The sequence below is a fragment of the Delphinapterus leucas genome, chromosome 8, assembly GCF_059928025.1.
Source record: "Delphinapterus leucas isolate spDelLeu-1000000601 "Yukka" chromosome 8, BTC_Dleu_Yukka2, whole genome shotgun sequence".
NCBI lineage: Eukaryota > Metazoa > Chordata > Mammalia > Artiodactyla > Monodontidae > Delphinapterus > Delphinapterus leucas.
In genome coordinates this window covers 35,647,158-35,751,114 of record NC_143136.1, presented here as the reverse complement: position 1 = coordinate 35,751,114, position 103,957 = coordinate 35,647,158, and the positions used below count along the sequence as shown (strand labels likewise).

General features: G+C 39.0%; 3 protein-coding genes across 5 annotated transcripts; 2 read left to right on the top strand and 1 right to left on the bottom strand.

Annotated features, from left to right (window-relative positions):
* Nucleotides 1–16,422: 16,422 nt before the first annotated feature.
* Nucleotides 16,423–27,738, top strand: C8H2orf69 (chromosome 8 C2orf69 homolog). Its single transcript, XM_022567345.3, has 2 exons — nucleotides 16,423–16,856; nucleotides 26,879–27,738. The coding sequence occupies exons 1-2, from the start codon at nucleotides 16,506–16,508 to the stop codon at nucleotides 27,704–27,706; spliced, it is 1,179 nt and encodes a 392-aa protein (XP_022423053.1). The 5' UTR covers nucleotides 16,423–16,505; the 3' UTR covers nucleotides 27,707–27,738.
* Nucleotides 27,739–27,792: 54 nt separating this feature from the next.
* TYW5 (tRNA-yW synthesizing protein 5) lies at nucleotides 27,793–52,376 on the bottom strand. Its single transcript, XM_022567347.3, has 8 exons — nucleotides 52,029–52,376; nucleotides 47,352–47,506; nucleotides 43,072–43,141; nucleotides 40,619–40,663; nucleotides 39,850–39,987; nucleotides 38,012–38,099; nucleotides 37,501–37,617; nucleotides 27,793–34,515 (listed from the first exon to the last, which is right to left on the bottom strand). Exons 1-8 carry the CDS (start codon nucleotides 52,104–52,106, stop codon nucleotides 34,259–34,261), a joined length of 948 nt encoding a protein of 315 aa, XP_022423055.1. The 5' UTR covers nucleotides 52,107–52,376; the 3' UTR covers nucleotides 27,793–34,258.
* MAIP1 (matrix AAA peptidase interacting protein 1) lies at nucleotides 51,964–80,883 on the top strand. Of its 3 annotated transcripts, XR_016394057.1 has the most exons (6): nucleotides 51,964–52,869; nucleotides 55,726–55,797; nucleotides 57,062–57,188; nucleotides 58,422–58,569; nucleotides 61,143–61,406; nucleotides 61,522–80,883. XR_016394057.1 is itself a non-coding variant. In XM_022567353.3 (5 exons), exons 1-5 carry the CDS (start codon nucleotides 52,420–52,422, stop codon nucleotides 61,174–61,176), a joined length of 831 nt encoding a protein of 276 aa, XP_022423061.1. In that variant the 5' UTR covers nucleotides 51,964–52,419; the 3' UTR covers nucleotides 61,177–80,883. The 3 variants fall into 3 exon arrangements, 2 of the variants coding, with proteins under 2 accessions (XP_022423061.1, XP_022423060.1); XM_022567353.3 differs by having other exon boundaries at nucleotides 61,143–80,883; XM_022567352.3 differs by lacking the exons at nucleotides 61,143–61,406; nucleotides 61,522–80,883 and adding an exon at nucleotides 60,362–61,136 and having other exon boundaries at nucleotides 51,971–52,869.
* The last annotated feature ends 23,074 nt before the right edge of the window (nucleotides 80,884–103,957 follow it).

Genomic DNA, 103,957 nt, shown 5'->3' with positions numbered 1-103,957 from the left:
GCAAATGTTCACAATGGCTTTCCCGAGGAGTACTATTGGGTTGGCCAAAAGGTACGTTTGGTTTTTTCCATAAGATGGCTCTAGTAGCACTTAGTTGTCTTTAACTTCATTCAAAACAATTTTGTTAGTATTGTGACAGCTGTCATATCAGTGTGCATTTTAAAAAAAGACTCATTAAAACTGGTGAATTTTTGTGTAGCCATTTCAATATTAAGGATGGAAGAAAAAAAGCAACATTTTCGGCATATTATGCTTTATTATTTCAAGAAAGGTACAAACGCAACTGAAACGCAAAAGAAGATTTGTACAGTGTATGGAGAAGGTGCTGTGACTGATAGAACATGTCAAAGGTGGTTTGCAAAGTTTCATGCTGGAGATTTCTCACTGGACAATACTCCATGGTCGGGTAGACCAGTTGACGTTGATAGCGATGAAATAGAGACATTAATTTAGAACAATCAACGTTATACCACCCGGGAGATAGCCGACATACCCAAAACATCCGAATCAAGCACTGAAAATCATTTGTACCAGCTTGGTTATGTTCATAACTTTGATGTTTGGGTTCCACATAAGCAAAAAAACCTTCTTGATCATATTTCTGCATGCGATTCTCTACTGAAACGTAATGAAAATGTTCCGTTTTCTAAACAAATTGTGACAGGCAATGAAAAGTGGATACGGTACAATAATGTGGAATGGAAGAGATCACTGGGCAAGAGAAATGAACCACCACCAACCACACCAAAGGCCGGTCTTCATCCAAAGGTGATGTTGTGTATATGGTGGGATTGGAAGGGAGTCCTCTATTATGAGCTCCTTCCGGAAAGCCAAATGATTAATTCCAACAAGTACTGCTCCCAATTAGACCAAGTGAAAGCAGCACTCGACCAAAAGCATCAATAATTAGTCAACAGAAAATGCATAATCTTCCATCAGGATAATGAAAGACCACATGTTTTTTGATGACCAGGCAAAAACTGTTATAGCTTGGCTGGGAAGTTCTGATTCACCTGCCATATTCACCAGATATTGCACCTTCGGATATCCATTTATTTCAGGATTTACAAAATTCTCTTAATGGAAAAAATTTCAATTCCCTGGAAGACTGTAAAAGGCAGCTGGGACAGCTCTTTGCTCAAAAAGATAAAAAGTTTTGGGGAGATGGAATTATGAAGTTGCCTGCAAAATGGCAGAAGGTAGTGGAACAAAAGGATGAATACGTTGTTCAATAAAGTCCTCGGTGAAAATGAAAAATGTGTCTTTTATTTTTACTTAAAAACCAAAGGCACTTTTTGGCCAACCCAATAAATCCTGAGACTCTTACTTTCGAAATATTTCTCTAGTTAATTCTCTCTTTCCCCTCCCCATTGTCACTGTCTCAGTTAAGGATCTCTTTTTCTTTTCCCTGGACTTTTGTAGAAACCAATATCATTACTAGCCTTGCCCACAACTTCTGAGTCCTTTGTTTTCCCACTATGTCAGTTTACAGGGCACTTTCTATCCAGGCCATGCTTTCTCACCCCTATGTGCCTTTGTACTTGCTTTCTTCTTCTGCATTGTCCTTTCTTTCATTTATTAGCTAACAAAAAATCTTATTCATATTTCAAGACCCATTTTGAGTACCATTCTTTAATGCCTTTCCTGACCATCCCCACTTTGATCTCTCAAACTTACTATTTCTCATTTGTGACTCTGCTTCTTTGTAGAACTGATTTATATTTGTCCCCTGAGTTATGCTATAAATTCCTTGGACCAAGACTTATAAATGTTTCTATTCATAGTGCTTCATATGTAGTAAGTTCTCACTAAGAGTTAGTTGAATGGATGATGAAATGCATCAAATAGTCCATCCATCTGATGTATTTTTCACCAAAGGGTATCTCAATATTTTTCCTTTTCCCTGTCTCATAAACCTCAAAGGAAAATGGTCCCCCCAATTCCCTCTCATGTTCAGTCACAAAGCCCTTACTCCCAGCTCTTTTATGCATCTAAGGGATTTTATCAGTTCCTTCATTTCCTTATTTATCTCCTTACTCTCTCCTTTTCAACCAGATTTTTCTCTCTGCCATCAAGTATATTCAGATTTTAATTATTCATCTACAATACTACCACCTTGACTCTGCTAATCCTTTGTAGATACTTTGTTGTTTCTGCCAGACCTTCCCACCAACGTGAGTTGCAAAAGTCTCTCTTAATTTTTCTACTTGTCCACCAGGTAAATTGTCAGACTGCACATATACAGGCATGCACAAAAACAAAATTAAGAAATAAAACCCTAGCTCATACAACTCAATAACAAAAAAAAAACAACCCAGTAAAAAAAATGGGCAGAAGACCTTAACAGACATTTCTCAAGGAAAACATACAGATGGCCAATAGGCATATGAAAAGATGTTCAACATTGCAAATTATTAGAGAAATATAAATCAAAACTGCACTGAGGTATCACCTCACACCAGTCAGAATGGCCATAATCAAAAAGTATACAACTAATAAATGCTGGAGAGGGTGTGGAGAAAAGGGAACCCTTCTACACTAGTGGTAGGACTGTAAATTGGTGCAGCCACTAAGAAAAACAGTACGGAGGTTCCTTAAAAAACTAAAAATAGACTTGCCATATGATTCAGCAATTCCACTCCTGGGCATATATTCAGAGAAAACTATAATTTGAAAAGATACATGCATCCCAATGTTCATAGCAGCACTATTTACAATAGCCAAGACATGGAAGCAATCTAAATGTCCACTGACAGATTAATGGATAAAGAAGATGTGGTATATATATATATATATATATATATACACACACACACACACACACACATACAATGGAATATTATTCAGCCATAAAAAAGAATGAAATTATGCCATTTGCAGCAACATGGATAGACCTAGAGATTATCATACTATGTGAAGTAAGTCAGAGAGAGAAAGACAAATATCATATGATATCTATTACATGTGTAATCTAAAACAATGATACAAATGAACTTATTTACAAAACAGAAATAGACTCACAGACAGAAAACAAACTTATTGTTACCAAAGAGGATGGGGGGGGGAGATAAATTAGGAGTTTGGGATTAACATATACACACTACTATATATAAAATAGATAAACAACAAGGACCTACTGTACAGCACAGGGAACTATATTCAATATCTTGTAATAAACTATAATGGAAAAGAATCTGAAAAAGAATATACACACACACATATATATATACATATATAAAAATAAAGCTGAATCACTTTGCTGTACCCCAGAAGCTAACACAACATTGTAAATCAACTTATACGTCAATAAATAAATAAATAAAATGCTTAAGGGAAAAAGGAAGTCTTTTCCTAATATTCTATAATTTGCTGCACAAAGGCCAAGCCAAATTTTAGAAATTACTACTTGTTTTGGCCCACATAACATTTTAGATAAAGGCCACCTTTGTTCTCAGCCTGTGACTTGTAGGCAGTGTCTTTGTTCCTCTAGTCATATACATAAAGTCCAGAAGGATAGAGATAATTCATAATTTTTGAATGATAGACAATTGAGAACTTGATGAAGGTATATGTACCCTCACCCCAGAAAAATGCACATGGTCATTTTTTTTGCTTAGTTTCAGAGGTTCACAGGTCCTCTGAACCCCAACCATGGACCCAGTTTTTAAATCCCAGTTTGAAATAGCAGTTATTAGAGATGGTTTAAAGGTTTCCTTCTCATTCACCTTTATTTTATAATTTTCGTAAAATGACAATGGATTGTGTAAAATATATGTTTTCTATAAAATCAACGCATGCTATATGATACTTAAAAGGCCTTGCAAAATAAATTCATTTTGTGATAAACTTGTCGAAGACTGACAGACTTTGAATTAAAAATGGTTGTCATATAAGGCACTCAGTTTCCTCATCTGTAAAATGCAGTAATTAATATTAATTAGTCATCATGTTGTATAGATTAATACTTGCAAAATTCTATCTTGATTGAAGCAGATATAATGCCACAGCTGTTTCTTCAGCTATTCTATTTTCCGTGAAGGAACACCTGCTTAGAATGTACCTAAGGAGTTATTTCTTTCTTTTTTGATAATTAAAGCACTGCTATGGTATGGCTGACATCTGGATTCACTTTTAAAGGCTTCACTGTGTTTTTCTGGCCCCTGGGAGATTCATGAACTATAATGCATTAGATGGAAATGTGTTGATGGGCTTCATTTTGCAACAGCAATTTTACTCTTGCTTTGTTATTTCCCCACTGCAATGAGTGAGAGCTGCCACTCTGTTACTGCTGCTAAGAGATTAAGAGAACTGAGTTGAGCTCCAGAAATTTAATATGCCATATAATGCCTGATTTATTTTGATTCTGGCTTTGACTTGAATTGATAAACTCACTTGGGACTGCTTTGCAGAGTCAATATCCAGGGATTAAATTTTCTTTATAAACTGGTTCTGAAATAATTTCTTTGGGGGGACATGAAAGTCTAAGTTCTCTTAACTATTTCCAAGAGCTATAGAGAAAAAACTTTCACAAAAGTATTCTAATATTATACATAATTTCCTCAAAAGCTATATTCTTCAATCTCCACTCAGTTATAGCTCACTAAACTTTTCTAGGATTCACTTTATAGAATTATGTACTTTTGTTTAAGGTGATTATAAATTATATACATTACTGCCTCTACCTTGACATTTTTCTTAGCCTGCTACTCAAAGCTAACAATAGCAATGATGAAATGTGTATCAGTCATGGCTCACAGTTGCAAGTAACATAAGCTAATTCTGACTGAATGAGCAGAAAGAAGTTTAAAAGGAAGTGGGAGATCTCAGAAAATTGTTGGGAGGCTGGAGGAACAGGGATGGAACTAAACTTCCAGGAATAATGCTTACAATTACCCGTACAACTGCTCCAATGAGGAAGTCAGAGTCTTACTTACTTCTGCCCCAACAGACACTAAAAGCAAGTGCTGCCACGCCCACTCCCACCAAGGCCACTTCTGCCCTAGGAATTTCACGTTGCAAGCACTGCGCCCCCAAATGTCAGATGCCTTTATCAGCAAATTGACTTCCGATCAGAATCTTTGCTTCCTCAAAGCTACTAGCTTCCAGATCAAAGTCTATGCAGGTATGCTGAATGTTGAAGCTTAGGTCACATGTCTGTACCCTCACTATGACAGTCTGGAAATTTCGTTTTCAGAGCTTACCTTGGGGAAACAGCACTTACATTAAGATCGGAAATTCCCTAAACATAGCAAATATATTCAAAACGTCCTGGGCAGCCAGAAAATATGAAAATGTTTACTACAGGAGAGAATTAATATTTGTTGAGAATATATGCTAAGTGCCAGGTACTTTAAGTACATTATTTAATCCACAAAAAATAGATATTTTAATCCTAGTTTTTTAATTGAAGTGTAGTTGATTTACAATGCTGTGCCAATCTCTGCTGTGCAGCAAAGTGACTCAGTTCTGCACATACAGACATTCTTTTTTTTTTTTTTTTTTGCGGTACGCGGGCCTCTCACTGTTGTGGCCTCTTCCGTTGCGGAGCACAGGCTCCGGACGCGCAGGCTCAGCGGCCATGGCTCACGGGCCCAGCCGCTGCGCGGCATGTGGGATCTTCCCGGACCGGGGCACGAACCTGCGTCCCCTGCATCGGCAGGCGGACTCTCAACCACTGAGCCACCAGGGAAGCCCCAGACATTCTTTTTTATATTCCCTTCCATTATGGTTTATCCCAGGATATTCAATATAGTTCCCTGTGCTGTACCTGAGGACCTTGTTATTTATCCATTCTAAATGTAAATAGTTTGCATATACCAACCCCAAACTCCCAGTCCTTCCTTTCCCCACCCCTCCCCCTTGACAACCACAAGTCTGTTCTCTATGAGTCTGTTTCTGTTTTGTAGACAGGTTCATTTGTGCCATATTTCAGATTCCACATATAAGTGATATCATATGATATTTATCTTTCTGTGTCCGACTTCATTTAGTATGATATAACCCTATTTTAACGATGGGAAAACTGAGGCTCAGAGAAGTTGTTACTAGCCCAGATCATTTTGTTGGTAAAATGGACAATATAGATTCATGTCCAGGCTTCTTTCCTTCAGAATTCTTCCCTGTCTCACAATGTATCTCTGATTTTCACTTCCCAGCTTCTAATTCATACATAAGCAGCAGTGTACTAAGTGGGGCAGAGGGGAAAGAGAAAACATCAGCTCCAGGAGTAGGCAATACGGGATGCATTAGCTGCAAGAAAATTTAAAGACAATAATAAAACAGACTAAAAATAGGTCTATTTTTTATTATCTTTATCATTATGTGACAGCAATTTTAAAGAATGTCAGCAATAAAATATTCCTTCTTGCTGAAGTGGACTGTTCCCCACTCCTTGGTACATCAGTATATATAAGAAGTCCTGGGCTTCCCTGGTGGCACAGTGGTTGGGAGTCCGCCTGCCGATGCAGCGGGCACGGGTTCGTTCCCCGGTCCGGGAAGATCCCACATGCCGCGGAGCGTCTGGGCCCGTGAGCCATGGCCGCTGAGCCTGCGCGTCCGGAGCCTGTGCTCCGCAGCGGGAGAGGCCACAGCGGTGAGAGGCCAGCGTACCGCAAAAAAAAAAAAAGAAGTCCTCAACTGAATTTTCAAGTTTTTTAAAGAGAAGGATGTTTAGAACTTGTCATTGAAGTGCCATAAACAGTTTTACATTCCTAGAATAGACCATAAAAGGGATATTTAACACATGACCTGTCTAAGTACCTATCTTTTAACATTATTTCTAAGAAAGTAAGTTCTAATTTTCCATTTAGGAGTATATCTCTCCCAAGTTTGGCAGTGTGAGTGGGGGCTTTTTAATCTTCTAGTAGCATCAGAGGCTCTGATAATAAGGCTTGGAGAGTTCCTTTGGAGAAGGAACTCTCCTTGGAGAGTTCCTTTGGCAGTAGAGGTTCTCTTGGCAAGGGGGCTCTTGGTGATGAGGAGGGAGATGGATCCTAGTAATTTATACAGTAGACTAGGAAGGAGTATCTCTTTATTTTTTTTTTTTAATTTTTTTTTTTCGGTACGCGGGCCTCTCACTGTTGTGGCCTCTCCCGTTGCGGAGCACAGGCTCCGTACGCACAGGCTCAGAGGCCATGGCTCATGGGCCCAGCCGCTCCGCGGCATGTGGGATCTTCCCGGACCAGGGCACGAACCCGTGTCCCCTGCATTGGCAGGCGGACTCTCTACCACTGCGCCACCAGGGAAGCCCAGGAGTATCTCTTTAAATTAGCAGGACAAAGATACTGTCTAGGTGAATCCCCAGGTGTAGAGAACTTGAGATCTGAAAGAATTACTGTACCCCATCACCAAGTCTTATAAATTCTATCTCCTAAACATCTCTCAAATAAGTTCTCTTTTCTCCTTGGCCTACTCAGATCCTAATACTATACAACCTGGACTACTGTAACATTCTGCTAGCTGGTCTTCCTTCTGGTCATTAGTCTCAGCCAATTCCAATTTATTATCCACATAACTGTCAGCATGATCCATCTAAGCATGAGTGAGATCATGACTTCACCTTGCTTGAAACCTTATAATGACTTTCATGTCCTCAGGAGAAGAATGCTAACTCTTTTGCAAGACTCAGAAATTTCTTTAAGACATAGCCCTTCTCAGCTTCTTTGGCTTCATCCTTTGCCATTCTTTAACACTATGGTATAGCTAATCTGAACTACTTGCACTCCAAATGTGTTCTGATCGCTTAGGTCTTTCGGCTATCGCATATGTTGTTAATTCAGGAGCCTAACTCTTATTTGTTGTCCTCTGATAAGTATTCTCTCCTTCCCAAACTCAAACTGTATTAAGTACTCCACACTCTGTACTCTGTCCCACAGTATCAGAGGTTTACTTTCATAGTAGGACTTAAATTACAGAAAAATAACTGCATTCTGGTCTGGCTTCTACCATTCTATAACTTTTTTTTAAGGCAGTGGCTATGTCTTTGATCTTTGCCACTCCAGCATTTAGTGCAGGTTTTGGTAGATATTATACAGTCAGTAAATTTTTTTTAATGAATGCCAGGTTCTACATAGTATACAAGCTGTTGAGGAGGTGACAGTCTAGTAGTTAAATTCACATAACTAAAACACAAGGCATAAGATGTGTCACAAGTGAGGTTTAAATGAAATGCTTTGGTGATTTTAAGGAGAAAGCTCTCAATTCCAGTTTTAGGGTGAAGTTGGGGTACAAAATGGGGAAGGGTCAAGGGAGAAGAGGCATTTGAGATGAACTTTGACAGAAGGAATTTTAATACTTGGAGATGCAGCAAGTATAGGAATAGGTTAGGTGATATACTTATATAGTAAAGCGAGGGTGTAATACAAAATCATAGAGTAGTCCCACTGAGCAAGTAAGAGAGTACAGGAAAAAAAGCTGGAGAAGTAGTTTAGGATTTCAATGCTGGCTAAGTACTCAGTATTTAATTTAGAAAGCAACTATACTATAATTAAAGGCAGTAAACAGCAGAAGAGAGACTATTAGAGCAACTTTAACAGTCCCAGTGAGGAGTAACAAGGTCATCTTTGACAGGTAATACAATATAGACAGGCAGACAGACCTGGATCACTTATAAGTGGTATGATTTTCAACATGTTACTTAAACTCGCAAATCCCAAGTTTCTTCATTTATTTCAAAAGACTGCTGTGGTTAAATTTATGTAAAGAGATTAGCACAGTGCTTGGCATGTACCAAGTGCTTGAATTAATCAGTGATATTTCAGCAGTAACTGATAAAAATTCAACTCAAATCAGCATGAGCAAATAAGGGAAATTATTAAAGGACAAGCTCAGTGGAACAGAATAAAGAGCCCAGAAATAGAACCACACAAATATAGTCAAATAATCTTTGACAAAGGATCAAAGGCAATACAATGGAGCAAAGATAGTCTTTTCAACAAATGGTGCTGGAACAACCGTACATCATATGCAAAAAAATAAATTTACACACAGATCTTACACCGTACACAAAAATTAACTCAAAATGTATCATAGTCATAAATGTAAAATGCAAAACAATAAAATTCCTAGAAGATAGCATATGAGAAAGGCTAGGTGACCTTGGGTTTGGCGATGACTTCTTAGATACAATACCCAAAGCACAATCCATGAAAGAAAAAAATTGATAAGTTGGACTTCATTAAAATTTAAAACTTCTGCTTTGTGAAAGACACTGTTAAGAGAATGAAAGACAATCAGTAGGTTGGGAGGAAAATCTTTGCAAAATACATATTTGGTAAAGGACTTGTATCAAAATGTATATAGAACTCTTAAAACTCAGCAATAAGAAAAAAAAATTTTTTTTAATGGACCAGGGACTTCCCTGGTGGTCCAGTGGTAAAGAATCCACCTTACAATGCAGGGGATGCAGGTTCAATCCTTAGTGGGGGACCTAAGATCTCACACGCTGTGGGGCAACTAAGCCCATGTGCCACAGCTACTGAGCTCGTGCCCCTCAACTAGAGAGAAGACCACGCACCACAACGAAAGATCTGCATGCCGCAACTAAGACCCAACAAAGCCCCCCAAAATAAACTAACTAAATAAAAATGGGCCAAATATCTAAGCAGACACCTCACCAAAAAAGATATACAGATGGCAAGTAAGCATACGGAGAGACACTCAACATCATATGTCATCAGAGAATTACAAAATGAAACAATGAGATACCAGTACACATCTATTAGAATGGCTGAAAGCCAAAACACTGACAATAGCAAATGCTGGTGAGAATGTAGAGCAAAAGGAATTCTCACTCACTGCTAGTGGGAATGCAAAAATTGTACAGTCACTATGGAAGACATTTGGCAGTTTCTTGAAAAACTAAACACACTCTTAACATATGATCCATCAACCCTACACACCTTGGTATTTACCCAAATGACTTGAAAACTTATGTCCATAAAAAAACCTCCACACAAGTATTTATAGTAGCTTTATGCACAATTGCCAAAACTTGGAAGCAACCAAGATGTCCTTCAGTAGGTGAATGGATAAAGAAACTGTGGTATAACAACACAATGGATTATTCAGCGATAAAAAGAAATGAGCTATTATGCCTCAAAAAGACATGGAGGAAGCTTAAATGCTTATTGCTAAGTGAAAGAAGTCAATCTGAAAAGCCTACATGCTATATGATTTCAACTACATGACATTCTTGAAAGAGCAAAACTGTGGAGACAATAAAAAGATTGGAGATTTCCAAGGATTCTAGGGGAGGGAGGAAAGGAGGGATAAAATAGCTGGAGCACAGGAGATATTTAGAGTAGTGAAACTATTCAGTTTGGTACCTTAATGGTGGATACATGGCATTATATATTTGGCAAAAATCCATAAAATGTAAAAGACAAAAATTGAACCCTAATATAAACTATAGATGTAAGTAATCAACATTATTGGCTCATCAATTGTAACAAATGTACCACAGTAATGGAAGATGTTAATAATAGGGAAACTAGGGTTGGGGGGAGGGGGAATATGGGAACCCTCTGCACTCTCTTCCCCTCAGTTTTTTTGTAAATGTAAAACTTCTCTAAAAATAAGTTATAAATTTAAAAATTTGCTAAACAGTACATATAAAGTTCATGTACTTTAATAAAATATGAAAAAGTTGTTCTTAAAAAAAAAAGGCTAGTAAGGTAACTCCCAGAAACAAAGGCAGCCCAGGGCCTCAGGGACTAAAACTAGGATTTGATTCTCTTTGTTTTCTTTTGTTTTCATTCTCTGGTAAGTAAGAAGTCTTTCTTCACATATCAGGAATAATGACATTCCCTTTCCATTGCAAAGAAAAGGTCTAGATTGATATCTGAGCCTGGTGGCAGTGTGGGGAATCTGGGATACTAAGTCAATTAGGAAATTATATTGAAGCCTTGAAAATTGGTGACCTATGTTATGTGATAGCAAACAACTGGCAAAACTGTTGCCTGCAGTAAGATGAAAAATGAGCTTAATGAAATTTTTAAAAATTGAACTTATATCCAAATGACTATAGATTCATGTGCAGTTATAGAAATAATACAGAGAGATCCCATGTACCAATTGCTCAGGTTCGCCTAAAGGTAACGTCTTGCACATCTATAGTAATTTACTTTGCTCTGAAGTCAATTTTACCTGATACCCTTTACTGTTTTATTTTGTTTAATGTTTGCATATTATATTTTTTTCTGCCCTTTTAGTTTTTATTTGATGTATCATTATATTTGAAGTTAGTTGCTTATAGACAACATAGAGTTGGGATGTGCTTTTTAATCACTTCTGCCAATCTCTGCCTTTTAATTAGTGTACTCAGACCAATTACATTTAATATAATTATTTATATGTTTAGGTTTTAGTCTGCCATTTTAAATTTTGGTTTGTTTGTTCTGTTCCCCAGCACCACCTCTCCCCCAAGCTGTCTCCTTTTTCCTGACTTCCTATAGGTTATTTGAGCATTTTGAGAATTCCATTTTGATTTATCTACAGTGTTTTGTAAGTATACCTTTTTGTATAGAGTCTTAATCAGTTGGATCTAAGTATTATTTTATATATCCATCACTTATCAGTTTACTGGTGTCATCATTTTACCAGTTTGAGTATAGATACCATACCTCTCTTTGCCCTTCCCCATTTATAGTATAACTGTCTTAAATATTTCCTCTATACATTTATATATGTATGTAGAAGAAAAATTATAGCATCAGACAGTGTTGTAATTTTTTGCTTCAACTGTCAAACATAATTTTAAAAAACTCAAGAGGAAAAGGAAGGCCTGCTGTATTTACCCATATTTTTGCTCACCATGTTCTTTCTTTCTTCCTGATATTCCAAGGTTCTATCTTTTATTGTTTCCTTCCTGTTTAGAGAATTTCGTTCAGTTACTCTTTTAGGATAAGTCTGCTGGTTAAAAATACTCTTAGTTTTCCTTCATCTGAAAATGTCTTCATTTCCCCTTCACTTCTGAAGGATATTTTCACTAGGTATAGGATTCTGGATTGACAGTTCCTTTTTTGTCAGCACTTGAAAAATATTGTGTTACTTCCTCCTGCGCTCCATGGTTCCTGATGAGAAATTTGCTGTCATTTGGGTTATTTTCCCCCTATAGGAAAGGTGTCAGTTTTCTTTGGATGCTTCCAAGGTTTTTTCTTTGTCTTTAGTTTAACTATGATGGGTATTGGCATAGATTACTTTAGATTTATCCTGTTTGGGATTCACTCAGAATCTTAAATCCATAGGTCATGTCTCTTGCTAAATCTGGGTACTTTTCAGCCATTATTTAATACTTTTTCAATCTTACTCTTTTTCTCCTCTTCTTCAAAAGTCTAATGACATGAATGTTAGGTGTTTTGTGATGGTCTCACAAGCCCCTAGCATTCTGAGTTTTTTTTTTTCCAGTCTGTTTTATCTCTGTTGTTCAGACTGGGTAACTTCTATTACTCTATCTTCAGATTCACTTATTCTTTCCTCTCTTCCCTACATTCTCCTTTTGAGTCCATCCATTATGTCTTTATTTTTTTTTATATCTTCCATTTCATTGTTGAAATTTTCAATTTCTTTCTTGAGGCTATTTGTTTCAAGTGTGTTTGTAATTGCTTGTTGCAACATGTTTTTTATTGCTGCTTTAAAATCTTTGTCAGATTATTCTAACATCTCTGACATCTAACTTTTGGTATATGTTGGTTGTCACTTTTCAATCAGTTTGAGACTTACCTCATTCTTGTTATAAGTGGTTTTCAAATGAAAACTGGAATTTTTTATATTATGTTTTATGATTCTATATCTTATTTAAAACTCTGGTTCTAACTCACTTTCTCTGATACCACTCCAGCTGAGAAGAGTTGCTACCTTATTACTACCAGGTGGAGGTAGAAGTCCAGATTCCCCACTTGGCCTGTTTTGACACTGGATGGGAGGGAACAGTTCCTCATTACTACTGGATGTAGATGTTCTGGCTCCCCACATGGTCTATAATGACACTGTGGTAGAGGAGATCTCATTATTGCTAGGAGATGGTAAAAGTCCTGACTCTCCAGTCCAGTGTAGTATCCACTGCACTGTGGGGGTGTGTGTGGGGGGGGAATGGAGATGAAAGTCCAGGCTCTCTACTTGGCCTTCTCTGACACTACCCTGGCAGGGGTGTTGGGGTACCTCATTATAAGAAGCTGAGGCTCCTCACTCAGCCTTTGCTTGTTGGGTGTAGCCAAAGTCTTTTTCTGTGATATTTGGCTGGGATAGAGAATTTGTTTTCTGACAGTTTTCTATATTTCAAGGCTTCCCCTTTCCTGGTGCTGTGTCTAGGAGAGGCTTTTCTTGAGACTTCAAGACACACATTTGTCTGTGTCCACTGGTGTTTCTGAATTCTTTAGCATCACTTCTGCAGTATGTAAGGCAAAAATAAAACCTAGGGTATTCACCACCTTGATATTCCTCGAGTCCCAAGGTCCCTAGCCTGTCTGATTTCTTTTTTCCACCATTCAGAGTCATCTTATGTGTTTTATAAATAATAACTTAGCCAAATCTCCTTGATATCTTATTTTATTCCCCTTGTGCTTGATCTCTGAATTCTAATGATCTGGAGTGGAGCCTGGGTGTGGTTGCTTTAAAATATGTCCACAAGAGTTTTGGCAGTCCTCCCTTCAAGGAGCCTAATCTCTGTTTCATTAGTTGTTTTTTCCAGTTTGTTTCCTTGTTGTTTTGTTTGGAACAAATTCCTCTGTCTTCTCATTTTGCTTAACTTTCTCTGTCTCTGTGAAATTAGGTGAAACAGTTACCTATCCCAGTTTTGAAGGGGTGTCCTTGTTTGGAAACATCTCTATTCAGTCTATGTGTGCCCAGTGGCTTTGGTGGGAGAGCTGGATCTGAAGTGAGCACTGGTCAAGTCTTCCGCTAGGGTGTGCTGGTAGCTATCACCTTTTTTGAGGGGCTGGAGATAGAGGGGCTAGAACCAGAGCCACATGTAAGCTGGGCTTCTCCTGTGCTCAGTGGGTGTCACCACCCTCTCAGGGGCAGGATCAGGTCCCAAAGTGTGGGAGCAGAAGCCCTGAGGGCCAGGTCCGAGCTGATTCTGCTCCTTCTAAGCATGAGACCTTCCCCCCTCCCAAAAACGACACCTTCGCCTCAGAGGGGTTCAGTGCTGGAGCAACAGGTGCCAGAGTGAACACCCAGTGCTATTTGGGTCTTTAAATTCTTTCAACAATGTTTTGTAGCTTTCAGTATACAAGTCTCTTCCTTCATTAAATTTATTCCTAAGTATTTTATTCCTTTTGATGCTATTGTAAATGGAATTGTATTAATTTCATTTTAGATTATTCATTGCTAGTGTATAGCAACACAATTAAGTGTTGTATATTGATTTGTGTCCTGCAACCTTGCTGAACTTTATTATTTCTAATAGTTTTTAGTGGAGATCTCTATCTGTTAGAAAGGAGTAAACTCAAACAACTGGTTACAGTAACTTTGTATGAGTAAGATCTCTAGAGAGGAAGGAAAGCCCAGCTCCTAAGGAGAATAAAGAGAGGAAGTGCTGGGCTGTCTGTGCCCATGGTTGATAGAAAAGTAGTGATTTACAAAACTGGTCTTCCTGGGAAAAGGAAGAGGGGACGGAGAAAGAAAACAGATACTTCAATAATATCACTGGGACCTATCAGAAGGAATTACAATGTTAATGACTTACCATAAATGACATAATACCTCAACTGATGAATTGAGAGCTATTACTTTTTCTGGAAGCGGCTCCTGTAGGGTTGTGTAAATCCTTGACTGTGGGGAAAAAACCTTGTGCTCACTTCAGTCTGTTTCTTTACTCTGCCCTTTAAATCTTTATTTGTATTTCTCAAAGACTTCAATTACCTTAGAGCTATTGAAATAACTTTTTGTATATTTAATGTTACTACAATTAATTTTCTTTCCAAAACACGAGAACTCTCCATCCCCATCAATAGTGACAAATTCAGTTAAAATGTCAACCTAAAAACAAGACCACAAAAATCAAAAGCTGCATTTGGAGTACATGAACATGTTTGGGCTTTTGGATTACATTTCAGTAATCCTCTACTTAACAAGAGACAGTAACAACGTGCATGTGATTCACAAAATAGAATGAAAGCTGGTTGCCAAAATATGGTTAATATATATTCATTATTATATAATTAGCCTCTGCTTCTTTTTAACCATTTATTTTTAGAAAGCAGTAGATAGATATACTTAGAATAATAAACAATTTTGATTGGTTACACTATTATGATGTCAGGTGGAACTCAATAATTTAGAGTAGGCTAGCATATTACACCTCCATGAAGTCACTAAGTATATATATATATACTTTATATATATATATAAATATATATATTTTATCATTTGCTAATTTGTGCTCTTACTTCAAGGCTATTTATTAATATTTGATACGTGGAGTAAGAAAACAGTATGTGTGCTTAAGCACACACATATATAAACTCAGATCAGTTAATATATGAAGTACCTAGTTCAATTCCTGGCCTATAGTATGCCTCAATAAATGCTGGCTGTAATATTTTAAATTCTCAGTAATATTCTCTCCCACAAGGTTCTTTACAGTGCCTTGCCTCACAAGCACTTAAATTTAGAATACTGGACTCTCCCCTCCCTTCCCTGTCTTTAGCATACATTTGTCCAAATCTTATTCATACACAACTGGTCACAGATGGTTGTTGGACACCTATGACTTTCCTACTGTTCAAGCTGGTTTTTGAAAACCTTAAAATAGCAAATCCCGTTGACTGCAAACACCGACAGCAAATGTGTAACAACTAACGCCTTTCCCCCATGTGCCCTGCTCCCTGCTACCAATCAGAGACACATTAAACTTCTTATCTAAATAAATTCCCAAGAACTTAGAAATCTTTGTGTACCTACAAAGAAACTCGAGAGTATGAGAAGAGGGAGATTCCCTTCATCCAGGGCATGCAGAAAACTTCCCACAGATTTCTGTAACAGGACAGAATTACTCTAATCTTTGGGGTTGTATCTCTTTTAAGGCTCGAAGGACTAGAAAAACCTCACCTGAAAGTTGAGCTTACCGAAAGGGGAGCATGGTATACTCAAAACTCTCTACCCCGTACTGGAAGCGACCTTCGGGCAGCACCTGCTGCTGCGCCTGTATCACAACTGCCGCCCTCCTTGCTCGGGATTCTCAGTTCATTCCCGCTTCCTTTGCTCTCTTCAGGCTCTTTCCCAGACTTCCGTTCGAACTTCCCGGCCGCGGCAGAACCCACCAGTCACAAACGTCCTTCCTCAGGCCACGCCCCCTTCTCATCGCCCCCTCCGGGAACCGGAGTCGGATTTCGCGCACACCCCTCCTTCCCTTACGCACGCTGCGCGCGGACGTCGGCCTCTGACGCCGTCGTTGCCCTCGGGGTCGGCTCTCGCCCGGGTCGCTCCCGCAGACCGTTGGGCACCCGGCCCAACGTCCTCCCTCAGGCCCTCCCACACCCTAGGACCCGCTCTGGCGGCGGCGACCCATGTGGGGGTTCGGGCTCCTGCGGTCGCCGCCGCTGCTTCTCCTGCTACCGCAGCTCGGAATCGGAGTCGCAGCGTTCAGCTCTCAGGCCGGAACCATGAACCTGGGCGGCAGCAGCAGCCGCAGCGGCGCTCTCGGCTCCCCGTCAGCCGAGCGGTGCAGGCAGCAGTGCGTGCAGCTGTCCGCGGTGCCGGGAGCCGACCCGCAGCGAGGCAACGAGTTGGTCCTGCTGGCGGCGGCGGCGGCCGCTGGGGAGGGACCGGAACGGCGGGACCTCCCTGGGGACCTGGCGAAGGAGGAGCCGCAACCACCGCCCCAGCATCACGTACTCTATTTCCCCGGGGATGTGCAGGTAACCTGCGGCCTGCCTGGGCACCTGCTCCTTCTTCTTGTACATATGCGAATTCTCTAGATTCCTCCCTCGTAGCTGGGGCCCGGTTCCTTGCCTCGCCTGAACACACTCACACATGGCGCTAAACGGGGTGGCTCCACGAAATCCAGAACCGCCCCTTCCACGCCCTGACCCCCTCCTCATAGAGCCCTAGACAGGAGGTGTCCTTGGAGGGCTACGACCTCGAAAGAGCCAGCCGTCAGTCCAGGTTTCGAGGGGGTGGAATTGAAGACCTAGAAACGAGAAAACGTGTATTTATTCTGTAACTTGGTTTCTCAGAGGATCGGTGGGGGAGGGGGGCAGGAGGCGGAGAGAGGGCTTTTAAATTAGCGTGCTGGCAGTTATTAAAAAGTAAACAGACAAAATACTGGTACTAGGGTGTGACACTCAGTAACCCTAAGAAGGGGAGAATGGGTGGAAGAAAAGGGACAGGAATCGCTAAGCATGTCAATATTTTGATGCTCACCTAAATTCTGTACTTTTTTGTGTGTGATTTTATCTTTATTATTAATCTTGCGGCTGCAGGCAAATATACATGGCTATGTTGTCCTGGAAAGCTGGGCCTTAATCTAGATCTTAATCTGGAACTGCTTTGTCTAATAGGGTAGCCATTAGTTATATGGGGCTATTTAATTAAAACTAAATAGAATTAAAAATCCAGTTTCTCCGTCGCACTAGCTGCATTTCAAATGCTCAGCGGCCCCTAAGGTTTGTGTGTGCTGTACTGGACGGTGCAGTTACAGAGGATTTCCACGGAACATTCCCTTCATCACAGAGTTCTCTTGGGTAGTGCTGGTATAGAGAGGTAAAGCTAAAATATGGCTGGCTGTGTTTCTTAAACCGTGAAATAATTAGTTTATTAAACAATTATTGTTTTGGAAGTTAATGCTTTAAAAAAATATGTTTACAGACGTTGTGCCCTGAGTCAGATGATGATGAAGGTATATGTAGTTTTTTCTCTTGCCCTCCAAATAACTGACTGGTCTAGTTGACTGCTAATCAAAACTGGTATTTCAGTTTAAGAGGAGGAATTTAATGTACTCAGTTGATGCCCTTTTGCTCGGTTTGGGAAATCAGCATGGCATTGCTGACAGTGGCTTCCAGGGTTTTGTGGACCAGCTACTGTGTGCATCCATAATAATGATGATGATGGTAATGATAACTAACTTCCACTGAACACCTACTAAATATTTTTAAAGTGGGCAAGTCAGAATATAGCACAGGTCTTCAGGTGAAATCTATAAAGTGCTAAATATAGTTAGACTGATACCTCCTTTCATTTTGACATCATCCATTTCTTTAAGTAGCCTGAGATTCCATTAGCTTTTTGGACAGTGATATACTGTTGATTTATGCAGAGTATGAAGTCCTCTAAAAACCCAGGGCTTTTAGAGAAGAAATAGAGAATAATAATGCATCAAAGGCTCTGAGGCCAGATCGCCTAGTTTTAAACCCTGATTCTGCACTTTTTAGCTATGAAATATCTGGCCAATTGTTAAATCTCTCTGTGTTGCAGCCAGCTCAGCTACAAAATGGGAATAATGATGTATAGGATATCAATGAGGATTAAATATGTGAATACCCAATGAGTTACCCTCCCTTCTTATCTTTCTGATGACCTTTTTAATTATTGGGGAGTTCTGTAGCGCTCAGTTCTTGGACTTTTCCTCTGACTACCTTTACTCCCTTTGTGATCTCTTTCAGTCTTGTGGCTTTACATGCTACCTATACTCTGACGACCTTCAACATTTGTGTTCTAGCCTATTCCTGGAACTTTAGACTTGCCAGTTACATGCACGTATTTCCTTTCGGACATTTACCTAAAGTCTCTGGATCTTTGTCCCTAAACTTGCTCTTCCTGTAGTCATCATCTTGTCCCTCAGTTAATGGAAACACTTCCTATTTAGTTGCTCAAGTTAGAAATCTTGAAATTATCCTTTTGTCCTCTCTTAATACATCAGCAAATAAAGTGGCTTTACCTCCTAAATGTATCTAGAAGTGATCAGAATAATCATTTAAAAACCTAAGTCAAATCATACCACACCTCTGCTCAAAACACCAGCAGCTTCCCGTGCCACTCATAGTAAAAGCCAGAGTCCTCTTGATGGCATGCAAGGCCCTTCACTCTATTTACCTTTCCCACCCCGTAGCTTTTCTTTTCTTTTTTTCTCTTTTTTGGCCACACTGCTTGGCACGCAGGATCTTTGTTCCCTGACCAGGGATTGAGCCTGTGCCCCCTGCAGTGGAAGCTTGGAGTCCTCACCATTGGACTGCCAGGGAATTCCCACCCTGCTGCTTTTTTGACTGTTTCCTTTATCTGTTTTACTCTCCACAGAAGGTTCCAGCCACACCAGCCTTCTTCATATTGCTCATGGTAGACACACTTGACCTCAAGTTTGCATGTACTGCCTGGAACAATCTTCCTGCAGATGTCTGTAAGGATTCATTAGTTCACCTATTTCAAGTCTCTGGTCAAAAGTTGCCTTCACAGTGAGGCCTTTGATGACCATCCTATTTAATAATCATACATGTGCACAGGATCCCTGTCAACTTTTCTCCTAATAAATAATTAGGATAATTCATTTTTATCCATTTCATTTACTATATTAGTTATTCATTTTGGATTTTGTCTGTCTTCCACTAGTATGATGCACGCTTCACGTCTGTTTTCTTCACTGTTATATCTGCGATGCTTAGTGAGTGGCATGAAGTAGGTGTTCAGTAGATAGCTTATTGAATGAATAAACGTAAGTTCTTTTGAACAATGTATTAAGTGCTACTTGGCTATTATTATATGAAGGGCTTTTAGGCTCAGATTTCCTTCTCTTTGCACTTGATTCTTTTGAGCCTAATGTCTATTCTTATGAAATTTACCCTGTGAGATACAGCTCATCTTTTAGTGTATTGATCCTTTTAGAACCTTTATTTTCATTTATATCATATATAAATTAAATAAGCATTCTTTCTATATCTTTATTTTTAATTTGGATAAATATTGAACAGAATAGGGCCAAACAGAACTTTGTAGGATACCATTAGAAGTTTTGCCTCATGTTAACACAGATTCATTATTTGATGTTAATTGGATCTGGTTGACAGTGTAATTTTAAATGCTAATTACCATTACTTTTTTGATTTCCTTCTTGCAGTCATCTTTTATTGTATGTCCTTTTTTATTCTATGCTTGCCCTTTTATCCTTTGAATTACAGGAAAGCTGAGGCCGTAGTAATTCACTTTTCTTTAGGTACCTCCTGATGTTTTTCTTATCAGTAGTGATTTTGGAGGGGGATCAGAATTTTTTTAAGTAGGTACTGTCCAATTTTCTTGAGTTTCTTGCTTTTTAAATCCTCAGGATACAGGATTGTAGGTATTTCTTTTTTTTCTTTTTTTTTTTTTTTTGCGGTACGCGGGCCTCTCACTGTTCTGGCTTCTCCCGTTGCGGAGCACAGGCTCTGGACGCGCAGGCCCAGCAGCCATGGCTCACAGGCCTAGCCGCTCCGTGGCTTGTGGGATCTTCCCGGACCGGGGCACGAACCCGTGTCCCTTGCATCGGCAGGCAGACTCTCAACCACTGCGCCACCAGGGAAGCCCTATTTCTATTTTTAAGTGTAAGTTTACAATTTGATGAATTTCAACGAATACAATTATGTAACCATCACAATAATCATGTAATACAACATCTTGATCACCCTAAAAAGTACCCCTGTGCCCTACTTTTAGTCAATCTCTTTTCTCAGCCACAGGCAACCACTAATCTGCTCTCTTTTCAGTATAGTTTTGCCTTTTCTAGATTTTCATTAGTTAGGAGTCATGTAGTATGTAGTCTTGTGTCTGGCTTCTTTCACTTAGCCTAATGCTTTTGAAATTCATTCTTTCTGTTGTTTCTGTCATGAAGTTTATTTCTTTTTAATGCCAAGTAGTTTTCTGTGTATGGACATACAATTTGCTTACCCATTCAGCAGTTCATGAACATTTGGGTCATTTCCAAGTTTAGCTTTTAAAAACTTTTGCTTTCCTAAACACTAGGATATATAGATGACCATGCCCTAAGTGTATGTCCTGGTGAGTAGGAAAAGACTCATTTCTCCTATGTGACTCTCCTTTGCTATTCACACTATTACCACACTCAGAATATTTCTGACAACAGATGTGTGGGTATTTCCCCCCACACCAAGCAATTCTCTGCAACACCAGCTGGGTGTCCTATAATTCAATTCAATTCTGATACTATCTACCTGGAGTTAGTGTCAGATTCCACACGTTAAGGGCTCAGTCCCACGAGTCTTTTCCCCTCCCCACTTCAGACGCCAGTCGCCAAGTCCCAGTTTATCACCTGTACTGCTGACTGAACAGCTATAGATTGGGGTTTGCACGATCCCCCTCCTTGGGTTCAGTTAGTATGCTAGAATGGCTCACAGAACTTTGGAAAACAGTTTACATACTGTTTACCCATTTGTTATGAAAGGATATGATAAAGGATACAGGTGAACATCCAGATGGAAGAGATGCACAGGGCAAGGTATGTGGGAAGAGGTGCAGAGCTTCCATGCTCTCTCTGAGTGCACCTCTTTCCTAGCACCTCCTGTGTTCACCAACCTGGAAGCTATCCAAACTTGTACTTTGGGGATTTTTATGGAGGCTTCATTGCATAGGTATGATCAATCTTTAACTTTATTTCCAGTCCCTCTCTGGAGAATAGGGAGTGGGGTTGAAAGTTCCAAACTTCTCATCATGTCTTGGTCTTTCTGGTGACCAACCCCTGTCACCCGTGAAATTCCAAGGGTTTTAGGAGCTCTGTGCCAAGAACCATGGGCGCGCGCGCGCACACACACACACACACACACACATACACACATATACACACACACACTCTACTATTTCACATCTGACCATATACCCTGGGGCTTCGTGTGCTATGTCGAGCAGCCTTCTTAGGCTGTTCCTGTTACGGTCCTTTTAGCTTGCTTACGTGAGATGTCCACTTTCTGCTCAGCGAAGATGCCCCCTTGACCCATTTTTTATGGAAGTACAGCTCGTACCCTATATAGCTCTCCTCACTCTGCTATAACAATAGTCCACCTAACTTAAGTCTTTATCATGGAGACACATGTCAAGTTTTCCTAAAAATCCTTTGTACCAGTACTTCAGTAGCAGTGTGGGATGGGCCTTTATGTTTTTGCAGGTCAGCAAGCATCTACCTGTGGAGTAACTACCCCTTAATCTCTCCAGGAGATTCTCTTGCCGCCTGCCTCACTGGGGATGAGGAAGCATGCCTCCCACCCTTTAACCCCTACCGGGAGAGTAAGTGCATTGCATTCCCAACTGGGATGAAAACTCTCTCAAAAGAAAACCCTTTCTAACCACGTTCTTCCACCTCTTCTGTAGATTGGCCTTGTATAGTAGCCTGGGTTGCAGAACTGGTTTTGACTACCTGTTAGCAAGTCCTATGGGGATGTCTGGTGTCTCTTTCTAGAATATGGGAGTACTTATCCATTGTTCTTAGATTTGGACTTATTAGACACAAGAGTAACAATCTTATTTTTACATTTTAGTACATACACACAGTTACTTAGTATGAGCATTTTCCTACTCTGATCATGTAACCTCTGGTTAATCAAAGAAAACACCAAGTTTTTAGGTTTACCACCTCCTATGTGGTAGAGACTAAACAGAGTCATAAAATCTTATTCATTTTAGCTCATTAAATAACTATATAATATAAATAACTGTATAGTTTGTAGGAGCTCAGTTTCCTTAGCTATAAAAATGATTTAGATGTTTGTGCTTTCTTTTGTATTTGGCACTTATAACTAGCTATTTAGGAATCCATACAATAATTCAGTGTTGGCTCTGTTCTTCCCAACTAATATTTGGGTGTCTTTATGAAGACCTGACTAATATTCCTACTTCAGACATAATAGGAATTCTACTGCATAATTCTGGAATTTCTACTAATACTACAAAACTGAGCTCATGTATTTGTGGAGCCTTCCCTGATGTCCCAAAACATAGCTTGAGTCTCCCTTTCTCTATGTCCCCTCACAGTTCTTCACATATCCCTGCTTTACAGCAGTAATCATATTGCCTTGTAATTATTTATCTCTGTCTCTCCCACTGGACTGTGTTCTTGAGGGACTGTAAACTGTGCTTAGTGACCCACAAATGCCCACTGATGAATATATGAAGAAATGGAAGTCAAAGTTCAATAGGCAAGAATATTTCCACCTTTCAACTTGTGTTGGAAATTTGTTCCTTCCCTTTCTGATGATGCTCATGTGTGTGCACGCATGCCCACCTCTGCATGTGGGGGTAGTTCCTTTCATGTTCATCCCTCTATTCTTTACATTGGTGCCTGAATTGCAAATTCTTTCACTTTTTGGACAAAAGGGTTCTGTGCAGAAAAAGAGTGTAGATTTCTTATAGGTAGGGACAAGGGAAAGGGCCCAAATTCGTTGTCTCACTGAAATAAAAAAAGAGATATTTATCAAAAAACAAAAAAAAAGGATTTAGATGAGCCCTTTCAGATCTAAGCTCCTATGATAATTTTATATCTCATAAATCTGGATGTGCAGAAGGCAGTAGCAGAATCCATAAAAAACTTAAATGATGGCCTTCTGGGAATAGATTTTTTTTAACATATATGACAAACTTAATATTAATGAGGTAAAAACTGTTAAGAAGGACTTGAGCATCCTTTTGGGAAAGTTATCAAAGGATATGAATAGAGAATTAACAAATGAAAATTGCCAATAAACATAGAAAAATGTTCAACCTGATTAGGAATAAAAATATGCAAATTAAAAGTAAGATATCATTTTATCTTAGTAGCAAAGATATTTTAAAAATTAATGCTAATAGCCAGTGTGGGTAAGGATGTGAGAAAATAAGCACTCATGTATACTTCCAGTGGAAGTATCAATTGGTATTAATCTTTTTGATGGGAAGTCTAAAAATTATACAAATCTATACTTATTGATAAGGAATCATGCCTCTAACATTTTTAAGTGAAAACTGTGTGTATAATCTTGCTGAGGGAAGAAATACAGAACGCTTTCTTAACATACATACTTGTATATGTGTATGTATACTACAGAACACTGGAATACTAGACACCAAAATTTTAATAGTGATTATTTCTAATGGTGGTTTTATGGATTGGTGGTTTTTATATCTTCCTTATACCTTTGCATGTAGACTAAATTTTTGTAGTATTACTTTTATTAGTCTTCATTTTTTTAATAGAAAAATGTGTATATTGCTAAAAATTCATTTTATTTAAGGTTGTACATTGAAAAATAAGTCTCCTTTTCATCCCTTTGGATGACTGGAGGCAGTCTCCAATTTCCCTTCCCTAAGGCTAACCATTGTTACTGATTTATATGTCCTTCCAGAGACATTCTATGCTGACGCAAACTTTTTTTTTTTTTAAACACAAATGATAGCTCAGCATTCAGGCGTTTTTTTAACCCTTATTTTACAACCCGTATGAGTGCTCATAGAACTGCCTCATTCTTCTGAAGCAGGAATAAATGTCCTTAGACAGATTTATTTATGCATGTGTGCAAGTATATCCCTGAGATAAATTCCTAGAAGTAGAATTACTAGGTCAAAAGAGAGGTGCATTTAAAAATGTTTGGTATATGATTGTTAGAAATAAGGAAAAAGTACAGTTCTATTTCCCTTCTCTCACACCCTATACCCAGTCCATTAGCAAATGCTGTTGACTCTACCTTCAAAATATATACAGAATCTGACCAGTTCTTACCACCTTTGCTTCTACTACCACTGTGGTTCGAGCCACCTTCTCTCATTGGGGTTATACTTAAGTAGCCTCATACTGGTCTCCCTGCTTCAAACTGTTGCCCCTTTGCACATAGGAGTCAGAGTAATCCTTCCAAACAGATTATATCAGCCATCTACTCCACACCCTATCAGAGCAAAGGCCAAAGTCCTCAGGGTATGTTACGAGGCATGATCAGCACCTCCCCTCTTCACCAGCAATCTCTGTGACCCTCTTAGTGGTCACTTTTGCTCCTTCTTCACTTCACTGGAGGTACACTGGTCTCACTGGTGTATCTTGGTTACACCAACGATGGCTCCACTTCAGGTCATTTTGCAGTTCCTTATGACTGAAATAATCATGACTCAATCCCTCAGCTCCTTCAGGCCCTTCTCAGCTATTGTCTTATTGGAGACTACCCTGTGTTTAAATAATAATCTTCCACCCACTCCAAAACTTTACGCTCCTTTTCCCTTGCTTTGTTATCCATCGCACTTATCACCATATAACGTCTATAAGGTCTTGTACTGTCCAGCCACTAGCTACTTGTAGCTATTGACCGCTTGAAATTTAGTGTGATCAAAGAACTAAATTTTAAATTGTATTTAACTTTAAATCTAAAAACTGATAGTTCAGTTCCTGGAAAACTTTTAAGTGTGTTTGAGCAACTTGGGTATGTGAATCTACTTTTGCAACTGTAAATCTTATGAAATCTAAATTCAGATCAAGTATTTCCGATGAAAATTTAGCACCCAAATTGAGATGTGTTGTAAGTGTAAAATATACACTAGATTTCAAAAACTTAGAAAGAAAAAGAAATGTAATAATCTCAGTATTTTTTACGTTGGTTACATGTTGAAATGATAATATATTGGATGTATTGGGCTTAATAAAATGTATTATTAAAAATAATTTTGGGACTTCCCTGGCGGTCCAGTGGTTAAGACTCCGTGCTTCCACAACAGGGGGCATGGGTTCAATCCCTGGTCGGAGAACTAATAAGATCCTGCATGCTGCAGGGCGTGGCCAAAAAAAAAAAATTTTTTTTTCACCTGTTAACTTTCTACTTTTTTTTTAATGTAGCTGCTAGAAAATTGTACATGTGGCTCATGTTATATTTCTGTTGGAGGGTGCTGCTCTATTAACTCATGGAGTTATTATGTATCTCTGTACTAGAATGTGCACTCTGTGTGGGCAGGGGTTTCATCTCTTCTGATCCATGACTGTTCAGTACGTATCCAATAAATTTTATAGAATAAATGAAATAAATTTGAATGAATTTCCCTTTTTTAAGGATATTATGAATAAAAATTGAAAGGAAAACAAAACTTACATGTACGTCCTAGAACATAAACAAAAAGTTATTAATATATATAGAATACTTATAAATAAACCAAATAAAAAAAGGCAAAAGATATGAACAGGCACAAGTAGAAATCCAGATGGCTAATAAATATATGAACAAAATTTCAACTTCATTTAAATTTTTAATAAATTCAAATTAGAATAAGTTATCCTGTGCCAATGAAATTTAACAAAGATAAAAGAAAAATTATACATACTTCGCTGGAAGACAGTATTGTAGTCTATATAGACAACCTTAACTTATGAATATTCTTTGACCTAGTTTTTCCACATCTGGGAATTTATTTTTAAGGATGTAATCACAGATATACATGAAGATTTTTCTATAATGTTCATTGCAGCTTTGTAATACTAAAATTGAAATTAAACATAGCATTCAGGTTGCTAGAGTAATCCAAAGAGGGAGGAGTTCAGGATAGCAGCTTTAATAGGAAAATATTTTAGAATTCTGTGTTGGTCAAAAAATCTGTCTAAGAAACCAAATTTTTATTTTTAGTTAATGTCTTAGGAATAATAGATCATATGTATACTAAATAAAATCCATTTAAAAATCTATAATCATTCTAAAGTGTTTTATTTTTAAAATTTCTACTGTGCTATTTAGCTTTATCTTATAACCCTGTGTTTGATGGATTTGAGGCTTAAACGGAAGAAGTGATTTGTTTAAAATCTTAAAGCCAGAAGGTAATAGATTTATAGTTTTCATTTCTAGTACATTAACCATAGGTCATTATAACATCCCTACTTCCTCCCCAATAAAAATGGGAAACTAATTTTGTGGAAATAATTTTACATAACTGTGTATTTAATATTTGTTTTATCTTTCTTACCTTTCAGAATTACCATGAAATTATGACTCGTCATCCTGAGAATTATCAGTGGGAAAACTGGAGTCTAGAAAATGTTGCCACAATTTTAGCCCACCGGTTCCCCAATAGTTATATTTGGGTGATAAAGTGTTCCCGAATGCATTTGCACAAATTCAGCTGCTATGACAATTTTGTGAAAAGCAATATGTTTGGTGCTCCAGAACACAATACTGACTTTGGAGCTTTTAAGCACCTTTATACGTTATTAGTTAATGCTTTTAACTTAAGTCAGAAGAGTTTGCTACCAAAGAAGAATGTGAAAGATTTGAATAAGGACGCCAAAGCATCTAATTGTAGATCCAGTTCTTCTCATACTACTAATGGTTGCCGGGGAGAAAAAGAGAGGACCTGTGAAAAATTTGATGAGTCTGCCATGAGTTTTTATCCACCATCACTAAATGGTGCTTCTTTTACTTTGATTGGATTCAGTAAAGGTTGTGTTGTTTTGAATCAGTTGCTTTTTGAATTGAAAGAAGCCAAGAAAGACAAGAACATTGATGCTTTTATCAAAAGCATAAAAACAATGTACTGGCTGGATGGCGGTCATTCTGGGGGAAGCAATACTTGGATTACTTATCCAGAAGTCTTGAAAGAATTTGCACAAACAGGGATTATTGTTCACACCCATGTAACACCTTACCAAGTACATGATCCAATGAGATCTTGGATTGGAAAGGAGCACAAGAAATTTGTTCAGATACTTGGAGATTTTGGTATGCAGGTGACTAGCCAAATTCATTTTGCAAACGAAGCTCCTTCCATAGAGAATCACTTCAGGGTTCATGAAGTATTTTGAGACTGCAGTATTATTAATACAGAAGAGCAGAAGCACTTTGTGCTATAAATTCAGATAATGAGATGTAATTCATAGATGCATTGTCAGGTTTTTTTTGGTGGGGGGTGGGGGGAAGGAAGCACACATTCCTAAACTATGAGTGTAATGTGCAGTAGTGTTCCTTGCTTGTGAATGTGGATAGTTTTTAATTGGGACTGGGTTAGAATTAGTTTATTTGAAATCCAGAAGGTGGTTTGTGATAATCCTACAGGGAGATACAAGACCCTTAAGAATGAAAGTTATAATATAGTCCTTATAAAAGGCAATTAAGATTGTTACTATTGGAAATAGTTTATTTTCTGAGTAATGTTTAAAACCAATTTTGGTGATACTTTAAGGGTAATTAGGTATTTTGGCACTGAAAACTTTTGAGTGGAAACACTTTCTCTTCAAACAAAGTGAAAGCACACTGATGTTTTCCATCAATTTGCAATAACTATACCCTGCCTCTTATGTTTATAAACTTATGGTGTCATTCTTCAGTGTGCCATCAAGTGTTTTTTCTTAAGAGTCAAAATGTATTTGTTTCCACATATCTAAGAATGTGCAGTAGTGTAAAGTTAGTTTTTAAAAATACTACACTTAAGCACTGTGGCTTAATTTTTAATTGGCAACTTTTGGATAAGACATTTTGGCGTTTCTTGCATTTTGGCAAAAAACCAGTTCTTTTGGAAAATTGTTTGAAATTGAACATAATTATGTATACTGGGTAAAAATACAGTACAGATTTTAAATTGTTTCATCCTATCATCTTTTGAAAGAGAGCAACTTAGGTAAAATATAATACTGTATTTGGTAGTGCCCTATTGAAAAGGAGACAGATTCTATAGAACTAAGTCACTATTTCTCCTGAAGCATGATTTTGTCTGCCCAAAGAAAGCATCTCTCCTTGGCCAAAATGTAAAACTATATTGCTATATGAAAAGTTGAAAGAGAAAGTTTGAAGACACAAATGATTTAATTTTGGCTCAAAGACTGAATTTGCTTAACACTGCTACATAATTCGGGTGAGGTTTCCTTCTGCCCATTTTTCTTGACCTAGATAAATACATTTTGAGAAACCAAGATCTAATGAACGTCAACTAACATTGAAAGATTACAATAAAAGGCTAGTGGTCTTTTTAAGAATTGTTTATTAATAATTAGCTTTTACAGGTCATGAAATAATTAAGAGGGAAGTAACATGCTGCTTTCAGACTGAAAAAGAAAAAAAGACTGAAGCTTAATATCAATAACCTAGAGGGTCTAAATATATAAAACAATAGTTTAAAATGTTAATTTCTTGGTTTCGTCTCAGAATTATATTTTAATGACTCTATAAATATATTCCAAATATTCAGAAACTTCTAAGAAAGGATTTTTACTTACCAGATGCTTAAATTGTATGAACTTCAGAATAGTATCTTTCAATGTTTTTTTCCTTAAGGATGAAGTACAGTAGTTTTATATTGCTTTGGTTTCTTTTAAATACCTGCTGTTTCTTTTGAGACCCAAAATTCCCAACAAGGAAACAAGTCAGCCTAATTCTAACATTTGACTTATTACCTTGTCTTAAAGCACCATTATTGATTGGATGGCTTCTTTCAATACGTTTAATAATCCTTGGTTAAATTTATGTGTATCCAATGTAACATAGCTAAGTTACTGAGTACTTTAATGAGGGGGGGAAGGAAAGGCATTTATTTCTACAGGATTAACTAAAATGGAAAACGTATGACTTTTAGCAGAAAGATTCATTTAAAAATCTGAGGTATTTAAAATATGGTCCTTGTAGCTATCCAGTCATGTAAATGCTTAATTGTAATTGTTATATGTTGAATGGATATTAAGAATAACTGTCTGGGACACCTGGAATTGCCATTGCATCAAAATGAGACAGTGTTGAGAACTGAAAATATTTTCTTTAATGAAAATGTATTCAAGTTGATCCATATTCAAATATCTGTTTAATACTTAAAATCTGTTCTTTCTCCACATTTGTTTAAAACTATTATAAATGTTAGTGTATCCTTTGGATTGTGCCTTTGTGTTTGTGTCATGAAAGAGTCAACTGAGAAAAGTAGTCAAACAAATAATGTGAAAGTTGTTACCGCCACAGCATGAATGTACAGTTGTATTAAATTTAATCCACAGAAGTCTGTTTGGATGTGCTGTTTGTTACTAGATTTGTTAAAACTTTAGATCGTTATTTGGAAGGAAGCGATTTCTCTCCACTTTGCCACTTTGGGTTTGTGTGTGTTTTCATTAACCTCCATGTTTTTTCATACAGGCAACTTTGAACCTTTCCTATAAAAATACATCTCTTCTTTTCCTTTAAATTGCTCCACAGAAAATAGCATCATTTCCTTCTGTTGGATTTCCTAGACAACAAAATCTCTCAAAAATAAGTAAGTTCTTCCTTTTCTACACTAGTCATCTGTATTCCTTTAGCTGTCATCAAGAGACTTGGTTAGAATATGGTGTGATCTGTTTTTCATTTCATTCATGCAATATCTAAGCCCCACCAAGGGCAAAGAAGGTCTAGGCACTGAGGATACAGTACAGACAAAACAGTTCCAGCATGTGAGGATGGAAATGTGTAATAGACTACGGCTTAAGAGGAAAAATATGAAACAAAAAGGTATTATTCTTAAAAGAGCTATTCTGTTACACTTCATTTAAGGGCTTTTAAGAGAAACATGCTTTAGAGGATAAGATATTCATGTAGATAGACATCTGTGAATTCAGGTTGCTCTTTACAAAGGCAGAGAGGCCGAGCAGCTCTTAGTGGTAGAGACAGGCAGTCGCTTAGGATGGTCATTTTAGTATCCTATTTAATGGAACTTGAAAAAATACAATATAACTTAGGTGTATTTAAGACATCCAAACACCCATGGCCTGTATGCTTGAAAAAAGACTGTAAGGTAACACCAGAGATATGTGGGTGACTACCAATCTATGTTAGTTCCTCCTGACTATATCTGTTTTTTAGCACTGGGGGAAGGAGTCACAGCAGCACAGTTCCAACTCCATCCAGACGTGCATTCCTGCTTCCTGCATTTTTTGGTGGGGGTCAACTTCTTAGATTAAGCTTTGATGTCTGTTGGCAACATTAGATGGGTAAGAAAAGCCTCATTGGGCTTCCCTGGTGGCGTAGTGGTTGAGAGTCCACCTGCCGATGCAGGGGACACGGGTTCACGCCCCGGTCCGGGAAGATCCCACATCGTCTGGAGCCTGTGCTCTGCAACGGGAGAGGCCGCAACAGTGAGAGGCCCGCGTACCGCAAAAAAAAAAAAAAAACGAAAAGCCTCATTACTAAGGTTCTTTCCAAATGTTCACATAGCTGCTGTTCAAAAGGATAGAAAATAAGCCATGTTGACCTTGTTTCCCTTGTTTTGATATTTCATCGAAGTGACAAGTTTGAAATTACTGAATAAATAGAATTCAGATGTAATTATGTACCAAGACAAATACTGTTAATGTTTGTGAGAAGAAAATAATTACAATCTTCGCATGTATTTTTAAAATTTATTTTGAAAGAATAATATATACCAGGGCAAAAAAAAAAAAATCAGATAATAACTGCAAATTCCAGTCTTCCCATCTACTTGTCTAACCTCAGAGGCAGTCACTATCACTGGTTTCTCATGTATCCTTGCAGAGATAATTCTATGCATATACAAATAAATGTTTATTTACAGCATACCTTTTACACAAATGGCATCGTACTGTACTCATAGTTTCAAACCTTTTTCTCATTTAATTACCTTGGGAAAATACCTTGCCAGTACATACATATACCTGTCTCATTCTTTGACTGCATACTATTCCATTTTTATATTACACTCTGCTGTCTGCCTGTTCATTAGTCTTACTTTGTATCTCTTGTCTGTGTAGCAAGCAGCACATTGAGTTGTTTTGCTGGCAGAGGAAAAAAATTCCTTTGTGCCCCTGAACTGTAACCAGAGAATAACTATATGATGTATCCCTAAGTATCTGAGATGAGCTGCACCTAAGGGTAAGAATGGAGAGTTACTAATCTGGGCACCACAACTATAATTTCAAGTTTCTATCACCCAGCTGTGTCAGCCTAGACAGTCATTTAAGCAATCTGGATTGACTAGATGATTTCTAAGATCCCTTTCAGCAACAAAAGTCTGAGATTTGGAATTCCTGACAAGTTGCAGCTAACATGCTGTGTACTATTTTATATATGAAAAACATCTCATTTGGTCTCAGCCAGGTAGGCAAAAAGATTAAAATATTTTGCATTTAAAATAAAAGACCCTAGGGGACTTCCCTGGCAGTCCAGTGGTTAAGACTGCGATTCCAATGCGGGGGGTGGGGGGGCATGGGTTCAGGCCCTCGTCAAGGAACTAGGATCCCACATGCCACGCAGCGTGGCCAAAAAAATAAAAGACCCTAACATTAAAAATTATGACCAGGAATTTTAACTCCCCCCCAAAAATAAATAAAACCTCCCAAAGGATTCATCAGTATTGCAGCTATTATAATGTTGCAACAGGAACTACCTCAAATCTCTCAGCAAAGGAATATTAAATGGAAGCTAGCACCAGCCATCAACCATGTTCCTGCCCTTCAGCTATCTCCTTTATTTCTGTAGCAATCCTATAAAGTTCAAGTTTTATTTTAAAGATGAGGAAAGTACGCTTCTTAGGAGATTAACTTGCCTAAAGTCGTCCAGTTTACTTTCCAAATAAACTGAATTAAAATGAATATTCGTTAGGCAAATTGTAATCTCAGCTTTACTTCCTAGTTTTCCACATGACCCTGGACATACATATTTTGCACTGATTCTCTTACTGGTTAAAAAAAAAAAGGGTTTATTAAAGAGCTGACTCTAAATACTATTCCAACTAAAAGGGGTTTTGCTTTTTCTTCCCAAAGAAAATCATTAAAGAAGTTCTTTGCTTAACCTAAGAAATAATAAAAATCAAAATCTAATAATTAGATATAAAACAATTTTTTTGACAGACTTCTTTTGTTGACCTGAGTAACTTCATTCTCTCTTCCCAAAGATGCCTGTGAAGTTGAGAACAATTTTTTATATACTTTTCCTTTCTTATTTGTTGTAATTTGCCTTTCATACCTGAAATTAATCCAACTCCAAACACGGTATGAGTGGATAAATTATTTTTAAAAGAAAGTTTTCTCCATAATTAATATGCACTAAATCGATGTACTCAGATTGCTTTAGATGGGCACATTTGTATTCAGTAAATATATATGGGCTTTCTTCAATGACACTGCAATAAAATTACTAGGTGCAAAACAAAGAATGGCATAGATCCACATACAATCGCTGATTGTCTTCAATAATGTTATTGGGATCCCTCATGTATTCATTCTTAAAAGAAATGTTTTTAAAAAAAGGGGGATAGGCAGAAAACATCTACTGGGGAAAACTTGAATTAGGTTAAAGTTTAGCCATAGGTATAAATTAAAAAACTGATTTGAATATTTTCTGACATTCAAAAACTGAAAAGGGCAGGCCTAACTTTTACTGGGTACCAAGAAAACCAGGATCAGATTAAACATTTGCTTTGGACAAATCACAAAACTAATAGTCCAAATCACTATCATCTAATCCAGTTGTTCTCAATCCTAATTATGCATCAAAACAATCTATGAGTTCTATTAAATAGATACCTATGCCAAACCCTAAAAATACTGAATCAGAGTCTACAAAGATGGGGCCTAGGCATCTGTAGGTTATAAAAAGCTCAAAAGATTAATGTAGTACATATTGTTCGTTGCCAATGTTTTTTCCTTATCTGGACTCTGATTCTAAAAATTATCCGTTCTACCTCATGTGTCTCAGGGGCAGCGGATTCTACTTCCAGCTCCAGTAGCTCCAAATGACCTAAGAGTTATTCCATATCCTTTACCAGTGACTGGCTCAGGGATGGACAGGTCTAAGCCACTTTAGATCAATGAGACCCAAGCATCCGGCGGCAAATTCTGGGACAGCTTCGCATGTTAAGAGGGCCCCTGGAATCCTCCCTGATTCCTCCACTTCATGTAAATGAACATGCACCCAGGCCCAACTGCTATTGGCAACCATCCCATGACCACGAGGGAAGCCAGCACTAGTATGATGCCAATGCTGCAGTTGAAAACGGGAGAAAAAAAACCCCACAGGTTCCTGGTGACCCTTCTGAATCACTGGAATAGAAATACTGAAGCCCTTTCTATCAGTAGACTTCATGTATAATGATTCAATACATTTTCTTATTGTTTAGGTCATTTTAAGTTGGATTTTTAGTTATTTGCACCTGAAAGCTAAAGAGCTGTCCCACCGCAGCACTTTTTCAACCATAACAATCTGTATTAAGTAGAAACCACACAAACATGCCTTCATACTTATTTAATCTGTAAATCTGAGATTGATTTATCTTTCCTATTTTAACAAAGGATAAATCTTTAAAAAATAATTTACATCTTGTTATACGTCTCCAATATTTGAGTTGAACTGTATTTAAAAGTTTATGCTCACTGCATTCACTTCAATATTTATTCAAAGTTTTTGCTATAGGCTTTGTCTTGAATGTGCAAGACCATTCGCCGTGCATAGAAGTCCCTGTATTCCTCTGGTAATTCAGCCAGGGTTTTTAAGGCTCTGTCCAAAATTTGTGCAGCTCTTGATGCTGCTGTAGGATCTTTGTTTCCATAGGTATCCGTTTTATCATAGCATTCAGATGGAAGATGCTTCCAAAAGACATTCACTCCCACTCCAAACTCTTCAGATATTACATTATGGAACCATAAAGCTGGAGAAGTTTAAAAAAAAAAAAAAGTTAAAAATAAAAGCTACAGTTAAAAAAAAAAAACCCAAAATGTCAGTGAAATATCACGAATTGCATTATAGCCAATGCAAGAAATAATTCTTGTAACTAGATCCCTTCGTTAGCACACTCCCAGCTTTTAACAGAATCATTTTAACTTTTATGAATTGCCAACCAATTTAAAGTGTCAATAGCACAACCCAACGTTTAAAACCTTTGGAAGTAGCAATTTTTCCTTTTAACTTGAAAGACATAATAAAGTTATATTTGTTTTGTAGTTCTGTAATTTGGGGCTGTGTTTTGTGTTACTTGTTTACACTTCCTGAGTCACACAACCACATCAAAAGTGTTCATTTTTTATACCCAGAACATTTCAATTATTTGAGGAGTATCTTTGACCTTTTCTGACTCAGTACAGTACTTTTGTTCTCAAAGACTTCCTGTACAAGCTGCATTTGGTTTTCTAACTTGCTTGAACCTGCATTCACTGTAGCCTCCTCAGTTTTACATTTCTAATGCAATTATAATCGTCTTATATTTCTTTCAACTCCTTTATAATAAGTATATAAAACTAAAGCAAATATTTTGGTTGTGGAGAGGATGAGTAAACTTTTATCATATAGCTAATTAATATTTTACTTCTACTAGAAAGCTTACTTCTTTGTTTTCAATTGAGTCTAAATATTTTCAAAACACAGGTGCTACAGAAATACTAAAGCAACACTACAATATAATAAAGATGAAATACTAGTCACATCCAAAGAAAGTTTAATCCTGTGGAAAGGAGAAAGGAAGATTTATAAGAAGCTAAATTTTAGAAACAAACTCATTCTGAGTGCTCTAGGAGAAACAAAAGCTTAAAATATTTTGATTTACAAAACTAGGTTCCAAACATGGTTTTAATCTTAATTACTCTTTCTTTCAGAACCTTTTTTTCCATATTCAATGTAACAGGAAAAAAAAGTAACCATTCTGTTAAATTTACATCCGAAGATGGGACTTTTGCTCTTACTTCAAAATATATGCAAATGTTCAGTATTTCTGTTTTGTTTTGTTTTTTTTCTTCCTTTAAAGTTGTATACAGAATAAGGGAGAACTGCATCACCCTTAACCATGCTCTCAAGACACAAAACCCCCAAATTTAAGTAATGGCAATGGATTTAAAAAATATGTGCTGGTTGTAGCAATCCCACTACTGGGCATATACCCTGAGAAAACCATAATTCAAAGAGTCATGTACCACAATGTTCACTGCAGCACTATTTACAATAGCCAGGACATGGAAGCAACCTAAGTGTCCATTGACAGATGAATGGATAAAGAAGATGTGGCACATATATACAATGGAATATTACTCAGCCATAAAAAGAAAAGAAATTTGAGTTATTTGTAGTGAGGTGGATGGACCTAGAGTCTGTCATACAGAGTGAAGTAAGTCAGAAAGAGAAAAACAAATTACGCTAACACATATATATGGAATCTAAAAAAAAAAAGTTCTGATGAACAGGACATGAATAAAGACACAGATGTAGAGAATGGACTTGAGGACACGGGGAGGGGGAAGGGTAAGCTGGGACGAAGTGAGAGTGGCATGGACATATATACACTACCAAGTGTAAAATAGATAGCTAGTGGGAAGCAGCCACATAGCACAGGGAGATCAGCTCGGTGCTTTGTGTCCACCTAGAGGGGTGGGATAGGGAGGGTGGGAGGGAGACGCAAGGGGGAGGAGAAATGGGGATATATGTATATGTATAGTTGATTCACTTTGTTATACAGTAGAAACTAACGCACCACTGTAAAGCAATTATACTCCAATAAAGATGTTAAAAAAAAAAATGTGCTGGTTGTTTTCGAAGTCAAGTATCAAAATTTTTTTTTTTTTTTTTTTTTTTTGCGGTACGCGGGCCTCTCACTGTTGTGGCCTCTCCTGTCGCGGAGCACAGGCTCCGGACGAGCAGGCTCAGCGGCCATGGCTCACGGGCCCAGCCGCTCCGTGGCATGTGGGATCTTCCCGGACCAGGGCACGAACCCGCGTCCCCTGCATCGGCAGGTGGACTCTCAACCACTGCGCCACCAGGGAAGCCCCAAGGTATCAAATTTTTATACACAATTATGTGAAGGACATTTTATCAGGACAATACAAAGATTAACAAAACATGGTTTCTTGTCCTCAAAGAATTTATAATCTAGTCCCAAATGAGAATATCATATTATTATTAATACTTTTTAACTTAATTTTATTATCACTGAAAAGTTATTAAACATATTAAACTTATTAACTTAGATATGGAAAATAAAACTATATAAATAGAATTTGTTAATGCATCCCTTTAATCTTAATTATGATTTTATCTTTATAATCTTCAGGTATTCAGTTTTGCATAATAATTACAGATGTTAATTATATCACTGGTTACTAACAGTAACTAATGCCTATTTACTGTTCAAAAACATTAAGTGACACTAATTCAGACTGTAGAAAAATAATGCACACAAAAGATATCATAGGTATTAAGACTAACATTTTTATATTTAATAAAATCTCTAATCTCTCTTGGCTTTGAAATATATTTACTATTTCTTGGTAAATACTTAAGTGACAGTTCTAAAACATGTTAATATTTTAGAAACAAAATGATTTTAAAAGTACAATGAGGTATAATCTTCTCCTAGATATAAAGTATCTTGTTTGAGATCCTTTAATAAAAGAATAAAGAAATTAGAGTATAATAATATTATATATATATAATATTATATTTATAGGTTGCCTTTGAAAACAAGATTGTTAATATTGTAAGAATTTGTCTAAGCATACTTTAAACACACACACATCTGTGTATAAAAATCATCTTGTATATGACAGGATACATCTAACAAATTTTTTTACTAAAATAATCATATAATGATGGATGGAAGACAGAGTACAAATATTATAAACAGCAAATTACTGAAGTCTGGAAATCTTACCAGGAATGAATAATACATCTCCAGCTTTAAGGGAACATTCATACCGTCTAGCCTTGGAAAACAGTGGATATTTAGCTAAGTCTGGGTTATCTACATTCAGTACTTCTGATTTAGTACCTGAAAAGTTCCAAAAAAGGATAAATATAGATTGAGCAGTTAGCATTTTTTTAAAAAGTAACCACAAATGTAAATTTGAAAAAAATTTTTTTTCCTGTACAACTACTTCTGTGTACTCACAATGTGAGAATGATTACTATTCTCCTGAAACCTAAGACAATTTTCAATAACACATCCTTTATTTATAACCATTGACTTCCATGTAATATAATTAAGATAATCTGAAAATCTCATTCTTCATATTGCCTATCATCACATACACAATGGAGAATACAATACATCATAATTAGGAAGAAGCCCTATAAAGTTTTTCTATGAGAATGAAGAGATTAAAAAAAAAAACTAACTGAATAAATAAAACTTCAGAAATTTAAACTTAAAAAAAAAACAGTACCTGATAAATATAAATATTGGGCATCTCGAGGACTGAATAGTACAACACGCTTTTTTCCTGTCACTTGTATTAATAAGTTATCCATTACCTGAAGACAAATAAGAACTTATGAATAAGCAGTATCTAAAATTCAAATACACAGAACCAATGGTATTCCAAACAGTTAACCGTAAATCCTATCCTTTAATAAAGCTTGACTCACATTACCTAAAACTTATAGTAATATTCTAATCTAACAAGGAAAACAGTTGTGTTACACAACTGTGTCATTATTTCTCCAACACTGTCTTAAAATGGGAAGGATTGGCAAGCTATTAGGAAATCTGAAGTCAGAAAACTATTTGCCTTTGCCCCACCATTCTGACAGCAAGTATAGTTACACCTATTTGAGGCTCCCCTTGCTAAGTATCTATTTTACTTATCTGTCAAGGAATGCTGTAAGGCCAAAATTAGACAACAGGTTGAAAGCACTTAGGAAAACCAGGTGTTGGGAAAATACACAGTACTGCTGCAACTACTGCTAAAGTCTTTTACTATATGGCCAACCATAATTTGGTTATAGGTATGTATCTTGATTTCCAAATTATTTCTATAGGACTATAACTTGGCAAATTTTCTTGATGAACCTATTAATAATGGAGCAATCCTGACTTTTCCTGTGTTTGTAAGGGTACACTACATTAGTACAAATTTTGAAAAATGTTAAAAGGCAGAGCTACATAATTCTCAGCTAAGGAATTAAAATATATACTAAGCAAGATATATTCATGATTATTTATTGAGTACATATCACTTCTACCTAAGCATTTCTCCTTTTACCACTAATATTTGACTTATGTAAACTTTAACTATATAACTAGCATCCCTTTGACTTATTTTTATGTTTAAGAAAAACTTTATAATATTTAAGATAAAATGGATACTACATAAAATAGTCATTGAATACAGTTAAAAACTTTGAGTTACATCATTTTCTCACCTTATCATTCATGTAAATAAAACCTTAAAAAATATGCTAAGACTTTATATCTATCTCATTTAATTATAGAGTTACTACGTTAAAATCCTCCCGAGGGCCTCAGCTAAATTGTAAAACACACTTCTAAAACTTTATTAAATTTAACTCAGAACTTTTCAAAATATTCTTTTATCTTTAGAAACCTATTAGGTATTGCTTTAAGCTTTCTAAATTTCTCCACCCAACACCAAACCAAACACAATACTAGATTTTTAATATTTTTAGATACTTATATGCATATGTTTAAGCAAATAAAATTGTAACACCATAGAATAAATGATCAAGATCAATACTCTACACATCTTGCTGCTCAATAAATACAGCAGACACTTGACATTCTCAAGGGATATACAGCCTAAGACCTTCAGGTGTCCCCAAATTCTTATAATTGGAAATGGCTCTCCACAAACTTCTGCCTTTCTCCTCAACAATGGTTCCATCTAGTCATGTATCACTTCAACATCCTCATACTACAACCTTAACATTTTTCCCTCTTTCGCAGCTTTCCCCCTCATCTGGTGTCCACTTTTCACATGTTAAAAAAAACACTTCAAAAAACTTAGTATATATATAATGAGGAACCAAGAATAAGACCACAGAGAAATGCAAATATAAGAAACTAACTAGGCTTTAGCATTAACTAAAATAATTCACTCCCATACCACTGCCTTGCAGAGCACCTGTTTTCAAACTTCATGTTTCAGCAAATTACATGTCAAAGATCTTTGGGGTAACCTCCAGAAAGTTGAAACTGTGCATGTTAAGTCCATAAATTCTAAAGAGCTACTATAGTTTTAGATTTCTCATTTATGTAGCATACATCATAGTGGGTCCAAAGTTGTAACCCTGGTGAGCTAATTCGAAAAACACTGGAAAAGAACTGCTCTTCTTTGAAGAATTTTGGAAACTTAATATCTCCTTCCAATAAAGGAAACTGCTTTCTGATATCTGCAACATCCTGCATTGAGAGAAACATAATGAGAATTTTAATAATAAACACAATATTGGCATAATGCTTATTTTATCTAAGGCTTCCATCAGAGCCCATGATAATAAGGAGGAATGGGGCAAAACTCTGCTCACTGCTTTAAAATACTAGGATGTGACCATAGCCAACGCATGATCTTTCAACTGAAGGAATGACAGACTATGTACCAAGACATTCAACAATATCACTATTGTTAAGCTTAATATGCTTCACTAATAGAAAAGTTCTTCCTACTTTAAGCAAGAATCATACAATTGCCATCTACTCTAATATTTAAGTTTAGGAGTCATCAACTTGAATATAAGTTATCAATTACATAAAACCTGTGGGTACTACTAAGGGAGAAGAATAAAAGAAGGTAAAGAAATAATAGTGCCATAAAGAGAAAAGATAGAATCTGACTTGATCATTTTAGGGACCAATCCTTAACACTGTGCCCATATCAATTTGATTCTGAATACATATATATGAATTATCCAGAATTTTTATAATTATTTTAGATTATACTTTATTAGCTGAATGGCCATCTGTAAAATATACAGTAGAACAGATTTCTTAATTGTGGAGAGATTAGACAACTTGTTACATTCAGAATGCTTACCTTTCTAGGGTCTTCTCCAAGTGATCGTAGGTAGTACTTCTCATCCTTAAACATTCCAAAGAAAAACAACATCAGTATTCACTTGAAAATATTAGAAAGTAAAGATGGAAGGAAATGAATCTGAAAAGCTAACCCTCTTAAGTCATTTTTGAAAAAGTTCCATTTTCTTACCCTTTGTACTAATGCTCTCTGGTGGCTGTATGAAGAAATGTCTCTATATGCCGCTAGTAATAACGACAGGATCCCAAAACATTAAGTAAAATAAATCCTAAAGGCGACACATACATACCACATCTAAAGCCACAATGCTTAATTTAGACTTTATACTCCAAATTATTTACAATCTTAACAGTGTCTTAAGATTTAAAAGAACTCCCATTTGTATAGCACATATGATCTCAGAGCATTGCTAAGGGCCAACGACAAACTAATATAAATGCAGAATAGAAGATAAATAAAATACTTTTAAAAATAATTTTTTTAAAATCTGAAACATTGCATTTTATAAAGCTAAGTTTATCCCTAATCACATAATTCTCAAGCCAAATCCTTAAGAGTCAGCTCATGTACGAATTAGAAATATGTCATTTCATAGTAATAAGTTTAAGTTGATGCTTTAAAAAATTGTCAATTATAACTTCACTGAGTAGCTCTAATAGGGAACTATTTGAATTATGATGCACTGTATTGCCTGCATTTCCTGTAATAATTAGAGAACTGAGATATATCAGGTCAAACACAGGGGCAACCCAACTCAAGAATTCTGCCTCTTTCATACTTACATTGACTATTATAACACAAACTTCAAAATATATTTTATTTACCCTAACAATATATTATACATCTCTGTTCATAAATTTTACTGAACTCCTAGATTTACTGTTTTTAAAATTTTAACTAGTACCATATCAGATAAGTTCCATAAATTTATTACTGGCTAAATAGATTTCAAAGTATGTTCTTTAAAATTCTAAGAGTCTCTTCCAGTTCTAATGTTTCAGGATTTAAAAGGTAAATTCATGTGGCCGGTACAGAGATGCACCGCAGACTGCCCTTCAAGAAAGGATTCATAACTTATTGCAAGGAGTGTGATTAAGTTACAGCTGCCAGCTGTTAACTCCTGCAGGTCCACCTCGCCCTTTGAACTAAAGGTCATGCTCTTCGTGGGGTAGCCCCAGCCAATGACTAAGCAAGATGGTAAAAGGCCTAGACATTGCTACCCAAGACAGGACTCCTCTAAGAGGTCGTCTTCGCTCAGGAGTTCCACACTGATCTGGCAGAGACTGTCAGCTCTGTATCACCATCTGATGGCACCCTCTACCCAATCCGCTCCTTTCCTTTCACAGGTATTACTTCCCAATAAACCTTCTGTAGTCCTAATTCCATCTCAGCGTATGCTTCCTAGAGAACTGAACTAATAGTCCATATTCATCTTACTTACACACTCACCCTAATTTTTAGACTTTAATTTATCTTGTCTTGCCCTTTATCTTGTCTCTGTTTCTTTTACTTCACTTGACATTTCATGGCTATTTACATCTGTGCCACTCATTACCCTTGGACAGGAAAGGACTGATACCAAAGGGCAACTGAACATGTATGTTAAAGCATGGCTGTAAAGTTAAAAAACATTTTTCAGGTACAGCTAATGGATTCAGTTTTAGTAGATATTCTAGTCATACTATAGAATACAGATTTCTGGAGTTTGTAGGGATACTGGTGGATCTAGTGTAAACATCACCCGATGAGAGAACTGTGAAAACAAAACATTTTTACCACCAAACTGACCAGCAGCCCAGCTGGCTCAGATGCAGACAATAGCTTTCTTCAAAACTTAAAAAGTAGTTTATTTTTCAAATGTGCTTTTGAGATAACAGAGTAAATTTTTTTTAAAAATTGTATTTATAAAAGCCTCAATGCCTTATCTCAAGACATTTAAATTATTTAAAGCTGGATTTAATGTAAATAAGTAGAATTCTTCTGCATTTAATCCTGAACAAATATTATAGTAAATACACACAATAGAAGTCACATTGATAATAACAATAATAAAATATAGAAATAGTCTAATAGTAAGATATGAAAATAAAGTTCTCTGTTAGCATTTGAACCTGGCATATCAGACCAAAGCATTTTCAGAGGAAGTAATATTAATAGCTAACATTTAGTGAGTGGTTCCTACGTGTCAGGCACTGTGCTAAGTACTCTATAGATTTTATTTAGTTAACTGTCACAAAAACCTTATGAAATAGATACCGTTATTATTCCTATTTCATAGATAAGAACACTGAGGCATAGAAAGATAATTTGGACAAGGTTTGAGACCTAATAAATAACACAGCTAGGATATATGGAAGGCTATAGTTCTTACATATCTATTATTCTTTTATAAGAAAATAATTTAGTATTTACATATTAATGCTTTCTTAAGAAAATGTGTTAAAAGCAGTTACCTCTGAAATAAAGAATTCCTTATGCTTTTCTTCAGCTGCCCTCTGAACCAACTTGCCAAAAGGTAAAGTTCTGAAATAAACACAAAAGAATCCTTGGACTTAGTAACAATAAATCATCTAGTAATACTCTAGTCACTATATATATATGTATATATATATATACACATATATATATATACACACTGCTTGTTGGAGTTTGATATATCTTCTGTTTTACAATATCCATAATTTTTATTATAACCTATTATGTGGAAGTCTAAATTTTCAAAATTCATTTAGCATTGAGCTTATTTGACCTAGGTTGGCTGAAATTTTGATTTCAAATAGATCTACAGTACAGATGGATCCTTCTCATATCAATATACTCCTAAGTTGCTGTTAAGAAAAATGTTTCTGGTTCTAAGGTATCTATGGTATCTTTGGAAATAAACCAACTTTCAAGCTTTTATTGCTACTAATTTTCAAGTGTCCTCACAAAACAAGTCTTGTGATGAATGGGGCAAGCTATCAACACCAATGCTACTTTGGAAGAGACAACAAGCAAACAGTCCAATGAAGACAAAGCCCCTCTGCTTCTCACCAACCTGCCTGCCTTCTGGCAGTAGCACACAAAACTGCTCTCATCCTCCTGTACCACCCTCTATCATTTCAGGCTTCTGAGGAATAGCTCAGGAATTCCAGTGAAGTGACCAAATTTTATTCTTCTTAAATATTTCTGCCCAAATGCCTGTCTCCTTCCATCCTGGTGAACAGGGCTGAACACTGCAGAAGCAAAGTTTGTTTCCTTTACCTCACGCTCTTGAGCCTGAAGGGCTGTCTTTTCTCTGCATCACATCCTATCCATTCAACCTTCTAGAATCAAATGTACGACCCCCTATCTGCAGATGATACCTGTACTCTTTCACTCTTATTACCAAATATCTTTCCACTTGATATCTGTACTGGGGAGGTAAGATTTCCTTGTAAGAAGATGACCTTGCAATGTTTTCCTAGAAACATACTGGGTTAAGATAAATGTGGAATGTCAGCTGTGAGAACAGGTAACATTGTTTATTGTAAAAAATGACCCTTTGGGAATCCCCCGGCACCCCAGTGGTTAGGACTCCACACTTCCCCTGCAGGGGACACAGGTTCAATCCCTGATCGGGGAACTAAGATCTGGCATGCTGTGCAGTGCAGCCAAAAATAAATAAATAAATAAAAAGACCCCTTATTTATTGTGTCTAGACTAGAAGGATAGTGAGTGGACTATAGCCACCTGTTAGGAAGCAGAGGACTTGGCTTCTCCGTGTGCAGCATAACTCAGTAACTGAGCAAGTTCCTTGGAGGAACTGAGAAGTCAGGGTCATGAGCCATTTCATGCTGCTGGTTTCTGCGCACTAAGTGGCTTAGCTAAGCTAGGGTGTTTCTGCATCCACCTCTATAGTCAGTCTTGTTCCCTTACAAGTAAGCTGTCACTTGGTGAGCCAAAAAATGGCTTCTGGATTGGTATAAGGACTCCCACTGATTCCAACCTGCTGGAATACTGTTTCCTGCCTTGTATCCCTTTGCAAAGGTAAGTGAGTCTGATGCCAGATTATGGACTAGCAGGTGTCAATCAGAATTTGAGGACACACTGCTGATAATTATGTAGAGTGAGCACTCCAAGAGAGAAGAAAGGAGTCTGTCATCTACTACTACAGTTTTGGCTAATAATATCAACAAATTTATTTGTTCAATGTTTTCCATCTCCGACCTCACTATATACTCTTCATTCCTACCAAAGCTTCTTTGAAGAGTTTGGGAACAATGTGGAAGCCTCTCTGGGCCAAAACTACCTCTGAAATTGGTGCAGTTGCTAAGGCTTAGCTTTTTTACTGGAGAGAACCCAAGACCTTTACAAGAAGAGGCCAGATAGAGTAGCTGAGTCCAGAGAAGCAGAACTCGGGTGCCCCCAGCAACCTTCTCCTTTAGGTCATAGTACCTGTCAGAGCTTCTACAGAAACTAAGTTGAGAGAAGAGGAAATGAGGTATATGAATTGTTAAGTTCCTTGGCCTTAAGGTCTTATCTATCCTATGCATGTTTCAATAAGAAGGGCATCTGCTATAGAAGTTCCACTTGTCTGGACTGACATACAGACCAGTAAGGGAGGTAGTATCAAGGAGGGCTTAGGATTATTAGGACTTGGTGGAGTCAGGCAAATTTGGGTATAAGTCTTAGTTCCAACATTTAGAGCTATACAATCTTGAGTAAGTTATTTAACGTTTTTAAACTTCCATTTCCTCATCTGTATAATTATTATTTAAAAAATCTACCTCACAGAAGTCTAAATGAGTAATATAATCTAGGATGCACAGTACCTCATATATAGTAAGTGCTCAATAAAGGACAGATGGTGGCGTTAACAACAATGATAATGCAGCAGCATGCAATAGTTACCAACATTTAGAAAAAGAAGAAAAAAAATCTTCACTGTTCTGCTCCCCATTTTGGAAAGGCTGCTTCGGAAAATCAAGATCAGGAATGATGAAAGTATAACAAACAATGAGAGCAGGATGATGACAGGAGTCAGATGATGTGATAGGCAGAAGCAGTGAAGCAAAGCTTATATAAGATTCAGACTTAAAAAAAAATCTACGGCCAGAAGAATAACAACTGTATCCTTTCACTACACAAGGCTCTTCTTTTTTATAGTATACTGACTCTGGAAGAACAGTTAGAGCTACCAAGAGGAGAGAAGTAAAAGCTAAGACTTGGAAACATATTTATCTTCAAATGTTTAAAAAGCAGAAATGCAACCTTAATCTGAACTGATAATAATTATATATGTGCGTAGGTTTTCTTACTTTCTAGTCTCTGTCTTTGGTCTAGATGCCTCCCTTCTTTCCTACTCCCTGATAACTGCCAAAAATGACTAAATCTATTTTCCTTCTTACTCTAAGAAACTAATCTTGCAACTCCTTAGTAGCTGTAGTGAAAGGCTTAGAGGAAGCTGGAATAGGAACTATTACATAATATATGTGCTTCAAAAACATGTTTTGAAAAGTTTATAGGACATGACATAACATCAAGGCAACTCAAGATGAAGTTTCAATACCCATTTGTTACAGCACTGGGCTCCCTGGAAAATAAACATCATTAACTGCAGGCTGAAAAATGCTCATCATTCCAGCACTTTCTTCCACTTTCTTGATTTAATAAAAAATGAAAAGTTCTTACACTTGGAAAAATTTATGGTAATTAAATTCAATCCATGGCCTATTAAAAGCCAAAACTGTAATGGCAAATATTCAAAGGATCAAAAACCGAGAAATGCTTTGGCAAGCTGCTATATGGACTTGGGAAACTCTACTGAGAAAAGAACGGCCCTGGACATTAGAAGCTCTGTTTAACTCATCTTTAAACTCTGGAAGGAACAGTGAAAGCCACCTTTCTTTAAAAATCAGTCTTTTGTGAACAACATGGTTTTTCAATAGACTGAATTTGCTGGGAACTGCATGTGCTCAGAATTTGAAAGTTGTTTGTTTTTAAATTTAACATTTTTAGTGAAACTCAAGGGAATAAACTCATGGGAATAAATAGCATATTAAATCTATAAGGTTGTAGCATTTAAAGCTTTCAAGTTGAGATATTCCGCAGCATTTAACTATCTTTTACTTTTAAGACATTCCAAAGCATAAAACGACAACCATGAGGGACATTTAAAGTATTTAAGATTATTTGGACAAAAAAGAAAATTAAGCCTGATTTATCCAAGTTGATAAAAGATTTACCAAACATAGTAACCACTTGTCTTATATTTCTGGAGAGGGCAGAAAAAGAAAACATGAGCTTATACTTATCTAAAAACAATCTGGAATTAAAAAAATCTTCCCAAAATAGGGCACTTAAAAATCAAAATAGGTTATAAAGGAAAACTTTAGAATTTATTACTCTAGATAACAATTACTAATGTGGGAGGATCAAGTAATTAATGAAACATTGAATGAATACAGTACACCGAGCTTTAGATGAATCTAACTTTAGTTACAGAAATTCTGCTCTTTCCATGACTCCAGAAGGTATTGGGTACACACTATATTTTTAAAATGGTCTTTGGAAATGTCTTTGTATAATTATGTAAGCTCAGAATTCTTGTCTTTTAAAAGCCATTCTTTAAAAATTAGTAAGCTATTCCATAATTATATCAAACTAGCCAAAAGAGAAAATGCCATATAATCTTTGTATAATAATGCAAAAATATTTTAAAGGTTTAAAAAAAGTTATGTGTATCCCCAGAGTAAACCTCAGAAGAAAATACCTATACACAAAATTCTTACTAACGAAGTCCATCTGGGCAACTGCAGCAACATGAATCTTCACCTCTTTCCTCCCTCCAATTTGGCTTAGGTAATCCACTGTCCATTTGCTTGTACACGTCCCCAAATCAATTCCTTCCAACACTAGAGGTTTTCTCTGTGTGGAAAAAATCAACCAAAAATTAGGGAAAACCAACAATGTATCAGGAGCTGTATTTGGTAATAAAGGGATAAAAACAAATAAGAAATGATTCTTTATCCCAAGATGCTAAAAATCAAACCTTCTGACAATTCATGCTGTAACTAAAACAGGAAGAGGACCCATGTAATATAGTTAGAACAAAATTTTAACATTAGGAAATCAAAACCAAACAAAACAGAAGTGCCACCATAAGCTTAGAAACAAGAGAAGTCTGAGTATTATTTAAAGCATTCTCTAGAGTGTTATTTATGACAAAACATACAACTGATTAAAATTTGTGCTTTATACTCAAATACTGTTTGCAACTTTTTATTTTGACACCATTCTAAACGAAAAGTTGTAAGAACATTACAAAGAACTCCCATATATCATTTACTCTGAGTCACTAGTTGTTAATTTAACATTTTGCTCCACTTACTTTACCATCTGCTCTCACTCGTTATATGTGTACAGAGAGAAACATATTAAAGATAATTTAATTTTTTCTAAACTAGTTCAGTGTAAGTTGCTACATCATGCTCCTTTATCTCTAAAACTTGAGTATATTTTCTGAGAACAAAGACATTCTTTTATATAACAACAGAATAATTATCAAAATTATATTTAACACTGATATAATACTTTAATCCAAACTGTATCCAAATTTTGCTAACTGTCCTTATAATATCCTCTATATTTTTTCCCTATATCTGAGATGCCACATTGTATTTAATTACTATATCTCTTTTACTCTGGAACAGTTCCGCAGACTCCCTTCTATGACATTGACATTTTTGAAGAGTACAGGCTAGTTATTTTGTAGAATGCCCTTCAACTTGGGTTTATCCGATGTTTCTTCATGATTAGATTCAGGTTACTCATTTTTGGAAAGAATGTACCACAAAAGCAATGTTGTGTCTTTCTCAGTGCAACACATCAGGTAGCACATGATATTTTCCCTATTATTTATGATGTTAATTTTGATCAGCTGGTAATTCCTGCCTCAATCAAGTATTGCTACGATGAGTGTAAAAATCATGATTAAAAAAAATAAAACTCCATCACCTTCTACATGTACTAGTTGGTATTCTAATGTAAAAATCAGCTCTAACTTCTCCATTCACTTATTTTATTCACTGAGTTATATTCTACTGATATAATTTTGATGCTCAAGTTATCCCAGATTTGGCCAGCAGGAGTCCCTTCGAGCTGCCTCTTGTGACATTTTACCCAAGCACTTCTTACTTTATGGAAAAATAACACAATCCAGTATCCTTTTACATCTCTGTCCCAGCCGTCTAGTCATTTCTTCAAGCAGCTCTGGTTTCTTCTAGTGGGGAATGCTGTTTAGAAACCATGATCTGGGTGCTGAATGTGTTTATGACTATTGGTGTGTCATTACTTCTAGGCCTTCTCAGTGGACAGAGCTAGGAAACACATGAAGGTGTGTATATACTCACTCCTCCCCAAATATATATACATATATACACACACATATTCTGCATATGCATATAGTTATATCTATTTATCTATTTCTCTTTCTCTCTCAATATGTACTATACACACACACACAATTAATGGATGTATGATGAACCATGATACTCCCAATATGGATACCTAATTGTGATCTTATACCACAAGATTTATTCTAATATTCATTGTTTATATATTTGTAAACTCCCTTCTCTTAGTGGGAAACCGGGTTCCTATCATCCTCAATGTTTAATCAATTGTACAATCCCAGAATTCACAATAAGTGCTTTTGCAATTGCTAAGTTATACCACTGTAAAAAAAGTCTACAAACTAGAATTCAGTATTGTTTACGGTTCTTTTTGTTTTTAGACTGATATATAATCAAAGAACTGTGTTCAAAAGTGACTTAGGTTACTTCTCCTCCTCTCCCTTACTTAGGTTCACTTGTTACTTTTATATTCTATATTAGAGTTTGGTTGGTTTTTTTGAACCATTCCTTATCCTTGTTAATTTTACTATTATTATTACTGCAGAATATAAAACAGTAACGTGATCTCCAAAGTCAAAATTGTACAAAAAAGGTCACCGCATCTATAATCACCCACCTCATAATCACTCATCCCCTATATATAACCAGTCTCATTAATGTCTGGTTTATCGTCCCTGTATTTCTTTTTTGCATAGTGACCAAAAATATATATACTTTCTTATTTCCCCTTCTTTTTTATACAAAAAGTATCTTATTATTTCCCTCATTCTTTTTTACAGCTTAGTACGCCTTAGTGTAAATGGACAATTTAATCAGTCTCCTATGCATAGGTTTTTAGGTTATTTGTAATAATTCGCAAGCATAATAAACACTAGAAATTTTCATACTGTTGGAAATATATCCCCAGAGTAAATTCCGAAAGAGGAATTGCTATATCATAAAGTAAACACATCAATAGTTTTGTTAGATATGCCAAATTCCCCTCCATGAGGGTTGTACTACTTGGCATAAAATGTGAGAGTACCAGTTTCTTCACAGACCCACAAAGAATATTATTATTAAAGCCTTTTGATTTTTGCCAATATTATAGATAAATGGTATCTCAGTTTAATTTCTCTTATGAGTAAAACTGAACATCTTTTCATGTGTTTAGATGCCGTTTTTATCTTTTTGTCAACTGTTCATTTTTTAATCAGATTTTTGCCCTCCCCCCCATTAATTTTTAAAAGTTCTTTACATACATGGGCTGTTACTGCCCTTTAATGAAATATGTTGCAAATATTTTTCTCCCAGTTTGTATTTTATGTACAATTTTAATCATTTATCACACCTGAGTCAGTTAGAAAGCCCTTCCATAGACCTAGATTGCAGAGAAATTTACCCATGTTTTCCTCTAGTACTTAACGTAGTTTCTTTTTTTTATTTAGATCTCTGATCCATTTGGAGATCACTCTTCTGTACGGTGTCAGATATAAATCTAATTTTATTATTTTCTAAATGACTGTGACCATCCACTTGTCCAAGCACCGTTTATTGAAAAGTTCATCTTTGCCCCAGTGATTTTTAAAATGTCGCGTTCATCACATGCTAAATTTCCATATATATATAAATATCTCCAGAGCCTGGATAAATACTTGTGTGTGTGTACACACATCTATCTTCATCCAGACTTTCTATTTTATTCCTCTAGTCTGTCTATTCATGCACCCATACCACACTATTAAATATTAAAACATGTTAAAAAATCCGATAGGACTATAATCCCTCACAGCTTTTCTTCAGTGTTTTCAGGTAAAAATGTCTTGTTTTGCAATTTAGTTATTAATTTCTAGTTTTATTACATTGTGACCAGAGTGTTGTTTGTAATTTTCCACTTTACGAAGCTTAGTGATGCTTTGTGACATATTGTATGTCGTGTCTGGGAAGCCTAAATTACAAAACACTTTTTGCTATTCATCTTCCAAAGCATTTCCACATACATACATCATTTGGTCTTCATAATACTGTCCTGAAGGCATCTTATACTAACGTGCCCTGCAGTGAGGTAGGGAGGACAGCAACCTATCTAGCACTAGTCTCCCAAATAAATTAAGGCTTGAATCCTCCCTATAGGTTGCTAACTCCTAAAAGAAAAAAAGTTCATCGCTGACTTTTGTAAGGGCTGTAGCTCAATGACCACCCTTATAGGTGTAAATATCAACTGAAATTGCTGGGGAGGCGGGTTTCTTTATCATGAGCAGTCTAACTGTAAACCTGTGAATTTTTTTTTTTTTTCTGAAAATATCTGCTGGCCTCTTTATTCTTAGTTTTTCTGAAGCCTGGATTCCCTTGCAAAGCACGGCAAGTAAAAACACTTTTTTTCCCCCATTAGTATTTTTCTCTGAGAACTAAGGTTCGAATTATACGTACAAGAGAATCGAACGTCTGAACTAGAACCCACGTTAGTTAGAATCCAAGACCACTGGAAGTTTGTCGGGGGATTCCCATTGCTTCCCCTTTTGGCTCAGTGCAGTGAAAAACTTCTTCAGATCCAGTAACTCGCGTAGACTGACAGGCGCCGTTCAAGCCACTGGCTGGGGTTGGGGGCGAAACCGCCTCTAGATTTTAGGAAACCCGATGGAAGATTGGTGGTGGTGGTGGTGGTGGTGGTGGTGGTGGTGGTGGTGGTGGTGGTGGTGGTGGTGGTAGTGGTGGGGAACTCCCTGGGTTGCCATGGTAACGGTTGAAGACTTTGTAATCAGACTCCCGCAACGCCGCTAAGCAACTAGTAGGGCTTCTTGGGCAAAATATTTCTCGTAGCCAGCGCTCTGCCGTCAACCTGCTCCCCAGAAACGTGGAACGGAAAACTTAACAGATGAGCCAGTCAACATCCCCCATGTGCCCTCTCCCTTGGCCGCCGGGCCAACCTGCCACCTTAGGCCGACAGCCACCTCCTCCCACACCCTGGATCGCAAGAAACCAATTCGGAGCCGCTGGAGCGCTAGGGACGGGTATCCACCGGCTTCCCGCGGTTCTGCCCCGCAAGAGGGCCTCACCTGCGGATACAGGTGCTCCATGAACTGCTCCTGCGAAACGCCCTCGAGCCGGGGTACCGGGAAGCACTGCCCGGCCATGGTTGCTCACGCCCGTCCTCTTCCAAGTCCTGGGAACCTCGGCCCTAACACGTTCCAACCGCGCGGACCGCCCGGAAACAGGTCCGGGAGAGAAAAGGTCCACGAGGCCGGCTGAGTCGCGAGAGCGGCGAGTTCCGAGCGCGGGGCTGGGGGCCGACGGGCATGTGATGGAGAGCAGGGAAGTGGCGAACTCACCAGAGGTGCAGTAACTGGCCAGCCTGACTCTCCAGCCTCTTTCTCCGAGTCCCGCCGAGGTGGTTTCCCGCCGACTTTGTTTCCGTACTGCACAGGCAAGGGGTGAAAGGTCACAAAAATGGCGCTGGCCGTCAGTCTCTTACCCCGCTTGCTGCTTTCTCGGCCTCTGCCGGGCTCGGCTGCCCGACTCTGGACTCCCGGTTCGGCCGACGTGTGGCCGCCGTTGGCTGGACTTTGCTGCTTCTGCCGCCGCCGCCTCGGCTCGGGAGCGGCCCCATTTCCTCGAGTCTCTTGGGCCTCCGTGGCCTTGGCGCTGCCAGCTCGAGCTCCTCAGCGTCCCCTGCTCAGCCCTCTGGGACTCCCCACAACCCTTCCCGCTTTCCCTTCCTGCCCTCGGCGAACCTACAGCACCGAGGAGCAGCCCCAGCAGCGCCAGAAAACCAAGATGATCATCCTGGGGTTCTCCAACCCCATCAACTGGATTCGGACTCGAATTTACTCCTTCCTTATTTGGGCCTATTTCGACCAAGAGTTCAGCATTGCAGAATTCTCAGAGGGAGCGAAGCAGGTTTGTTTATTTCTCTACAAATAATCTCTCCACCTCTCATGCATTCAACTATTAGACACGCAGAAGTGTTTAGCGGTGAGGTTTCCACTGGGTCTCAAATGATAACATGTGGGTAGTGACCCAGACACAGAGCCCTCTGGCCACTTCTTGATTTAAATTAAGCTTCTGCTTCTGTTGCAAGGTCGCCGAGAAATAGGGTTTCGATGGAGACACCAAGGTGAAGTCCCTTAATTACTTTTTCTACTCTGTACAGGTTTTGAGTCAGAAATGGATTCAAAGCCTGTTTCTGCCACATAAAAGCTACATGGCTTTATTTTTTCTGAAAAAGACAAAATTGATCGTATGCTGGTATTGATATATTTAATCCTAGCTTTTCTAAAGATTATTTCTATAAACACAGCCATTGATATTTATTTATGTGACCTGTCAGTTATAAATTAAATGTTTTCAACTTTATAATCAATGTCAATATTAACTCCTGCTTTTGCTTCCCCGAGTCAACTCCTGACTGATTTATGTTTTTATAAAAAAATTAAAAAGTAAAGAGCAAGCTTGATTAACAGCATTGTAAGGGATAAACCTCTGCTCATGTCAGTTCTCAAAATCTTTTGTCCATGCAGAGGTAAATGGGCATGATGCTACTGTTCTCCACCACTCTGCTGATGACTTGAGCTTGTCTACCTCATGCTTATTTATGTGTCAATAAGGAATGGAAGTCATCTCCCCACTATGGGCAGGATTCAAGCCTAAGTCCCTATTTTCTCTGAACACAGAGGAGCTTGGGACACATTTTAGTCACTCTTTGATCCTAAAGGTTCTCCAGCTGTGAGCTATTTTAGCCCTTATCCTTGCTATTAAGTAGTATCTGCACCCCTTCATCAGCCAGTTTGTATACAGTCTTGCCTCATCTAAGTCAATTTTTGTGCATTTAACCATTCTGATTTCCAAAAAGAATGTTGGGTCATCCATGGCAAATATTTAGTGATTCCATTAAACCAGCGGTTACTTTAACATACTTTACAGATCAAGCAAACCAGTTTTTCAACACGTACGACTTCAAAGGACATAGCTGAAAAACCTTCCTCCTACTAGATCTCATAAGGCAACTATACCTTCCTTTGCATAGATGTAACTCTAGGGCTTGGAAATAATCTGATGCAAAAACACTGGGTAGATTATCTACTCTCATGGACTCAATTTGCCCTTTCTCCTTAGACTAACCTCCTATCAATAAGATGTTATCTTGGGATGTGAATATCAAGTTATCAATTAGATCATGTTCTTTAAGATTTTTTGTTTTTAATCATAGAACATAAAACAGAAAGGGACCTTCGTGCTCATTAGTCTAATTCTTTCAGATGATAAAAATCAAGTTCTAAAAAGGTGAAACAATTGGCTCAAGGGTGCATAGCTAGCGAGTGCTGAGGTGCATTGTCTTGTAACCAACTCTATAAGCAGTCTTGGTCCTTCAGAGTCACTAGAAGTTGAGATGGTTAAGTACAATCTAGACAAGCTTTTTTTTAAAAAAAATTATTAAAAAAAATTTTTTTTCAAGTATGTTGATGTATAATATTATATATATTGTATACATATATATATAAAATACAGGTATACAATGTAGTGATTCACAATTTTTAAAGGTTACACTCCATTTATAGTTATTATAAAATATTGACTATATTCCCTGCGTTATACGATATATCCTGTAGCTTATTTTATACCAATCTAGGCAAGCTTTTATTCATCATGTGAGCCAGAGGAATAGGTGGTCCTTAAACAGCTTTATTACCTCCACAAACCCTACTTTCCATTGATATGCACATATGACATGATACCTTCCCTATTACTGCCCTCAAACCACTAACCATGTACTGTCTGTTTTCCTGTATCTTGCTAACATATTTTGGCCTTTTCTATGAAAAAGAGGGCTATTTCCTAGAAGCCTGTTTAGGTTAGGCAATTTTATATCACCAAAGCCTTATCAGGGCAGCCTCCTAATGGTTCATTATTACCTTATAGGATAATTTGCTCAGGTGTGATCTTCTTTGGCCACACAAACTAGAGTCTCATGTTTGGGTTTCAACATGATGGTTATGGTCTTTGTTTCTTCTTACCAAATTTCCCCCATCTTCTGCACACAAAGGCTTACTAAAACATACAGTGTTTCTGAACCCTGAGATCCTCTAAAGTGTTTGCAAGGGATCCTTGAATCCATTTGGAAATGTGCTTTTCCTCAAAATTCAACTCCGTTATTGCTAGGGCTGCCACAACAAAATACCTCAATCTGGGTTGCTTACACCACAGAACTTTATTTTCTCACATTCTGGAGGTTAGAAGTCCAAGTACAGGGCGTTGGCACCTTGTTGGTTGGTTTCTTCTGAGGCCTGTTTCCTTTCCTTGTAGATGATTGCCTTCTTGCTGTGTCCTCACATGTTTTTTTTCCCCCTATGTGCATGTGTGCCCTAGTATCTCTGTGTGTATCCAGATTTCCTCTTGTAAGGACACCAGTCAGATTGGATTAGGGCCCACCCTCATTTGACTTCATCACCTCTTTAAAGGTCCTGTCTCCAAATATAGTTACCTTCTGAGGTACTGGGAGTTAGGGCTTCAACATATGAATTTGGGGGAACACAATTCAGCCCATGTGGGAAGGCTATATGAGAAAAGAAAAGTCAACCAACTTTGGAGGAGTTATGCCTAACACCAATATCTAGTGTTTGACATTGTCTATTGCCTTTATCATAAAATAGTCTTTGTTACACTTAGACATTCAAGTATGAATATTGTACATTGTATGGTATTTCACATGATATCTTGAAATAATAATCACCACCTTCCCCCCACTGTTTTTTTAAGGCTTTTGCTCATGTGTCCAAGTTGCTGTCACAGAGTAAGTTTGATCTATTGGAAGAACTTGTGGCCAAAGAGGTAAAGTATACTTTTATTTTTCCTTTAAAAGTAAGTGTATTATTCTCTTGCAGTAAAATGATATACGTTGTCCTTATTTATGCTTTAAAATAGTATGCATGCTTACTTAACTTCTTGTCTCATATGTAAAGTGGGATAGTAGTAGTATTGTTGGGAAATCATGTGAGATAGTATATGTAATGTAGAGCACTTAGAATGGTATATGGTTCAACCAAAGACTATATATGTGTTTGCTTTCTTCATGGTATTTTATTGTGTATATGCAATATAATTAATTTAGCTAGTTTCCCATTGATCGATGTATAGCATTTTCAATTCCTCTGCTATTCCAACGTTGTTGTCAATATCCTTACATATCCATTACCGTTGACAAAAAAAAAGTCTCATTTTTCTCCTAAAAGATTAGCTTTTAATATTTAGATTTTCATTATTCTTATGGTTGTTTGATTTTTGTATTTGGTTTGTATTAGAAATCTATGACTATTCCCACTGCCACCCTTAAGTAAAATAAATCACCCTTAAATACAAAAATAAAATAAAATAGTATGCATGCCATCAGCCAAAGTAGAGTCCCTGTATCTTGCCTTTTGGGTACTTGGGGTCATATAAAAGTATAGAATGATTTGCTACTTAAGGCATAAGCAAGTTAATATGATGTCTTTCAGTTCTTATATAGAATTCTGTATAAGAACTGAATTCTATATAAGAACAGTTCTATTGGGAATTATCTAATTGAGTAATCAGATCCCTTTCAGCCTTGCTTTTTCTTTTTAATTAATTTATTTAATTTATTTATTTTTGGCTGCATTGGGTCTTTGTTGCTGCGCACGGGCTCTAGTTGCGGCAAGCAGAGGCTTCTCTTCGTTGTGGTGTGTGGGCTTCTCATTGCGGTGGCTTCTCTTGTTGTGGAGCGTGGGCTCTAGGCGCACGGGCTTCGGTAGTTGTGGCACGCGGGCTCAGTAATTGTGGCTCTCTGGCTCTAGAGCACAGGCTCAATAGTTGTGGCGCATGGGCTTAGTTGCTCCGTGGCATGTGGGATCTTCCCAGACCAGGGCTCGAACCCGTGTCCCCTGCACTGGCAGGCAGATTATTAGGCACTGCGCCACCAGGGAAGCCCCTCAGCCTTGCTTTTGAAAATGAATAAATATGGCAGTAAATTTAAAAATATTTTTACAAAATTCATTCCATGAAGAATTCACTCCACTTTTTGAAAAGCTTTTGAAAATTCAACAAGTGAACTATGGTTTGCTTTTTCCATACTTAGACACTACGTGTATTGAAAGAAAAGGTTACTTCACTACCTGACAACCATAAAAATGCCCTTGCTGCTGACATAGATGAAATTGTATATACATCAACAGGAGACATCTCCATTTACTACGATGAGAAAGGTAATGCTGGAGCATAGTCAACTTTAAATGACCCACAATTGTCCAGATAAGCTGAACTAGTGAATAATCATGGAATAGTGACATTTTGTTGGTACAAGTGGATATTTATAGAACTGCAGAGAAAATAATATATTCATTCTTTAAAGCCCTAGCTCTGGAAGACTTGGGACATGGTAATAGTTTCTTATGCCTTTCTCTCTAGAACTTTTCCCTAATGTTATTTAATTCACAGAAGAGAGCATTGTAACTTAAGTTAATGAAAATTGTCTAAGACAAGCTGCTCCCATATCTTAAAATGAAAATATTTGTGTTTCAGATTTCCTAACTGAAAGGAAAACAATTGAATATTTTAAGTGTCTAGCTGTATGTTAAGTAGGAGTAAAGAGTAAAAGAAAAAGTAAATAATATTAGCTAAAGACTGTTTTGAAAGTAACATTAACTCAGAACTCCCAAATTGGATTTATTTGGAGACGATGAAAATAGTTGAAAGGAACTTTAGCATTTATCTTGTTGTTCTCCTTGTCCTATTTTCCCTGAAAACTTACTGACTTACTCCTTCTACAAATATTTGCAGTGTATTATGTGCTAGGCACACAGGAAATCTAGTCTTTGCTTACACAGTTGCTAAGGCAGTTCTGACTGAGGACTGTTAATAGTGAAAAAATTTTCACACACATATTAATTTGAAACATTTGTAAAGGTACTTTTAATGATAAATATTTTCTTCTTCCTAATATTTCAAATTGCATCTTAGCACCATGGTTACTACCTGATTTTTGCACAGGACGTTGTCATAATCACTGGGCATAGTAAAGTGAATTAGGGGTAGAATAGAAGGCTTCTTTCTGGCAGTTGAGGTTAAGTTAATGACATAGCAGCAAAAAAGTGTTTCCCCCCCCTCATTTTTGGTTTGACAATAGATATCTGTTATCATAATTTTAGAAAATGCCACAAATTGAAAGTAATCCATGTAGTGCACTTGGTAAAAAGTACCTGCTCAGTAAATAGTAGCTCTTACTACTGTGATCCAGAGAGGAAGGTGTCATAAACCCCAGGAGAATTTTCTAAAAATAAAAACGTGTCAATACAGGTATCTTAAGTTAGACTAGAATGAGCCCCAAATTTGGTCTGTAACAGCTGTATAATTACTGCCAGTTGCTGATTTCATTAAGGATATAAGGATGATAGATTATTGTGATTTGTATTTGTATGTGTGTATGTTTTTTCTCTAAGGAAGGAAGTTTGTTAACATCCTGATGTGCTTTTGGTATCTAACCAGTGCCAACATCCCCAGTGAAACTATAAGTGGAGCCAGTGTGTTCCAGGTTAAGTTGGGGGATCAGAACGTGGAAACTAAACAACTTCTTAGTGCGAGCTATGAGTAAGTCTAATCACATTTCCTTGTTTCCTTTCTCTAGAAAATAGAAGGTAGTATGAAAGTATGAAAACTAAAGGGAGCTTTAGGGAGAAAAAGATTGAAATTTGACAAGTTATTTATGAAGAGAGAAAGTCAGAAAGACACACTGGCCATGAAACAGGAGTGTTCAGAAATTAGGAAGAGGTAATATTGCTGGATTTAATTAAACTGTATTTCAGCTGTCTATTGCTACGTTACAAACCACTCCAGAACTCGGTGGCATCAAACAGCCATTCATTTTGCCTGCTATTCTACTGCTCAGGAATTTTGGAAAGGCTCTGCTGTGGAGTTTTCTCTGCTCCCTCTGGCATCAAGTGGGGTGGCCGGAGCTAGGGGTTCATTTCCACAATGGCTTCTTCACTCGTGGGCAGCACCATGGTGCTCCTTGGCTTCTCCACATGACGTCTCATTCTCCAAGGCCTCTCTTTGCGGCTTGGGCTTGTGGTAGTGTTAAGCTAGTCACATGTTTACATGGTGGTTGGCTTCCAAGAGGCAGAAGCCAGAAGATGCTAGACCAGTAAAGGGCTATGCCCAGTATTGGAACAACATCATTTCCACCATGGTTTGCTGGTCCAAGCAATCACAGGATCTGCACGGTGAAAGGGCATGGAGAGACTCCACCTCTTCATGGGGCAGCAGCAAGGTCACGTTGCAGAAGAGCATGTGGGATGCAAGATGTAGTTATGACCATCTTGGGAAAATAAGATCTGCCATAATTGGCACATGGACCATCCACTCACTAGACATTTATTGACCATCTCCTATTTACCAAGTACTCTGGTAGGGGTTCAGATACAGAATTGGAGGGTTCCTGCCCTTAAGGAGGTATTGTCTAACAGGAGGTTAACAAACTATTTAAAAGAGACACCCTAGTGTATTATTGTACTAATAAAATTTGGAACAGTGAAAAAGTCAAGCGAGTCAGTGGAGACATAGTTTAATATCTATTTAAAAGAGAATACTGTTATGTCATAGTTTAATATCTATTTAAAAGAGAATACTGTTATGTCACCAGAGTTATACAAATTTGCTTTAAAATAATGAACAAATCCCAAAAACGACCTAGGAAAGAAAATATGCTGGTTTGCTAAGGTAAAGGGAATTATATCTTCTTTTTCTTCACTTTTCTTGAAGGAGATGTACTTTTTTTCTTTTCTTTTTCTGTTTTGAATTTTGCTTTATTTGTAATTACCCAAAATATTCTGTATATTTAAATACTTAATTTAAATCTGCTGAATTGTCTCTTTTTTAAGATGTCATTTAGAACACTATAATCAACACTAACCTTTGGTTCTTCTGATATTCCCTACTGAGATCACGGGCAGCTCATAAACACTGCTATTTTCAACATTGGTCTTAGTGCAAGCTATGAGTAAGTCTAATCACATAAACCAGCTTCCATGAAAGTGCTGTTTTTATCACCATATTCCAATTTATTTCTCCTCGTATTAGGCGTATATTATGGCTAGTACTTAACAATAGAATAACATTGAAGTTCCTCTCAAGGACTGGCAGATGTTGGAGTGTATGTAGATCAGTCCATTAAAAATACTCATTTTAGTTGAGAATGCACTTCTGATTTTGTGGGGATATATTTTGTGATCAAATTGGTAGATTAAACTTTTGATTTTTATTTACCATTAACTGTTAGCTTTTTGCTAACAACTGCCTCTAATATATACTTGCAAATTATGTAGTTATCCAGGAAGTATTTGGACTGATATAAGATTCACATTATTTATAATTTTTTCCCTAGATTTCAGAGGGAGTTTACACAAGGAGTAAAGCCTGACTGGACCATTGCACGGATTGAACACCCAAAGTTATTAGAATAATCAATCTTGGAAAAATCAGCTTATTGGACTTTTAGCAATTACTGAGAAGAACTAAGGAAGAAAAAATTTTCAGATCATTTGATCTTCACTTAATCAAGTCTGTGGATTACTTTTGTATTATTTTGAAATACTCCTTGTAGTAAATTGGCATGATACAATAAAGCATTTTCCACAGATTGTCATCACTTTCTGTAGAAGGAAGTCAAAGTAAAAAAATTACAGCAGCCCATCATTGGCATCATATTCAGTATCATTTCTAATGTTACATGTATATGTATATATACACAAACTCATTTTATAGACAATAAAGAAGATATTGAAAAAATTACACATTTTTAAATTAATAGTCCTTAAATATTTTATTTGTGGTTAATACACTTATACCAATAATTCAAGTATGTGTAAGATTTCTTTTTCAAAATGACTGCTGCTATTTGATTACCTCTTTGGTCACTAGCTGGATGAGAAAGAACAGATGGAATTATAGCAGATGGGTCACTACAGTACTAAAAATCAGTGAGGCTTACTAAAGCACAAAGAGAAAAAAGAAATAGAACAGTAACTTACTCCCCTATGAAGTAATATGAAGTCTTCTAACATACTTGTATTTGGACTCCTAGAAGTTGGGATAGGGGAGACAAAAACAATGTAAGAAATAATGTCTGAAAGTTTTCCTAATTGATGAAAACTATAAACCCACAGATCCGAGAAATTCAACAAGCAGGGAAGCACATAAAGAACCTCACGGGCTTCCCTGGTGGCGCAGTGGTTGAGAGTCCGCCTACCGATGCAGGCGATACGGGTTCGTGCCCCGGTCCGGGAAGATCCCACATGACGCGGAGCGGCTGGGCCCGTTAGCCATGGCTGCTGAGCCTGCGCATCCGGAGCCTGTGCTCCACAACGGGAGAGGCCACGACAGTGAGGGGCCCGCGTACCGCAAAAAAAATAAAAGAAAACCTCACTAAGGTACATCATAATCAAATTGTTGAAAACTTGAGAAAATTAGAAAAGCAGCTAGAGAAAAAAAAAAAGACACATTCCATACAGAGAATGACTTTATTTCTTTTCTCAAACTATGCAGGTTAGAGGCCTTGGCATGACATCTTTAAAGTACCATAGGAAATAAACGCGTTGACCTAGAATTCTATATTCAGCAAAAATATCCTTCAGAAAAGGTGAGAAAAGACTTTTTCAGACAAGGAAAAGATGAGAGAATTTGTTGACAGAAGACCTGTTTTATAGGAAATGTTAGGGGCTAGTGGACAGAATAGAGTAAAAGGACCCATGCATGTTGGACAACTGATTTTTGACAAAGGTGCCATAGTTATTCAATGAGAAAAAATAAGTCTTTTTAACAAATGGGTAACTATATATTCAAATAGGAAATAACCTCATCTCTCACCTCACACCATACACAATTTTAGTGCAAAATTTAGATTGCAAAATGGATCATAAACTTAACAAAATCTAATACTCTAGAAATTCTAGAAGGAAACATAGAAATTGCTGTCTTGGGATAGAGAAAGATTTCTTAGGAGACAAAAAGTGTGAATCGTGAAAGAAAAATTTCTAAATTGGAATTTATTAAAATTAATACTTCTGCTCTTTGAAAGACAGCAGCGAGAAAATGAAAAGCCAAGTCACAGATTGGGAGAAACTATTTGTAATCCATATATCTGACAAAGGACCTGTATCCAGAATATATAAATAATGCTCATAGCTTAATAATGAAAAGTTAAACAGCTTTGTACAGCTGTCATGACTCATCAAACTGTGGACTTAAAATGGGTACATTTTGTTATATGTAAATTATCATATATATATATACTGTTTTTTTTAACAAAGTGAATCAGCTATACATATACACATATCCCCGTATCTCCTCCCTCTTGTGTCTCCCTCCCTCCTACCCTCCCTATCCCACCCCTCTAGGTGGTCACAAAGCACCGAGTTGATCTCCCTGTGCTATGCAGCTGCTTCCCGCTAGCTAGCTATTTTACATTTGGTAGTGTATATATGTCCATTCCACTCTCTCACTTCGTCCCAGCTTACCCTTCCCCCTCCTCGTGTCCTCAAGTCCATTCTCTACGTCTGCGTCTTTATTCCTGTCCTGCCCCTACATTATTATATATTTTTAATGCAAATTATACCTAAACAAAGTTTGCTAAAATATTTAGCAAGGAAAGTAATTTGTAGGAAAATAAGCTCAAATGATTAAATTTTTTATGAAGTATAAAAGAGCTATGTTTCATCTAATCTTAGATGAAACAGATAATAGATCAGTAAGGCACATATTGCTAAAATGAAAAACAATGCAACCAGTTAAACTATCACTTGCCATCTGTTGTAAGATGCATCTCCAGTGATTTTAAAATGGATGGTGAATGTGTGATTTAGAATCAATGAAATACACTGTGATTTATTGTTTGTGAAAATATACCTAAATTGTAAAACTTTTTTAAAATGCAAGAGATTAATATGGCACTAAACTCATTATAGTGGCAACTACCTCGGGAGGACGGGAGTGGAATGTGACTGTAATGTTTTGTTTCTTAAAAAAAAGTACCTGATACCCAAATAATGCTCTTTGTATATGGTTTCTCAGTAAAAGGAGACGGGCATTGGGAGCAATTCCAGGTCTATGCAGAAAACAAGCAAGAGTAGCCTGAGACATATTCTTAGGCTGGGAAGCAAGGACACTATCAAAGCTGACTGCGGTAATGTTGAAAGTTATTTATTACCATTTAACAAACCCAAAACTTAGTAGCTTAAAAATAACAATCACTTATTTTACTCATAAATTTGGGCAGCATTTGACTTGAAAGTTTGTCTGCCCTATGTGGTGTTGACTGAGGTCACTTGGGGATATTTATGTGAAGTCCAAGCTGATCCAACATGGCTTTACTGGTGCGTCTGGCTCCTTCTTAGAGATGGTTGAAAGGCTGGATGCACTGGGTCACTTTTGGTCTCTAACCGATCTTTAAATTTTCCCCCCAAATTATGTTAGATACAGATGAAGTAAATTGGCATATCTTCTACCCCAGAAAAATTTTCCTATCCGTGTTATTGAATATAGCTGTTTTATCCCTACTGTGATGGGTCGTTTCACCAAAGATTTTGACCATTTAAGGTTGTATGGTAGGGGTCCTAAGGTATTTGTCTTGACCTCACTAGCTTTTATCTTTACAGATCTTACAATCCAATTGCTCCCAGTGAGTTCAATGTTTTTTTTTGTCTTTTTTATTTTTGCAGCGAGGGGTTAAGGTTCCACATATCAGTGATACCATGCAATATTTGTCTTTTTTGGCTTATTTCACTTAGCATAACGTCCCCCAGGTTCATTCAGGTTGTAGCACATGACAGGATTTCCTTCTTTTTTAAGGCTGAATAATATTCCGTTATATAATTTACCACACACGCACACACGCACAAACACACACAAATATTCCATATCTTTATTCATTCATCTGTCAATATTTAGTTTGTTTCCATACCTTGACTATTGTGAATAATGCTGCAATGAACATGGGAGTTCAGATATCATTTCGAGATAATGATTTCATTTTCTTTGGTTATATATATGCAGAGTGGATTGTTCCATCATATGTTAGTTCTATTTTTAATTTCTTGGGGAACCTCTATACTGTATTCCATGGTGGCTGTACCAATTTATAGTCCCACCAACAGTGCACAAGTGTTCCCTTTTCTCCACATCCTTACCAGTGTTTGTTAATCTTTTGAGTTTTTGATAATAAACATCCTTACAGGTATTAGGTTTTTATTTTTACGTGCGTTTACCTGATGATTAGTGATGTTGGACACTTTTTCTAGTACCTGTAGGCCATTTGTGTATCTTTTCTGGAAAAATGTCTATTCAGATCCTTTGCCCATTTTTTAATTGGGTTATTTGGGTTTGTTTGTTTTGGTTTGGTTTTGCTGTTGCGTTGTATGAGCTCCTTGTATGTTTTGAATATTAACTCCTATCAGATATGTGGTTTGCAAATATTTTCTCCCATTCCACAGGTTACATTTTCATTTTGTTGATGGTTTCCTTTACTGTGCAGAAGCTTTTTAGTTTGTGTAGTCCCACTTACTTAATTTTTGCTTTTGTTGCCTTTGCTTTGGTGTCAAATCCAAAAAAATCTTTGCCAAGACCAGTGTCAAGGAGATTACCTCCTATGCTTTCTCTAGGAGTTTATGATAAACAACTATATACTCTTCCCTTAGATTCATCAAACATTAACATTTTGCTATCTATTTCTTTTTCCTTTTCTCTCTTTACACACACACACACACACACACACACACACACACGGTTTTTATCTAAACCATTTGAAAGTAAGTTTCAGGTGTCATATACTTTACTCCTAAATATTTCAACATGCATTCCCCCAAAATAAAGACACTATCTTATGTAAACATAAGAACATTAGCAATAATTCCATATCATCTAATATTTAAAACCAAATTTCAAATTCTACCAGTTGTCTTAAAAATATCTTTTTGAACTGAGATTCAAGCAAGGTACACACATTGTATTTTGTTATTATCTCTTAAGTCTTTTTAAAATTTTTAGGATATCCTCCATCCTTTGTACGACATTTCAATTTTGAGGAGATAGTAGACATACCGCATGTCCCATATCCTGAATGTGTTTGATTATTTTATTATGATGTCGTTTCTATAACCTGGAAGTTAGGGCTAAAGGCTTAATTAGATTCAAGAATATCTTGTAAGTGATTTGTGTACTTCATAATATATAACACACATTATATATACATAAAAATGTATATACATATATGTACATATATACACACACATACATACAATTTGTGGTAGGCTGAATAATGGCTCCCAGAGATGTCTACAATCTTAGCTCTGGACTCTGAATGTTTTATCTTACATGGTGAAATGGCACTTTGTAGATATGATTAAGGATCTCATGATGGGGAGAGTATCCTGGATTATCTGGGTGAACCCAGTGTTATCCCAGTGATCCTTATAAAAGGGAAGCAGAAGGGTCAGAGTCAGAGAGAAGGAGATGTTATAATGGAGCAGAGGTTGCAGTGATGTGAGAGTCAAGGAGTGTAGACAGCATCTAGAAACTAGAAAAGGTGGAAACAGATTTTCCCCTAGTGTCTGCAAAGGGAAACAGCTATGCTGACTCATTTTAGACTTCTGACTTCCAGAACTATAAAATGATAAATCTGTATTGTTTTAAGCCACTGAGTTTGTAGTAATTTGTTACGTCAGCAACAGGAAATTAATATACAAGATAATCCTTACATGAATCAGTATTCCATTATAATTAGCAAAATGATTGTCTAATTCTATAATACCTTTTGCTGGCATTCTATAAAACAGAGCCCCCTTCCCTTTAAAAAACTCACCACAAACTCATGAATTTTAATCATTCAATGTAATATCAATTACAGTAGTTATTCTTCTTGGTGCTTAAATAGCCCCCAGTTTGCCAGTGGGATCCCCTATAATCTGCTATTTCAAGTTAAAGACTGTCACGACCCTGTCTGAATGCTTCTGTGTTTTCTGGCACAACAACAAGTCCCAGGATCTTCTTGTCCACTTCCTGCCTCAGATTTGAAAAATCAGTGCTTTCTCCAAGGAGTCATCATTTCTTTTCAGGGAAATTTCTATAGACTGAATATTTGTGTCCCTCCCAAACTCATATATTGAAATCCTCAGTTGGATGTTATTAGCAGGTGAGGCCTTTGGAAGGAATTAAGTCATGAAGGTGGAGCTCTCATGAGTGGGATTAGTGCCCTCATAAAAGAGAGCCCAGAGAGCTCCCTCCTTCTGCATGTGAGGATATAGTGAGAAGGTGGCCCCCTAGGAAACAGAAAGCGGCTCTCAGCAGCCACTGAATCTGCTGGCACCTTGATCTTAGACTTTGCAGTCTCCAGAGCTGTGAGAAATAAATGTTTGTTGTATAAGCCACCCAGGCTATGGTATTTTTGTTATACCAGCCTGAAGAGCCTGAGGCAGGATCATGTTTAGAAACCAAGATTTGGGCATCTTGAAGCATTTTAACCTTTTATGTCTGCAAGAGAATGTTCATATTTATATGTATTTGATATTTTAGGTCATTTATCTAAATGAACTTTGGGAGAGCTAAATATGGATTGTTTGCCTTTATTTCTGTCAACCTTATTTAAAAGAACTCCTCCCCATCTCTCTCTATGCCCTAACCCGGATTTAATTTGGTTTATAGCACTTGTCACATCCAACATTGTAGTAAATATTGCTTTGTTGATTTGTTCCATTGTCTGTCTTTCCAACTAAGGCAGGAACTTTGTCTATCCTGTCCACTGCTATATCCCCAGGGCCCAGAATAATATATGGTGCATAGTAGAGCTCAGTAAATATTAGTTGAATAAACAAATAAATGAGCGAGCCTCACTACTGTTGCGTTTCCTGGCTCACGTGACAGAAATATTTTCCTTCTTGCTTTTGATTTAATGCCCTAGCAAGCTGGGTGTAATTTATTTTATCATGTACAGTCCCCCCTCAAGGCGTATATGGTATTACTCACTACGTGACCTAGCTTTTATAGTCCTATAATAAATGTTATTTATTCTGAACACCACACGGTGGAGCCAGTTGTGTATGGAATGTAAATGCGGGATCGGCAGTAAGTTTGTTAGGGTCTGAAGTCACTGAGAAACTGGAGGATTGCTTTGCTTACTGACAGATTTTTGTACATAGATATGTTATAGGCAGCTTCTCAACAAAAAAGTTTTTTTAACAGAATTTGCAGGTGTTAAAAGGGTTAAATGTATGAGTCAAATCAGAGGGAACTTTTACCCTCATGTCTTCTCTGATTGCTGGAACCATAGATTATAACATTCAGTTCCTTTGTGATTACTGCCATCCTCGGAAGGTTTTTTCTGGATGGTGTAATGCATCAGTCAGGATAATATAGATTATGCTGCAGTAACAATCTCCAAATCTCAATGGATTGAAGCAAAAAACGGTATATTTCTTGTTCAAACTACATGTCCAATAAGAGACACTTGGAGACACCACTCAGTGGTGGCATCACCTCCCTCCTGGACACAGGTGATGGGCAGCCACTGCCTGATACTATGGCAAATGAAAAATACAACTCTGAAGGGTCTCACGTGAGCAATACATGCCAGACTTGGAGGTAATACAATTCACTGGCCAGAACATGGCCCTACTCAACCACAGAGATCCAGGAAGTACAATTCTATCATGTGGCTGGAAGGCAGAGTCTGAGAAGCATTTGGTGAGCAGCAATAATGATTACCACAAGCTGCAGAGAACTCTCTCTCTTGTTTTAACCCCAGGGATGGCTACTGTAGAGCCAGTCAGTGCACACAATTGCATCTGGGAGATCAGGAGGCTCAAGAGATAGAGGGACTTCTGGGATCTTTTGGTGACATAAACTGAGAATTATTGATACGCTGCTATAGGAGCCTGAAGATCTCTCTAGTCTCTCTCTAGTCCTGTGTACACCAATGACTGCAGATGTCTTAAACCAGTTTTAAATGAAAAAAGGCCATAGAACACCTGAATTCCATTCTCTTCATTTGATGAGATCTGCCAAGGTGTATTAAAATACCCCTTAGATTAAATCAAAATTGGTCAGCTAAGACTATATAGTGTCAATCTTACTATAAATTGTTTATTGTTTCAAAATGATAATTTTAAGAAACTTAGATAAAATAAGACTTTGTGAGAGTACTTAATCTTGGTCATTCAATCTCACAATATGGGTACATTATACAAATATTGGTGTACCATTTAGGGTTAGTTCTGACTGCATTAAACAAAAACTTTAAAATCATGATTTAAGTAATATAGAAGCAGTTGATCTCTCTTACACACAACAGAAGTCCAGAGGTAGGATTCTTTGGGCTGGTATGCCAACTCCACAAAGGCCTTTGGGATCCAGGCTCTTTCTAGTTACCACTGCGTTCCTTAGAGTATGACCCCGTCCTCATAGCACAAAATGGCTGGTAGAGCTCCAACCATCATATCCATATTCCAGGCAACAGAATGGGAGAAAGGAAAGAATGAGCTAAGTGTATACATCAGCTGTCTTTTAAGATGCTTTCCAAGAGTTTACACAAAACACTTCCACTTAATTTCATTGGCTAGGAGTTAGTCATATGGCCACATACAACTTTGGTTGTGGTGGGAAATATAAACATAGTCTTTTAGCTGAGTACAATTTATTGTCCTGAATAAAACTAAGGGTCCTAAGATTAAGGAAGAGGAGGAGACAGCAATTTGCCCTAATTGGGTTACTTGAGTCATGAACCAGTGCTGACTCTGGTAGCTGGCTGACTTGCTTTGCCAGCTTCACTAACTGACAGCTAGCTTTAGGAGCCCATGTGCTTTCTAACTGGGGTCTGGTAATAGTCCTAAACAATGCCCAGCAAAATTTTTAAACTAAATGTAACAGAGCACCAGAGAAGACTTCCAATTCTAGAGCTGTTTAAGGATGCTCCAAACAATCTGTCCAGACCTCTGGGGGCTCAGTCCCTGTTATTTACACCACACACACATTTCTGCCTGGAGGACGCTGAATATAGTTTATCCCACTTCAAAAATAGAAACCTCCCTCTGCCTGCCCCTCCCACTCCATTTTATAAACCAGTCTATTAGACATTCTATCAAAATTTACTTCATTTACTTGCTTAATAAATTACAACTCTGGCTCAGCAATATGTGAGAAATTCACCAGAAACAGAGGAAGAATTAGATAATCGATTCCTTTTATGGACCTTTCCTTAGCCTCTGATGTTGTGAGTGCAGAGTAGCTATGGGCAAGGCTGGCACTCTGCCTGCCCTCCTCCCCGCCTCCTATCCCGGCTTTATTGATTCTCAAAATATTGCATTCTACTCAGGGCAGCTGAAAGGCTCGAACAGAGCAAAATGGAACTGTGTTCTGGTCTCCCTCCTTTTAAACTTCCTCTTATGGTACTGCATTTGAATAAGCCCCATGCTACAGAGAACAGGAAGACACAATATGGTTTATCTCAAACCGGAAGTAACCAAATCCAATAATTGACCTTGTTAACTAATTCATTGCCAGGGAAGAGACTCCCTGTTATTGCTTCCTAAAGGAAACAACAACAACAATTTTTAAACCAACTTAAAATTTATATCACATAACAAATCACATATTTTAGTTATTGTCAAATACTTTGAGGCAAGATTTTTTCCTAGGGAGTAAGTACATCAAGAAGTAGGACTATCTAAAGGAAGCCGTCTGTGACGCCTTATTGGAATTTTATTTGACTCCCTATTTCCTTCCCTACCACTACTTGCTAACTTCCTATTCTTTCTGCCCTCAGTCACATCAAGGTTGTCCCTGCTTTGACACCTTCGCAGGAATTGTTCCTTTGCCAGCCAGGCTCTTTGCTCAGATCTTCAATGTCTGGTCACTTCCCGTCATTCAAGTCCCGCTTAAACGCCACCTCCTCTAAGAGTACGTTCTGCTCATCCACTCGAAAGAGCCCAACTCCATCACTCTCTGTCTGCCACTCTGCTTTATTTTTATCACAGAATTTCTTGTCATCTAATAGTTTCCTGTTTATTTACTTGGTTATTACCTAGCCTCCCTCCATTAGGATGGGGGCTTCCAGTTTCAACCTAGCCCCTCATCATAACTGACAAAATATTCTCCACCTCACTGGTGTTCAGGGTTAGGGCAGAGTTTCTCGGCCTCAGCACTATTAACACGTGAGGCCATATAATTCTTTGTGGTGAGGCTGTCTTGTGCGCTGTAGGATGTTTAGCAATATCGCTGGCTTCTACCCATTAGATGGGCCCTAGTTGTGACAACCAAAACTGTCTCCAGACATGGCCAAATGCCCCCCAGGGAACAAAACTGCCTGTAGTTGAGGAATGCTGGTTTAGGCTGTTGGCTGCTGTGTTGCTGCTTTTATGTTCAGGAGGCAGTATCTTCTCAGAGTAATAATAGCTATCAGTCCTTGAATATCTACAGATATTGGGCACCGTTCTGTGGGTTTTACGTTTAATCTTTACAACAACCCTTACAACCGGTACTTTTCCAGATAGGGAAACTGAGGCACAGAATGACTGATAAACATGTCTAAGTTCACGTCGTCAGTAAGAGTGAAGCCTCGGGCTCAAACCAGACAACAGGCCCCAGAACTCTGTGCTAACAGTAGTCGGCACTGGTGTGGGAATCTCATTGCCTCTGGCGGCAGAAACTGGGCATCAGATGTGCTACGCATACCCCTAGCCCACACAGCCCTTCATTCACAGTGACCATGAGCAAGTGACAACCTTCCTTTCCAAGCCTCAGTTACCTCTGTAAATAATAATAATAGTAACTTCACGCAGGATTGCTTGAGGAGTTAACTGCAATAGCTTAAGTGAAAATAACTTAGCCTGGTTTCTAGCACATACTAAGTCCTGAATTCGTATCTCCTCTTCTTTTACCCTTGGCTCCAAGCTCCAAAAGCACTGAAAGCAGAGTTTAAAGACCCTAGTCAGACAAGCCCCTGGGGAAATGTAACCTTTAAGCAATCTGCCGCATTTGTTGTTGACCGGGAGAGTAGAAAGCGGCCCCCTTAGAAACAGCAGTCCAGGCTGGCATCACCTCTTCTTCTAATGAACAACAGCACAAGCCATCAGCACTTGCCCATTAACCCAAATGGGGCTTTTAAATCTGTACTGATTAGATACCCCGGGGCCTGGCTGACAAGCAGCCTTCCTCGCTTCATTTCTTGATGTGAGTCAGTGAATTAATTGCCTGACCCATTGTTTTCTAACACGGCCAATTAAATGTTTTGGGATGGATGGCATGCGCATTTTGGCCAGCAGGGGGCCTCCTTTGCTAACATAACGGAATTGGTACTTGGGCTTGCTGGCAGAGCCCCACCAAAAATTGGGTACTTTTGAAAAGTGTGCTCAGAATAGGGGTTCTAAATATGGGGCCCACTGATCCCTAAGAATAGAATTCTGTGAACTTGGATGAGAAAAGAACTGTGTTTATTTCCACTACCCTCCAACTGAAATTTAGCATTTTCTTCAATTATGAATGTAGACAGCAAATCACGGATATTTGTCGAGCTCACCACGGTTTCTGCAGAGATCTTGAAATATCGTTTATATCCCTCCTTACTCCAAAATTACAGTAGCTGTAGGACCTGCTGCTAGATCTTGTGATTAGTACATTAAGAAAGAAACACATATGGACCATATCACAAATCTGTTGTTGGTATTTTAATAACTGTCTTTTGATATTATTAGTTTGCTTTGTACTATTTTATTTATTTTATTTTATTTTATTTTGTTTAAAACATTATTCTGAGAAGTAGCCCATGAACTTAGACTGAGTGTTCATGAACACTTGCAAAAAAACAAACACCTGGCCGACAGGCTACTAGGCCTCGTCTCCAGAGGAAAGAAGTTAGACTTCAAGAGAATCTTCATACTTAATGATTTTTAGTCATGACTCACTTCTTGCCGTTCAGTCTCTTCCAGTGACCTAAACATGTACCACAGTTCTATCAAACCATTAGCTACAGTGCTTGGCAGTGTAAAATTTACATCAGGATGAAATTTTGGTGTCTTCAGAATTGCATTGACTTAATTTTAGAGCATCCAGGATGCCCATCGTTCTGGCCTTGGGGAGGAAGGGGCCTAGCTTTTCCAGCTGCCTTTGACTTCATATTTTTGTTATGCTTGGTTCATTTCCAGGACTCAGGAATCTTCTGAAATAACAGGAGTTTCTCTCCACACTCAACGCTGAGATTCACTTACTTTTCAGGGAGGAGGCCTCTACACTCTGCGACTCTTGCTTCCAGAGTCAATTCTTCTCCCACTCCCATAAGAAAAATTCTGAAATACCTGTACCAGAAGGAGAGGAAGAAGTGGGCACATAGAGAGTTTCTTTCCCCACATTCTTCAGTTTCTTATCCCTCAGGGAAGGGAGGCCACAATGGGAGGTGGCTGGCCTCGGCCAGGCTGAGGTGTCCAGTTTTCCTGCCTAATGCCGAGTGCATCTCAGGCCTTGGCCTTTGAGGGCACAGGAACCAAGCAAGCCCAGGCAATGTGTGTCCCTTCAGCACTTTCTCCTCCCGTTTTCCAAACTTCCTACTTTTTCTCCGCTGCCCCTTCCCCTGCTACTCCTCAGCCCTGTCCTTTCATTCCCAAATCAGACCTTTTTCTTTATTCCCTAGAAAAGCAAAGGTGACCCCAGCTGCAGCAATAATAACAGAAAATAATATCCACCCCTGTATTTATTAAAGACCTATAATGTGCAGGTATTATATGAGGTGCTTTAACTGCAACCTTCTCATTCAACCCCCTAACCAGTTATCCTGTGTTGGTAGTGCCCCCCCACCCCAAGAATTCATGTCCACCTCAAACCTCAGAATTTGATCTTATTTGGAAATAGGGTCTTTGCAGATGTAATTAGTTAAGGATCGAGATGAGATCGTCCTGGATTCGCGTTGGCCCTAAATCTAATGAGTGATATCCTTATAAGAAGGGAGAACAGAGACACAGAGGGGAAGGCCATGCAAAGATGGCAGGAGTTGGAATTATGCTGCCATCAGCCAAGGAACATCAAGGGCCACCAGAAGCTGGATGAGGCAAGGAAGGATTCTTCTCTAGAGCCTTCAGAGAGAACATAGTCTCGTTGATACCTTGATTTCAGTCTTCCAGCCTCCAGAACTATGAGAGAAAAAGTTTCTGTTATTTTAAGCCCCTAGTTTGTGGTACTTTGTTACGACAGCCATAGGAAACAAATACACCAGCCAATGAGAAGGGTATTATTACCTCATTTGTCAAATGAAGAAACCCAGGCTCAAAGTACCTGCATAGATTTGCACAGTCGATGGAGGACCTGGGATTTGAACCCAAAGTAACAAACCCCCAAAGCCTTCCAACTTCCCTTCAGTAGTGTTGGATTCAATTAGCTGTTGACCTTGATAGTTGATTACAGTAATTAATTTCCAAGTTGGAGGCAGACATGGGGCACAAGCTGTGGGAGGTGTATTGTATAGGGGAGTATAGGATTCCCAAAGGACATTCTGGGGAGGGAGGGGGTGAAACTGGAGCAGCTCTCCACCCTCTTTCCACTGAACTCTTCTTAGAGTAAATCACATGGAACCTGCATTCCAGGACCATTCCCTGGGGAGGTTTGCTCTCCTCCCTTCATTTTCATTCCTGTCTAAATAATTTAAGGGGTTCTACAGATGTTCAAATGAGGAATCAAGATCTCTCTCTGAGACAGGCCTCTTGTTATTGCGGGAAACCCTCATTTCCCAGCAGATGAGGGTCCACAAGACTATCAGGAACTTTTTTATAAAAGTGGCACTGTAAACACGCTGGCTAAAGTCATCTGTTGGTGAACAGAGAGGGCTTGATTTTGCCTACCTGCACAATTTTTTTCACAGGAACATTTCTAAGAAGATGGGTGTCTGTCCTACAGAAAAATCACTGAATTCCTGAGGTCCTTAAAGGTTTTGCCATATTTCACATACCAGGCCCCGTAGTGTGGTGTGAAGTTCCTAGGGACATTAGAGACCTGTGGACCCCCAGACCGTGTCAGCGTGGGACCTGGCTGGCCTGTGACTTGCTACAGTGTTGCTGCCAGCGACTCATTGGTGTCAGGTCACTTGGCTGAAGGGCTGGAGGTTTATCAATGTCCCTATCCCTGACTTGTCAAGAGTTACAAGGTTATATACACTGACAGGAGAGTTTTTATTTTTAAAAAAAAAGGATTTCTAAGACAAGATCAATTTTAGTCTTAGCAGTCCTGATACTGTCACTTTAGGTAAAACTCATTACAAGTTCAAATCCCAGTTCAGTTCTTACCAGGTGGGTGTCCTCAGGCAAGATCTTGAGCTTCCCTAGTCTCTGAACCTTTCTGCTGTGAAAATACTAACCTATCTCAAAGGCTTGTGATAGACTGAAAATCTAAAAGTCAAACAGTATAAAAATGGGGAAGAGCAAGGTGATAAAAAGTTTGTGTTATCCCCTCCCAATTTAACACGAAGGGTTATAGTCAGATGTGGATATGGTCTCGGAGCTACTTGCCAAAAGCGAGAAACATACTATCCTAAATGAATTTTTTTTTAAAGCTGTTGACACCCTTCCTTTTATTTCCCATCTAATTCCTAGCAAGAGAATAGATGATGAGGAATAATAACAAGTGTCAAGTTGGCAATTTTTGTACTTTTGTACACGACTGGGCTATTATCAAGTTTGTGAGGTCAGAGGGTCTGCAAATGTGTAAGACGAGTCTTTCTAGTCCAGTTTTAGCCAGGACCCTTGAGTTCTTTTATAATAGAATCTTAGCATCTTGCAGAAACATCCTTCAGTGTCAGCTGATCCAACCTCCTCATTTGACAGACAGAGAAATGGAGGCCAGAGAGCCTCCTGGATTCATTTTCCTCATCTGTAAAATGGGGGAGACAGTCCTTACCTCAGAGGGGTTTTCTCTGTTTTAAGGGTATAGAAAGGTACCTGGCATGTAATAAGCCTCATATAGATGTTCGCGAGGCAGCAACGCTTGGTAATGAAGAAAAAATTTGCGTATCAGACTGCTGAGTTCATACTCTGGTCTTTTCCTCACTATTTTGTGACCTTAGGTGAAGTAACTAAAGTCCCTTTCCTCATAGAACTGTTGCAAGGATTAAATTAGTTAATATACGTAAAACACTTAGTGCCTGATGCATGATAAGCACCATACAAGAATTAATTTTTATTACTGTTATTTTACAAGAGATTATGTGGCTTATATAAGACTGCCCACTCAGTAGCAGAGCCAGAAAGAGAATAAAAAATGTTGGCTCCTAGCTGTGTGTACTCTCTACCAAAGTAATGTTCCTTCCAAGGAAACTGGTTCCACATAAGCATAGGGTCCATTTATAACTTCTCTGAGGCCATTTCTGACTCCTGTGATTATGACAGAGCTGAATTGTTTACTTCATCCCCCAGGATCATAGTTTGCAGCACAGCTTAATCGATAAGCTGTAAATAGGTTAATTAATAAGCTATGCACATGCCCTGCGACTGAGAAAAATTCTCAGCCACTTGTCTCCATGTGGGGGCGCCAAAGGGAGACAGAAAGGTGGCAGGAAGAGGAAGAACTAGCTGCTTCCTGCTTGCTTCCTGTTCCTGTGGTGTTGCCCAGCTATGGCCCTTCACCCTAAGCCCTCCCCAGAGGCAGGTGATTCCAGTTTGCAGTTTTCCCAACCTGCAGACACCGCTTTGTCAGAGGTCTGAATCTGTCCTGGGAGGGCCTGAGGCAGTAGCAGCAGCCAAGCTCCAAACTCCTAAAGTGTAAAATCCCAATCTCCTCTCTTTGTTCCCCAGCCCTAGGTGATGGCTGCTTTGTGCAGCTACTACCCCTGTGATATTTCAGGGTCCCCTTTTTGCCTCTTCAGTTCTGTAATATCTAGTTTAAAATTCTTTATATTAAATTCTCACTGTTAAAATAATTGGGGTGGTTTATTTCTTCTGATAGACTCTGGATGATACACACGTGAATACGCATTTATAAAAATAAAAATAATCCACAGATAGAGGTAAATCAAAAGTCCTCAATCATCTCCTCTCTCTCTTTCTCTTTTCACACCCCGTACTGGATGTGGTCACATAAATTAGGTCTCATTTGGGTTTACTCAGTCACTTAGTTACTTCATTCCCTAGAGGAAATCACAGTTATTAGCAGGTGTCTGTCCCTCTAGAACTTTAAAAAATACATTTACATATGTATAGGTACACACTCATATATTGTAGAGTATGATCACCAAATGAAGACATAATGAAATAATGTAGTGTAAATATAGCCGTACATTAGCATTTAAAAGTCCTTTTTCTCTTTTCTAAGAAAATTGATCTCTTCCATTTTAAAATCTTAGATTTAGATCCCAGTTTTAATCTGTTCCTGCTTCTTTTCACCGCTCAAAATGACATACTCTTCTTTCGATTCTTTTTTTTTTCTTTGCTCTTATCATAACTTATGCTAAGTGTATAGTAATGGGACAATAAACGGTAGCTGTTATTATTACCACAACAGAACCCCACTGCATGGCTCTCCTAAGATAATAAGATTCAATGAGCTCATTATGAGGTTCTGTGTGTACTTCATCAACCAAACATAACTCATTTTTAAGTTAACTCTTTTACCAAAGGAGTAACACCTCTACCAAAATGTGCAATGAAAGGTATTAAGGAAAACACAAAACATATATGATATTGTTCCTGCCTATAAATTTCTTATAATCGAGTTGGCTTCCCCTTGCTGGCAGTTAAACAGTTTCAAATGAACGTGAAAGGTAGTACATGGTGGAAGAGTTCAGAACAGGAAGAGATCGCTTTCAATGGAGAAGCCAGCAAAGACTTTCCAGAGGAGACGGAATTTGGGCTGAATCTTGGCTAAGCACTTGGCCTTGAAATGACAGAAGAAAGAAGCCAGAGAGGACATTAAGAGCTCTGATCTATGTGACCCAGATTCTCTATCACAGTGAAACAAGTTGCTTTCTACATTGTAGAGCAGGATTTTACAAAATCCACTTATGAGGTGGACCCACGAAGGGAAGTATTTATGTATAAAACCAAGGGTGGACCCAAGGAGAAAAATGTCTGTTTCTCTAGTTTATACTGTCATGTCCAAGACGCTGTAAAATTCATGCTCTTCTTCCTTTCTTCTTTCTTTCTTTCTTTCTTTATTATTTTTTTGGCCCATCATGTGGCATGCAGGATCTTCTCCGACCAGGGGTCAAACCCATGCCCCCTGCACTGGAAGTGCAGGGTCTTAACCACTGGAGCGCCAGGGCAGTCCCATGCTCTTCTTCTTTATCCTTCCCACAGCTCTGACAATTCCTCTTTCCCATTCAACACCCCTCAAGACTCCTCTCCCCACCTCAAAACCCCCAAACCCTCCCACAACAAACAAACAGGAAAAATATTTTTAATTTCTCTCTCTTATTCACCTGAATTTGCAGACCCTGGTCTTACATTCAAAGTTAAGCAGCCCTGCTGCATTATCGGTAATCCCTTTAGATTTTTCCCTAACATCTCAATGAAATTCTCTCATAAATTCCCTTCTTTGCTGACCAAGTGCTGTGCAGTTGCTGATTTTGCAAGATACGTGCTAATGTAAAGTATGTCACCTTTGAGTCTCTTTATCATTTGGTTGCTCTCTGCTCCACCTTCTCCATATTTATGTCCTTATCACAGCCACACACGGTATTTCAGATGTGCCTCAGTGTTCTTCCTGCCATGCCAGAATATTGACTGTAATCCAATAGCCTATCTCAAAATTGGTTTGGGGGCTTCTTTTTCTCCTTGTGGTCAAAATAGCTTGCCTCGTAAATGCCAGAATATATTTTTGCAGATTAGGGTTTTCTTTTCTTTCTTTCTTTCTTTTTTTTACAAAGAACGGTGTCAGATGCTTTCCAGAAAGATGTTTAAATTATTTGGATAGCCTGCTTCAGCCATTAACATTTTCCTTTGCAGTTTAACCTCACAGATTTGCAGGACGGTTTCCCCACTGAAAATTTCTGCTGATTTCTTTGTAATTAAACATAACTTTCTTAGCAGTTCTTACATTCAAGCTATGGCTTAGAGCTTCAAAACACTTTTCTCTTGCTGCTGAAATCATGAAGTCTGTGGTCTCCCACATCTTTTCTAAAAGCCTGTCTTAACAGAGAAGCCTTCACAGCTTCTGTCCTATTCAGCTGTTGCCACTGATAATTTCAAAGACATATTCACAGACTCGGCTCTGCATCAGGCAGCTGTTATGTGGTTACTGAGTGTTTGTGTGAGAGTTGGTGGCTCCGTATCTCCTTTCAAGTTTCCATTTGCATGTAGAATTGTCTGTTTGAGAAAGGTTTTGTGCTTTCCTCCCAGTGCAGCGTGTTTCCTGTTTTCCTTGGGAGGGCTCTGTACTGTAATCACTTTTCCATTCCAAGTTCCTTCGACACTGATTTACTTAACTGTTTTGCAGCCTTCTCTGTGTCGAAATTTGCATTTCTGCAGTACAGTTTGGTCATTTATTTCGAGTGGGTAGAGCGTGTTTCACTTCTGTCTGATTCCTATCATTTCTGTCTACTCCATTTATCTCCGCACGTGCCACATCCCTCCAGACCTAAGACCTGAAACCTTAGTTCTGGTTTTCTAAGTGCTTGGACTGATGTCAAGACAATTTATAAAGCACTCTCATCCCAGTACAATGGGCCAATGATACCGTCAGTTTGTCAGCTTCTGGACTGCTTACCTGGATTTGCCTATTGACTAAGGCCACTGCCATGTGCAGCTCATTCCACATGTGCCATCCAGGAAGCCCTGGTTTATAAGCCAGTCATTTATGATGAGCATTATTTCAGTCATCATTGCATGATGTGCCTTTGGCACATTTTGGATTCACATTCACAGACTGCAGTCACCCGTAATTAAATCCTCCTCTGTTGCATGAATTATTTTATCTAGTCATATTTAATTCACCTCCTTCTTCTTTTGGAAATCTCTAGTGAGCTTCAAGCTTCATCCTCTAGATCTTTTGTCTATTTCTGAAGCTAAAGCTAGATTGATTACACATTTCGGCCTTTGAATACTTTGTGCTAGTCCTCATGCCAGGAATAAAAAGCAAGGTACTACCAATCTAGTTTTCTAGTCTCCTTCTTTTGTGGTACCCAAGGTTTCACTGCAGTTCACCTGAAGATGGTTAAGTGTTCCTCTAGACCAGTGGTTCTCAACTGGAATGATTTTGTTCCCCAGGGACATTTAGCAATTTCTGGAGACATTTTTGGTTGTTTACCACAGATGATGGGGTGATACTGACATCTAGTGTGTAGAAGACACAGATGCTACTAAATGTCCAACAATGCACATGACAGCTCCTCACAACAAAGACTTATTCAGCCCCAAATTTCAATAGTATGGAGGCTGAGAAACCCTGCACTAGACCATATGATTCTAGACGTATTCAATACTTAAAATGTGGTGGTGATATATCTCTCAATGTCCCTTCCCAAATCCCTGATACCTGTTCTCTGGGTTCAGGCACCATCATTCTGTCCTTTGATAACACATCTATATTTTCAGCTCCAGTTTTTAGGATTATGCACCTGAATTTCTGAAGCTCTGTGTGCAGAGCCCAAATTTGCTATTAATCCTTGCTACTTTCTTAATTTAGCTACACATGATTCTTTTGACCAGAAGAGAAATAATACAGCCAGCCAGTGTAAATTTCATTCATTCACAAATATTTTTTGAGTGCCTACGATGACAGGCACTGTGCTAGGAGCTGGGGAGTAGCAATGAACAAAATTAATATGCTTTTTGCAATGCTGGAACTTACAGTCTAGTCAGGAAGACTGACAAAATTGGGAAAAGTATTATGAAAAAAACAGTGTGGTGACACAGAATAATGAGAGGGAGGAAGAAGGAAGAATGGGACCTGGTTCTCAATTTAGACAGGGAGGTCAGAGAAGACCTCTCTGAAGAGGTGACATGCTGGCCAAGGAGCATCCAGTCCTGCAGCAGCAGAGGTGGAGGGGAGGACCTGTGGGAAGGACAGAACAGGGTCAGAGCAAGCTTGGTTTGTGGGAAGGACTGGTAAACAAAGGGAAAATGGGACTACCTCAGGGCAGAAAGAAAGAGAAGGGCTACTCCATGCAGGCACTTTAAAGCCATGGAATACAGTGGATTTTATTCAAAGTGGTTGGGGACCTCCCTGCTGCCCCGTCCCCTCCACACCCACCCTGCCTCATAGTCCCCACCAGTCCTTCCGCCCCTCATTCTTTTTTTTTTTTTTTCTTGCGGTACACGGGCCTCTCACTGTTGTGGCCTTTCCCGTTGCGGAGCACAGGCTCCGGACGCGCAGGCTCGGCGGCCATGGCTCACGGGCCCAGCCGCTCCGCGGCATGTGGGATCTTCCCGGACCGGGGCACAAACCCGTGTCCCCTGCATCGGCAGGCGGACTCTCAACCACTGCGCCACCAGGGAAGCCTCCTCCCCTCATTCTTTAATTGCTGTTCCACAATTTCTATACAACCTGTATAGAAATTCTGAAGCTGCCTTCACATTGGAGACTCTAGAAGGGCAGTGATATCATCTGATTAGCATTTTAAAAGACCCTTCAGGGCTTGGCTCTGATCTTAACAGGAACCTGTGTAAATGTCCTAACCCTTTCCCCAGATCACTCTGCCAGCTTGGTTACTTGGCCAGCCTGAGCCCAGGTGTAACAGGTATCAGCATGAACGGGTTGGGTGAGGTGAATGCAGACCCAGTCAAGGGGAATCATTGCTCAGACTCCAAAGTCTTGACTCACAGAGAATCAAGTTCACTGAATTCTTGCCTATCTACAGGAGCTCTTTGGAAAACAACAAAACAGTTGCCCCAAATCTCTCTCTCTGTCTCTCTCTCGCTCTGTCTCTCTGTCTGTCTCTCGGTCTCTCTCTCTCTCTCTCTCTCTCTCTCTCTCTCTCTATATATATATATATTACTATTTTTTTAATAAATTTACTTATTTATTTACTTATTTTTGGCTGCGTTGGGTCTTAGTTGCTACACGCGAGCTTTCTCTAGTTGTGGCGAGCGGGGACTACTCTTCGTTGTGGTGCGCGGGCTTCTCATCACGGTGGCTTCTCTTCTTGCAGAGCACAGGCTCTAGGCGCGCAGGCTTCGGTAGTTGTGGCACGCGGGCTCAGTAGTGTGGCTTGTGAGCTCTAGAGCGCAGGCTCAGTAGTTGTGGCGCACGGGCTTAGTTGCTCTGCAGCATGTGGGATCTCCCCGGACCAGGGCTTGAACCCGTGTCCTCTGCGTTGGCAGGCAGATTCTTAACCACTGCGCCACCAGGGAAGTCCCTATATCACTATTAATGTAGGCACATATGGCAATAAATATACTTCTCTTAATTGGCACACAGAATGTGTAGGTAAAGTGTTTTTATTTATTTATTTAGAATTTTTAATTATTTATTTATTTATTTTTGGCTGCGTTGGGTCTTCATTGTGGTGCGTGGGCATCTCATTGCAGTGGCTTCTCTTGTTGCGGAGCACAGGCTCTAGGCACGTGGGCTTCAGTAGTTGTGGCACGTGGGCTCAGTAGTTGTGGAACGTGGGCTTATTTGCTCTGCGGCATGTGGGATCTTCCCAGACCAGGGCTCAAACCCGTGTCCCCTGCATTGGCAGGTGGATTCTTAACCACTGTGCCACCAGGGAAGCCCTAAAGTGGAGTTTTTAAAAAGTGCTTTTTAAAACCCCAATAACCTGAAGCTACTGTTCCTAAGAGACTGGACTATTTTTCTGGAGTAGATTGCCCTCTGTTTATCTGGAAGACAAGTGTCCCTTTTCTCCTCCCATCCTGCCCCCTCCCACCACTCCTCTGGTTTGAAAGAACAGGAAGAGAGCATTAAGCCACTTTCCAAAAGAAATGAGGTGAAAAGGAAAGGCAAAGGAGAAGAGGGGCTGAGAAACGGCACCAGTGAAAAGTCAACAATGGCAGGGTAGTGGTGCTACTGCTGGAGACTAAAGGACACGTAAGGACAGCAAAGTTTAATATCTAAATGTAAAGCCGTTTGTTTTATAGTGCCATAGTATAAACATTCTGTTGCTTCCCTGGCTGCCTCTTCTCCATCCTGACCAGTGCTCCAACACTTTAACAAAGTCTGCTGTATCCTCATATGTCTGGTTTGGTGGTGTTTGAGGCCAAAGAGAAAGAGAAAGCTGAGTTTCTGATATGGGTCAACTTGGAGCAGAGAGCTAAGAACAGCTGCATGAGAAGAGATGTGAATGAGATTGAGAATTTCCAGGAGCAGAAAATTAAAAGCAGAACTGCTCTTAAGAACCTAAGGCATCCGGAATTCGAAAACATCTTGATGAGGGCATTGGACTTTTGCAGGAGAGGGAGTTCCTCTCAACTATATGTAAATCTGAAAGAATGGGTACCTCAGCTGGTATCTGAATTACTTAACATTCAAATGAATGTGAAGGTAGGACCAGATATCTCAGGAATGCATATGTAACTTGATAGGTGAAGCACATCTGAGTCATTCATTTATTATTCAATAAATGTAGAGCAAATGCTACAGACCAGACCCAGAGGCATATGATGGTGAACAGGACAGACAGAGTCTCTAACTTTATGGAGTTTACATTTGTGGGAGGAGTAGGGGAAAAGATGAGGAGAGATGATAAACATTTAAACAAACAAATGGTCAGAATAATGATAGGTTCTCTTTAATGTTACTGATGGGAGAACTGTAATCAGAAAAATACCAAGGCGGCGGGGGCTATTTTAGGGGGCGGTCAATGAGGCTTCCCGAGAGCGTGACGTTTAAGCTGAGACCTAAAGGCTGAGAAACAACCCTCCATACCGAAAGCAATGGGAAGAACACTCTAGGAACAGAAGCAGGAAGTGCAAAGGCCCTGAGGCGGAAAGGGATTGGAAATTTCCAGGGATTCATGGAAGACCAATGACCAAAACTTAATGAGAAAATTTGAAAGGGTTGTAAAATGAGGTGGAAGAGTTGGACAATGGTCATTCAAAGCTTTGTAGGCCAAATAATGGAGTTTCTATTTCCTTTTAAGCCCAATGGGAAGTCCCTGAAGGATTTTAAGCCAAGGACTGATATCATCTGATGCTATAAACAGAACAGATTGGCAAGGAGAAAAACTGGAAGCAGCAAGACAAAAAGAAAGGCTCTTTCAGACATCTAGGAGAAAGATGAGCAGAATGGTGGGCATGAGATGAAGATGTGTGGGATATGGTTTGGAAGTTTAATTAATCAGACTTGATGCATGGGATGTGAGGCATGAGAAAAATTGAGGGAATCATTCATTCAACAATATATATTGAGTCAGTATGTGTCCATCACTGCTCTAGCTGTTTGGGACCATCAACCATGAAAATAGACAAAGATCCCTTCCCTTAATGGAGCTTACATTTAACAGGGATTACTGGCTTGAGCAACTAACTGGATAGAGTTGTTATGTCTTTTTCTTGGTTGAGGAAGGCTGAGGAAGAAAGAGGAGCTTAAGGGAATCAAAAGTTCCATTTTGACCATTTGAAAATACCTATGAGACATCCAGTGGAAAATTCTAGTAGTGAGCTGAGTCTGGATTTCAGAAGAGAAGTCTCAGGAATATTTATGAATTGAGGAATAATCAGCATATAGATGGCATTTAAAGAGATCTAAACCCATGAGAATGGATGAGACATATGTTGCCCTTGAAGATAGGCTATAAAAAAGAAGCAAATAAGGCTGTGGGCTGAGCAGTGAGCTACTCCAGTATTTAGTGGTTGGATAGAAGAGGGTATGCCAGCAAAGGAGCCGGAGAGAGGGCGATTAGTGAGCGGGGAGGAAAACCAGGAGACAATTGGGATTACGGATGCCAAGACAGGAAAAGGTTAAAAGAAGGACAGCCATCCACTTCACTGAAAGCTGATGCTAAGTCAAGGGAGATGAAGACAAAAAGCGTTCCTCTGGGGCTGTCAACACGGAGATTGTTGGAGGTCTTGATAACAACAGTGGCAGCAGAGAGAAGGGAATGGAAACCAGGTTGGATTGTGTCGTGGAGGGAATGGGCATGAGGAAGGGACACAGAGAGTGCTGACAATTATTCTAAGAGGGTCTGCGAAATGGGGTAGTGCTTGGTGGGTGATGGAGGGTAAGGAGAGGGTCTCTGTTTTGTTTTGTTTGTTTATTCAATGGGAGATGATCAAGTCTGTTTGTATGGTGATGGGAGCGATCCAATCCAGCGAGCAGCATTGACAGGGAAGAGGAGAGGATGACTAAGGGAGGCGCTGTGAAGGGCTGGGACATGAGCCCCAGCAGAGGGCTGGCTTCAGGGGCTCCTTGCATTGTGAGGAGGAAGAATAAGATGAGGCAGATGCAGGTCTCACTTCTTCTGTCTCCCTAAGGAAGCAAGTCAGCTTTCCAGTCTGTCCCTTTAGAGCTGCATCCTGCTCTGATCCAAGAGATTTCAGCCACTGTGGGGTGTTCCAGAGGGCCCTCAGCATTGAGGGACTTTCAGCCACCAGGACAGCATGTTTTCACAGCTGCGAATTTACTAACACCCTGGACTGGCCAGGCCCCGTTCATCTGGGCTGACGTATTGCTTAGCTAACAAGCAGTTTTTGTGGTCGGAGAAATTAAAGACTTCCTCCATAAGCCTCTCTGGGGCAAGGAGAACTTGATGGGGGCCAGGCAGCTGTGGAAAAAGGACAGTCTGTGACTGGTGAGCAAAGAGCTGCAGAAGAGGAGTGCCCAACCAGGCAGTCAGGAACAGCAAGACAGGAGATTTGTTTCTGAGGGCAGTGGGGGTGGGCAAGGGCTATTAGACACAGCAGGTTTTTCAGGGCAGTCCTCACATATGCCGCAGTGTTTCCAGCCAGGGAGGAGGAAAGGGGGAAGGAAATTATAGCTTGTGGACCTGAATGGGCTAGGATTTTATGCAAATTACCTTACTTAAGCTTCACAGCAATCCTCTGAGCTACGTCCCCCTCCCCGTCATTTTACAGGTAGGCAAATCGAGACTCAGAAAGTTATAACGCTTAAGGCTATGTAATTAGTAAATAGCAGATCTGGCATTGTAACCTGTGGCTCCAAATCCCATGCGTGTGCCAGAATGGTGCTCTACCATCGTGGCCCTTCAGTGAGTGGCTAGTGGTGGAAAAAGCAGACCAAGAAGAGTTGTTCTAGGAAAAGAGTTACTAGGTGAGGCAAGTTAATGCTACGATTCAGCCTGAGTGGCAGCTTTGCTCTCCTTCCAAGGGATCTGTCGTGCCGTCGTTCCTTGCCTAGACTGCTGTGTGACAAAGTCTTTCCACAATGGGCACCTAGGAAGTCCTTGACTTTGAGGGGCTAATCAGGAAGGAAGACAGCAGACTCTCATAGGAAAGACTCATCTATGGAAAATAACTCCCATGCTCCTTATTTTGCCCCTTAGCCCCCTTGCAACACCCTCTCCAACTTTGCCGATAGGCTTTAGAGCTGCCCCTCCCTCCTTTAATCCATGGACTAGGTTAAAACCCTCCCAGGACGCATTTAGCCAAACCAAACTTCCTTGGAGTTACCCATGCAGAGCACATCCTCAGTGTTTACATGTTGAATAGTTTATGATTTGTTCTACATCTGATCAGGCAGAGTCAACTACCAAAACTGCTGATCCGTGGAAACTTCACAGCCTTTCTGGGCATAATAACGGCTACAGCTACAGCTCATTCAGAGACAAATAGCCTTTGATGAGCAGTGCAAGGACAAATTAAGACGTGACTCCCGCTCAGTATCTAGATAGTAGCCTGCTGCTGCAGGCTTATTTGAGAAGAAATGGGACAGGGGAGCTGGGAAGGCTTCTGCCACACCCTCCTAAACAGCAGCAGAGGGACCAGAACATAAAGGTGGGCATATTGCCCAGGACTTTTCAGTGAATCAGTAGCAAAGTGAGGCTGTTGCTAAGGCAACTCTTTCTGTTATCTCTTCTGTTCCAACCTGTGGCAGAGTCGGCTAATTGTCCCTAAGTTTCCATTATCTACTTCTTTAATAATGGAAGCCCTAGCTTTTAGGAGGGAGGGACCCTGGTTGACTGAAATAAATTATGTATTTCCAAGTCCTTGCAGTTGGATGTGATCATGTGTCTAAGTTCTGGTAAAGGGAGAGGGAGAGGTACATCTTCTACTCTTCTTTCCTGCTGACTGGAATGTGGACATGATGACTGAAGCTTGAGCAGCTATCTTAAACCATGAGGTGGAAACTATTTTTCAGAATGACAGACAGAAGGAGCCTGGGCCTCTAAAGATTGTGGCACCAAGATTGCATCCTGGACAGCTACTATATAAGTAATTGATATTTTTTGGCACTTGTAGTCAAACCTAATCTATCTTAGGATACCTTCAAATGCCCCTAATGGTCACTGGAAAGTCACATATCTCACTAAAACAGCCTTTCCAAGACAGGGAGAGACAACCACCTCTGTGCTATTTATTAGGAGCAGTGATTTCAGGGGCACTGCAAGCCTCTGCTGTCTCTGACAACTTTCTACCATCTGTCAGCTTGTGTGGGAAATCCCACTTCATTTCATTTCTTTAGCTTAGTGATGTTCAAGTTTCTTTGGCTTGTGGTTCTTTGATCAAACTTTACATCCACATTTCCGAAGGTCTACAGGATATCTCCACGTGGATTTCTCACCAGCTTCTCAAACTTGACTCATCTAAAAGCAAATCTCTTCATTCTCTCTCTCTGAATAGCCCTTAGACTTGGGAAGGAGGAGCTCCTGCCCTGGACCTCAGGCTTTAGGGGGCCTCATTCCTACCCTTCCCCAGCCATGCCAATCCCTAGGTTAGAAGAATGTCTCCACCTAAAGCCCCAATCACCCCTTTTTAAAAATTTTTTATTTTTTTTAATTTTTTTAATTTTTTTTTATTTTTATTTTTATTTTTTTTTAATTTTTTATTTTTTAATTATTTTATTTTATTTATTTTTGTCTGTGTTGGGTCTTCATTGCTGCGCGCGGGCTTTCTCTAGTTGCGGCGAGCAGGGCCACTCTTCGTTGCGGTGCGCAGGCCTCTCATTGCGGTGGCTTCTCTTGTTGTGGAGCACGGGCTCTAGGCGCCTGGGCTTCAGCAGTTGTGGCACACGGGCTCAGTAGTTGTGGCTCGTGGGCTCAGTAGTTGTGGCTTGTGGGCTCTAGAGCGCAGGCTCAGCAGTTGTGGTGCACGGGCTTAGTTGCTCCACTGCATGTGGGATCTTCCCGGACCAGGGCTCAAACCTGCGTCCCCTGCATTGGCAGGTGGATTCTTAACCACTGCACCATCAGGGAAGCCCCCAATCCCCCTTTTTTGACCACATCCACTTGGGTATCCAGGACCCCAGAATTCCACTGTCCAGAGAGCCCAGACCTGCTTCCTGCTTCCAGGGCCCATGCAGGCATCTTCCCTGGGTGGACATCTGGAGAACGAGGTGGGTAAAGGGAAGATGTTCTCAGGGAGTGTGGATGGAATTTGGGCATGAGGGCTGGGATGTCCACACATGTCCTTGCAAGACCTCTCATCATGTGGAGACCTTCTGCAATGTGGGGGGAAGGGCAGTTCTGAAGGTGGAGACAGCCCCCGGGGAGGGGGCCAAGCCCCACCTTCCCAACAGTCAGTGCAGCAAGGCTTGGGGGAGCTTTGCAGAGGTGGTGCTTCAGATTGCTTGCTCTTCTGTCTGGTGAGCACTGCAGTTACTACTTCACTAACATGTTACTGTTATGGGCAAAATTTTATCATTAGAGGAAACATTGCAAAGCAAGGGCTCTGTGGGCCAGACAACACCTGATACTGCTGATCTGTGTAGACCATCTCGCAGTCTTCAAAACCCCTTCCAAAGCATCCCCTTGTTTATTCCTCACACCTAGGAAGGCAGGGCAGGTTTTATTGTTCCCAGCAGCAGATGGGAAAACCAAGGCTTAGTGAGGTTAAATTACTCTGAGAGCTCATGGCAAACAGATGGAAAGGTCTAGACAGGAAGCCAGGCTTTTTAACTCCTAGTTTAGTACCCTTTTCATCTCACACAATTCTGATTGAATTCAGTAACAGAAATGCCAAAAGAAAACTCCAGCATTTCTTTTCTGAAAGAGCCTGTGAAATGTATTTGGTGAAGGGTTGGCGTGTCTATTTATGAGACTTCTTCAGTTCTCTTTGGTTAATGATATTTAATCACATGTACCTTGCAGTAAGCCAGGATAATGGGGAGAGATGCATGGGGTCAACTAACAACTTGTAATTTGATAAAATTCCAAAGCTTTTAGGGGGCACAACTGATCCATTATATAAGATTTCATAAGCCAAAGGTAAAATTAAAGTTAGAGAAACTGCCTAAAAATGTCAGGTGTGTGTACTGGACCATGAAGTTTCTTTTTCTCAGGCGGTTTCAGGATCTGATAACTTAGCAAGATTGAAAACTTTATGTGTGAAAGTTGGATATATAAAACAAGTCAGTAATCAGAGAGGTCAGTGTTCCTTTTGATAAGCTGGTATCTTGGATGTCTCCAGTGAGCCAGATAATGAAATATTCTACAGTACTAGCCAGGGAACACAAGCTGTTCATGGTGCTGAGGTTCTCATCACTAGGTGCCTTATAGTTACTGTATCAGTTAATCTGTGCTGCATAACAAACCATCCGCACAAAGTAGTGGATTGAAACAACAATCGTTGATTAGCTCATGATTCTATAAGTTGGCCATTTGGGCTGGACTCACACGGGCAGTCCTGCTGGTCTAACTCAGGCTTACTCATGTGGTTGCAGTCAGCTCATGGATGGGCTGAAGGGCTGGGGCCTATTTCCACATGTTCCATCTTTTAGGAGGCTAGCTCAAGTTCGCTTACATAGTTTCCAAGCAAATATTTCAAATCCAACATGCAAACACGTTTCAAGCTTCTCTTTGCTTCCCATTTGCTAATGTCCCATTGGCAAAAGCAAGTTACAGGACCAAGTGTTAATGGGAGGAAATTCAAAGAAATTGTGACCCCTTTTTTTCAAATCTACTACAGTCTTTACATGCCCCTCAAAAGTCTCATGTCATTATGGCATTAGACTTGAAGTCTAGGATTTCATTATTGAAATCAGCTCCAACAGCTGATGAGGTGCTTCAGGTGTACTCTTCCAGGACAGCAATTCTTGATCTGAAGACTTATGAACTAAAAACACAAGTTATCTCCATCTTTCAATTCTGAAATTGCTCTGAAATCCACTTGGGCACATCCTGCCAGCTCCCCTTTCTCTGGAGACAGTGAATGTTCTTGATTAGGGCATCGCTGGGAGTAGTTCTTCCCATCCATTTCTCCCTGGAAGTGTTCACCAATCTGTCGTCTTGTTCCGGTTCCTGTGAGGAAACACAAGAAACAGGAGAAAAGATCCCTGCCCTCAAAGGGCTTAACACTTCAATTATACAAAAGTCACAGATGGTTAACATCAAATGTTTAACCCGCAGACACAAAGTATTCTAGAAGGTCAGAAACACAGGACAGATTAGGATCCGATGCCATGTTAGTGATCTCGCAGGTAGATGAGGATCTAAAAATGGGTGAAAGACTTTCCATTCTGGCCTTTTGATTAAAACCTGGCAGGTTTGGCCTGTATAGGTTGGTACATGATTTTGGTTTTCAACAATAGTGTTATTAGTTTTTTGGATCAAATGTCTAATTTTTAGAATATTCTTATTTGCTCTCTAGTTAAATCATATGAGGGATCTTCAAGTTGTCCTCTCTCTCCCTGCTCCCAGATTCCTGTCTTGTTGCTTGAAATTTTTTTCATTAAAAGTATGATGATAACACAAAAGGGCCAATTAATTGATCCTTATATTTTAAGTGGTATTTCATACTGAGATGCCCTAATGCAGTGGCTTTCAGGGATATCTTCCCCTAAGGACCACTTGGAAACATGGAGGAGAATTTTCTAACTACCGCAATGAATGGCACAGTTGCCAGACACTGGGTAAGCGTCAGGGATTCTGTGCATCCTGCACTATACAGGACAGTCTTGCATAGTGAATAAGGGATGCATGCGCTGCACGACTTTTAAATGTCCCAGAAGACATCAGTGTAGGGGAAAAATCTGTTTATAATGATCGAAGCCTAAAGCCTTACTCTATTTTTATATAAACACAGACTATTTTGGATACAGTTTAAATATATACTGAATTTTTCCATGAGTGCAACTACCATTCAAATGGAGGGAAGAGTACACTTTGCTTTGTTGGGAACTAAACAAGAGTTGTTAGCCACTTCAAAAAACTGGGGCACTTGAGTTGCCAGCATGGCACCTATATCAGTTGGCACTTGGCATTTTTAGCTGTTGAAATCATGGCAATTCTACATATAGGTGCAAACATCTGACTTTTTCATGCCGTCTTCTCATGCAGTCATTTCTGAACTTTTTACATATCGAAATATGTTACTCTATGATTAATTACTTTCCTTTTATTTCTCCTTAAAATTACAGCTATAGCATTATATAGATTTTTAAAAATTATGTGTGAACGTAAGATATTATCTGTGATTATAATCTCAAGATAGGAAAGAAGATGTTATAAAATATTTGCTCTAAAAGGAGACATTGGGTCTGATATGGTTTAGAAGCACTACGCTAATAAAAACTTATCAGGATAGAATATCTCTCAGAGGCCTAGATGGCACAATTTAAATATGAGAGAGGCTATCCATTCTATAAATTCTTACCCAGGGTCATGGGTAAACAGAAAGATAAATTTCACACTGAAATGCTTAGAAACTAGGTGAGACTGTGACAGGTTTTTCTAACACACCAGTAAAGAATGTGATTTTCTTTTTTATAGGTTTAGAAAGATATTTTCTTATTTTTGTTTCAATATGTTCTAGAATTTAGCCATGTCTTTGTGTGTGTGTGTGTGTGTGTGTGTGTGTGTGTGTGGTACGTGGGCCTCTCACTGTTGTGGCCTCTCCCGTTGTGGAGCACAGGCTCCGGGCGTGCAGGCTCAGCGGCCATGGCTCACAGGCCCAGCCGCTCCGCGGCATGTGGGATCTTCCCGGACCGGGGCATGAACTCGTGTCCCCTGCATCGGCAGGTGGACTCTCAACCACTGCGCCACCAGGGAAGCCCCTAGCCATGTCTTTATGACCTCCTTAGATTCTTTCAGTCAATGGTCTTGGTTCCACATGTATGGAAGCAACTGTCCTGCACTCAGTTCCTCGTCCTCTCCTCCAGATTCAGGCTTGGTTGTGAGGGTTGGTGCAGCTCTTGCCCCAGGCCAGGAGGGGCTGCGGTTCCCAGCCAAGCACTTACCTCTCCCAGTGTTCAGAGAGAGGATGAGCCAATCTGATGCTTGGACAAAGCAACTCTAGCTCTGAAACTGGCTTGCCTCGTATGCTGGCCGACATCTTGTTTTCTGGGTTTGACCCATATTCTGGCCCTATCAACTCTACTGATGCTAACCTTCACCAGCTAAGCTTCTTTCTGGGCCTTTTGGTATCTCCTAATCCAAAAAGGGGGACGTGAATAAATCCTCAGAGGAGACTGATGGTCTGTGATATCCCTCATTTTGATAAGAATTGGAAATTTGGTTATTTTTTTAGTCCCAGAATCCTTTGTTTGTCTCAATTTGTGAAAATAAACCTTAAGCCATCTGGATTCCCACATACCTCCTTAGACTGACCAGATGTGATCGTGATGGGTGGTGATTTTTTTTCCCCATAGTGGAAAGAAGTTGGTCAATCTGCTCAGTCAACCCCTTTTCATCAGTGTGGACCCCACAGGAACATTTCACTCTGCCCTACTTCTACACTTGCCGATACCTGGCAAAGCTGTTAATCTTTTGTAGATAGTAAATCAGCTATTTTACTTTTTTTGATACCTTCCTTTTCCATCTCTGCAGCACTGATCGAGACCATAAACTAACTGGCTGGCATTTTTAAAGAGCCCTTCTTTCTTCTATCCTATTATTTGGGAGGTGGTTGTATCTTACTTGGCTATAGAAGTTTTCTTTTTTAAAATTTAGTCTGTCACACTTGGTAGGTATATTATAATCCGCTGCTAGTTTGGCACTCTCTATACCATGCCAGAGGGTTCCTGGGCTTCTATCACCTTTCAGAGCATGGCCATTTTCCCTTACCTGAATGGAAACTGTTCTGGATAGACAAGTTACATGAAGTAGCCTTCCCCTCTAGCTAGAGCTGACTGATACAGCATTGGACAATCAACCAAACCTAAGCAAATCAGATTCTCTCTGGAATCTCCGGTTTTGAATGGAGACATACAGAGATGGGATCACTTGAAGCTGACTCACGTTAATGTCAGTGCTCTAGAGCAGTGGTCCCCAACCTTTTTGGCACCAGAGACCGGCTTTGTGGAAGACACTTTTTCCACGGACTGGGGGGGTGGGGGAATGGTTTCAGGATGATTCAAGCTCATTACATTTATTGTGCACTTTATTTCTTTTATCATTACATTGTAATATATAATGAAATAATTATACAACTCACCATAACGCTGACAGGCGGTAATGGGAGCAATGGGGAGCGGCTGTAAATACAGATGAAGCTTCGCTCACTTGCCTGCCCCTCACCTCCTGCTGTGCGGCCCAGTTCCTAACAGGCCACGGACCAGTACCACTCCATGGCCTGGGAGTTGGGGACCCCTGCTGTAGAGGAAAGGTCCACAGATCTCTGATGCTGAGGTTTCCAACAGCCTTGGCCGTTTTCTTCATCCTCTGATTTGGAGAGCTGCCTGAGCATTTTTTCAATAAATTACCTTTTTTTTCCCACATCTTTATTGGAGTATAAATGCTTTACAATGTTGTGTTAGTTTCTGCTGTACAACAGAGTGAATCAGCTATATGTATACATGTATTCCCATATCCGATCACTTTTGAGCCTCCCTCCCGCCCTCCCTATCCCATCCCTCTAGGTCACAAAGCACCGAGCCAGATCTCCTTGTAAAATGGTGGCTAGTGGGAAATTACCTTTTTCACTTAACTCAGCCAGAGACTGTTTCTCTCACTGGCAACCAAAAGAATGTTAACTAACATACAGATTATGGCAGAGAATACCAATGTAGCACAATGTCTGCCCCCTTAATGACAGAGGTGAAGACAGGCAGCCTGCAAAAAATGGGGCAGTGTTTTCATCCTGGGCATACTGGTGACCTTGGTTTCCTAATTTAAAAGGAGGAAACATGATCTGACTGGTATGAGTATGCTTTTGGGACAAGAACATAATTTATTTGAAAGCTGAATTATCTAGAAATACATAAGGTGTTTGGTGGCTTGATGTCTAAGTGTGCATACAAGACAAAGAAAAACATAATGGGCCATAGAGAAGAGGAGAATAATACACTATTTGATAAGCCACTCTAAAATTTAAAAAAAAAAAACCCTCTTTGCTTCACCCTGGGGTGGCTCTGCTTTCTCCTGGTAACCCCAAATTCAACTTTCTCTCAGGAGGAAAGCAGCAACAGCATATTAATGAGTTCAACTTTACATTCTTATGATCAGTGAGAACAGCGTAATAGTCTCTTGATCACCTTGGGTCACCTTCCTGTGCTGTTTGTTTGTTTTATTTTAAATGCAGCAGAAAAGCTGCTTTGTCTACAGCTTTGGAGGTCACCGGCTCCAGCAGAGAAAGGACAGGGAGTCTGAAGGAGACTCTTTGTCATGTATTGCTTGGAAGGGTGCCTTTTCAGATGTGAAGGGCAGTTTGGTTTCCTAAACCTGATTATTTGAAGTTGTCTCTAGGAGAGCCCAGCTGCCCACTCCTGGTCCCCTGAAAGAGTTAACATTTTTCCCAAGTCTTTAGTCAAGACAACAGTGTTCTGATATGCAGATGCCATGGCAATATTTATGATTTGCCAGTGGCTCCATTTGGCTTTGTAAGTTTAATGTTTTCAGTTTGATAGGTGATAACTCTGATTAGATTTATGCATCCAATAATCAACTGGGAAATATTTCTGATTCAATAAGATACATTATATGGCTGTATCCATTTCAGTAAGTAATGTCTCTGGATTCCTGTACCTGCTAGGGAATTCATCAAATTTTTGTCAAGAGGGCTATATCAGATTTTTAGGACAGTATATTTATCTCAGAACAAAGACAAACTATTGCTGGTAATATAGCTGGCTAAGTTAATCTAGTTTGTAGTAAAGTAGTCATTTTGAGGTCAAATTCATGGATACCGTTGGTAAAATCTGAAATGAAATGAAGATGTTCGTAGCTTTTGATCAAATGAAGGACAAACCAATAAGAGGAAATGCACTATTCAACATTCCACTAGTGGGACTTCCCTGGTGGTCCAGTGGTCAACACCTCACATTACAGTGCAAGAGGTGCAGGTTCCATCCCTGGTTGGGGAGCAAAGATCCCATATGCCTCAAGGCCAAAAAACCAAAACAGAAGCAATATTGTAACAAATTCAATAAAGACTTTAAAAATAGTCCACATCAAAAAAATCTTAAAAATTCCACTAGTATTCTGACTAGTTACAGTTTATCTAATTTGGAGAAAACAAGCAGACATAGTAACAGCCTCAGCTAGTGGAATGTTGACTTTACAATCATTGGTGTGGGAAAAAATGCTTTTAACCCCAAAGCTCCTTTATAAACCAACTGACTTTGGTAGGCAACATGGTGAAACCTTGACCAGAATTCACAGTCTCTCTGTTCCCTGCAAACAGCTGTATCAAGTTCAGAAGTGCCTCTTCTCTGAATGGAAACCATCACTGCTGGATGCCCACAAAACTGCCAATGCCATTTCCAGAGAAATATACAAGCAGATTAAAGTTTTCAAAGGTCTTTTTATCTTTTTCTACTTACATATGTTAAAACTTGCCCAACAGTGAGTCCATGCATGAGAATCCACTTTAGAGTTCTTATTTGCTTTTCTTTTCTTTCTGTTTTTTTTTTTACATCTTTATTGGAGTATAATTGCTTTGCAGTGGTGTGTTAGTTTCTGCTTTATAACGAAGTGAATCATTTATACATATACATATGTTCCCATATCTCTTCCCTCTTGCGTCTCCCTCCCTCCCACCCTCCCTATCGCACCCCTCCAGGCGGTCACAAAGCACTGAGCTGATCTCCCTGTGCTATGCGGCTGCTTCCCACGAGCTATCTACCTTACGTTTGGTAGTGTATATATGTCCATGCCTCTCTCTCACTTTGTCACAGCTTACCCTTCCCCCTCCCCATATCCTCAAGTCCATTCTCTAGTAGGTCTGTGTCTTTATTCCTGTCTTACCCCTAGGTTCTTCATGACATTTTTTTTTCTTAAATTCCATATATATGTGTTAGCATACGGTATTTGTCGTTCTCTTTCTGACTTACTTCACTCTGTATGACAGACTCTAGGTCTATCCACCTCATTACAAATAGCTCAGTTTCGTTTCTTTTTATGGCTGAGTAATATTCCATTGTATATATGTGCCACATCTTCTTTATCCATTCATCTGATGATGGACACTTAGGTTGTTTCCATCTCCGGGCTACTGTAAATAGAGCCGCAATGAACATTTTGGTACATGACTCTTTTTGAATTATGGTTTTCTCAGGGTATATGCCCAGCAGTGGGATTGCTGGGTCATATGGTAGTTCTATTTGTAGTTTTTTAAGGAACCTCCAGACTGTTCTCCACAGTGGCTGTATCAATTTACATTCCCACCAACAGTGCAAGAGGGTTCCCTTTTCTCCACACCCTCTCCAGCATTTATTATTTCTAGATTTTTTGATGATGGCCATTCTGACTGGTGTGAGATGGTATCTCATTGTAGTTTTGATTTGCATTTCTCTAATGATTAATGATGTTGAGCATTCTTTCATGCATTTGTTAGCAGTCTGTTTATCTTCTTTGGATAAATGTCTACTTAGGTCTTCTGCCCATTTTTGGATTGGGTTTTTTTTTGTTGTTATTGAGCTGCATGAGCTGCTTATAAATTTTGGAGATTAATCCTTTGTCAGCTGCTTCATTTGCAAATATTTTCTCCCATTCTGAGGGTTGTCTCTTGGTCTTGTTTATGGTTTCCTTTGCTGTGCAGAAGCTTTGAAGTTTCATTAGGTCCCATTTGTTTATTTTTGTTTTTATTTCCATTTCTCTAGGAGGTGGGTCAAAAAGGATCTTGCTGTGATTTATGTCATAGAGTGTTCTGCCTATGTTTTCCTCTAAGAGTCTGATAGTTTCTGGCCTTACATTTAGGTCTTTAATCCATTTTGAGCTTATTTTTGTGCATGGTGTTAGGGAGTGATCTCATCTCATACTTTTACATGTACCAGTCCAGTTTTCCCAGCACCACTTATTGAAGAGGCTGTCCTTTCTCCACTGTACATTCCTGCCTCCTTTATCAAAGATAAGGTGACCATACGTGTGTGAGTTTATCTCTGGGCTTTCTATCCTGTTCCATTGATCTATCTTTCTGTTTTTGTGCCAGTACCATACTGTCTTGATTACTGTAGCTTTGTAGTATAGTCTGAAGTCAGGGCCTGATTCCTCCAACTCCATTTTTCGTTCTCAAGATTGCTTTGGCTATTCGGGGTCTTTTGTGTTTCCATACAAATTGTGAATTTTTTTGTTCTAGTTCTGTGAAAAATACCAGTGGTAGTTTGATAGGGATTGCATTGAATCTGTAGATTGCTTTGGGTAGTAGAGTCATTTTCACAATGTTGATTCTTCCAATCCAAGAACATGGTATATCTCTCCATCTATTTGTATCATCTTTAATTTCTTTCATCAGTGTCTTATAATTTTATGCATACAGGTCTTTTGTCTCCTTAGGTAGGTTGATTCCTAGATATTTTATTCTTTTTGTTGCAGTGGTAAATGGGAGTGTTTTCTTGATTTCACTTTCAGATTTTTCATCACTAGTGTATAGGAACACCAGAGATTTCTGTGCATTAATTTTGTATCCTGCTACTTTACCAAATTCATTGATTAGCTCTAGTAGTTTTCTGGTAGCATCTTTAGGATTCTCTATGTATAGTATCATGTCATCTGCAAACAGTGACAGCTTTACTTCTTCTTTTCCGATTTGGATTCCTTTTATTTCCTTTTCTTCTCTGATTGCTGTGGCTAAAACTTCCAAAACTATGTTGAATAAGAGTTGTGAGAGTGGACAACCTTGTCTTGTTCCTGATCTTGCTGGAAATGCTTTCAATTTTTCACCATTGAGGATGATGTTGGCTGTGTGTTTGTCATATATGGCCTTTATTATGTTGAGGAAAGTTCCCTCTATGCCTACTTTCTGCAGGGTTTTTATCATAAATCGGTGTTGAATTTTTTCAAAAGCTTTCTCTGCATCTATTGAGATGATCATATGGTTTTTCTCCTTCAATTTGTTAATATGGTTTATCACATTGATTGATTTGCGTATTTTAAAGAATCTTTGCATTCCTGGAATAAACCCCACTTGATCATGGTGTATGATCCTTTTAATGTGCTGTTGGATACTGTTTGCTAGTATTTTGTTGAGGATTTTTGCATCTATGTTCATCAGTGATATTGGCCTGTAGTTTTCTTTCTTTGTGGCATCCTTGTCTGGTTTTGGTATCAAGGTGATGGTGGCCTCGTACAATGAGTTTGGGAGTGCTCCTCCCTCTGCTATATTTTGGAAGAGTTTGAGAAGGATATGTGTTAGCTCTTCTCTAAATGTTTGATAGAATTCACCTGTGAAGCCATCTGGTCCTGGGCTTTTGTCTGTTGGAAGATTTTTAATCACAGTTTCAATTTCAGTGCTTGTGATTGGTCTGTTCATATTTTCTATTTCTTCCTGATTCAGTCTTGGCAGGTTGTACATTTCTAAGAATTTGTCCATTTCTTCCAGGTTGTCCATTTTATTGGCATAGAGTTGCTTGTAGTAATCTCTTACGATCTTTTGTATTTCTACAGTGTCAGTTGTTACTTCTCCTTTTTCATTTCTAATTCTATTGATTTGAGTCTTTTCCCTTTTTTTCTTGATGAGTCTGGCTAAGGTTTATCAATTTTGTTTATCCTTTCAAAGAACCAGCTTTTAGTTTTATTGATCTTTGCTATCATTTCCTTCGTTTCTTTTTCATTTATTTCTGATCTGATCTTTATGATTTCTTTCCTTCTGCTAACTTTGGGGGTTTTTTGTTCTTCTTTCTCTAATAGCTTTAGGTGCAAGGTTAGGTTGTTTATTCGAGATGTTTCCTGTTTCTTAAGGTAGGATTGTATTGCTATAAACTTCCCTCTTAGAACTGCTTTTGCTGCATCCCATAGATTTTGGGTCGTCTTGTGTCCATCGTCATTTGTTTCTTGGTATTTTTTGATTTCGTCTTTGATTTCTTCAGTGATCAGTTCGTTATTAAATAGTGTATTGTTTAGCCTCCATGTGTTTGTATTTTTTCCAGATCTTTTCCTGTAATTGATTTCTAGTTTCATAGCATTGTGGTTGGAAAAGATACTTGATACAATTTCAATTTTCTTAAATTTACCAAGGCTTGATTTGTGACCCAAGATATGATCTATCCTGGAGAATGTTCCATGAGCACTTGAGAAAAATGTGTATTCTGTTGTTTTTGGATGGAATGTCCTATAAATATCAATTAAGTCCATCTTGTTTAATGTATCATTTAAAGTTTGTGTTTCCTTATTTATTTTCATTTTGGATGATCTGTCCATTGGTGAAAGTGGGGTGTTAAAGTCACCTACTATGAATGTGTTACTGTTGATTTCCCATTTTATGGCTGTTAGTATTTGCCTTATGTATTGAGGTGCTCCTATGTTGGGTGCATAAATATTTACAATTGTTATATCTTCTTCTTGGATTGATCCCTTGATCATTATGTAGTGTCCTCCTTTGTCTCTTCTAATATTCTTTATTTTAAAGTCTATTTTGTCTGATATGAGAATTGCTACTCCAGCTTTCCTTCGGTTTCCATTGGCATGAAATACCTTTTTCCATCCCCTTACTTTCAGTCTGTTTGTGTCCCTAGGTCTGACGTGGGTCTCTTGTCGACAGTAAATATATGGGTCTTGTTTCTGTATCCATTCAGCTAATCTGTGTCTTTTAGTGGGAGCATTTAGTCCATTTACATTTAAGGTAATTATCGATATGTATGTTCCTATTTCCATTTTCTTAATTATTTTGGGTTCATTATTGTAGGTCTTTTCCTTCTCTTGTGTTTCTTGCCTAGAGAAGTTCCTTTAGCAGTTGTTGTAAAGCTGGTTTGGTGGTGCTGAACTCTCTCAGCTTTTGCTTGTCTGTAAAGGTTTTAATTTCTCCATTAAATCTGAATGAGATCCTTGCTGGGTAGAGTAATCTTGGTTGTAGGTTTTTCTCCTTCATCACTTTAAATATGTCCTGCCAGTCCCTTCTGGCTTGCAGAGTTTCTGCTGAAAGATCAGCTGTTAACCTTATGGGGATTCCCTTGTGTGTTATTTGTTGTTTTTCCCTTGCTGCTTATAATATGTTTTCTTTGTATTTAATTTTTGACAGTTTGATTAATATGTGTCTTGGCGTGTTTCTCCTTGGATTTATCCTTTATGGGACTCTCTGTGCTTCCTGGACTTGATTAACTATTTCCTTTCCCATATTAGGGAAGTTTTCAACTATAATCTCTTCAAATATTTTCTCAGTCCCTTTCTTTTTCTCTTTTTCTTCTGGAACCCCTATGATACGAATATTCATGCATTTAATGTTGTCCCAGAGGTCTCTGAGACTGTCCTCAGTTCTTTTCATTCTTTTTTCTTTATTCTGCTCTGCAGTAGTTATTTCCACTATTTTATCTTCCAGGTCACTTATCCGTTCTTCTGCCTCAGTTATTGTGCTATTGATCCCTTCTAGAGTATTTTTAATTTCATTTATTGTTTTGTTCATCGTTGCTTATTTCATCTTTAGTTCTTCTAGGTCCTTGTTAAATGTTTCTTGCATTTTCTCTATTCTATTTCCAGGATTTTGGATCATCTTTACTATCATTATTCTGAATTCTTTTTCAGGTAGACTGCCTATTTCCTCTTCATTTGTTAGGTCTGGTGGGTTTTTACCTTGCTCCTTCATCTGCTGTGTGTTTTTCTCTGTTCTCATTTTGCTTATCTTACTGTGTTTGGGGTCTCCTTTTTGCAGGCTGCAGGTTCGTAGTTCCCTTTGTTTTTGGTGTATTTCCCCAGTGGCTAAAGTTGGTTCAGTGGGTTGTGTAGGCTTCCTGGTGAAGGGGGCTAGTGCCTGTGTTCTGGTGGATGAGACTGGATTTTGTCTTTCTGGTGGGCAAGCCCACGTCTGTTGGTGTGTTTTGGGGTGTCTGTGGACTTATTATGATTTTAGGCAGCCTCTCTGCTAATGGATGGTGTTGTGTTCCTGTCTTGCTAGTTGTTTGGCATAGGGTGTCCAGCACTGTAGCTTGCTGGTCGTCGAGTGAAGCTGGCTGCTGGTGTTGAGATGGCTATCTCTCGGAGATTTTCACTGTTTGATATTGCATGGAGCTGGGAGGTCTCTTGTGGACCAGTGTCCTGAAGTTGGCTCTCCCACCTCAGAGGTACAGCACTGACTCCTGGCTGCAGCACCAAGAGCCTTTCATCCACACGGCTCAGAATAAAAGGGAGAAAAAGTAGAAAGAATTAGAAGAAAGAAAGAAAGAAAGAAAGAGAGGGAGGGAGGGAGGAAGGAAGGAGGGAAGGAAGGAAAAAAGAAAGAAGATAAAGTAAAATAAAATAAAGTAAGATAAAATGTAATAAAGTTATTAAAATAAAAAAATAATTATTAAGAAAAAGAAAAAAAAATTTAAAAAAAAAAGAACAGATAGAACCCTAGGACAAATGGTGGAAGCAAAGCTATACAGACAAAATCTCACACAGAAGCATACACATACACACTCACAAAAAGAGGAAGAGGGGAAAAAATCATAAATCTTGCTCTCAAAGTCCACCTCGTCAATTTGGGATGACTCGTTGTCTATTCAGGTATTCCACAGGTGCAGGGTACATCAAGTTGATTGTGGAGCTTTAATCCGCTGCTTCTGCGGCTGCTGGGAGAGATTTCCCTTTCTCTTCTTTGTTCTCACAGCTCCCAGGGTCTCAGCTTTGGATTTGGCCCCGCCTCTGCGTGTAGGTCGCGGAGGGCGTCTGTTCTTCGCTCAGACAGGACGGGGTTAAAGGAGCCGCTGATTTGGGGGCTCTGGCTCACTCAGGCCAGGGGGAGGGAGGGGCACGGAGTGCGGGGTGAGCCTGCGGCGGCAGAGGCCAGTATGACGTTGCACCAGCCTGAGGCGCGCCGTGCGTTCTCCCGGGTAAGTTGTCCCTGGATCCCGGGACCCTGGCAGTGGCTGGCTGCACAGGCTCCCCGGAAGCGGGGTGTGGGTAGTGACCTGTGTTCGCACACAGGCTTCTTGGTGGCGGCAGCAGCCTTAGCGTCTCATGCCCGTCTCTGGGGTCCGCGCTTTTAGCCGCGGCTCGCGCCTGTCTCTGGAGCTCCTTTAAGCAGCGCTGTTAATCCCCTCTCCACGCGCACCAGGAAACAAAGAGGGAAGAGAAAGTCTCTGGCCTCTTCGGCAGGTCCAGACTTTTCCCCGGACTCCCTCCGAGCTAGCCGTGGCGCACTAAGCCCCTGTAGGCTCTGTTCACGCCGCCAGTCCTCTCCCTGGGATCCGACCAAAGCCTGAGCCTCAACTCCCAGCCCCGCCCACCCCGGCGGGTGAGCAGACAAGCCTTTCGGGCTGGTGAGTGCTGGTCGGCACTGATCCTCTGTGCGGAAATCTCTCCCCGCTTTGCCCTCCGCACCCCTGTTGCTGTGCTCTCCTCCACGGCTCCGAAGCTTTCCCCCTCCGCCACCGGCAGTCTCCGCCCGCGAAGGGGCTTCCTAGTGTGTGGAAGCCTTTCCTCCTTCACAGCTCCATGCCACTGGTGCCGGTCCCGTCCCTATCCTTTTGTCTCTGTTTATTATTTTTTGTTTTGCCCTACCCAGGTACGTGGGGGGTTTCTTGCCTTTTGGGAGGTCTGAGGTCCTCTGCCAGCGTTCAGTAGGTGTTCTGTAGGAGTTGTTCCATATGTAGATGTTTTTCTGGTGTATCTGTGGGGAGGGAGGTGATCTCCGCGTCTTACTCTTCCGCCATCTTCCTGGAAGCTCTCACCTCTAATCCTTTTTTGCTTTTCTGTAGGACTCTTAACATTTATCAAGCACTTCTTATATGCCAAACACTTTTTAAGAGCTTTGCATGTGTGAGTCATTGCATCCTCATAGTGGTCCCACGAGATGACTGCTATTATTATCATCACTATTTTACAGCTGAGAGTTTAGCTAACTTGTCTAGGCTTTCATAAATAGTAGCAGAGCTGGGGATTGAACACTGCAATTGGGGGCTGGGGACTGCACTCGTTTACTGTATGTTTTGCCCTCAAAACTATTACTGTCGATACACATGAAAATGTTCTGCATTTTCCGTGTGCTTGAATTTCATGGTAAGTATCTACTATCAAGGCCTCTGGGAGAAGCAGACATGTCAGGAACCTTGAGGTTGAACAATATGCCAGAGCCTGTTTCTTCTGAGGGTGCCCCGCATCTGTGCTTCTGTTTTACTGACTCTGTCTTAGTAACAGTCTTTTGCCCCCTATATTTCTTTTGGTCAAATAATATCTTGACTTTCCCCTCACAGTAAAGCACATAGATCTAAAGTGTACAGTTTGATGAATTTTGACAAATGTATGCACCTGTAAACCCAATCAAGTCATAGAACGTTACCGTCACCGTAGAAAATTCTTACCCTAGAAAATTGTCTTCAAAGTCTGCAACCACTCCCCTCAGATAGCCACTGCTCTGATTTCTATCTCCATATGTTAATTTTGCATGTTATTGAACATATGGTATGTAATTCAGAGTCTAACTTCTTTCACTCAACGAGGTCTTTTAGAGTCTCATGCATGTCATTGCCTGCATCAGTTGTTTGTTCCTTTTTATTGCTATGCAGCATTCCATTGTGTGATTATGCCATAACTGGTTTGCCCGTCTTTTTCCTGTTGGACAATTTGGTTCTTTCTGATTTTATGCTATAATAAATGATAATGTAATGAATATTCTTATTTAAATCTTCTTACAGATATGTGTTTTCATCTCTTTGGTGTAAGTATCTAGGTGTAGAATTGCTGGATCATAAGGTAGCTATATTGTGAACTTAAAAAGAAACTGTCAAGTAGTTTTCCAAAGTGATTGTATCATTTAACTATTCCATCAGCCATGTATGAAAGATCCAGTTGCTCCACATAATCTCTACACGTAGTATGACCACCACTTAAAAGAAAATAATTTAAAAATACTTGGCCACTTCTTAGTGTTATGGCTATACTTTTAAGTAGGGTAAGTTAGCTATGGCCATATAAAAATAAGGTTTACGCACTGCTTCCCTAAACTGGTTTGGGATACAAACCAATAGTGAGGCAACTGCATTTCTGGTGTCAGATTTGCTTGCTTCTCTCAAATTCTGGCAGGAAAATGTAAGTTATTGCCATCTTTAGAAGTCTTGAAAATTAACATAGTAGTTGAACAGTTTCTTATGCGTAGTTGCAAGAAGAAATTCACTTAAGCTGGACTAATTACAGAGAGGTTTATTGTAAGGATACAAACACATCTCAAGGTGCCCGATTTTAGCAAGTCTAGCAGAATTTTACAGAACCAGAGAGGTATTAGTAAAATTCTTGCTTTCGTTCTCACTTTCTTTCTTTCCCTGTCCTTTTGGCCCCATGACCCTTGTCTCTGCTGCACCTGCTTCATACTTTTGTCTTTGGGAAAATATCCCATTACAAATGTCCCTAAAACAGCAGCTTCCATTTCTGATTACAAATGGCATTCTAGCCTGTACTTCCACAACCAGGAAAGAGAACATGATGGCCTCAGCTTTGGTGAGATTTCAACCTTGGTCCACTCAGCTCACACGGTCCGACAGGCAAGGACACAGTATTCTAATGTCCCTTCCAGTCACGACCAGGCATCCTCTCTGAGAAGAGGAAGTGAACAGCAAGAAAATGAGAGGTGGGTAGAATGACAGTTGTCTCCAATATAAGGTTTTATGAGCTGGCATCTATTTAATTTCTCAA

Excerpts from the sequence above, each read along its gene's own strand:
- MAIP1 (XM_022567352.3), top strand. The coding sequence starts at position 52,420 with ATGGCGCTGGCCGTCAGTCTCTTACCCCGCTTGCTGCTTTCTCGGCCT. Across the intron at positions 52,870-55,725 it reads TCTCAGAGGGAGCGAAGCAG|GCTTTTGCTCATGTGTCCAA; the intron begins GTTTGTTTATTT and ends TGTTTTTTTAAG. Across the intron at positions 57,189-58,421 it reads CATTTACTACGATGAGAAAG|GAAGGAAGTTTGTTAACATC; the intron begins GTAATGCTGGAG and ends TTTTTCTCTAAG.
- C8H2orf69 (XM_022567345.3), top strand. The coding sequence starts at position 16,506 with ATGTGGGGGTTCGGGCTCCTGCGGTCGCCGCCGCTGCTTCTCCTGCTA. Across the intron at positions 16,857-26,878 it reads ATTTCCCCGGGGATGTGCAG|AATTACCATGAAATTATGAC; the intron begins GTAACCTGCGGC and ends CTTACCTTTCAG.
- TYW5 (XM_022567347.3), bottom strand. The coding sequence starts at position 52,106 with ATGGCCGGGCAGTGCTTCCCGGTACCCCGGCTCGAGGGCGTTTCGCAG. Across the intron at positions 43,142-47,351 it reads AGTAAGAATTTTGTGTATAG|AACTTTACCTTTTGGCAAGT; the intron begins GTATTTTCTTCT and ends TGTTTATTTCAG. Across the intron at positions 38,100-39,849 it reads AACTTTGGACCCACTATGAT|GTAATGGATAACTTATTAAT; the intron begins GTATGCTACATA and ends ATTTGTCTTCAG.